The sequence below is a fragment of the Diprion similis genome, chromosome 6, assembly GCF_021155765.1.
Source record: "Diprion similis isolate iyDipSimi1 chromosome 6, iyDipSimi1.1, whole genome shotgun sequence".
Lineage (NCBI taxonomy): Eukaryota > Metazoa > Arthropoda > Insecta > Hymenoptera > Diprionidae > Diprion > Diprion similis.
Window position 1 is genome coordinate 5,885,575 of NC_060110.1, and position 126,335 is coordinate 6,011,909.

The 126,335-nt window shown below is 40.4% G+C and overlaps 10 protein-coding genes across 15 annotated transcripts; 5 read left to right on the plus strand and 5 right to left on the minus strand.

The window, feature by feature from the left end:
• Nucleotides 1-1,305: 1,305 nt before the first annotated feature.
• LOC124406848 (golgin-84) lies at nt 1,306-3,961 on the plus strand. The gene is made up of 7 exons (XM_046882487.1): nt 1,306-1,666; nt 1,769-2,226; nt 2,315-2,765; nt 2,915-3,119; nt 3,211-3,450; nt 3,526-3,759; nt 3,857-3,961. Exons 1-7 carry the CDS (start codon nt 1,521-1,523, stop codon nt 3,914-3,916), a joined length of 1,794 nt encoding a protein of 597 aa, XP_046738443.1. The 5' UTR covers nt 1,306-1,520; the 3' UTR covers nt 3,917-3,961.
• A 1,489-nt stretch (nt 3,962-5,450) lies between these two features.
• On the minus strand, nt 5,451-19,306 carry LOC124406861. The gene is made up of 3 exons (XM_046882506.1): nt 19,016-19,306; nt 7,569-7,903; nt 5,451-7,002 (listed from the first exon to the last, which is right to left on the minus strand). Exons 2-3 carry the CDS (start codon nt 7,882-7,884, stop codon nt 6,638-6,640), a joined length of 681 nt encoding a protein of 226 aa, XP_046738462.1. The 5' UTR covers nt 7,885-7,903; nt 19,016-19,306; the 3' UTR covers nt 5,451-6,637.
• A 4,591-nt stretch (nt 19,307-23,897) lies between these two features.
• LOC124406855 (peroxisomal biogenesis factor 3) lies at nt 23,898-25,789 on the plus strand. Its single transcript, XM_046882500.1, has 2 exons — nt 23,898-24,119; nt 24,202-25,789. Exon 2 carries the CDS (start codon nt 24,508-24,510, stop codon nt 25,645-25,647), a length of 1,140 nt encoding a protein of 379 aa, XP_046738456.1. The 5' UTR covers nt 23,898-24,119; nt 24,202-24,507; the 3' UTR covers nt 25,648-25,789.
• Nucleotides 25,790-26,780: 991 nt separating this feature from the next.
• Nucleotides 26,781-29,026, plus strand: LOC124406856. The gene is made up of 4 exons (XM_046882501.1): nt 26,781-27,204; nt 27,288-27,569; nt 27,663-27,878; nt 27,959-29,026. The coding sequence occupies exons 1-4, from the start codon at nt 26,929-26,931 to the stop codon at nt 28,265-28,267; spliced, it is 1,083 nt and encodes a 360-aa protein (XP_046738457.1). The 5' UTR covers nt 26,781-26,928; the 3' UTR covers nt 28,268-29,026.
• An 80-nt stretch (nt 29,027-29,106) lies between these two features.
• Nucleotides 29,107-30,496, minus strand: LOC124406859 (ADP-ribose pyrophosphatase, mitochondrial). The gene is made up of 2 exons (XM_046882505.1): nt 30,099-30,496; nt 29,107-30,004 (listed from the first exon to the last, which is right to left on the minus strand). Exons 1-2 carry the CDS (start codon nt 30,448-30,450, stop codon nt 29,370-29,372), a joined length of 987 nt encoding a protein of 328 aa, XP_046738461.1. The 5' UTR covers nt 30,451-30,496; the 3' UTR covers nt 29,107-29,369.
• A 715-nt stretch (nt 30,497-31,211) lies between these two features.
• Nucleotides 31,212-38,878, plus strand: LOC124406843. Of its 4 annotated transcripts, none has more exons than XM_046882479.1 (13): nt 31,212-31,367; nt 31,854-32,061; nt 32,142-32,344; nt 32,857-33,137; nt 33,219-33,501; nt 33,666-34,405; nt 34,619-34,891; nt 35,320-35,580; nt 36,636-36,941; nt 37,051-37,268; nt 37,363-37,479; nt 37,561-37,679; nt 37,837-38,878. In XM_046882479.1, the coding sequence occupies exons 2-13, from the start codon at nt 31,871-31,873 to the stop codon at nt 38,007-38,009; spliced, it is 3,165 nt and encodes a 1,054-aa protein (XP_046738435.1). In that variant the 5' UTR covers nt 31,212-31,367; nt 31,854-31,870; the 3' UTR covers nt 38,010-38,878. The 4 variants fall into 4 exon arrangements, with proteins under 4 accessions (XP_046738435.1, XP_046738436.1, XP_046738434.1 ...); XM_046882480.1 differs by lacking the exons at nt 31,212-31,367; nt 37,837-38,878 and adding exons at nt 31,403-31,751; nt 37,772-37,790 and having other exon boundaries at nt 37,561-37,725; XM_046882478.1 differs by lacking the exon at nt 31,212-31,367 and adding an exon at nt 31,407-31,751 and having other exon boundaries at nt 33,672-34,405.
• Nucleotides 38,879-39,208: 330 nt separating this feature from the next.
• Nucleotides 39,209-85,336, minus strand: LOC124406845 (follistatin-related protein 5-like). Of its 2 annotated transcripts, XM_046882483.1 has the most exons (17): nt 84,982-85,336; nt 49,504-49,597; nt 49,078-49,210; nt 47,403-47,627; nt 46,671-46,843; nt 46,332-46,466; nt 45,481-45,628; nt 45,150-45,310; nt 44,302-44,425; nt 43,859-44,218; nt 42,681-42,802; nt 42,426-42,563; nt 41,715-41,930; nt 41,460-41,610; nt 41,157-41,357; nt 40,438-40,584; nt 39,209-40,135 (listed from the first exon to the last, which is right to left on the minus strand). In XM_046882483.1, exons 2-17 carry the CDS (start codon nt 49,585-49,587, stop codon nt 39,906-39,908), a joined length of 2,748 nt encoding a protein of 915 aa, XP_046738439.1. In that variant the 5' UTR covers nt 49,588-49,597; nt 84,982-85,336; the 3' UTR covers nt 39,209-39,905. The 2 variants fall into 2 exon arrangements, with proteins under 2 accessions (XP_046738439.1, XP_046738440.1); XM_046882484.1 differs by lacking the exon at nt 84,982-85,336 and having other exon boundaries at nt 45,496-45,628; nt 49,504-49,593.
• Nucleotides 70,977-82,858, plus strand: LOC124406858 (acyl-CoA Delta(11) desaturase-like). Its single transcript, XM_046882504.1, has 6 exons — nt 70,977-71,187; nt 77,547-77,869; nt 78,588-78,718; nt 80,660-80,865; nt 81,010-81,192; nt 81,897-82,858. The coding sequence occupies exons 2-6, from the start codon at nt 77,659-77,661 to the stop codon at nt 82,204-82,206; spliced, it is 1,041 nt and encodes a 346-aa protein (XP_046738460.1). The 5' UTR covers nt 70,977-71,187; nt 77,547-77,658; the 3' UTR covers nt 82,207-82,858.
• A 1,169-nt stretch (nt 85,337-86,505) lies between the features above and the next one.
• LOC124406862 (stress-associated endoplasmic reticulum protein 2) lies at nt 86,506-87,577 on the minus strand. The gene is made up of 3 exons (XM_046882507.1): nt 87,293-87,577; nt 86,930-87,002; nt 86,506-86,857 (listed from the first exon to the last, which is right to left on the minus strand). Exons 1-3 carry the CDS (start codon nt 87,374-87,376, stop codon nt 86,820-86,822), a joined length of 195 nt encoding a protein of 64 aa, XP_046738463.1. The 5' UTR covers nt 87,377-87,577; the 3' UTR covers nt 86,506-86,819.
• Nucleotides 87,578-88,849: 1,272 nt separating this feature from the next.
• LOC124406850 (ATP-dependent RNA helicase p62-like) lies at nt 88,850-96,733 on the minus strand. 2 transcript variants are annotated; one of them, XM_046882490.1, is made up of 7 exons: nt 96,595-96,726; nt 96,318-96,430; nt 92,976-94,022; nt 92,578-92,756; nt 92,372-92,431; nt 89,786-90,031; nt 88,850-89,649 (listed from the first exon to the last, which is right to left on the minus strand). In XM_046882490.1, coding segments are annotated over exons 2-7 (1,638 nt in total). In that variant the 5' UTR covers nt 96,320-96,430; nt 96,595-96,726; the 3' UTR covers nt 88,850-89,545. The 2 variants fall into 2 exon arrangements, with proteins under 2 accessions (XP_046738446.1, XP_046738447.1); XM_046882491.1 differs by lacking the exons at nt 88,850-89,649; nt 89,786-90,031 and adding an exon at nt 91,380-91,476 and having other exon boundaries at nt 96,595-96,733.
• Between the last annotated feature and the right edge of the window lie 29,602 nt (nt 96,734-126,335).

Sequence of the window (126,335 nt, forward strand, 5' to 3'; positions counted from 1 at the left end):
AGGACTTTTCCGATGCAATTTTGCGACAGAAATCGATTAAGCGTAGTCTTAATGCGCTGCTAGCAATGGATCAAAAGTTACAGCCAAAAAACGAAAGACGTATTTTTTTAATTTTTTCGTTGCTGTTCTTTGCGTTGTTATTTCTCTGCTGTTGAGCTCACTTTCTTTTTCTGTGTTTTTTGTGTTCCTGGGCGTCCGATTGATACAGAAATGGTCATGCGAATCGATTCCGAAACGGAAAATTTTCGGCTACGGAAATAACGAAAAAAGTAAGGCTAGCCCCTTCGGATGTTTTATGACAATTTCGACGACTGTGACAAGTGCTGCAAATAATTCTTCAGGGCACTATTCCGACGTACTTCTGCGAGAGAAATCGAATAATCCTAGGCCGAATACTCTGCGAGCAACGGATCCAAAGTCACAGCCAAAATACAAGAGACGCATTTTCCTCATATTTCTGTCGCTGGTGTTTTCCTCGTAGTTTTTGTTGCGTTCATATCACGCTCATTTCGCTGTGTTTTCCGAGTCGCTGGGCTTCCAATTTGTTCGGAAAGGGTCATACCAATCGATTCCGAGACTAAAGATTTTTGACCTAAAAAAATTAAGGCTTACCCCTTTGGATTTCTGGCAAAAATTTAGATAATTTAGACAAGTGCTGCGAACAAATTTTTCATGAACCACCCCGACGTGATGTTGCGATAGAAATCCATCCAGCGCAGTGCCAACACGCTACGAGCCACGCATGCCAAGTTGCAGCCGAAAAGCGAAACTTCGTTTTCTTGATTTTTCCCCAGCTGGTCTATCGTTTCTTATTCCTCTGCTGTCCATTTTACGCCGTTTCTGGTATGTTTTCTGCGTTCTTGGTGGACTAATTGCACTCGACAGGGTCATACAAATTGATTCTGAGACAAAAGAATTTTGACCCAAAAAAAAAATAAGGCGAACCCCTCTCGATGGATTTCTGGTGGAAATTTCAACGACTCTGAAAAACACTGCAATCGATTCGTTCATGATCCATACCGACGTTATTTTGCGAGTGTAGTTGATTAAGCGCAGTCCCATTAACTTGCGAGCAACGCATGAAAATTCACAGCCCGCAAACGAAACATCTTTTTCATGCTTCTTCTTCTGCTGATCCTTCGTTTGCCTTTACTGTCCTGCGTTGCCTGGCTGCGAATACCGCATCTTTCATAAACTTTCGTCGCGTCGCATATTTGAATTACGCGCCGGCTGATCGTTATTTTGGACTGTCTAATGACGTCACGACAGCTGTGACCCTCATAACCAACGACGGGACAGCACGGCAAAAGGAGGAACACAGTCAAAATTGTGTCACTCATGTCAATCTTGCCATGCTATGTCAGATCATCTGAAAATATGTGTGAAAAGTAACTACACGATCCAATATAACCTGCGAGGACCCCAGTAAGGTGCCCACAAACCATCAAACTTGACAGTTTAATTGTCCAACGACTCGTATAAAAGTTTGCAACGATTGGATTAATATAACACAATTGAGTATGGCCTGGCTCTCAGGACTTGCAGGAAAAGCGGAAAATCTCCTTAACAAAATCGATCAGAATACTGCAGCAGTGTTGAGCAAGGAGAAACAAGAATCAGAACCTCACTCCCTGTTGACGGAGGTGACGTGGGTTCCCCCTGATTCGTAAGCCATCTAAAAATACTTTATACTTGTAGAATCACAATTTCAACCACCTAACGTCATTATTACTCAGAGAAAACTGGTATCATCGAATTTTTCTTGTAGCGGTATACCGACCAAACCGATGATCACGTCTTCTTCAACCTCTCCTCTACGCTCAACTGTTCCTCATGTACGTTCAACACCAAATCTGAGGACTTTAACACCCTCAAAATCTAAAGTTGCTCGAGATGAAGAGCTGATCACGTTTCTAAATACGCCCACTACAACGCCAACCAAAATTCTGAGCATCGACCATGTTACGGCTCCAGCAACGCCTCTGTCAATCTGTGTCGAACCGCCAACTGACAACACCGATTCGATATCCGAAGTATCAATAAGGAGTGGTCAGATCAGCCCGGTCATTTCCCATGCCTCTATTGATGTGCCTGAAAACAATTTAGTCGATACAAAAAATAATCATCTCGATCTGGAAACTCAAAATATAATTTTAAAAAATGAAATTGAGGCCTTAAACTATGAGCTAAATCTCGTCACGCACAGGGCTCATTCTTCTGAAAGTGGTGAGTGTAACAAATTCATGTATTAATTAGTTTTATTTGTGGAATAAGATCCAATGTATTCTTTTATCTATATCTCCATCGTGCACAGAGTGCAACGAGTTACGTCACAGCTTAGGAATTCTTCAACAAGATTTCGAGCGCCAGTTTAACAGCCAAGAGTTGAAGAATGAGACTCTCATTAAATTTTCCAAAGATTCAGATTTGCGAAAGGATTTAAAATCTGCGCAGAAAAATTTGGAGGAAAAAGATGAGCTGCTCGACAAACAGCAAACGGATCATCAGAAAGAAATTCATTTGTTGGAAGAAAAATTGATTTGCTCAGAGAATGAACGGGCGGAGATTACTAAACAATTGACCGAATCTCAATCGGTGTTGGAGAGAATTAGATTAGAGTTGTCTTCAACTAGATCGGAGCTGGAACAGCACAGAGCTAGAGCACTAAAGACACTACAGGAAAAAGAGAAACTGATTGCAGAGCTCAGAGGAAATGCTATCACTGGATTAGATGATGCGACTCTCATGGAATTGGACCAAATTAGGTAAAGACTTATATTTAAAAAAATTTAGGACTATGTTGGATCTTACGACTGCATAGAATGCTTGAATAATTACATGAGTTTCGATTTTATTTGTTTTCTGTGACAGAGATTGTCACCAACAATTCTTTAACACTCGTCTATCTTTACAGGCAAGAGCGTGAAGCTTTGAGGGAAGAAAACCAACAGTTGTGTGACCAGCTACGAATAGCACGGGAAGAATTAATAAATGCAGACACTAAATTGGAGCAAAGTAGGCAAGACACTGCCATCGCAGCGGTACAAGCTCAGGAGACACTTGCATTAGAAAGAAATCGACGTCTGGCTATCGAAGAGGATTCACGGCATCATTCCGAGGTACGTAATGAACAACGAATAACGAATGTATGTAAAACCCCGCGGATATCTAAATGATTGTGTTATTTTTTAATGGGAAAATATTTTTCAGGAACTCAGGACCCTCCAGGAGGAAATATCTCGTCAACGCAGTGCTCTAGCTTCGAAGTTACAAAAGCAAGAGACAGAAATTTCGAGGCTTAAGTCGCAGCTCTCAGCTGCTTCGACACCCAGCAGTGAAGTTGAATCAAGATTATCCGCACTGACGCAAACCCTTGTGCTTAAGCAACAAGCGTTAGAGAGCTTGACCACGGAAAGAAACGCCCTGCGATTGCAGCTTGAAAAAATTGAGGTAATCATCTCAATAACCACAAGTATTCGATGAGAGGTGCTATGATTATTAAAAATTTATTCAATTTTATACCAGCACCAGCACAGAGATGTCATTGGAAATCTGAGGAAAAATATACCTTATGACAACATTAATGACACGGATGATGCCAAAGCACAAGTACCATCATTTTTGCTAGAGACGCCTTTCGATACTGGCGTTGCCAGGCGTGTAAAAAGAGCTTATTCATCTCTGGACGCCGTTAGCGTTCGTACGGGAGTATTTTTGAGACGTTATCCACTCGCAAGGATTCTGGTGCTCGTTTATATGGTTAGCATTCATTGAAGCTACCCTACGATTTAGTGATAACACTATTTGACTAGGATGGAACACACCCGGATATTGTTTTCAACATTTTTCCTTGCAGGTACTTCTTCACTTCTGGGTCCTTGTTGTCCTATTTTCACATTCCCCAGAAGCACATTGATCTCATGCTATAAAACTCGAACTTCTGATTCAGGATGGAATCTGAGAAAAACGGGCTGGCAAGACAATGGAATCTGTTATAAAGTTATTAATTCAAGAAGGTTGGAAATAAGCACTGAAGATTTTCTATACTGAGACACTGAGTTAATAGAACAACGATATTCGTCGGTGAAATATTTTTTAATTGGTAGGTATATAGTATCTTAAGTATAAGGTGTATGTATTGTACATTAACTAAAAACAAATGTAAATTATATAATTGTAAAATTGATAATACTATCGAGGTTATAAACGAGAAGATGTACGTGATGCATCGTGTACGCCATAAGTAATTAATTGATAATAAATAAATAAATTATAAACAATCGAATTCTTCGTACAGCTAATGACTACGTTTTAAAACTACTGCCAAACGTAATTAACTTTCTCCTGCACTCTTTGCTCATAGTATATATTTATTATAATCAAAAAAAAATATATATTTTAAATGCCAATAAGCACTTTACTACATCGCATAATTGTACCTCATGCAACCTAATCCAACACCAATATACTTTTTTGTTTTTTCCCTTCTTCTCTTTTAAATTATTTACTTATTGCATTGTCAGTGAAACATTTTTTGCACCAATTCTTTTCCCATTCAATTCTTCGAACGGATATTTTGCAATAAACTTATCCAGCAACTTATGCAGACATTTTTTTTTAGTATATTGAGATCACCAAAATATAATGAAAATAATAATAATAATAAAATTCGAAAGATCGCAGTTTCATGGTGTTTTTGGTTATTGATCAAATTTGATTTGGCTTTTCTTAATCAGATATAATTTATTATAAGGTATTAAGGTATGCATTATATGTTTTATATCAGAAAACAGACGTCTAGACCATAAGTTGTAAGCTAATTATGGTAAGCCCCACGGCTTGATATGCTGGAAGCTACATAGTTTTGTATTGTTAAATCTAATCCTAATATCCTAATGCATGTTTCGTATAACATGCGTGTAAACTGTCACTACCCCATCACTGCAGTATACACACACAGGCACTCATCAGTGCAGTGCATGTAACTGACAATAATTTACAGGCTTTAGAATTTAAACATTGAGTCACAGAGAGCCTAGATTGGCACGCAAATGAACAAATTACATATCATCAACGTATACAATTGAGAATTGAGCTTATCATTCACGCATCATTCTTAAATATCGCGATAATTTATCCTTGATTTTGCTTATTGATCAGTTTATTTGAAAGAAAAATTCTACTGTGCTCTCTCAATGCATCTAACACTAACAATCTGAACCTATAATCGAGTGGCTGATGATTCGATGATCTTTTTCTGTGAAATTAATCGCGACACATATATTGTTATAAATATAAGTCGAAAACTACCAATACATCATACAATAAAATTAAGGGTAATAAAATTCGTGCTAGATCACGGTTGTCTGACGCGAATAAAGGATGTAAATCAGGAACTCGGATAAATGTGTACAGTTAATTAATTATAGTAAAATGAATCGACAAAGTTAAGTCGATTTTTTCATATCACATATGTTCGATTGAGTGCCAATGAGAAATAGATCTTATCTCCTAAAGTACTATACGTATGTATGATTATCGCACAATCACAAAGTACACGTGTATTTCTACTGTATCTATAATGTATGTATGTATGTATGTATACAGTCAAGTTTACAGAGTCCTACATTGCTTTTTGCACCTGATATTATCATCATTATTATTACTGTTATTGATATTATTATTCATCAACGAAATCTATTACTCATCATATTTATTTATTTTATTATTATCGGAGTCATGTAATCGAACGCGTCTCCCTTGGGAGAATCCATAGATTTTAATGAATTATTATTGGCCAATCTCCAGTGCAATTCTATACGTTATATCCTAAAGCCGTGTAAGTATAAAAAAGCTATGGAAAACATAGGCATCTAAAGAGGACCATGTTATCTGTGAAGATTGCTATACATATTTACTAGTAGAAATTGCAATGCGCATATTTCGGTAAAATGTACAATATTTATATGCCTATAGTATATCCGTCTAGTATACATATATGGGTTTTCACTGGATTTCAAGATTGCATTTACAGACGTATCGAATTGGCTGGAATCTGATCGCAATCGACGGATTCTAGTTGCCAGTATTTTCATAATATGCTGACAAATTGGATTTTGATATTGACATACAAGCATATAATTATCGTTTCATAATTGTTACATAGGTGCAAACGAAATAACTATAATAAAATTCCAGGAAGTTGAACCGGCGCGCTTAGACTTCGTTATATAATCACAAGGCATATATTCGTTCTCGAGGCATTTTTATGTCCACAAATCGAACTGCAGATATACGAGTTGCGAATAAAATATACCTATATGTATGACACGTTTATGCGTTCAAAAATTATGGAGGCTAGTTTAAAGGCGTGTAACACGAAACCCGTTGAACTCTCGTTATAACGAGACCTCACGACCTTAACTATGATCGCACCTCACTTCGAGTCATACATATAACGTTATGAATATAATATAATGTAGTATAGTATAATATGATATAATATTGAATTACACGACTCGCCGGCGAGACCGAGTACACAGCGCGGTTTCTCTTGCAGAGACCTTACATGGGATATTAGAGACGCGAGATAATTAGTTCAGACGATGTAACGGGACAATGATGATCATGATCCATCTTATGAGCTTGAAACTTTGGGATCCTGAGTAACTTTTCGGGCGGCCTCGTAATAATCGTCCGAGGAACAGTCAGAGCCCCCATCATTGTCCATACTCGGTACCGACAGGGTGGAATATCCGGTTGAAGAGTCCGGAGTGGGCGGAGGTGTAGGCCTCGATAAAGAGACTTCGAAGGATGAGGAGACCGCGGTATCGAGGCACTGGGAAACTTCTGGTTTTTCTGGTTTGCTGCTGCTGTTCTCAGGGTTGCTCATCACCGAACGGATGAACTCCCGGGTTTCGGAACGCAGTGCATCCACCCGTTTCTGCAGCATGTGGTTGCGCCGAACGAGAATCATGGTCCGGGCGACGATGTCGAGCAGACCTAAGGGATAGATTATATAAGTTACTGCGAAGAGCACTCGAATTCAAAGAGTATGCAATAACCAGTCTTTACAGGGCTGTGCGAATCAGCGCACACATTGATAAATCGTTTTTTCGAATAATCGATTAATCAAAAACACTATCGATAGAGGCAATATTCGATTATTTCAACAAAATGACTAATTGAAAATTTCGATTAATCGAAAAAACGATCAATTTGCATAATCGATTATTGGGAGTACGATTAATCGCATAATCGTAACTTTACATGTAATGCCAAACAAAAACAACCAAAAACTTGTTTTCGCGCAAGAATAAGGAGATAAAATGTATATTCCTGTAATTTGGAAATCAATGACAAGAAAACATTTTATATTGTTATTGTTGCGTAAAAAAACAATTTATTAAGAGACTCGTGTTTAGCTTTGCGTGTAAAACTATATTCTGCAGCTATAGTAGCCAAACTAAGTGACATTTTCAGTAATGACTGACCACAGCAGACAATGATCTTGAAATGCATAGAGCTGAATCCTTAACACGAGAATCGTTATTATATTGATAACCAACCTTCTTGCTGGGCAAAAAATGATCGCCAATGTTCGGTCTGGTGATCTGTAGAGGATGTCCTGGCGTTCGGTGCGAGACAACTTCTCGTTGGATAACACGAACTTGTCGGGCACGTTGGTTCCCAGATTGGACTCGGGGGTGGAGACAACGAACCGAGTCGATTGTTTTCGGGGTTATTAAAAATCCGCTTTATTTCCAACCGTTGTTGCTCCTTTACGATCCCATTGTTCAAAGTGCGTTGACGACGCCGTTTGTAAGAGCCAGCACCGTTCTGATCCTGCATTGATAATTCCGGTAGACAAATCGTTGGCGCCATTCTCAATGTACGGGTATATCTGCGGTGAAAAAAACAGTAATAAATAAATACATATATTGTGACGAAAATTGTAGCATAATTTCTGAGAAACATCGTCGAATAATGAAATACAAATTTTATCGTTGAAACGTTTCTGTGCGACGATACGCGGGAGTTTAAAAGCATTTACACATTACGTTAATTGAAGTGTGATCAACGCCAGGAAAATCGTTCAATTTTTTTTCTCTTCCATCTTTGTACAACGAAGAAACCATGAATGAAGTTCTGAACCAAATATCCAATTATTTTATATCGGTAACTAAAATTGAGATAATTATTGTGTATATTTTGTATATGCCGTTCATTTTGTATCAAATAAAAAAAATTAAAAAAAAAAAAAAATCCCGTAGCGAACTTTCTTCTACACCGTTAGACAGATGAATTTTTTTAATCGTTAGCAGTAGTAACGGTCGCGGTTGCAGCTCAGGTTGAAGACAAAAAAGGCGTGCGGTTGAGCACAGGCTTCGCGGATGACTCGATCGTTATTGATTTCGCCTTGTATTTTATCTAGTGCAACTCCACGCCGTTCCATACGACCGATTATTCGTACTATAGTAGATATACAGTATAAGAGTGTAATTTGTGCACTTTAAGAACATGGGTATTACGGTTAACGTGATTGGCAAAAAGAAATGTTGATGCAAAAAATTGCAAAACGAAAGTTGAAAGGTGCAATTTAAGTTTATTATAAGTGAAATTTTATCGAACAAATGTAGCATTTACTAACAGTACAGAATTATTAACAACTTTTGCAGATATCATGGTGCTTGTAAATTTTTTCAACGCCAAATGTTCAATCGTGTGGTTTTTTATCCAATTATGATGAACTGTTTATTTTCCACGTAGCTGAATTTTCTACGAATCGTATAACACAGGTTCAACGGCTCGATTAAATTCTATATATTAAATCGTCACAAGTATTTCGTCCGACAAAAGTATTTTGTTGAATTACATAAGTATTGCGTTCGCCGCACGTGACTACAGTACTTAGTTGAATCAAACGAATATAACTTGTCTGAAATAATTATTTCCCTCCGTGACTCCGTGATTCCATTGGCGCGAATATCATTGCTAAAGATTTATGAAACGGTGTTTCCTCATTCCTAACTTCCGTTTGAGACAGACGGGTCGATCAATCCTCAATACTTTACATTGTATGACGTCAAATATCTCTTTCGAATATCTCGTCGAAGAGAAAATAAACGCGGAATGCAATGTTGGAAATGGTGAGGAGAGGGTGAGGAGAGGGTGAGTGTCGCGCGCGTGGATACGAGGGGCTGGTGAACTCATAAACGATTACCTCGAGGGTAGTTTCCAGGTTGAGTTTCGGGGAAGGGGGTTAAATGCGAGGGGATTTCGAGGGTCGACAGGGGGAAAGAGAGAGACGGAGCGAGGAAACTCTGGAGGGGATGAAACCCGGTAACGGCCTTGAACCCTGCGGGGGCACACGTGCAGAACATCGCACCGCGAAGGGGACGGCCGGCCGACCTCCTTGTATCTTCCGGATCCCGAGTTTCGTGGCTTAGTCTCGGGAAAAGTTACTTCCGTTCTTTAATCGCGTCAAGGTATGAATTCTGTATCGTAAAATCTTGGATGCTGCTAACGGACAGTACGCAAGAATTAGGTACATCATTATTCATTTATCGCAGCACTTAAAATGGACATTTTAAAATTCTATGTTATAATAATAGTAAATACTAGTTATTTTCGTCGCATCATTTTTATAATTCTTAATCACAGAAGATGCATAATATATTTATCATATTCTGTACAATCGACTTTTTTGCTATCAAAAAGACTGATCGTTTTCTCATCCAACGATAAAATGTTTAACCCCAGAGGAGGCATCTCGTTATTTTTTCTTTTTTTTTTATTTTCTTTTTTTATTCACCCACTACGGAGCATGCGTCTCCTTCATGTAAAATACTGTCTATAAACGAAAATCGGGTTCATATACGTATAGATGAATATCATGAAAGTCACTTTTCAAAGACGGACAGTCATGAAAAAGTGCTTCCGTGCATCGACTTACAGCTACAAAAAAAGTAATGTAAAAGAGCACGTGGGGCCCGCTTGGACCCCAAATGATTTTCCACTGAGCAGTGATAATGACAATATCGACTAGGCTGACTTCTTATTGTTAGATACTTAACGGCAATTTCAGGAGCGTACTTTGGAATGGGAATGGGGTCCGTATGGACCCCACATGCTCCTTCTGGGGATATTATTACATATACATATCTGAGAACAAGTGTAATACTTGTAGAGCATCATATGCACGTGTATATATGTTATCATAGATAGTTTGTTGTGACTGGCACAAGCCGTTTGAAAATAATGTAAGTATATACACGATATATACCTACACGATGCATATTATGTATACACAGTTAGGATGAGATTCTCCGACAATGGTGAGTCAGCTGTTTTAGTCACGCAGAGTTCGCGTATTGTAAGACATTCAAATTCCGGGTGTATAAGTATATATATTACGGTATACGTGAGATTCTATCAAAATAAATACTATGTAGGATACGTATATTCTAGATTCGTACGCGTGGATAGTAAAGGTATTCCCTATATCAGAGCTCTTCGCTGCTCGTCGTAACCGTGGTAGATTCTCCAATCTATCCATATGTGATGACTGTGTGTATATAAGGAAATAAACTCGTCAAGAATCAAAGCGAAGCAGTGAAAAACGCGATACGCTCGTGGTTTTGAATTATTCAAATCGCATGTGTCTAGACGCGAAGAAACCAAATAGATAAAGAGGCAGGAGAATATATATAAGGATATATACAATATCCTTCTGGGTTCTGGTGCAATTGTTCTTTTGTAAAATCTTATCCGCAATATTACTTACTGTGTGTAATCTAATCTTTGCCAAATTCTCCGTGAATTATAAAATCGGAAGAATATTCCTTATAGACGTTTTATTTTTTTTTTTAATTCCTCGGGTATTGTGTACTTCAGGGTTGTAGCTAGCCTTGAATTTTTATCAACACTGCATTGCTACTTCCTACTATTTCTCAAAATTACTCTGCCTCCATTTTCTCTCCAGAATTTCTAGACTACATTAATTAATTTAGAATTTGTTTGATGTCCAATAATGATTCGAGAATTTCGATAAACACTCTACTATATCTATGTAGAGTTATTTCGATAAAAAAAAAAAAAAAAAATATCGAAATGGATAGATTTGACGATTGAAACAAATCTGCATATCCGTATGACTTATGCCCGTGCAATTAATCGATCAACCTAAGACTGATATCAACCAATCGGCTCCCTCAAAAATATCCCTTTGCGATCAATCGAACATTAATTTTTCCGATTAATTGAAAAAACAGGTTAACAAACTCCACAGTTAACCGATTCCAATCGCACAGCCCTATAAATATAAACATGGGCAAAAAGTGCAACGGCCGCCAACCGGTTTTGACACGTGTCTTTACGACAGGCGGCTCTCGGCCTGCAAACAGTCAAAGCGACGAGCCGCTAAGCACACGGAGTGGGAAAGCGCAACGCGAGAAAAACGAGTCCATGTCGACACGTGGCCTCCCCCCCTCCTCCCTGCCCCTCACTACGGCATCACCTCTGTCGCTTTCCCCTCGGCTGCTAGAAGCCGAAAACTCTTATTATATGCGAGGATGACTGAGGATGACCCGCGCTTGGTGAACGTTAAGCAAGTGAGGCTGGTGGTGATCCGCTGACACGTGCGAGTGACGTGTGAGTGAATTCGCGTATATCGAACGGAGTTATATTACGTACCCTTGAGCAAATGGGAACGTCGCCGCGACGGGGGTCGGCGTTCTAATTGCTTCTACCTCGGCGAGACGATTTTTTCACTTCTTCGCCACGCGACTTGTTGGCGATTTATATAGGTATACGTATAATTAACCCAATCACGTGGCGTGTTGGGCGTTTTCAACCGATGAAGCCTTTCGCTTTGACTAGGGCTGCTAGACGATCTTTGATTTTCTATAACGATTTCCGTGAAGCAGAGCGTTACTTGCCGCGTGACGGTGGTTATTACTACCGCGATATCGTAGTTATGAAATTTCTTTGAAAACACTCTGAGTATACGCGTGTGTAGGTACAGGAAAGGGTGGGGCAAAGTAGGCACCTTAAAATTTTTGATATCTCAAAAAATTTCGGGGCAAAGTTTGGCTTCCTGAAATTTTTTTAAACATATTTCAAATAAAATTACACGTTATTCGTACAACTTTATTATGCATTTTTGATAAGGGAAATTCTTCAATTCCCCATTCGTCTCCAACAATAATATACTCGGACGTGTGTATTTATCATACATTATACTACACGTGAATGTATTTTCGAGGTCGATTTTACGTTCGCAAACGTAAAGTCGAAGCATGTTTAAGATGCCAACGTGCCAGAATATATATACCTATGTATACATAGAATTTTGTGAGGATATACAAGAAAGATGCATGTATCGATCGATCGCGAATGAGAATTATCGGTTGAAGTAAGCAGTTGTCTTTTCTCGTGTGTTTCGCGTGTGTGTAAAAAATTGTATACATAGGTATACACATTATACATGGTATGTATAATTAAATGTATACATTCATTGGAGTCACGTTAGAGACGCGTGTTTGCCGTTAACGATTTTCAGCTTCTCTCATATATTATAAATATACTTTTATTAGCTAGAAAAGTAGGAGAAAAAAAAAAATTGTTGATAAAATTTAACCGAGACGCGAAACACTGACCCTCGGTGAAATGACATAAATACATTAGTCAGATTTACTTCCTCAGATATAAATACACGCGTTTATTGGTTTTATTTCTTAGTCGATATTATATTATATTATTTTATTTCATCCTTTTTTTCTTTAGGTAACAAGCCAAATTGTAATATCGAAAATAACAATGACATGGACGTTATAGGCAACAGGTATACGTGGATTCGCTACTCAAAATAAGATGATCTTTCTCATTTTTTTATATATATATATATATATCTTGCAGTATAGGTACGGTATAGGCAATACACACAGTGTCAGGGAAGCGGCTGATTTCACAGAGAATTCCTTGACCTCCTTATATATGCATTGCGATTATTCTTCGTGTAATGCAGGGACTAACGTGACGGGCAGAAAATAAGTTGTATACTATAATTATTACAGGTCTTGAATCCACAGATCACAAAGCTGCTTTCATATCAAGCTTATTACTATTATATACCAATAACGTGGAATTGAGATTAATGATACATGGAAAAAAGAAAGACAGGAAGCATAAATAATAAAGAAAATGAAACCGAAAAAGAAAGAAAGTAAAACAAGGAATCGCTGTATTTGTTTAAAAAAAGAAAAGAAAAAGTCAAATCTCGTTTGAAACTGCGTATACTTTCGTAAATAAAACATACACGTATTATATGTATTACGATACAACATAGAATGCGCTATTCACTCGCGCGCCACTTTTATAAGTAGAATTACCGTTGCTAATTCAAGCGGATGTTCAATTGTGTAAAAATAATTAGCGAAACGGTCCATTTCCCCCGTTGTGCTTTCCCATATGTATACATATTTACAGGGACACGCACTCACGATCTTTGCACGGTGAAAGCGACACGAGCGCTGCAGAATGCGTGCATAATCGTATGTATTATACTATGCACGTAAACTGTATATATATATATAGTTTCGAAACAATTGAGTAATTTCGCTGCTCGCTGAAAGAATTAGCACACAATTTTTAGTCGTAGATTAGTTGAGGAATATGTATAGAGATAGGATGTATTAAAAGAAAGTAAATCGGTTGTAAATCGATTTTTCCGATGAAATTTATCGAATCTGTGAAGAAGTCATTCCAACCTAAGAGCCGTTCACTTTGAAATCAAATGAATCATTGATTTCGACGTTATCATGCCATGTGATTTTCATTGATTTTCAGTTTATATCAAGAGAGTTTCGGGCGTTCTAGGTAACTTTCAATGATTTTCAAATTGGATAGAATTACAGGAAATCACAAAAGATGACTGAAATCATAAGAAGTGAATGGAAATCAACGAAAGTACATTCTACCTATTAAAATAGAAATCAATAGAAATGTCAATGAATTGAAACCATTTGGCTCGTCAGTGCAACTTTTACAATGACTATCATGGATTCGACCGCCAGCCACACGATTTTTTCTTTGAAACTATCGCGTGATTTCAAGTGATTCCAAAGGATTTCCAACGTCTTAAATTATCTTGACTCAATCCTCGTTATTTGAAAGTATATTCCAGTTATCTGTAAGTTTTTTCAATTCTTATACAACTCGATTTCCAACTTTTATAAACGTATCCAGGCTTCCTTGAGTACCTACGTAAATCGCCTCTCGATTCCGACGGTGAAATTTAGATTCACGCGAGGATCCACGACACGGACGCAGAACAATCGTCCGAATATTGCAATCGTGGAACGAAAATCAATTCGAATCGTTCATCACCCCGGCCGCAAGGTCGTCTTTCATAGGTGTTAGTCGAGTTTCTGCAAGCGGATCTCGCGGGTTATACCACGTGAACTCCCCCCCCCCCCCCCCCGCCGACGCAACTCTCCGTCTCATTCCCAGTACGCCGACGCTTTAACGCCGGCGTCCCGTTTCACCGCGTTGCGTCGCTTTCCTTGCCCTGACTATCGCGCGCACGTGGCTCCAAGTTCGATGCCCCTTAAAACGTCGCCCAAAGCGCGAGATTGGTAGGTGGGTAGGTGGGTGGGTGGGTGGGTGGATTGGTTGGATGCCTCTGAGCACAGGACCAAGGATATAAGGGTAACCACTTATCCTGCTATCCGTACTTGGATCTTTAAAGCAAAAATTCTACCAACGACTGTGTTACTACGGTTTGAATATTAGAGTAAAAATTACTTGATTGAAATTGTATAAGATACTTACTATAAGTGTTTTTTTTTTTAATCGTCGATTGTAAATTTATATTATATGTAACGGTGTTATAATTCTCCATTTAAGGTTCTTTGTGTCTAATTTTTCTTACACTTACCCAATGGGCTGTATAATTATTTGGAATTGGACAAATTCGGATTAACCGCATATTTGGTCTTTGAAAACTTGATTCAATCTAAATTCTTTGGAAATAATTTAACCTCAGACTTTTTCAATTAAAATTGCAGTCTTCAAACGTTTGCGTTGTGGTAATAAGGAGGCCGTTGAAGGAAACACGCTGAACGGATTCTTCTTGGATCGTTGCAGATTCCAATTACTTTCAGGTTACGTGGACGAACTTTTTAATTTCTACTTTTTCATATTTGGTAATACGAATAATCATGGAATGATAGTATCACCCTCTGCAATAAAGGAGCAGATATAAGACTGCAAGGAACATTACCTTTTCAATAATAATTGTTAATTCGCAACTTCACAATCGTCAGTAAAACAGTGAGGTGTACACTGATGAAAAAAAAAAAAAATTGTTGAATCCAAGAAAATCTTTAATCCAATATTCCTTAGTAGACATTAAATTATTTTAAATGGTTATTTACTTGTGGCAAGGAAAGTTTATTTGAACTAGAATTATTTTTATTGAAGTAAGGGACTGCTGAGAAGTACGGGAACCGGAATAAATATTATTTTGAATCAAATAAACTTTTTTTTTCAGTGTCTGAATATAGCCAAATATATTCAAACTTCGAAAATTCAGTTTTTGAAAAATTCATTCGAAAGTTGAATAATAGCTGTCCGTAAATTTTTGTTATACATGCAGTGTTCCGTTATAATAATGTACATAACAACCTCAACCTCGAGTGAAATAATAAACTGTAATTGGATTCGACTCACACAATGTATAATATAATTAGTCATTACATATCAACATACTCTATTATACTACTAATTGTCAGCTAAATCGCATATACATACAAGTGCACATTATGCTGTTTGAGATGGGGAAGCCATCGCGCGGCAATGTAAATATTGGTTAAACTCGGAGCCTTTGAAACGTGGTGAATTTATCATCGCGATTAATCCGAAAAAGTCTGCATGTGTGAGTAAGTATGTGCGACACGTGCGTTCCGGGTAACCAAGTCGTGTGTATTCGCGAAACGTATACGTACCTACGTGCGCGATAATACGCGGGATAAGACGACAGACCTGCGGCTGCATGTGAGCGGTGCTGGGGAGGGAGGGTATCAGGAAATGTGGGCCACACGTGGCGATAGCGCGCGATTCCAATGACTAAAGTATGTATGTATCCACGTATGTGCAATACATTGTGTACCCACTGGTCTCAAACATCCGATTACATGTGCGCATGTAGCCAGTGGATTAGGAACGACCTCACTTTTTTTCTTAACCCCCCCCCCCCCCCCCCCCCCCCTCAAATGCCGCCACGCGCATTGCCATCGCGGTTTTATCATCCCGTTTGAATTTTGATACAAAATATAACTAGTTTTAGCGTTTGCTGAGGATAGATAAAGACTGCAGCTAGTAAGGGGCGTTAAGGCCCCAGGGAAATTGCAGTGTTCTGCTATACCGACGCAATTCAACAGAGGATCTATGAGACGGGTCGGTAAGTACAGAGGAATAGGATTCCCCCGATCGCGCTCAGATCCACCCAACCGGATGAAATATTAGCCCAGGGGCTGAACGTCTTTACGTATCTTCAGTCACGCCTACAGGGTGAATTTCTGACGCGGTGACAAATTGTAACATGCAGTATTTGTATAGGTACGGCCGATTTTGATTCGACTCTGCCAATATTCACTCGAAAGGTTTGAAAAATCAAACTCTTTAATAGCCGCGATGCCTGGTCTTACACGGTATGATTATGTTCGTATAATTATATGGATCAATGACAATTAATACGCACTTTTACCTGACATAATATCGAAGTACATTTTACACCACGCTTTACACCGAAAAGTATACTACTTCCATATTATGGCACAGTGAAGTCAGCTACACGTGTTTATTATCATTGGTCGACATAATCATACCGACATTATCATAGAGTGTAGACCAGGCGCGATGATTTTTATTATTTCAATTTTACGTGAACCGATATTTCTTCACGTTTAGTAATTTGCGACTTGCGATTGTGCAGTATATTGATTCTCTTTACGCATATTGAAAATAATTATAGTTAAGATATTATACGTGTAGAAATCGTCTTGCATTGTGTAAGAGAAATACTGTATTCGATATGGATTCGTGTAGTATTTTTATATATCATTTTATGCAAATTACAAAGCATCAATATTTCAATAATACTTTTACCTTTTAACGTAAAATTATAGAAAATCGCCAGAATAACGCTTCTTTTACTTTTTAAAAAGACCTTGAAAAATACATTGTAAAATCCGGTGTGAAGTTCTAGAGATTATATATAATTTTAGAAAGACCCGACTAAAACAGTGAATAATGTTTGATGTTAGATCGTATGTTTCTTTTTTTCAGATCGATTCATGTGCTAAACCATTTCGTGCCGAATTGATTCTTTGAAGTTGATTTCTGAGTCACCAAATTTTTAGGAATGTACAAATTTTCTGTAGCACGCAACGAAAGGATTCCTTGAAATTACCAGATATGGCAATTAGAGAAAAGAAATGTTTTTTTGAATGAAATAAATGTTATTATTTATAAATATGTTTATACATATCCTTACGCCATATTTGATTACCGTATTTATTAGACAATTTTTTTTCCTTTCCTTTTTTGTGAGTTTAATTTATTTTTTGCTACGGTTTTTGTACAACACTATGAGAACCACTGCAATAACTGCACGACACCGTATGAAAATCGCGATGTATCTAACTTCGAAGGTGCAAGAGATGCAGTGCTTCTCATATTCACTAAAAACTGTGTCGATAAAAAATAACTGAAAATACAAAATTCGCACATGCCTACGGGTTCTTGGTTAGATAAACTGGTTAAATATATGTATAACTGGTAAAAATGTGGCACGGTTTCTATATACTCCATCGAATACTATTGGTCTCTCGCTTAACTACGCCATTTGTATAAATTTTAATTTTAATGCCGCGTGAAACGTTTTCAATTTTCGTATACAACTGAAAGTTATCGGTATTATAATTAGGGAGCATGTTACTGTTATTTCGCGTGTTTGATCCGTCATATTTTCGATTAGATACTAAGAACGCCGCTTGTAAGGCGGTGTGAAATGCTAAGGATAATATGCCGTTGGCACCAAACCTTTCGACGCAGGCCACCATGGTTTTCTGCTAATTGTTGTACTTGAAATTTTTGCAAAAATTGTCTGAACCGAGCGATTCATTGTTTTCAATACATATTGCAAAATCACGTACGTGATTTTTTGTTATACGGAAATGCTGGGCTCGTTTTACTGCCGAGAAGCTCTGAATTTTTCTTAGATCTTTATGGTACTATTTGATCAGCATCGTTACGATAAAATAATCGTTACCATGAAGATTCTCAACTTTTTTGTAAGCTCACAATCACGTTGTATATGAATAGATTTTACACTGCAACTGTGTCAGAACCCTATAATAATAACTTTGCATGTTTAACACAGAATCGAGAAGAAAAATGACTAAAATAATACAGTCCCATCTTATTAAATTCAAAAAAGGTTTCGTCGAATCTATAAAACAATTTACCTACATCAGTGAATACTTTAACCTCGTTATCCTGGCAACTAACCCGAATCCTTTAATCATATTTGAGAAACGAATTGATCTTGAACTGTCTAGATAGAGAAAATCGTGCAGAATTTTTATAATTATTTGGAAAAAAAAATAAACATCGTTACATTATGCCTGAGGAAAATCTTATTTTACGGATTTCCGCAAAGACATTTAGATTACACATTACAGGTATTTAAACATTTTCTTACAGGTAATTTCCGTATCTTATTGTCTGTATTGTACATACATGATATACTCTGCGCGATTTCAATACTGTGCACAATTGTCTACGTAATTATGGTATTAGGTATAATGGAGCAATTGCTTGCAGTTAATTACAGTTCAATCGATCGTTGGCCTGGGTGGTATAATGTCTTCGTTATTAATTAGTACAACGAAGAATGCCTTAAAAAATAATTGCTCGAAAAGAAATTACGTTGTAAAAAAAAAAATCATACCTATAGTTGTTTTCAAAAACTCTTCAAAAATTCACAGCCTACACCCTCTGCAATCTCCGAACTGTAGCAAGTCGTCCCGTCGATCGATGTAGATCACCTGTGGCGCCCACGTTTCAGTTTTATATCGTTTATAATATCTTTGTTAGCGTATTATTCTCGCTGTATTTGTTGTGTGTAATTTTTAATCGTTATTTAGATACTTTGCTGGATCCGTAAGCGGTGGAAAGTAAATAATGCTGAGTGACACTATCTTGGGAATACTGTGCGGGTGAAGAGAATAGTTTCAACTATCTATGCCTCGATCTATGCACATATGATAGATATAGATATTCTTTAAATATATTCTACAATAACGTATGTATAGTATGTAAGATATGTGGTACACGGGGGATTAAACGCTGGCCTATTCCTAACCTGAAAATATTGCTTATGAATGTTTAATATTATACCAGACTTTTTTACGTATATAATAATATACCGGGACAGACTGTCCTGTCCTTTTTCTCTCTCTTTTTTTCCTTTCTGTTTTGTTTATCTCAGAAAACTATAGGTCAAGCTTTAACTTGTCAGAACAGTGTAAAAAAATATGTATGTACATGTGTCGGAACGTTTTATTATACAATTAATTTTATCTCCGTATATCGTACAGCGTGTTTATAATTGCCCGTTTAAACAACCGTTTTTACAACGTACTTTGAAATCTGTTCGCGGCAAAGTACGAGTATATTTGAATACAGACGAACAGACGCGCACTTATACGCAATACGATCTCTTAATATTGCAGCGTTCTGGGGTTTGTGAAGTGAAGTAGCGCACTGCACCGTTCGAAGGTTTGCGGGCGACTGAGAAATACGCGCCATGTTCGAACGCTCGTGGAAATACTAACGCCACAGCGGTTGTAGGAAGGCATGTACCGTACATACATACATAGAAACCATGGATTCGTAGGCTCCCGCTTACACGCATATAGATATACTGCTAATAATCATGATAACGAATGTGCGGCACGTGTATCCCCTCCAATGAGGACAGGAAGGATTTCGCAAAAGGTGCGCGCGCCCGCTTCGCCCAACCGCGACGCCCCGACGGTACGTTATACGTACGTAAACCCATATACGTATACGTGCCTACGGATTCAATCACCTATATATACGATGCGTACATGCATGCAGACGCGCGCACGTGTACATACATCCATCCGCGTAGCTCGACACGCGCATTACCCGCCAATATCGCATATTATATATACGATAGACGTCGGGGACTCCCGTACTGCTAGCCGCGAATCCGTTCTCCTCTCTATCTCTACACTCGTTCATCTGTCAAGTCGCACCGACGACCGGACGAGATGGGACGAGCCCGAACGTCTCGCTCTATTCACTTGTAGATTCGAAAAAAGGAAGCTTAAGCGATCAACGGCCTCGGCGGCTCCCACGTCAATATTGTACAATATTGTCGCAATCGGTAGGAGCGAAATCGGAACACCTTGATTGCCGTTGATAATAGCTTGCATGATGTAGCGACCACATCGCACATGTAGTTTCGCCGCTGTGCATTCGCACGGCATCAACCGCTAATTGCCCGTGTGATCACGCACCGTTTTTTCACTTTTCCTCCGACGTTGCAGCTTTGTTCTGCAAAACAGACCAGAAACAACGTCGGCGCTGACCCGTAACGATAGACCAAGCGTTAGTTCTACATAGCGGAATATGGTGGGTACCAAAGGATACCAATTACATGTATACACCGAGAGTTTTATACGAAGCTGAACGCCAGTGGATAGGTAACCGAAGCTACTTTCTTTATGGCTACATATTCGTAGTTTTACAAAGAAAAACGCCTGGTTAAAATTTGGTGGTTTAAATCGAATCCATGAAAAAGTTAAAATTATATCGAGTACGCTGCATACTTGGGATCATTTTAAAGCATATATATTAATACAAACGTATAATATACAATAAATATTTTAAGATTATAGACATATTGGTGAGAAGTCGAGAATTATCTATGCAGAACGTTACAACCGTGTTTTTTGCTACCGACCTTATATATCTTGAGAGAAAATCTACAGAAGACAACAAAGAAAGTTCAGGGGCTGAACGAGAACGAATATTTCAGAAAAGGAAGTCGCCTCGAGAAAGAGAGAGCGAGACGGTGACCGGGGTGGCGAGAAAAAAATAAAGATCGAACAGAAGAGTGAGGAAAAAAGGGGCGAGAGAAAGAGAAAGAGCGAGAGAGAACAGAATTCGAAATGATTTGGTTCGCTTCCTGGCCGAAGTCGTCGCGGAGAGTGCGGAGATGCGAGGGGCAGCGCACGTGTAACCGGCTCCCCCACTCCGCGACTCGAGGCTTCGTTGAAAAGAGCGTCCTTCACCGTTTCTCCCACCCCTAGGGGAGTGCCCCCCCCCCCCCCCCCCACCCCGCGGCAATCCAGCCACACGCCCTTTCCCTACCCCGTGCCATGACCCCGGCGCGGCGATTGCAGCTCCACGTGGCCTGAGCAGCGCAATCGATGCACGTGTACGTCCTATATATTCTGCCTTACGTAGGTACTTACGACGTACATACGTATGGACTTGTCACTGTGTATCTGCCATCTACCACGTGCGCGTCTGACTATTTCTATGCACGAGTCGACGCGCTTGTGTGCAACGACACGTGGAAAACCTTTGCCCCTTCCACTTACTATATGTATGTTACTCCCGGAGTCTCGAGCTTTTTTATTTGAAGCCTGCACGCGTAACTTGCCATGTGTAACTACGTTACTCGCTTGTATCATGGATGTAATCATCTGTAATCACCTTTTGAGCTCACATGCGTCTGGCAATCATTACATATATTCGCCGCTTAGACGCGCCTCCGATGAGTGTTCGTCAGTGACGATTTTGCAAGAAAATGGATTGCATGGGCATACCGAAATCAATACGAATATCGTTTTAGTGAGTTGAATACGGGTTTACGGATTTGCAGATTTTTTCTGATTTTTTTTTTTTTTTTTGTCGTACCTTCGAATACTGTTAATGCAACTTCCTTTCGTTCTAATCTGGAATGTACAATTCCGTCTTGGTCCATTCCTATGCGTAGAATAATCTAGAATGATCTAGGTGAATTGAAATTTTTACTAACGAATCGGATATTAGAAAGGCACAGAGAATATTCTGGGTGTATTCACCACAATCCCAACATAAAAGAGGAGAAAGAAATCAAATCCGTAGACACATGCTGGAACACAATAAAACTGTTAATTCTGATTTGGGGATCATGAGAACGAAACTATATAAATTAATACGCTTGAATCCTCTTTCCCTTGCGCGGAATATTAATTGCTTCCCACTTTGACAGTCACCGTCTTTGTTCGGCTCGCTCGGTTCTATACTAAAGCTGACGATTAAAATCGATTTTTACTTTTACATTCAATGATGATTCTTATTTTATATCTGTATGTATAGATATTGAATAGATTTGCGGTTGCATAGGACGTCTATTCGCTTGAAGTACCGTGTGACAATGTATTGACATGTGATACTTAAACATGAGTCTCTGCGGGATCTATCCTGATTTTTGATATAATCGAGAAACTGCATTTGTTTACGCGAGATTTGCTCGTCAGTCCCCATTCCAAGTAAATTGGATATTCAAATTTATTTATCATTTGCGGTATCGGATCAGATCATTCATGAATTAAATCGGGTTCTGTAACCGCAGTCATTGATAAGGTGGTCATTGACCAACTTTTCAGTGATCACATATTCATACGTTACGTGTGCGATGGCCACTATGTTGAATTTTGGTCCTGAAATGTGAGGATTTCTATAAATGCTTAAACCGGTCACACAACTTTGATATCGCTTCAGAATTCCTCATGCTTATGAGCGAAAGCTTTCTTGATTTATGAAGAATCTGGTTTGATTTTGGTCAAGATAAACCAACGTGCAGCCACTGTAAAACATCTTCGCCAGAATACGAATTATTATTCAGTTTCTGGCTGCCAATTTTCTAGGAATTTGTTTCGTCCAACCCGAAATTAGAAAACGAGCCGGATGCGTTGAGTTTTGATCTATATATATGTTACTGAGAAAAAATACCGACTCGAAGTATGACGTAATTACGGAAGAAACCAATTCCGGAAACACTCGTACATTTAATAGTAAACTCAAATTTAGTCATATCTTATATTGGGGTGAAAAGATTGATTGTGAGTACTAATTGGGAGTCCCAATGAACAGGGTGCATCATCACGTAATTCGATAGATCTTTCACCAAGTTGGACAGAGATTCTAAAGTATCAATGGTTTACCGTGATTGGTGAAACAAACCTGCGAAAACAATAGATCTTTTGAATTAAACTTGAAGAAACAAGTCGAAGTTTAGCAGCTGCTGGTGTTGGAATCCCCCAGTTTGAATCACGTAGTTTGGATTCTTTAGGACGAGACTCTTTCTAAAGCAAATTATTATAAAGCTAAAATCGAAACAAATAAAGTAATTATATAATGATCAAAACAAAAGACAATTATAAAATATAACAAGAGGTATAACAAAAAAAAAAGTACACTGGCTCTTAGCCTAACAACGTATAATCCGTGATATAGTCATTAAGGAAAGAAAAAGAAGGGTGAAAAATTTATACAAGCATTTTGTGCGCTCAATCATGTTCATCAAGTTACACGAGGTCTATCAAGATTTTATGAAAATGAGGTAACTCGCGCTGCAAGGCTGTTTCGAAATATATAAAAAGTACCTTTTGCGTGTTTTCTGCAGAAAACTTGCAAATGTGGCGGCCTCAAGTGAAATGGATTACAAACACCACATCGACCTAATATCGGTAACGAAGCGTTCTCCACAAGCAAAGAAATTAGCTGTTCAATCGTGCTACCAGAGGGTGCCAGTTTCCTACTAAGAACGTGTAACGGCACAGGAGTGACTCGCTAGTTTCAAGATTATCAAGAATATAAAACAGGTTATAGTTCACTGGCATAATTTTGACCAAGAACAAGGAGTCAGGGCTTGAAGCATGAGTATTGATGGAGATCAAAGTTCGCAAGACGCGGTAGATCCACAGCTACAGCATTTCATCGAAGTAGAAACGCAAAAGCAACGATTTCAGGTTAGCCCGTTCACCATGTTTGAGATCTTCCTCCAGGTACCCCTAAAACCCGTCGATAATACAAGTAATTTTGATTTTGCAGGGCCTGGTCCACGAACTGACTGACATCTGCTGGGAGACCTGCATTGACAAGCCGACTGTCCGTCTAGAATCGAGAACTGAGAACTGTCTTCGTAATTGCGTTGAGCGATTCATAGATACAACTAATTTCATTATGAATAGATTACAGCGCACTGCTCTCAACGCGCACCCTGAGTTGGCCATGGAATAATTCTGACGGCTCACCATAAGATAGACTCGAGAACACTTGCATAGATTAAAATAAGCTTACGTGTAACTTGGTTTGCGAGAAAATGACAAATGAGCCTATGAACTTACCTTAATCAACATGTTTTCACGTTTGAGAGGATTTCTGTATCGTCATAGACGCAAATTCGTCGTCAGTGGCATCCTGGTCGGTGGCGTTATCCTCGCGACGAGGTATACCCAGAGAAAACTGAGGGAGTGGCAGGAGAGTGAAACAAGGATATTCATAGAGAGAACAAAAAGACAGCAGCATTTTGAGAGCACGGAAAGAACATGTAACCAAACAATATTGTCTCTTGCCAACGGCTTGCGGGACACCGTCACAAGTACCCTGAACACCGAAGCCATAGTGAATAAGCTTAGGCATGGCTCAAACGACAAAATAGCACTTTGGAATGAGCTGAAAGTTTTAGCCCTTGCTCGATCAGCGGCATTAATTTATTCCAGTACAATGCTGGTTGCGACATTGAGAATACAACTGAATCTGATGGGCGGCTACATGTTCAGGGACTCGAAAAATCAGAATGAGCAAGCAAAAATAGATGGGGCGATGCAGGAGAGATACCTATCAATATGCGAGTATTTCATGAGTGAAGGATCTGTCAAGCTCAGTTTATTTATAAAAGAAAAAGTCGAGGAGACCGCCGCCTCCATATCACTGGCACAACGACTCACCCTAAGAGATGTGGAGCAAATATATTGGGGAATAACATCATCCATATCTGCTGATACTGAGAGAGATCCGATAAAAAATCTAAGCTCCTACGTTCTGCCTCAAAATTGTGAGGCCACTGGGGATAAAATTCTGTCAAAAATAATATCCGAGACTTTGGATTTGCTTGAAAGCGAGGAAGTGCAATCCCTCGTTAGGTCAAGTGTTAGAACCGGTTTTGTCATGATGGTCGATCATATCTCTGAATATTTTTTCGACTCTTCTTTCTCCGGTCAAGCCAAACCTGGTTTAGATCCTTTCGTCGCTGTTCCAGGCCCGTCGTCTCAAAGCGATTCGACTGAGAAGCCTATGGACGTTTGTAACACAAACGGCTTTCTCAATCTTGATAAAATGTCCATGCCTATGGCCAAGCTGATTCCCATAGTCAATGGACAAGTTCCGGCCATTCCAAGAGTGGGTGATAGCCCCTCGCTTTGGGTTAAACAGTTAATTTTAAACGATAAACTCAAGACTCTTGGAGCCAATGTCTACGAAGCATTCAGCTTTTGAATGTATTACTCTTTAATTTACATTTGGATACAGGAACTATACATTTACAGCCAATCCTACAGACAGTGAAATAGTGGTGAGGGAGTCATAATAGACGATGTAAACTCGATAGAATGTTTATGGAATAAATTTTGTTACTCAAGTCTTCAGGAATTTTATTTAAAATTTTAGGGCTCCATATGTATTTGTGAATTCACAATACAATACCAGAAATAAAGTGTTCAAATCGTCATTTTAGATGAATAATCAAGTATTAAGGTACAGAGAAATCTGTGAAGGCTCTTATTTTATTATACCAAATCAATGCAAAGCAATAAATGCAGCGCATTACGACTTATATTTAAGTGGGAATTGCTTAGAATGGTGCATTTTTACATGGTTAAAGTTTATGACTTTAATGTAATGATGTATTTAAAAAAAAAAAAAAACCAATTCGTAACTTTAGAATTGTCTGAAATTTAGTAAATCGTAATAAATGAAACTAAGTTTATATTTCAGAAATTCAATTGCTTCAGAGTCACGCATTAGAATGGAAAAAATTGATTTTTGTTTAAATTTTTCATTACTTCTACGCTGCTAACTTCAATATCGTGTATTGAAACACCTGACACAATATTTTATAATTGTTATTGAAAGAGGATTTCATTTTAACTTACATATCTTCGAAAACGCATCCACAGTTCAGAGATAATCGAGACTAAAGTTGTGCAGCAACCATGTTCCAAATTGAATTTGATTAGCATCACGAAACGAATATAAGTGAATGTAAAATTATCATTATATGCCTGACTAAGCGAGATTTTATATCTTATTCATCACCAAACAGGTTCTAGATATCATATATGTAGAGTTTTTGTCAGGTGTCAAAAAACTGCGTTTTAAAAGTTGCCAGAAAAAATTCAATCCCGATAAGCCTGCATGCAAAAGGTGGAAGAGATTTGCTATTTCACGTTGGCGCGTACCTAATACCCCGAATTGATGTACATACATACCTCCTAGCTCTATACATGCGTAATACGTTCACCGTACGTGTTGGATCTGTAGCAGCTAAATAAATTACGTCACACATACGACTTGCGCGATCGACGATGCGTTTGCTTTGTATGTATGTGTAAGCTGCTAGAGGAGACTGCAGAAGTGCAGAAGCAGAAGGATTCGGACCTTGGTGGGGTTTGGTAGTTGGGATAGGATAGGGTGTGTAAGTTTTAGAGTTTGATCGGTGTCCAGCTCCACAGAATCAGGTAAAGCCCGCGTCACTTTGTTTCTTGAATCAATCGTAAAATGTGGAAATTTGTATCACGTGGAATTCGCGAGTCGTTGGAGCGACGGGCCAACTGTTGGACAAACTTATACCCACACACGTCGCAAGATGGTAGTGGTGGTGGTAAAAGTGAGGTTATCAAAACTTCTAACGTACATAAACAAGTTTCCATCGATCATTCTATCTCGCGATACTTCAACATCTGTCGCCGATTCGGAGCGGCTGGACCTGACGGCGATAAGAGCCGCGGGTACCGTTGGAATCCAAAATATTCTTGGGTCGAGGCCGTCGAATGGGTAAGAGGGTAACTTTCCACTTACCATTTTAATTCAGGACTATTGCACGACTCACCAAATAAATTTTAATCACTTTCACTCAGTCTGGACTCCTGGCATTGGGCTTGGTGGTGTGCCAGTCGCTCTGTATTCATCGAAGACTTTTCGGTCTTGACCCCGAATCTGTGTGGCGTAGGAGAATATCTCAGGCACACGACGTCGGTATTTCCAAGTTGCTAAATGGACTTCTGTGCTTTGAACCTCGCCACATCTTGCCGATAACTAATTGCGTAGGAAATCATAGCAAGAGTACAGACAGTCAACAAAGCTCAGATGACTCTAGTTGGACTTCACAAAAACCTTATGGGCCAATCACTATTGAAGAGGTAAAGATGCCAAGATCTGTGCTTTGATGGCACTGCTTAGTCGCACACTTTCGTCTTGTTGAGTTATTAACGATGACTGTCTTCTTTGCTCAGGCTCTTCGGGATGCAGGGGATGACTTCACAAGGATCCATCGAATAGTGATGGGGGAGTTTGAATTCCAGATGGGAATGAAGGCGCTGGAAGAAAAGCGCCACAAAGAGGCTGTGAAACATTTTTCTGCTGGTGCTAGCTTGGCGTCTTCAGCTAGCATGTTTAATCTGGCTGTATGCCATGAGATGGGACTGGGTACTTCGGTCAACCATAAAGAGGTACTGAAAGCAAACCTACTAATTCAAGAGTAAACGATTCCATCTATCTCGTCTCAATCTAATAATCTCTCAACTTTCAGGCTGCTAAACGATATCGAGCCGCTGCAGAAAATGGGCACGCTGATGCGATGTACAACTTAGGAGTTTTCCACGCTCAGGGTAGAGGTGGGTTGAAAGTGAACATGAAAATGGCACGAGAGCTATTTACAGAGGCTGCAAAACTGGGTCAACCTCAGGCTGAGCATGCGTTGAGCTTGGAAAAAGCAAGTCAACAGAAAATCCGTGAACAGGAATTGACAAATGATTCTACAAGGTGTTTGCCGATGGACAAAACTCAAATGCACATTAACAAGTCTAGCTATTTGCCGGCGCAGCTGATTGGCTTATGAGAAGCAGATTTATTCCTTCGGCATACACCTCTCAATCATTTGATGAAGAACGTGGCTGCCTACGACTTGTTCAGATCGGGAATATTGAGCAGGTCAGGTCACGGTTGTTCGGAATTAGGTACGTTGCAAAATGTTTTGGTATTCTTCACATATGCATTACCTAAGACTATCGCGAAAACGTTAAACTGCGCTCTTGCGTGTCTATACAATGTATAAAACTGGTAGGGATATGAAAATGGATAATCGAGATGAATCTTCAAGGAATCCTATCCCTCTATTCTATGATAAAGATATAGTAGATAACTATATATGACGTGCTTAATATCTATCAATCTGACGCCATAGGTATTAGGTGTACAATAGATTTGTAAGTTTTGCTGCTAAAATCGTGATGAAAATCAGTGTAAATAACTTTTCGAACCATGTTTTTCAACGAGATAATTGTGAGAAGGAGTCTTTACCTGACTGAATTATAATTATGGTTACGTACTAGATTTATGTAAGGAAGTATTTTCGTATTTCGTTGTACATACAAATTCTGTGGCAAAGTATATGCTGGTTAAACGAAGTGTTTCATTGCAAAGCCCGGAAAAGAAAGATATCTAATAATAAGTAGAGCGAGAGAGAGAAAAAAAACGAGTTTTGGATCTCTATACAAGTATATAAAATAATTTTATTGTATTACGTTTAATTTTTTACATTATGTGTTGAAGAATAAAACTTACATTGTAGAAATTGTAACTCTGGTCTTTAACGACATAAGCCTCGTATGTAGTCTACTTTGTACTCAAATACATTACTGATGATTTCTTTGAGTGATTAATACTAACAGCAATACATTCTGAAATTGAATTATGAGAATTAATCAAAGTAGACGTTTGTATCCGATAGCATATATTCCGGATTTTCTGTCATTGCTTATCTCCGAGAATTGGTAGAAAAATAGATTGTAATACTTGTTAAAAAAATACGATTGTTTCTCCCGTCATAATAATAATAATAATAACAAGTCTTAGCTTAATGTATATAAAAAATAGCCTGCAACCACATCAATATATTTAGTACCAACTACAATCTTCGATCTCCTTCAAAAAATTTTTTGCTACCAATGTGCATTGTGCATTTGTGCGGTTCGTTTAATGAAATCTCTGTGACTAGCGTACAATTCGATTTCCTTATTAACGTCAGTCCAGCAAACATTAGCAGCGTCATCTCCAGCGCTTAACTCCAGCTTGCCAGCAATGCTTCCATTTTCGTCGTGGAAGTTTAAAGCTACCGTTTCAATCCATGCATTGTCAGTATTTCTCGGGTCGTCAACATATCCTTTATACACTTCATCTCCTTTCTTGAAGAATTCTTCCACTGATTCTTTCAGTTCCTCAACCTGTGCCTCATCCTTCTCCAACGAGTTCATAGCCTCTTCCATGAATTCCCTTTTAAGTGTAGAAGTTACAACTTCCCCAGGATCCACCATCCCCCCTGGAAGAGCCCAGTCCCCAGAGTCTCTCCTCTGCACAGCAATAAACTGAAGGATCGGATTCTCTGTTACTCTGCTTATCTCAACTGCACCTGTTCCGTTCCTTTTCCAACGTGTAACTATTGGGTCTGCTGCGTGGTTCGGTCCCCAGCGGCCCAGCAGACCTCTGCCGATGATCCCTGTGCGGCCCACCGGATTCAGTGGAAATCCTTTATCACTGATTGTATACTCACCGGTGTGGCTTTTGCGGTTGACGTTGCCTGCGGGGATTGCCAGAAAGGAAGTCGTCGGGGCATTAAAATTAAAATAAATCGTATGTGTTGAAAGTTCTAAGCGTATTATCGCAATTTTTACCGTCCATGTCATTCCACTTTGGTGTGAATTGAGCATCGCTAATGTCTGGATCTGCCCACGGTTGTCCCTGGATTGTGGGCGCTGAGTACGACGCAGGATTGTAATCGGGAAATTCTTTGGACCAGGGCACTTTGTCCTCCGGTACTTCAAACCTGTTTACGCTTGAGCGCGGGTAGACACCCTGACGACAATTTTGGTGGATCATTTTTAATACCTTTTCACGCATCTGATCGCACGCCTCGAACCCTATGCGTTTATTCAGCTGACACTCGTCTGCCGATGACAACTGTGACACTAAACTGAATATAAGGTGGGCAAAGCAGATAAACAGCCTCGAATTGTATGTGTACATTATTATTTCTTTTTTTCATTCTCTCTCTCTCTCTCTCCGTCCTCTGTATCCATCTCTCTCGCTTTCTATAAGCACCGTTTTTCAAGTGGCCCCAGACGAGCCGATAGAGCTGTGAAATCATACAGGCAGAAGTCGTGCAGAAATACATTAGTTAGACACTGGCGTCAATGGTTAGTCAAGACTGCCGGCCATGCGTTATTTTTCGTAACAGTTTGCCGCACACGGGGGTAATTGCAGAATCCTGTATTATCAAGGTAGTTATTGACAACGCTGGTAAAAAAAGTTATTCATAACCAACAACTGTCGTGTGCAGAACGGATAGAACACATTATCGCTATTGTGAATGGAAACGTTTAGTCAAATATACGTGTATGTATGCTTATATTATACTAATATAAATATATTAAATTTATATAGAGATAGTAGCATCGCACCATGGACGTAGTCCATGCATCCCACCCATAATCAAATATCCGACTCTGTATTATCTTCGTAGAAGCGTTGAGTAATGTTAGCATACAGTATCGACCCTTTTACCGACTCGAGTTGCGCCTGCAGGGTAGGATGCAGAGGGCGTCATTTAACAATGAATTTATCTCGTCCATATTAGATTACGAAAAGCCCCATGAAAGCAGTCAGTCAACGGTTAGATGATCATTGATATATGGGTTCATAGCGTAGATGAAATTGTTGATTATTTCCTTTCTCTGCTTTTTTGGTGTCAGTGATTCGCGGTTTGCATGTTTTTTTAAATATTTAATTTTTACAAGCTTGTTTCTTGATCACTGTTCGATTCATTTTTCGCGCACACAATTTCTCACGTCTTCCCACCACGTCGGACATGTTGATTTCTGGGGGTAATGGCGGCCTAACGTGATTGCGAGCGAAATAGCTTCGGTGGATTTCACGATAGAATTGTAAGAAGTAATATGAACAAAGTTTCACCGCGCTATTAAAGTTTCGGTTAAACTGTCTTCCGATAAGGTCGCGTATGTATGTAAATACGAATTACGCTATCGTTGCGAGAGGGCACTTTTGTTTGGCCAGGCTTCGACTCTAGAATAACGCGTTCTGTAATCCTCAACATTCGTTATTGAACGACGAGCGTGACTTGTATTTGATTTACGGAACTCTGTGCCCGCGGCAGGGACGAGCTTCAGCCTTCGTCTTGTAGTTCTCGGTTTTTCTTAAACGACTCACAACATGACAACGTGTCTCAACTTCTAAGGACCCGGTTTTTGTTCATAACTGAATTGTATTTTCGCCGCGCAAAGTCCAGACAAAGACGCTCCATATGATAGGTTAGAATTACTAGGCGGGTCGTTATCTCTGTCTTTGTCTCTATCTTTACCTGGTCTCCGTTTCTATCCGTCTCTCGTACTCAATTCGTGTCCGGTTTCCAGCCTTTGGTGCGGTCCGAATGGACACCCAGGTCGGCGACGCGGGAGCTGGAGGTATTTTGGCGATTCAATCGCCCAGAGTATCCGAAATCCCGGAGGCCCCAGAGCCAACGGGACTCAGTCCTCTTGCTTCTTCTCTCGACCATAATCTTACTCTACAAGAGGATTATCTACCATCCGCCAGCAAGAACATGGGCATAGAAAACACGTGGTGAGTCACCCTCGGCTGCAACCGTATTACTTTTATCTTCTCAACTTCGTTTTAATATTTTCACAATGGGTTTTTTTTAGGACGGAAGCTAATGGCATCACTAGTGATTGTGTCATTCCGATGCCACCGCCACCGGGACTGGAGGATTTTGTCGACGTTGGCGCTGACCCCATCGGGGATTCCATGATTGGCGTCGAGCATGGCCCTTTTCTTCCACCTGGTGGGCCAACGCTCAACAATCTCTTTACTGAGGCTGACGATGATCAGAATGACTCTGCAATTGGTAAGTGCCTTGGCGTAGAAGGATAAAAGCCTGATAATTTTTCTTTTGTATCGCATGAAAATATTGTTTAATTGCAAATCTCTGCCAATTCGAGTTTCTGGTTCACAAATTGTTTTGTTTTTTGGGATTCACAAGATTTCCTGGGCTCATTTTTAACAGTTTCACTCGCATAGCGTACAAATTTCACCTTATTCACTTTTCACATTGACGGTATCAGGTTTTCCATTCCATTCTAGTGACTTTATTACTTGCTGACCTTTATACTCACTTTCATTTGCTTATCAGAATTCTTTTTAACAATTTATTTCCTTTTTTTACACTTTCACTACTGTAAGACGTGGATTTTTAATTTAAGTTTTCAACTTTTTGAATTCTTGAATTATTTAAAATGTTTTGTAAATGTAACTGTAAAATGATTTAGTAATGTAATGTATGAAAGATTTAATTAGACACCATTTTGTGTAAGTCAGTACTAACAAACTCATATAAAACCTTTTAATTTTGTTATGCAGAAGTAACAACGCCACCAGGCGTGTGTGGCCTTCGGAATCTGGGTAACACCTGTTTTATGGCTGCCGGACTGCAGTGTTTAACAGCTACTCCCCCAGTGCTGCGTCATTTCCTTGACTCAGAGTTGAGCTGTGATAAGTCTATGGTGCATCCACGATCGTTGATGGCTCACTTTGGAGCGCTTTTGGGAAAGATGTGGTCCGGCAGGTACAGTGTCATCAGGCCAGCAGAATTTAAACAGACTCTTGGTACTTATCACCCGCAATTTAAGGACTACAGACAGGTTAGTGATTATATTAGATTAGCTCAACCTTTCCAAAGTTTTTCTGGCTCGATTGAATAGTAAAAATTGAACTCATTGCAGCATGACTGTCAGGAGTTTCTAGCTCTCCTATTAGACTCTTTGCACGAGCAAATGAACACTGCGAAGTTGACAAAAAATCATCAAATATCTGCTACTGCTACTACTCCTGAATTAAATGGCTCAGATGAGCCTCTGCGAAATTTGGCTCCTCCCGACACGACTCTCACTACCTCTGTCAGTGATGCTAACTCCGTTGCTGCCGAACCTCGTGAAATATATGACAACCTCCCTTCTCCTGAGTGTCCAAACAGCCCGAATGTCACGATGGCTGGCTCACCAAGAGGTAAGGTATATCTACAAGTTGCATTATATATACTTGTACAAATTGATTGGGCTTCTGATATGTTTCGTGATGCATGAAAAAATTGTCCATTTGAAAAACATCAACAAACATCCTTATACTGTGTTAATAATAACAATAACAATAATAGTTAATATTGTTTGAAGATTCAGATTCACCGATGGCTGAGACCGACAGTGCAGCAAATTCGCCCAGAGGATCATTATTAAATGATGATGAGGAGACATTGGATTCAGATGAAATACTAGAAACGAAGTCTAGTTTTATTCATAATAAAATGCAAGAGGATCCGGATACGGATACGGCAATGACCGGAAATGATTTCCGACTAGACAAATTAGACAATGTATTGACGAGCAACAATGTCAGCTGCTATCATGGTTTATACGATATTTTGAAGGACGCTAAGACTAGCAATGCGAACTTCTTGGTCACAACACAAGAGAGCAACAACGAGATTCATTATGACTCGCAGAAGTTTCCTAAAGAAAACATCCGTAGAAATGCTTTGGAGAATTCAAATTTAACCGAGAATCATGACTTTGACAATAAAAGTGTCAGTATCAAACGAATAAAAGAAGTAAACGTCCAAGCTGGTAATCGCAGTATTGACTGTCTATCTAGTGGATCTGATGCCGAGTGTGATAGTGGTCTTGAAAAGTGTAATGTCAAGAGAATGAGGCTAGATGATCAGGAGAAGAATCATCGGAAAGATGGACTAGGGGGTAGCGAGTCACAGTGTTCTAGAGTGCTACTTAACTGTGAGAATGGAGCGATTGCTACTCAAGGAGAGACAGAGGCTGAGGCCGATAGACACTGGGCAAAACATCTAAGAGAGAATAGAAGTGTGATTGTAGATACGTTCCAAGGGCAATTTAAGAGCACGGTAAGTTTTATAAAAAAAGTAGGGACTCGTAAGATATTGAACGTTTCTAAATTTCACTCATTTTCTCAGCCAATATTCGGTATTGAATCGTAACAGTACATTTGCAACTTATACAAATAGGAAGTGTGATTTGCGAACGTTTATTCATATCTAAAATAGAATCATATTCTTATTCCTATTATGAATTTTTTTAAATCAAATTCAATGATACAGGTCGTTTGTGCAGTCTGCAAACACATCTCTGTCACCTATGAGCCCTTCATGTACCTTTCGGTGCCTCTTCCTCGAGCCATGGAGAGGCAGCTGGCTGTGACGTACATCCCAGCTATCGGAGGTGCGCCCACACGATGTGTTGTTTCACTGAACAAGCAGTCGAGAATCGGCAAACTGAAAGAAGAATTGCTGCGGACCCTGGGAAAGACGGATGTTGCCACTACTAATGTTGCATTAGCAGAGGTCTTAGAAAATCACATAGCTAGGATATTGGTAAAAGCCTATTTTGTTAATTGCTTTAATTTGTGTAATCTGTAAATCATATTTTGTATTTGTCTTGTGTTTTTTTCTCAACACTTGGTCGTACACGCTTTTATTCAATGTGCAAAACATGCAATGTTCATTTCCAACTACTGTCCTTTTTTTTTTTTTTTTTTTTTTTTTTAACCTACATTTAGGTTCGAATTATTTTTTTCAAAGCCTATTTGAGGAGGGTCAAGAAGGTGATTCATTATGTAGCTTTAGTATTCGCCGATACTGCCCTCCAAAAGAAACTTGAACCGCAGTAGAACACCTCTGCTGCTTAAAGTATCAGTAGCAGAGCTACATACCGCTGTACAAATTTTTTAATTGCAATTTGTAGTTAACTTGACCTTCATAATATCAACAATGTAATCCCAAAAATTATATATTATTTTCAGGATGACAACTCTCTATTAAAATACGTAAATGACACTAACCGGTCGATATATGCGTTCGAATTATCTGATCCTCCGAGCGCATATACATCAGTGTCTGATGGTGGTGGAGATTGCGTGACCGAAACCGAACCGTGTCACGCAGGAAATGGTGTAAGTGAAGAAATCGGGCCGTGTACAATATGCTTGGAAGAACTTGATGGGGATCTAAAGAAGCATGGTGGAAGTGGCTGTAATTTTATCATGTGTGATCTCTGCATCGAGGTGAGCCTACTTGAAAAATTTTTGATTACCCATATTTCCTTGTGCCTTGCCGAATACCTAACCCGTTTACACACATGACAGTCGTTTTTTGTTACCATGAATATGTTTTTATCTTGAGCTGTTCCTGTAGATACTTTGATGAGTCAATCAATTTTATTTGCACCGTTTTTTTTTTTTTTTTTTTTTTTGTCATTTCTCCATAACTTGTGGAAAAAAAATACATTGAAATGTCACGATGCCCAATGATGAGACGAGGCAGCGTCAATCTAGCAGCAGAGGCTCACAAGCAAGGTACATTTTTATTACCACACACTAGCCTCGGGAAGGTCTGAGATAAGGTCGCTATATGCTCTAGCAGGGTAACGCTATAATAGCGTGCGCGGGAACCAGAAATAGCTTGATTTTGTCATTGCCAGGGATGCAGGAACATGAGGTATGCAGCCTGTGGAGGCGACTTCAATCAAGTTGGAATCCCGTGTGACCAGCTGTTTTAGTACAATCTGCAAGCTGCGATGTTTTTCTCGCAGAACTCAATTCAGACTAGTCTGATGTTGTCTTATTACTGAGGGCTTTCAGTTAATTATTCGTCCTAATTCTGAATCAATTCTGGTTAGCCGAGGAACTATATACATATTATGATTCTTTTCTTTTCGGTTTTACAAGGTTAAAAAGTTTTTATTCACTCTTAAAATCGGCAGTTTTACTGCTGTTTTCACTGTTCCAAAATAGACTATCAACATAATGCGATTAGATTACTAAAAATTTGAGTCAGTATTCCCTAGATTTTTCTGGCCTTTCCTTTCCTCTCCTCGATTTCAACCACTCCGTTTATTAATAGTAGCGTTGTTTGGCGAATAGCTTTACCAATTTGTTTTCGTCCCGGTACGTATGATTTGTAATGGAAAATTTCCAGTTGCTTGTTGCAACAAGAGAGTTAGAGTTTATTTGCGGCGTCACGCCTCCGTACTTGGATCCCCCGCATCATCCATGGTCCGACATATGTGGGATAAAGCTAAAGTGAGAGAGTTGAGAGACGAGTGCGTATTGCCCAACAGAACTACTTCAAGAACCAAACGGATCCTCAAATCTGCCCAGTTTGTGCAACGTTCGTGACGGCCTCCTCTTTTACTAAGATTGATCAAACTGGTCGCCCGAGGCCGGCTATTCGTAACCTTAACGTTCCACTGGTCCTAAGGCGCGACAGTAACAAGGGAACCAACAATCGGAAAGGCACCAAGCTCTACGGTTATCCACACTTAGTTAAATTACCTTCCAGGGTTAATGCTAAGGATTTGTACGACGTTGTCAAGAAGATTGTGCCGCAAGAGGCACCCTACAGCGTACATTTTGTTGACGGACAGGTGAGTCCATCTTCTGAAAGCACGTTAGCGCAATAACAACTAAATCTCTTTTAATAATTATCAGATGTTCCTGAAGAATGTAAATTAAATTCCAGTCATATGTTTTCAGGGTCACCATTGTTCCCGTTGCATGTACAATGCGCATTGTACGGGCTGTCGAGTGCCGGATTCGGGAATGGTAGCGTTGCAAAATGGGGATACACTTGCGGTACGATACACAGATACAGTGCCCAACATCATACAACCTGTCGATCACATCAGTGTCAGTAAACAGAGACCTCATCGTCCTCTGTCCTTGTACGACTGCCTGCAAGCTTTTAGTCAAAGGTATTATTCAGTGAATCCGTTTAAATTTCTTCTGTATGTCAATGATTACTGTATAATAGCTTATAGCATGTTTCCTATTATTTTTTATTTCCAGTGAGACATTGGATGAGCACAATCCTTGGTTCTGTCCGAAATGTGAGCACAATCAGTGTGCCACAAAGACATTAACCGTCCACCGATACCCAAAGTTCCTGATAGTGTACCTGAAACGGTGGGTTTTAAAGCAACCTGAGGTACATAATTCTTGCATCAGATTTATGTAATGTTTTATTTTCCCAATTTTTCATCACAGCTTCGTGTTCTATGAATGTGTCAGCATGAAGCTTGATGATAAGGTCACCTTCCCTCTAGTTGGTCTTGGCATCGGAAGGCACCTCTATGATCTCTATGCCTGCGTCTGTCACTTTGGAGGTGCGTGTTGCAAAGCAAAATTTTTTTTAACAAAAATTTATTCCTTGTTTTTTTTGACATTTTTTGTAATTATGAATAATTTTAAATTATAGATAAATTTCGTATTTTTCTTGAGAAATATCAAACTAATTACATTTACGCTCACGTCTTTTCACAGGCGTATCAGCTGGACATTACACGGCGTATGCTCGCAACCCTAGAACGGACACGTGGCATTATTACAACGACGAAGTAACGACGCGACAGAAGCCACAGGAGGAAGATTTCAGCAACGCCTATATATTGTTTTACAGTCGTCAAGGTACGAACGCTAAACCTTGTAACATTTAACCACAGAGACGATAATTCGCGGTTTTCTTCAGTCCACTTATAACGCCGCGGTGAGATGTAAGCGATTTCTTCTTCTATTCAACGGCACGGCGGTACATGTGTTTTTCAAGTAAACATATTTTAAGATCATCGTCGAAGTGTTGTTAGGTGTCGTACCAGCTGTAGTATTACCCAACGAATATATTATAATAGAAATATCGTTGATTTATCATGATGACGGCATTATTTCAGTATCGCTAGGTACGTTTATATTGTAGTTCAATTGATATTTCGCCTTCAAACTTCAGCACATGAAAGACAGAGAGAAAACAAATTATGCTATAAATTATAATGGATCACTGTTTTGTCACGAAATCGTTCTAATACCTGTTATCCTTGAAAATAATAAACGAAACCGAAATAATCAAGGGGCGAGTGATCTTGATGGCAAAAACTACGTAACCACGGTGTAAGATGCATTTTGTTTTGTTGCTTTCGAAATTGGATCTACAATAGTGGTGGTGGATTAAGAATAGGACGAGGAAGAAAAACGTATTCTGCGTGGAAATAAACACCAGTTTCGATACCGTGGCATAAAAGACACACGAACGTAATTCTCATGAAGTATGTGAAATTATATTATAAATACTATATTAAATTTGTATTATAATTGAATATATAGACGCTTTATTCGATTAAACCTCGGATTAAACTTAGATAAACGTAATTTATTAGGAAAATTTCTGTAAAGTTCGATTGCCTATTCGAGAAGCGTATATGATCGGGACTTGATAAAAACCGTCACAACCAGCTTTCACAGTAAAGTGCACTGAAATAAAGTAGGGGAGGGGTGCAATGAATAAATAAATAAATAACTCATTTTTGTTAAACCTACGGTTGAATCTTGTTATAAGAATTTAAAACTGGAATAAATCATCCAAGACAATGTAAAATAAATATTTACAGAACATCCGTAAATTGTATTATTATAATAAATGCATAGCAAGATTTCATTATACCAAAACACTGTAGAAAAACTAAGGAAAAAAAGAGTTTTGCCTCAGCAATACCTGTATTATCGTGTATTCGGTATAACTATTCAAACATATACCGAACAAGTGGGAAAGTGAAAATGGGAGAGTTAAATAATCGAGGTGTAAGTATTGTTTCATAAATAGTTGTATTTTTTTTTTTTTTTTTTAAATTTTTTTGTTTTCTGGATTACAAACTCTTCTTTTCAGTTTATATTATTCCGATACAAAATAACATTTTTTTTTCGCAATTTTCTTTTTCTTTTTTTTTTTGTATTTATCGTCAAACTTCGAGATTAGTCTCATCTAATCACTATATATTTTTTAAATTACACGCGCCGCGAACAGGCGATTACTCCATAAAAATGCTATATTCAAACATTTCAATAATATGTGTATATATATATAATAATAATCTATTACTTTATCACTAGTTATTGTGTACGGTGTGTATCTTACCAATTAGTATATGAAAATGATATCTAATCATATATTGAATTTTTAAAGTGCTCGCGTGTGTCGTGGTGGTACGGTGATTAAAATGTGTTGATTTTGTGGAAAAGGATGGTAAAATAGCGGGGGAGGGGGGAGAGGGGGGGGGGGGTGGTGGTTGAAACGTACAATTATCCTTCACTATATTTATCATAATTAATAATACCGTTTTAAAAGAAATTTTTTGTTTCAGGTAAGGAATCACATTCCTTACTTCTTCCACGTTACACTCTCTCATAATATTTACTAACTAAACGAAGATGCGTAACACACAAAGGTGAAATTGAGTCGGTACGGCAAGTATCATCACCTTCACCGTTGACGATATTTTCCCTTCTAAAACTGAGTTCAGATGACAGGAGCGAGAGGGATGCGGATCAGCCTCTGTCGATCTTTAGTGATTCGGAACCGTCAGCCAAACCACAGCACTCGGACGTACCAGCCCGCCGATCTCACAGTTTACTGTCCGCGTCTCTCCGTTTATTACGAATAAAGCTTCGCTCGAAGGGCTCACCATGTATCGACCAAATACTCCGCTATCCACGATCGGCCTGTTCGGATTTCCCCATTTTGCAAGGTTTGTCGGCATTGCTTTACCTACGCCTGTGATCATCTCAACTTTGCCTGTGGATTTATGATCATTTTTAGTCACGCACGGCGATGGTGCCTTCGTGAAATTGAGAGTTTAACGGTGTGAGGTATAAGTTCGTTGGAATTTTGGCACGTTGATTGAGTCGAAATAATATAAAATTAGCTATTTAAAACAACTTGTTTCTAGTGGATTTTTAATAGTTGAAACAATTTGAACACTGTAATTGCCATTCGCGGATCGCTATAAATTGGTAGGTATAGAACTTTCCCTGCACCGTCAATTCCCTGCAATTTCGCATCATCAGCAAGAGTTGATGAAACACTGGGTTGCATACCTGTGGCTAAATTCAAAAACAGAATGTCCTCTTTATCCGTTGATGAAGCGTAGAGATCGCATCCGTGGGTCGTTTGCGATGGATAAAAAGTGATGTCGCTTATATTGAGAGATGTCTTGACGTCGAATGAAAATTTCAAACCGCTCGCTGAAATTTAAGGAGAATTATATCTGCTGTAGAATTCTCATATCGAATGTAAAGGTAATTATTGAAGGGCCATTCGCTTGGAAGTCAAATGATTATTAACATCGGTTTCGCGTGGATTCTATTGATCTTTACCTTATTGTCAGATTTTTTTGTCGATTTCCGGTATACTAAGTGATTTTCATCGATTTGCAATATTAACCCGATTTCCGATGAGTTTTTAGCGTTTTAGGCTTTTCTGATTTCGATAAAAGCACAAAAAATCGCTGGACATCAAGGACATCGCATAATAGGATCGGAATCAACAGGAAACATCCAGCATCGAGGGCGATGAATTGAAACTTCTTGGCGTTTACGGAAAAACTTGAAACAATTTTCGTGATTTCTTCGGTGCTATCGTGTCATTTTAAATGTTTTGCAATGATTTCGAATCATTTCAGTAAACTCGATCGATTTCCCGTGATTCCAAAGAACATTCAAGTTAATTGAGTTCCGTTGATTTTCAACTGTTAAATTTCAGACTTCCTCGAATGAATGGCTCTTCGACAATGATAAACTAATGCAAAGATACCCACGTAATATTTCCTGCACTACGAGGATAACACCGCTCTCTTGTCTATCGAGGGTGACTAGATGACGAGAGTCCGGGGAAATCAGAGGCCTTCCAACGAGGCCAGGCTTGTGCGCGAGCACAGCGTCCGTAACATAATCGAGAAGAAGCTGCCCCGTCGCTCTCCCGGTAACTGGCTCTTCGCATTGAAGAATAACAAATCCGTCTACGAAGAAGACAAATGGTTCGTTTGGAACATATTGGACTTGTTGAGACGGGATAAAACAATAAATATTAAACTGCCAATTTTTCAGCAGATTTTACTCACATAGAGCGGGAAATTGAATGTTCGTCGGGACGCAGCTGTACGGCGCCAAATCCACGCTCCTTGTGTATCGCATATTCGCCAGATCCAGCTTGTACATTCCTCGTTGATTCGTGTGGGTCACATATCCATATTTGTAAGTATGACCGATTTCCTGTTATTTGGTGAAGGGAAATAATCTTTAATACATTTTAATCATTGTTTCTTGATTTCAAAATTTTCCATGCAATTTATTACTGACATCTTTACGATTCGTACCTGGTGCCCCGGTATATAGAGTCCCTTGACTAGGTCGAATTGACCGTCGATTGGTTCTGGATGAACTGTCCGGTGTTTTCGCTTCTGAGCCGCGTCCCGGATCACCTGAACGGTTTTAATCCCGGTGTCCCGCATGCTCCTCCAATTCAGTAGCCAGACCTGATCGAGCGTTGGAACGTAGTGAAGCTCGACGGGGTATTTATCTGTTGCAACGACCTGCAGGAGATCCACATAGGTAAACGCTGATACAAGGTCCATTCTCTCGCCATGGTGATCAATGACCAAACAGGTCACGAAATCAACCCAATTCATATTTATTTGATACTAGCAGTCCGCCGCGGTTCTACACGCGAATATGCTCAAATGCTTATTGTGGCAAAACTATTAGACACAGCCATGTGCTCTCGCGGACTTTTTTGTAGAGCTCATGAAGACCTTGAAAGCTCTTGAATATAACTTTCCTCTATCTGTAAGAGTTAGTCAGTGTTCCTACAAGTGTGTAATCCTGTTCGAACTCAACTCACAAAATATCAGGATGTGCAGGTATTCAGAGAAAAAACAAAAATCAAAATCAGTTCAGTAGTTTTGGAATTATAATCAAACGTACGGATAGACAGATAGAGAGAGTTGAATTTTCATATAGAGATTCCGAGTTATGGTTTGGGATTTGAAAATAGGCTGAAGACGCAAGCGCAGTCATTGAAAACTTACGTCGACCACCACCATCTGGATCTTACTGATCACCAAGATGCGGTCCTTCTCTGGCTGAGTTACGTACACGTACCGATTTGCCACGTTAATCGCTCTTCCCCAGGAACAACTTACGCTCTTTTCACCGCAAACGTACTCCTATTTCGAAAGAAGAGAAGAGGAGAAAATCGATTATTATTCATAATAAGGGTCCCAATTCTTTCTTCTCGGTACGTGAAGGGAAAAGTCTACGGTATTAGGTGTTCGTGTCTCTACCTGGGTTCCAGGAATAATGTCCGAAGACCTGATTTGATGATACAGTCGGCAGGCGGATGGCTCGTAAATCGATATACCCCATTCGTGGAAGGAGAAAAACCTCCGCTCCTCACTTGCAGCAGCTGCATCCCAAAATAAATAAAATTTATAGATTTTGTATGTCTCGAAACTTAATGCGACTGAAAAAACTCCGGAAGAGGCTGGCAATTTGGACTGTATGGTGTATTGCCAAAAAAAAACTAAATAGTCATGGAAGTGTAAAATCGGATCTCAGTTGAATCAAAGACTCTTCTCTGTTCTACGATTAAATATTTCTCAACTAAAATGGTGCGAAATTTTGTTACGAGGGTATATACGAGTGGAGGTATAAAATTATTCAATTCGATTGAGGTTTGTTTTATTTAAAACTATGTAGGTCGAACTGCGCTTAAATATTTTTTTATTACAATTAAATAATTGGCACATTGTTATCGGCAATAACGTCAATCGTTTCGCTCACAATCAGTGACATGTTTTACGGTGCCTGCGACATCTCTAAAACTGCACAATCAGTTTGATTTATTTTAAACACAGTATTCTTAGATAGTCTATCCTCTGCGTCAGGTTCTGATTAAAAAAAAAATTCCGCAAAACAGAGACCGGTTGAAGTTGGTATTCGGTTTTTTTTCCAAAATTCACAAGTTTTTCTATAATTTAAATGTCTAGAAAAGTGCTGGATCGATTCAATCCAAAATTTAATCAGTTTTAAGCTTAGAAGAGTAGCTTCGACCGAGATCAAAACCATCAAAATCCGTTGATCTATTCGCGAGATATATAGGCAAGGCAAAATATGTCACCACACGAAATAGTTGACTTTATTAATGTTCAATAATAATGCGTTACTTTATCAATTAAATCCAATGAAAATAATATATAAATGAAGCTAAGTGTGTAATGTATACCTTTTCATAAAACAAGTCCCAATCGAATTGAATATTTGGTTGTCGAGGTATAAATTACAAAAATTCACAAACTTTTTCAGCCGTCTGCTCACATAAACCCCCATAAATAAGTAAGAAAATGCATTAAGAATCCGTTTACTGAGTTTTAAATTACTGAAAATTTCTTCCAAGAATTTTTTTCTTTTGGGTGAGATATCACTTTTCAAATTAAAAATTTTTCACCCTGGAATTACGCACTTGGTGTGGGTTGTTCCTGAATCACCAAACTGCTTATATCCCTGGTCAACCCGCCCACACTCGTAGCCTGGCACATGTATGCGCCTGTGTCGGCGTACCCAACGTTTCTAACGACAAGCCTGGTCCCATTACCAACGACATCGTACTTCCCACTATCGTCATCTTCGCCATCGTCGCCATCATCATCCCCTTCGGCGTCATCGTCGCCATCGTCGTCGCCTTCTTTGAGGCGTAGGGGTTCGTCGTTTTTGAGCCACTCCACACGAGGCAGAGGTTCGCCTACCACGTGGCACCACATCGTGGCCTCTTCACCAGGTCGTTTCGACTGGAGCCGCGGCGTAACGCGGACTTCAGGGACAGCTAGAAGGTAAGGGATATTCGGAAAATTATCAGCAATCTGATTATCCAACAATTTCAGAAAGTTTTAGGAGCGGTGGACTCACTATGAACCGTCACCACGTGCGTCTGGACTACGTCCTTGTTCCTCAAAGCGTGACAAGTGTAGTTACCAGCGTGGACGAGCTGGACTCGTTTCAAATAGAGGCTTCCGTCGTTGAAAACACGGATCTGAAAGATCATCGATTACAGGGGCAAGTTGACGACCTTAATATCGAACCTGATAGAAACTGAAGCTTGATTTCATTGTATCAAGAATTAAGTCCGATATTTTTGGCATGATACTGAGAATTTGAGATTAGCCAAAATTCGTTGCGAAGGGTGTGATTAGGACGAATAGAAAAAGTGCCATAGCCAAGGGGTTAGCCATTTGACAAAAAGTGACACAGTGATTGCAGACTACAGAGACTGCATAAAGTTTTTTTATGATTGCAAAAGATTTCTCCTTTTAAGTATGAAAATTTTACTACATATGACTATCAGAAAATGTCACGTCTACCGTGATTACAAAAAAATTAATCATATGTAATCATCTGTAATTTTGGTCTAAATAGTATAGAAATTTTTGGTGCTGGTTATCATTATTATTTATTTACTCTAATCTCAATGACTACGATGTTATTGAAAAATATTAAAATTAAAACAATAACTGTTAGATTGCAGTCATTTTTATGATTGCAAAATAACTACAGTAACAGGCGACTGGTTTACTGGTTAACCCCTGGGCTATAGCGACCTCAGATGTAGCTTCGATTGTCTATCTGCTGGCGATGAACGCTAAATTTTACAGAAAACTGTACACTGTACGTGTAATTTCAGAGAAACGTTTTCACAATGGATGCGAACATTAAATGCGTTTTATAGAATTAACATTAGTGGACTAAAGTAACTCCACCTCCTGTTCGGCGAGCGTTTCAACGTCGGCCTCGTGCCTACGCCAGACAAGGGGCGGTGGGGGTGTTCCAGTAACGTCGCATTTGATTTCAACGTTGTCGCCAACCCTTACAGAGATATGATTCACTTCACGCGATTTGTCCAGGGAGACTACCGACACGCCTGGAAGTTGACGTGAAATTTGGAGATCCGTTACACTATGGCTTGTCACAGATTTATGAGTATTATTATTATTATTATTATTATTATTATTAATGTTATTATTAGTGAATGATATTGATATTACTGAATACTGATGTATAGGTACTTTCATACTCCCGTATATTTCATACATTGATCATACTGACTGTAGAGTTTGCTGAATGCCATGTAGAACTCGTTGATGTTCAAACGTCCATCCTTGTCAGCGTCGTCGTAGCTTATCATATGACCTAGTGAACAACCTCGGCTTAACTGCTCCAGGTCTTCGCGCTGTGCAATCTGGAATAACAAAAACAATATTGACAATAACAATAGTACAAAAGCTCGAGAAGCTTCTTTCGATTTTAGGCTTGTGTACAAGCTGTCGCCGAATTGTAACACCATGACGAGAGTAGCTATATTCTGCTCACGGGCTGTAGCGACGCGCCCTTTTCATGAACAAAAATCATTAATCATCTCGCAGGGAAACATTCATGACAAAATGAAACGGGTCATAAAGGTGATGGTATTAATGGTCGTTGTATGTTTTACGTGTAACGTCGCGCTTACCATTCGCCACAGAGGCCGCGTACGTTTTGATTGTGCAACAAGTGCGGTATTCAAATTGGAGAGATCTGGGAGACGCATATTCGTAAACTGAAGTGGGAAGAGGGGTAATAAAAATATGATTGATGTCCGATCCGTTGGTCAGTATTATACCGTAATATGAGTTATCGACCTTTCAAACTGTTCTGCAGGACGTCTAGCCTCATTATATTGATTTTACAATACCTTGTAAGGATTCAACAATTATTGAGGGTTTGTGTATACGGTTTGGAAAAATCATCATTTTCAAACTTATACATGAAACAACCTAATCCATTCTGTTTATTTTTCAAATCTTTCATAACGGATCCCGAACTTTTATCTGACTTCTTATCTCACAAGAATGGCATCGAATTCTGATATCGACGTAACTATATAACAGACACGATCTTCTCACCTGCTCCAACTCTTCTCTTTCCAAATTTCCGTTATTATTCTGATCGTAGTGGGAAAACATTATGCTGACCAGGTACTCCTTGCTGTGGTTATCCTGAGCCATCAGTCTAGCGTGATTGAATAACAGCAGGTTATCCTGTGGATTAAATAAGAAAAAAGCTATAAAGTTAGAAATTTAGGAAGCTCAAGAAATTCGGGGAGTCAAATCTCAGTCAGGAAATCTATACTTCTGAAAATCGGTGAAAATATCAATTTTTTAATTCTAAACGGTAACTTTTATATTTTTCTATGCACATCTTTCTTCCTCGCAATTTCACTCTCTCCGAGTGCACCAACCCACCTTCATAATCTCGTATTCCTGCGCCGAGCAATCCTCCAGGTCATAATTATCCGTGTCTATGGTGTTCTCTTTGACGTCGTTCTGCCCCGTGTCTTTTTGGTCAGGCGGTTTTAGGGTCAGATTCGCGGCGGTTCCAACAGGCAGAACTCGCGGCGCATCCGGAGGGCGATCGTCTGAAACGTGCAGCACCGAAAATTATGCGGCTGCAGGATAACTGCAGATAATTAATCAGCTGAAAACTCGAAGAAAATGTTTGTCTAGCTACATATTTGAACAAATTCTTATTTAATTTGAAATAATATCTTGTTTACCCCTCTTCATTCAACATAAATGAATCGGTTTTTTGCTCCGGAGAACAAATCATTTTGCTCAACATTTTTTTTTTCTTCCTTTTTTTAACTAACAAAAGATAGTTTTTTTCCTGAAATCGAAAATAATATTGATTACCTTGAACATACTTTCGTTTGAGATTGAACGAAGGGTTTGAAAAAAATATTTAGTTACAATAAACGACTTTTTTCTCTGACAATGAGTGAAAGATTTCCCGATAAGATTATACCCAATTAATTAGTTTGATGCCTATAAGTCATCAGGCATTTGTTCTGTATATACGCATAAACACTACGTGTACTACATTGTGTTAGGGACATGGAGGATGAAATTGAAAAATGCATAAGTGTGCAGTGCATGATTTCAGTATTTTTTACAGGAGCCCATCACAGATCCTCGTACCTGCTCGATGTAGACATCGCATGAGCCTACTGGCGATTAGCGGGATACCAGAATTGCACGCTGCACGATGGAGTTCGCAGTGGTTTGCGTAGACCCTTCCGTCGCTTCCGCATACCGGATGGTGTCGACGGGAACACCGTCTCACGCAAATGCAAAGGGCGACTTCCCCGTCTGGAGATATTTCGCACTCTCTGCCAGCACCGCAATATTTGCCAAGGCAAGGGCCTGAGGAAAGTTGCCGGATATGGTTACGAGGAGGTTGGTTGGCCAAAAATCTATACTTTTTAATGTTTTCGGTATAAGATATAGCCGGATATTGAGTATTTACTAAATTATTATACTTATGTCTATAAAATATAGTTGTAAAAATACTCAAATTAAAATACTGGATGTATAAACGAAAGGTAAAATATCGATGCTCTGTTTCAAATACGTAGTTTCAAAGTATTTGGAAATCCAGTACGTTTGATCGATTTCACTCGGATAATTTTATTCTAAAGACTGCAGTTTCTACAAATTCACTAGAAGACTTTTTTCAACATTGTGGCATCGTGAAATATCTAGTTTTACAATCCGCCTTATTGATTAAGATCAACAAAATGCGATGTTGAATTGACGATTGAAAAATAGAAAATCTGTCTCAATGACTTTTTAGAAAACAATTCTTAGAATAAAATAGGCTGTAAAATGAAATCGAACCAATTCTTCTCGACTTTAAACCATTATTTGAAGAGATTCGAAATAAAGCATCGATTTCTAACGATAAACTTTCTTTATAATTACAGTATTTTCTGTTTCTGTATTTAACAGATCTTCATTGGGTGGGAATATGATAAGATAAGAAAATATTTGATGATTTTTAATTTTCATGCGTATGTTGCGTTATAACTCTACCGAGACAATAATATAATCAGAGATTGCCAAAAAGAATGCAACGTACTTAATACAGTCAACCGTGAGTTCATATAAAATAATTAAGAAAACAAATGTCTTCTGTATATGGATATCGCTGTAAAACGAGTTTCGTGCAGATGGCTGGAGGGGTTTCTCAAAGTCGTATTCGCTCAAGTTGGTGGAATTATATAATATGATATCCGGCGAGTATAATGTATATACATGGTATATATGTACGTCCATATAATACAAACACACGTACATACATGCCTGTGCTATACCCCAGAGAAATATCAGTGAAATGTAAATGTTTTTGAATTGTATACGGTTGTATTCCTTTGTTTGACATTTTCGCCTCATCATCTGTTATCGAGACAAAAAAGCGTAGTGACAGAATGATGAAGGAATTCGTTCAATATGTGCGAGGATGTGCGTCTGCGTGCAGATAGCAGTTATCCTCGCCGGCGTGGCGTTTATATTCTGGATTGTTCTCGTTGTGTACAAACTTGCGTGAATACGAAAATTACACGTATATAGATAAAAAAAATCTCGGCAATCGTAAGGATCATCTGCAGCAAATGAAAGTTACGATCGGCTTACAGATAGTCGCCGCGATAACCTTCACTTGCGTCGTTTGCTTCGTTCTCAAGATTCAGTACTTCTAACGGAGACTGTCAATCATCATAAAACGGTACAGATTGTATCTATATGCATTGATATAAACCGTCCCCTGAGGTTATTCGAAATATCTTTTACTCTTTCCACTCCACAGTTTGCTTACCTTTGCCCTTGCTCGAAGCGGTTCTACGATCATCCGGTTGACTAGAAGATGGAGAAACCGCGGGCGAAGCTCGATCGACGATTATCGGAGATTCCGTCGAAGCTGCGGTGTAATCGCGATGTCGCCGAGAATGCTGAAACGTTTAGTGTATTCAATCGCGAAGGATAAATGGGCAAACTACACATTATAGAACTACTGAAAAAAGCACAATCGGGAAGCTTGTGATTATTCGCAAGAAATTGTGCGAAGGTGGTGCAATGCATATAGTTACAGGTATGCCGCTCGTCTTGCAGGCGATTCGTTTCACCGTTCGTTTGACCGTAATGGATTTTACGTACCCGTCTACACGGTACACAGCTCTCGGTTATTGCTTTCTTCAGTTACATGTAAGGTTCGTAAAGGCCTTCAAAGTAGCTGCGTTTTTACCTTGTAACGAGATGTGCCTGCGGTGCTCGATAGCTGGAGGCTTATCAGGAGTACAAAATACAGTCCAGCCCACTCAGATTTCATCCTTGGCTGAAACAAAATTTTCCAACCTTTAATAAGTTTGTTCTGCGGTAAAAATTTCTTTATAAAATTACCGTGTGCAAATTGTTCATCATTTTTGTCTAGCCTTATATACCGTACAAGATAACGCGCGAGAAATTCACACAAAAAGTATATCTTTGAATAATATTCATCCAATATTTCTTCTTCGCAGACTATTTTTACAAAGGCACTTTCGCGAGTAATGCGGGATAAATTGCACAGGCTGGGTGCTCATATAAATATGAGGAGCGTACGTGAAAAATATATGAGAAAGAAAAAGCATTCGTCTTCGAATTGGGCCGCGAAGACTGATGGCCGGGGTGATCTGCATGCTTTTTTCCCCTTATGCCCTGCACATGTATATAGGTATATAGCTATATGTAACGTGCATAGATATCTGCTTTTTCTACCCTCGCCAGAGAATATCCCTTTCCGAGGTTCTAGGGTCAGAATGGGGTTGGGCAGCCCCTAGTCTAGTCTAACTTAGCTGAGAGATAAGAACTTGTAGCAGTAGAAGCTGAGCTCACGGATCCGGGGCAACAACGGCAGCAGCATCTGCAGGGGTAGAAGGAGCCGTGGTAACAGAAGCACTAGCCGCGAGATTACCCTCGGCACTTAGCGACGGCTTGAGACGGTCTAAAATCAAAGTTTCACAACTACTTTGTGGGAGGTTCCACAGAGTAATCTGTTGTGTGTCTCTTCTAGTCTCTATAGCTCTCTAGCATACTAAATCAGATCGCGAAGTCTGCAGGCAGAAGGTAATTTTTCGTAATTGATCAGAGAATGTTGCGAAATTACTTACCACGATGCACATTACTTTCTTACCATCTCTTTTCACGGTATACAGAAAACTTGATTGCAATAATTTGTTACAGATCGCAAGAATTTCGAATCGTCAAATTTGTCTTAATCAGAGTTCTGAAAAATTGTGATTAAAAGTTTCCCTCGGAAAGAAATCTCACGAAAAATTTCCTATATACCTACTTATATATATTTTATTTGACAAATGTGCAGAGAAAGTTGTGAAAAATTACGCGGAATTATTAGAACACTTTATTATACTGCAGCACGTCTCGTACATCCGGCGCAGCGTTTGTCGGTTATACGTAGATATCACGTGTGCATATAGATATGTATATATACGTATAGGTATAGGTACCTATACGTTCGTTACACCTACACACTGAATTATTGGCGTTCTGTATTAATTACAATGAAATCAGAGTTAATTAAGCGGAAGCATTAGTCGCCAACAGAAATTCAATTATCTCCGTAAACGGCCGGCTCTGCAGCGGCTAGGGGATGGAAGAAGGCGCCGTGGGGGTCGACGAGGGATTTAACGTTGGGTATAAGACTCTTGCAGGCACCGCGCGCTGGCCCCGTTTACACGTAATTCGCGTAATAAATCTCCTCTGCAGGGGCTCATTACCATATATATGAACGTGCCAACTTAAAATAACAGTTCGTCCTCGTCGCGTCGTGTCGCTCCAACTCACAGCCGAGCGCCTGCCATCCCGCAACCCTCCTCACCGAAAAGGATATCCGAGTATCCTCCATAGGCTAAATCAGTCTATGCGGCGTCTGCAAATCGAGTTCACTTTAAAGATTATCTGTCTGTTGTTGGGGATTATTTAAACAATTCTAGTTGTTTATATGGATACAGACTAATCGTCGGTGTCAAGGGTATTTTTTTGAGAAGAGATTGGTATTTATGGATTGCTATTCGATTGACGGGGTCCACGTCAGCTGCCAAGTGAGATTTTTTCAGAAATGGCAGTATGGTCTTCAAATGTAAGTTTGGTTGCATATCTAGTGGCGCTGAACGATAAGTTTTACAGAAAACTTCCGGTATGTTCATACCCAAAGACAATCTTCATGCTGCAATATTATCGATCATTCTATTGATCGAATTAAATTATCAGTCAACTGTATTCACTCTGATTCAAACATATTTCGGCATAAGTAACAATTTTTCTTTAAAAAATTAATTTCGATAATTACAAAAATACGCATGCAGTAATAAGAAACTAATTACGAGATAACATATTCTAAATTCTTGTATTTCATAAGACTCTGAAAAATTATGTCTTCTCTGATAGTGGCTTCAGACTTGGACCTCATGATGTTGGAAATTTCTATCGAGCAGGTGAGCCTGTCTTTTGGAATCCTTCACGGTAGAGATAGATTAACAAATGTATCTCCATTTTTCTGTTAAACATTCCAATTTTGACGCACATATGAAAAGTGATATTGAAAAAGAACGGAACAAACGGTTTTAGTAATGCCGTGTAATATAATTTCGGAAAGGTTATGTTACCGTATTGCTAGATAAAATTATGTAGGAAATTTGTAAACATTGCGCATTTGTAGTGATGTACATTTATTGCTGTTATCATCTGCGATACCCTAAAAATATTTGTTAAGAATGAGAGGTTACCTAGCTACCAGATGATTATGCGGAAACAAATCACACCACCCAACCGGGAGCAGACTACCAAGAGGCAACCTATGACACAGTTCGTTATGGGTTGTCATTTGGGTTACCTGCTAGGGGGCGAGTGGCGTGATTCGATTACAGATAATTTTGGTATAATATTATTTGTTGAAAAGCGCATTTTTCTTGACGAAGCTGGAAGTTCCGCGAGTGACGGAGTTCGACCGAGCTGTGATGAAGAAGACGGTGATGATGTTTCGTCTTCTGGACAAAGACTGGACGAGCCTGTACCCCCAGCGCGCAGACTACCAGCTTTACCGGGGTTCGAACAGTGAGGTGGAGCCGTTCAACGGTGGAGTATCGGTGGTGTTTCCGATCCCGGTATCATCGCTAGAAAAACCTATGGAGAACGTCGAGCTGCAGGTCTACGTTCACAGGGAATTGTCAAAGTATTTCGAGCGTCAGCCGTCGGAAAGCGTGGGCATCACTCGTGTCGATGTTTCCGACCTTTTCAACCGCGTGATCGAGGGTGTCAAGCGCCGGAACGAGGACGTCGCTCGAAAGCGGCCGGTCCATCCCCGTGAACCCGTGTCAAGGTCAACGAAAGATACTCATCCCCTTCTCAACGAGGATGGAACCGACTCGGGCGCAAAAGTGACCGCCTACCTCCGACTGACCCACCTGGGCCGTTCGGTTATCTCAGAAATCGAGGTGCCTGAAGACGCGAAACGTCTGTTCTACGCGCGCGAAGAAACCAGTGAGAAACTACCATATCAGTGCAGGGAAATATCCCTTGAGGAACTAACCGGTGGGTGCTGGGGTAGCGGGACTCTCGTTCCGCCCAGGGATCCCAGAGACACGATATGCTGCTGCGACGCGAGCGATAAATCTGGCCTGTCGAAAATTCAGGGTGCCGACGATAAGGGCAAGGACTCGGGGGTATCCGGCGATGGGGGAGGGGGCGGCGAGAAGTCAGGAAAAAGTGACAAGGGCGGGAAGGGGAGTAAGCGTCGAGGTCAACGCGGATCCGGGAGCGAGGGTGGAGGGACTAACGGTTCAAACAGAGGCGGAACTGGGAGCGGATCTGGGATCAGTGATCTAAACGGGGGAGATGGCGCAAATGTATCGTGCAACGTGAAACCAGCGCTCTGCGGACGCGAGGGTACCTGCAACAAGAAGGACAAAAAGGGGAAGGTTGGAAAATGTGGGAAACCCGACGGCGAAGGCGGCAATCCGTTGGCCTGCGGGGAACGCCGGAAGTGCGCTAGGCGCAGATCGGCTGCCGGTAGCGCGACTGTTGGAATTGTTGATAAGAAGGCGTCCTGCCCCTGGCCACCCCCCGTTTGCCCCTGCCAGCCCAGGCCGCAACCTCCTCCATGCTCACCCTGCACACCTGCTGCACCCTGTACCAGATGTCAACCTGTCTACCATGGATCTGCCTACGTCGTAAGACCCAGTGCATGCCAGAATTTATACGATACTTCACCGTACAACACCTACGTCTCGAATACTCGATGCCCACCGGTCAATGTCGGATGGCGATAGAAGTTGCAGTGTGAGAATACTTCTAGTCTTTTGCTCGTTGTGTGGATGTCTGCAGCTAGCTCTTAGATCAGTCAAGCTGATAATGCGACAAACTTTACTTTGAGAGAATAATTGTCTATCCTTGTTTTGGGATCATATCCTGGTGATGTAGAGATGATTTCCTTGAAGGTACTTGATTCTTCACCAGCAGATAGGCAATCGAACGTATATGTACAATATACATTACGTATACAATACATAAATATTCCAACGTAGAAGCATAATGTAACCTTGGACGACTTGATTTATGGTTATTTGTTGCGGAAATGATGATCCGAGGACTATTTAATGCCTAATTCTGAAACATTTGGCAAATACGATACCCCGAGAAGTGGCAAAAGTATGTTTTCGAAATTAAGGTTTTTCATTTTTTCCGGTGTTCCTTGTTTTTCCTTTTCTCTCGAGCGTTATACCTAGAAGCTAGCAGAGTGTACGGACTACAACCAGGTGACAACGTGGTAAGGTATCGTAGAGAATAACGGCAACGCTGCCGGCAGTTAAAAGCGAAACATAGACTTATAAAGATAGACTGCCTAGTCCGTGCACCGAGCTGAAGCCCAGATTAAAAAGAGAAAGCAGCAGCGGGAGTCCGACCTCTCTGTTGCACAGTCGAAAGAGTGGGGAGCAGCCGCCAGGCGGGGAAAGCAACAAGGCAAACGGGAAGGTATGATTGTATAAGTTAAGTGTTTCCCCCTCCAAGTCTCCGATTAAAGTGAGAGGTCGGACCCCCATTGCTGCTTCCTCTTTCGAATTAAGGCTTCAGCTCGGTGCACGAACCGCGCAGTCTATCTCTGGAAGTCTACGAAGCGGGAGCTGCTCGGAACAATGGCGAACCGACCGGTGCGACCAGCCCCCTGGTGCTCCTATGTATTTCATATAGCTGTGTCCGCTTATGATCGCCCCATTTAGTTGTTACTCCGTGGCAATGACAGTACTCCCCCCCCCTGCTCCACAACACTCCGCAGAGGTCGAATCCAGCCCCAGAAAAAAAAATGTAATCATCGTAACGTGTTGTACGGTCCGATTATTTTTCACTGGAAATATTATCTGAGAGATTTTAATAACAATTGCTTCATGTTTAAGCAATAAATTCTCTGATAAAGTTTTGGTCGCTTGCGGGAGTGGGGGTAGGGAGCAATAGCCGTAGCGGCAGCAGCGCGGAGTACTGCTAGCGCCACGTAGCGGCTGACGACGTTTAGTGGACAAGATTTTGGGCTCAGTGCCAGGGGGCTGGCTGAGTGTGATCGTTCGGGAGTACCAGTAGCGCCACTAGTGGCCAAAATTGTCCCTATCGACGGCACTTGCACTAATGTTGACGAGTGATGTGGCGGTTGTTCGTCATAATTTTTCCGAAAAAACAAACATTTTTGCCGAAAAAATACCTCCTTCCAGTGTGAGGAAAGTGAAGGTTAATTGTTACGCTATCCGTTGTTATAATAGTCTCAGAAATACCAAGTAAATCGTTATTTACTATACCTATGCGACAGGGCGATTCAAAACGATTGGTAAATTTCGTGCCAATTTTTATGGGGTCGGAAAAATGTAATTCTTTAATTTTCTTTTCATTATTAAATCACTCATTTCTCTTCATGATAGACAATTTACGCATCGCTAAACTGCGGAAAATGTTAATATATTTTTATTATTGCACAAATATTGCCGTAGATGGTTGGCATAACCTTATCTTATTGCAATCTGTCGTATGCCTCGATCCGTATATGTGTCCAATAATTATTGTTTGGAACAATTTTTTCAAATCATTTTTTGATTAACGAACTGTCCATCTGCTGTATTTACTGTCGTAAAAATTATTAGACATTTTTCGCACGAATAGATAATTTCATTTTACGCATGCAATATTCTAAAACATTGGCGCCATCTACGCCGAGTTTTACGAATATGAACCCTTATTTCGCGCACAATCTCTAACAAGCGACATCGGCAAACACCACGTGAGGATTCATCCGTCTGGAGTCCACGCCTCGAGCACAAGTGTTGCACTCCAGGGTGAAAAGTACCCATTGCAGCCAACCAATGAGAAAATCGATTGTGAGTGATATAGTTTAAAAAATAAATGACAAAATACTTGAATAATATTATTCTTGGATGTGATTTCTGCGTCGTATTTTATCGCAATTTCTGAAAATATACAAGGGGTTTAGACATAAGGGTTTGATTTTTTACGAGGCTATAACCGCGCACAATATCTCCACTGTTTGCCACCGTAATTTATTTTTCATTCTAATTTTAGCAAAATCGGTTGAGTGGATCGTCTAGAGTCCTAGCTACGGAGAAATCGCATACCGACACGTGTCGTTAAAAATGTTGAAAAGACTTTCTGAAACCTTATTTTAATGATACCATTTCGTATTTCAAAGCTTAATGAATGATCTTGAGGAATATAGATTTTTATGAGATTGTAAAAAGCACGCCTGATAGTAACAAAAAAAAAATTGGTCATATTTACCAAATATGCCGAAAAAATGTTTTGTTGGTTCAAATAATTATCGTTTCACTCAATAACGCAAATTACTGAGTTCTGATCCCTTATTAATTTGAATTATAAGAGCGGTTTCTTTCGCCATATTTGATCACCATATTTGGTAACTTCAAAGAATCCTTATTCTGTGCGTGTTTTGGGAAATTGTAATGACCCTCACGTAATACAAGCTTGGAAGAAAATAAAAATTCCGTCCGTTGACTCTTCCCTTGTCAGAGTGAGTTATAGGTTGCGTCGAAAATAAACTAAGCTTCGATTTTCGGGAATTTCTTCAGTTTCGCGAGTCATATTTTGGAGTGTCGTAAGTGCGAGTAAATTACTCGTGTGAGAATTCTGCATATTGGTCAGCTGGCGTATAAACTAGTACTGAAATCACGACATGGCTATCGTTGCGGAATAGTCACTCCGTGGTTATTTTCGATTGAGTTCAATTTCGTGATATTGAACATTTAATTTGTAGAATTAATTTATTGATGATGTTATTATTTAAGGTAGCGCGTAGCGATAATTGGATTACTTCAATCGATTACTGTAGTTTCAGTTCACTTTTATATTTTTCCTTTGACAATTTGAATTTGTCGAAAATCCGCAAACACATACGTCTCCTATATTAAGTTATTGCATGATTCGAAATTTAATTAACCGATTATTATCTTTTTCGAAACCCGTACGAGTTACGGTTGAAAAATGGCGCCTGTGATGCGTGCGTTCTGTAAGATGTTCTTCGTTGCTATGTATTTTATATGGGATGCGGATCAGTTTGTTTTCGCCCTCTCTTTTTCAAGGCCTGCGCTAGTGTAGAGCAGGACGAGTTTAAGCACGAACGCATTCGCGGAGTGATTCACCGCATCGCGGAAAACGTCGGATCGAAGAAAAATATCTCTTTCTATTTCTCCTTCTTTTGAACGTTTTTGCCTCCCCATGCTTTTTTTTCTTTTTCTTTCTCTGCAAGTTTGAAAGTATTTTCTGCAAGCTTCTCAGGCGTGTTGTATATTATACATATAAGATACGTCGTGTGTATAATTTTTTATCCAGCTGACGTCCGGACAAATGGCTTGACTGATTTGGATAATATTCGCATGAAAAGTCACGAATATACGTGAAACGAGGATTTCATGCGAAACTTCTTTTCAAAATTTTATCTATTGGTAGGATACGTAATTCCCCTTCTTGAAATTGCCAACATCCGATTATTTCTTTTTTCATCTATAGTGTATGTGTAACAATAAGTTGCGATTATATATATCATATCCTCTACACAGTTCACCTAATAACGTTATATGACACGATGTTCTTTCAGAAATCTTATTACACAAAAATTTCAACTATGGTCGAGCCACGTTTCCTTGTATCATAAGATTTAAAAATGGAACGACACGAAGAGATTATATGGGCACGTGTTAATACCATATAGATTGACGATGAGTATATGTTATCCAGTGTATTGAAAGTTGTTAAATATAAACAAATCGAGCGTTGTCTTCAAAGCATTGAAAAATTTATAATTCATAAACTCTCTGTGAGTATAATACAAACGGTATTAATGTATACAACTGATTAACATCTGTGATTTCTAGGTAGCATTAGATCAATTTTTACGACGTAAATCGGCACTTAAATTATACGTTTGAACATGAATGTACAACTTAAATATATCCGGGAAAGTAAACGACAGTAACGTGTCGAGCCTGGTTCTTTAGCGGTACCGAGAATAATTTGTTGTTTGCTGAGAAAGGTGCAAACTGCAAACTTCGGTCGGATGATGCGTCGGAGGAGGTCATTAGTGCATTTTGGTTAGGACGCGAATTTTTTTTATTTCGTAATGTCAACCATGAGCGTAAAACTCAGTTTCCGGGGCCGTGAGGGTGGAGGGACAACCGCCATCTTGAAATGAAGGTTGTAATTAGTTTTTTTTTTTATCTCCGTAACTATGAATAACGTATGAATAATTGTATCAACTACAAAAAAGGTCTGTAAAATTTTTGTCGGCATCACGGTTACGGAGATGAATAAAAAAAAACCAATTACCCCTCATTTCAAGATAGCGATCGTCCCTCCACCTTCACGGTCCCGCAAATCGAGTTCACACTTATGGCCGAGCCCTCTACGAAATGAAAAAAAAATCGCGGCCTCTCCAAAACGCACAGTCATTCACCATTCGACCGTACTAATCATAGAGCCTAGATATAAAGAGAATGATCGTAACGTACAAGAACCGGCCGGGAATTGGGGAAAAAATCTTTCTACACTAAAGGCACTAGAGCTGCACTAATGTCAGGTTCTTATTTAGGAAGGGAAATGCCCATGATACCACGTGACACGAACAATAACAAACGGACGGTATGAACCTGAGATTAACCTTAATAAAGCTAAAAAGCCGTCGTCTTTCGTTCCCTTTATATATCTAAGCTCCGTTGTACCACTTCTCAGCATAGACTCATGGAGAATAGGTTAGGGTCAACGCACCGTGCGCTGCATTCGGGAGTGAGAGAGACGGAAGCAACTTCTTTTTCTTTTCTTCATCCATCCCGACACTAGAAGCGCAGTTTGCGTCGTAAATCGAAATAACAAACTTGGATACTGAGGGTCCCTACCCCCGCCGTCGTCTGTACAAGACCTGTATGTAAGACCGTGACTGTCATCGTCATCATCATCATCACTAATACTATTACACCCCTACACACGTCTCCTGCATCAGAGACTCGGTCTTTATAATACGCTGATAAACGAGGGGATGATTTAGGGTTCGTCGAGCGAGTTGCTTTCGCGAGGGGCGGGCAGTCGAAAATCGAAAAACCGCGAAAGGGGGAGGGGGCTGCAGGCTCGCAGGTTGTACGAGATGAAAAATGTACCAGCCACCCGGGGGTGACCCGAGCCAATTTAAACGTGTTCGCTCGGGTATCGCGCGCTCCGTTGGTGCAGGACGATTGATGCGGGTCGTTTGTCGGGAGAAGTTGAAAGTCTGATTGATTTTGGGTCCATTATTTCCACCGGCGGTGGTCCGACAGCGTCCGCACCAGCTACATGGATTACGGCCGCGGGACAACGGGCAGAAATCGGTTCAAATACACCCCAGCAGGAAGGCTTATCTCATGTATCTATTGCGCCGCCTTCATATCCAGCTCCACCTCAGGTGCCCCCGCGAATATGTATTAGTTTTTATTTTCCCATTTTTTACACCGTTTTACCGTGGCCTTTTCCATGTGATATACACGATAAATTGTATTGATATATACAGTATAATACGGTACGTTCTTAACGCGTGCAGACCGAGCGCCACACAGTGGATCGAAGTTGGATAAAAATTGAACATCATACAAATTACCAATTTACCAAAGTTTTGTCTGGTCACAGTGGTCACGCATAATTAACCAGAAATGTTTGACCGCTTTTTCGTCATCATCTATTCAAAATTGAATCTGTGATTTCGGAATTTGAAACACTGACGTTACATATGAGTTCAAAAATCTAGATTAACATTTAAACACACATTACATCGAGATTAGTCGAGTTCCAGACTCTTGACCCAGTGTGGTAAAGACAGTCTGCAGGGAAAAGAAGAAAATAATGCAGAGTGAAGGGAGAATAGAAAAAATTGTATTCTTATTTTAAACGATTGTTCCTTTTCCACGGCGATAATCCCTCCAATATTATACGAGTACTGCACAAACAACCCTCGCTGCAATACAGGGTGTACAAACGCGTACCGCTTTACAACGCGGCGCGAAAATTAATTATTACCTAGGAGGAAGGAAGGAAGCAAATGGGGGGGGGGGGGGGGGAATTTATCAGATTTATACCTGGAGGTCCCGCCGGTAAGCCGCGGCGACACCGAGCTTATCTCTCTCAATTCTGGCAGGGTAAACCCTCTTCATCCCGTGGGATAAGGACTTTAAGGACTTGAGCTCCCGCTCCTGCTCTGCCACCACTCTTCTATCTTATATGCTGGTATTGGTGGGTGCACGTCTCTACGTACGTTATACGTATATAAGTGGGTTTTGTATAATAGATGTATGTGTGTGTGCGCGTGCGCACACACATACTATCTCTACTCTCGGCTACGCGAGATGACGCTGATAGTAATAACAATAACAATAACGGTATAGCGGTGATAATAACAGTAATATAATATCCAACAATGGCCGAGGACCGTTTTTCAGGCGCCTTATGTATAACGGAGTAGCTGTGTATGCAGCCCCACTGGGTTCTCCCGTTGTTGGTCGAGGGGTCTTTAAACCTCGTGTCATATTTCACCGCTTTCGACACCTACGGCTCACAATACAACTAAATATACACCCAATGTGCTTGATACCGAAGCTCAAGGATTGGAGAACTTCGTTTCAGCAATAGAATTTTGGAACCCCTTGGAGTTGGACAAATTGGTTCGAGCGTAATTTTGCTGCAGTGCAAGTATCCGGGAATTGAGATCGTTCGAAATTACAACGAGAGAAAACAGTGAAACTTTCCAGATTTAGTGACGGAGTGTAAATTAATCAAACTCCATTAGTTGGAAAGATCCTACCGCAAAAATATTTTCGTTTGCAAGGCAGGGGTGCCAACTTACTCAAAATGGGACGTGAGATTTGAATTAAACTCTCCCGCATCAATGAGGACGACTCGAATATATTGTTATGATCACTCGTAGTAACCGTCGGTCATCGGTCACTTGACGATGCAATTAAAGCTATATCGATTATTCGAAACCTGATCATCCTAAAAAACTCACACGATCTACATAACCTCTGCAAGCCGTAATCGAAAGTCGAAGCTTGAGGTTACCGGCCTGTGTGAAAATCCGAGAGAGCTGAAATAGACGCAGTTGGGCACGCGATGTACTAAATTTCACTGGTTCCTCTAGACACGCAGGTAGCGTACATTAGGATTCGTCTCGCTAATTCTATCTGACGACCTCGAATCGAGAGTCGAGTCCCGTTTTCTACTTGGTATACTTAGAATCAGTTATACTCGACAGTTTTCGACGGTAACCTCGATGCTGGACCAACTTTTTCACTTTACCACTCCAACCTAACCCGTGATATGAGAGTTGTTCAACTCGGATGAGATCGGGTTCAAGCACACCAGGTGTACATACATGCAGCGACCATTCGGTCAGCGAACTAACGCTATTGCCCGTGACCTTGTTTTTATTTTATTTCAATACTTCACGGTTATTATTTTTTCGCTGGTTGTAACTGGTATTTATAGATGGGTGATAATCAAAAGTTGGACGACGTTAGTAGGTCTGTTCCGAACATTTCCGCTTGGCTTAGAAAGCATCTTCTACACCTTAACTCGCTCATATGCTTTCTGACGAGCATCATCGCGCGAACCCGGAACGGATTAATTTGGTATTCAAATTTATGCCCCGCTTATATACACTGTATGTATGAGTAGCTGGTAGCGTTAGTGGATTATATTGGAAGGGTGACTAACCTCGTTTGATCATCATATTTTAAGTATATATGTCACAGATTTACGAAATTCAGATCACTTTCCGGATTCGTTTCCTTGTTGTTAATCAAGTTTCAACCTTTCTAAATATCTCTTTTATAAATCCACTTTCGGAAAAAAATCGTAACATAGATATAGGTATAAAATGAGTGAGTAAACGTTCCCCCACTAAACAATTCTTATAAGCCGTCCTGAATTACAGTTACCGTAATTAAGACTTTTACTACATGAAAAATGGTTCAATTTTTTTGCATGGCATAAAACCTGAATATTCATGTGGTCAAGGGATTTTAAGTTTCTTCTCAGTTCCACAGAAAACTCCCGGTAATGTTTTTCAACGGGGATATAACTATGCGCATAACGCGTGACTTCTGGGAGTTGCAGAATCCTACGTGACGAACGGCATGCGGGAACTGAAAGTACTTACCATTCGGGACTCCCACCATGAAAATCATTCTGACAGGTAAACGGATTCGGGTTACGACCAGAGGCTCGCACTACATACTACAATATTGAGAGCTCGAGGCGTGATTGAGGAGGTAGGGTGAAAATTGTTATTGAGAGTCGTCAAGCATGAGAGTGACGGATTGAAAAAAATGAGATGCTGTAGAGGTAACGAGCTGATTTAGCCAGGTTCAATCATCAACTTACACGTACGTAGGTATGATAATCGGATTGAAAACCTACGCAGGTTTCTCTTTTCCGCCTCAGAAATCGCCACCCGTATAGTAATTTAATAACATCAGTCTTTTGCATGTATAAAAATGTGTGTGCGTACGTACCTATAACTTACCTTTAGCTGCCTTCACGCGACGTTGATCGATACGGAAAATGTATAAATTTACAGCTTTCGCCTAATGCGATAATGGGCTAGCGTTATCTGCACACAACTTTTATGCGGATAGCAGTTCATGCACTTGCAAATAACGCGCGTTTGCAATGCGCAAACACCACTCGCGTTACGTGAAGGTAACCGTATTTTTTTATCGTCGATGAGTTTTTTACCAGATAATTTCGAAATTCGTTGAAGTAGGTCATGTTTAAATAATTTTTTTATAGAACGGTTTCCATCGGGAACCCGCCCACTATCTTCAGGCAGGAAACATTTTTTTTATAAATCCTTGTAATTTTTTTTTCAATGTTGAGTTGGACATTACAGAGAAATAAACTAAATTGATATTTGAAACATGGATATGTACGAATCGCAATTTTTTAGTTGGATTACACGTGTTCTATTATATTGGAAGGTTATGTGTAGCGAAATTTTAATCGTAGACATCATGGATAATAAATATCCCATTGTTTACAAAATTGGTGGGAAATTGATAACTAATTTTGTAAACAATTATAAATAATTCCACAATTCAAAAATATCCCTGTTAAGGTCCACCCTACACATGCACTTGAATTAAACCGGTAGATTTAAACGTTTGATAGTCTGTTTCTCATTTTTGTATAACATACAGGAATTGTTTTGTTTGTGTTTCAAGATCAATTGCAAATATTGTATAACGTCGGTATCAAATGTTATAAATAATTCGGCGAGCAAGCTTAGCCGCAAAATTTTTACCAAATTATTTTTCTTTTTTCTTCATCAAGTGAAAATAAATATGGTCAGTGGTACGACGGAATTACGATAAAGAGCGCAATATCGAAGTAGGTAGTATTTTCTATAAAACGTGAGACTTCTACTTAGAGATTGATTAACCTCTGGTCACCAATTATTTCGTTACGGTTGAACATTACATCCACAAATAAACTGAGACTTGATTGACTTAATAAACAAATCGTCATTGACACCGCGTCACATTAGAATTCAATGGAATTTTCTAAAGTACGAGTCGAGTGAAGCGTTAAGTAAGTGTTCGTACAATCACCAATATTGAAGAAGTGAATGTGATTGCATTGCAATTAAATCAGGAGTCAGTTCCAATATATGCGGCATAACCGTATTAACATGTTACATCCATCAGATAGGTATATGCTTACGTGCATAAGGTGCACAAATTACTCTTTCTCATTCTTAAGGTGTTTCAGCTACATGTTTGCGGTACATACGATACCACATATTACAGGCATTCGTGTTGTAACGTGTCATTCAGTAACATAATGCACTTATGCCATCATGCGAGTGAAAAAAAATAGTTTCACTTGGTGTAAAGATATATTTGACTTGGGCAACGATAACGTAAGTTGCTTTGGTAAATCACGCGCGGACGCAGTCAATTAATTATCGTTTCGCTTATTGTATCTTATTAGAATATCTTCGGCATTAAAATTTATGTCAGTTACCTATAAGTACATTCTGAATTATTAACATATACACTAGTATGATGTGTTATATAAGAGAGTTGGAGATGCGCTATTTCATTTATCTATTTATCTATTTATTTATTCAATTATATTTCATTTCTCGTATATCTCGCACGTCTGATTAATGTGCTCGGAAAAGAAAGCTAGTACTCTCTACTTCCGATATTTATGTTATACGTACGTCATCAAATTTTTTTGTCAAGTAGCCGATTTACGGCGATATTAACAATACCGCTTATTATTGTGGTAGAAATTCATACAAGTGTATACACTATTTGGTCCGTACCTCCCCCCCCCCCTCCTCCTCCCTCAAAAAAGTACTTGAACTATGATTGAATCAGTTGTACGATACCAGTTAAACTTTCACGAGAAAAAAAGAACGAGACAAGAAAAAGTGACAGAATAATAGGTGCACAGTATGTATATTGTATATATCTCGTATAATCTGGCCACGCAGTTGAGAAGCGATCGTATAGTTTGCCTGTTACCGAATACATTAAACTCCAATTAAGCTTGGAGCAAGGCTAATGACTTTCTGCTATGCAAGCGAATCCTTTGTACAGGACCCATTTTGCACATCGTGCAATCTGTACAGGTGCAGATCACTCATGACATTTTGGGTCACAAAAAAAGTACATGTAGAAGAAAAAACCTTTCATCAATCGTAATTATACATACAGAGGGAGAAAAATACAGCCGCGTTTTATGATTAGTGTAACTACTTTTCTGGTAAGCTATAATAAACTTATAGTTTCGCATACAATATGCAGAATTTGGTATATGGAAAAAATAGTTATCGTAGTTACAAAAAGGACGTTTGCTCACGAGTAATTATTCTCATTTTTGCCTGAGTGTGTCAAATCTGAAATCGAAATATACTTTCACAGCGATGACGCGTAATAAATTCGGTAATCGGTGATTGGGAAATGTGAAAAAAATGTATTCATTAATACAGGTTATAAAAAACTCACGGTAACAGTGTCATATGAGACAGATCGATGTTCCACGCAGTAAATGACACTGTGCTTCAGTGTAACTTGATTATGATCAATAAAACTTTTAGATTCGTGAAAAAACCAAACGAACAAAGCGAACCAGTTTTTTATGCCACTTTTTCCGTTAAATCTGTAATAAGTAGAGACTAAATTAATTATTAACCGCCCGAATAGTTAAAATTGATTATTTCACGTGAAATTGATAATATAGATTATTTTTCCCATTGCAAATAATCTGTAATTTAAATTCACTTGCTTAGTAAATATAAATAAAATTTATCTCTTTAATCGGTTGATCAAAGTAGAATTGGTGCACGTTCATATATATGAGCATAAGAAAAATCGGAGGAATACGTATTCAATAAAATCGATACGTTCTATGGTCCTGCGATGCAGTATAATAGTAAAATTGATGAAGCACGAAATAATTTGTACCGAATCCGTGCGGCTGTGTACTTGCCAATGATATTCTGAAAGCGATTGTCGTTCAGTTGACACTAACAGTGAAATGGCAGAAAGGCGCCAGAATATAACTTACAGACGAATAGACATACCTTACGTATACATTCTGGATGTAATTACTCAGTTTCGTAATCCGTAAACAAAAAGCCCGCCACGGAATTTATTTGTTATAACTACCCTGCGGCATATGGCGGGTCAATTGAAGCGGAAAAGACTGTTTCATTTCATTGTTAGAGAATGTATTCTAAGCAGACTGTCGACTATGCGGACCTAGCAATCGTGACGTTGCAGCTCGCGCAAGTTTTGCGAAACGCATTTAAACATGCATAAACGTCGTTCCGATGCAAAACTCCACTGTCGACGCTGTACCGCTGCAGGTTGTTCAATTGTCCAATTGTGTTTATATCCTGCATAGACTAGATTGCAACCGAAAGTCGTTGAGAAATTCTCTCACCGTCCAGAAAACTCGGTTTACAACTCCTAATTATAGTCATAACTTACCCTGGTGTAGTCCTAACCCAATCTCTCTATATTGAAACTCGGTTCTTTGAAGGCGATTTCTTTCTGGAAACAAGTTTTATGCAACGCAAGCATGTTTTATGTGTTTTTCTGTGCGTGTTTTTCGAATACTAAGTACACCTTTCGACGACGATCGAATGAGTTTGCAAGTGCGCATGCGCAGAGTAGGAGTCCTTACGTGGCAGTAAGTGAATTTTTATTTTTTTACTCAAATCAAAATATTTTTTTTTATAAAACGTATGCTTTTTTTTACGCAGACAATGGCTCAAAGATACAACTTAACCGTCTGCGAGCAACACCGAACGGTGCATCGTTGAATGAGTTATACGATTCCTTCTTCAATTTATTATTACTGATTATAAACTATTTATCAAACGAAAGAACTTTGAAATATAGGAAAACCCCTTACAAACACTTTTTTTTGTTATGTTTTTATTGACTTTTTTCGTATTTCGGTATTCCGTATTTTTCCCATTTTCATATATCGAAATAAATATACTTTTGCCACAAAACATAGGGATAGTAATTTTTTAACGATAGTCTGATGTATCATCTTCAAAATCGCGTTTGAAATTTAGAAATTGGAACTTGAATCATTACATAAAAAGACATGAGATTTTCTTCGAAAAATTACGTTTGTACCCGTTTTTCAGCACTTTGTGCTGGTCAATTACCATACTGAAACGAATGATTTCATCACACCGCAGAAGCGCAATTACCGCTTAAACTTAAATTGCGCACTTCGTTTTTTGTTGCCGAAGGCACGATTTGCAGAGAGGTTGAGTTCGGCGACCCGCAAACCCGCACATCATTCATCGTTTACTGCATACGTCGTTCCTCTCGCCTTAAGACGTGTCACATTGTGGTTGGGTGTGAAATCGACCAACCGTACAATGCGAAGAAGGTGAGAAATATTTCAGTGAAAAAATCGGGACGCAAAGATTATGCGTCGTTAAGGCATTTTCGAGTAAACGAATAACGAATTGATGTTTATGGCCAGATTCTTTCCATCAAACATTTCTGCACTGCTAATGTTCCTAAGCATTATGTAATACTGAAATTCTTCTTCTCATGTTACCGATGCAATAACGAAGCACTCTGCAATTCCCTGAAAGCGTGTTTAATCGATAGTTTCTTAGTGCAATTCCGTTATTACCTCGTACATAAAGTACAATCGATTTCTTACCAACTACTGGCACACTAATTGACAATAATACGTTTTTATTCACACCTTTTCTACATCAATGAGTATTACGCATGTACATCCACGGTGGCATACGCCTGAAGCTTGTGTTGTTGAGAAATAATCCGTTCTGCACCCTCGGGCTCCTCTCGTAATTTATTGTTAGATTGGATTTCGTAGTTGCAAGTCAAAGATCCTGGTACACGTCCCTTTTGCCGTTGATTTATTAGCGTGAATTTGGTTTGGTAGCTTGTGTTTTTTGCGAATTTGCAGTTGTACACATATTACATGTGTAGGTATTTGTATTTGCAACCGTTGTAATTACCTACTTTTATTTTTTTAATCGTCCAACTGCATGGGTTTACGATATATCTGTATTCTATATTATACTATAACACTTCGATCAATTATAAAGGTGCGTAAATTGCTTTCACCGGATATTATGCTTTATACTTTAACTTCCTCTTTATTTACACTTATAATTAACTTTTATTTTCACTAGGAATTGCAATACTTAATTGTTAATTTGATAGAGTATGTGCTACTTCATTAAAGTACGAATATATCTCATTTCCGTAAAAATTCTTACTATGCAGTATATTTTTCGAATTCTTTATCAATTTCTTGACACACATGCTAAGAGGGATTGTAATTCTTTCCACAGATCTGCAAACGAGTTTACAATACGGCAATGCGTTTCGAAGCAATACATGTATATGTGTATTATGTATACGTAAGTATAATTTTTTCACACAACTCCAAGTCCTTTGTCCTGATTTCAAATACAATAAATTTCTGTAAGAAGAGTTTCACACCCATCGACGAGATAAAGGCAAAAGAATGATTCACGCAGCCATAATTTATTCGTTTGCCTGCAATATTATACAGTCAGATGAAAGATGAAGCAACTGAAACGCTGCAATCTGGGGGCGAAGTTTATCTCATCCGCTTATGGGGCCGTATAGTCTTTGTTGTAATATGTTCAGTGAAATAAGGCGCTGCAGGGGTTGTCGACGGAAGAATATAACGTTCCAGGAACGTTCGCCACCGACGTTTCGCAACGGTTGGTGGATATGAAACCTCGCTCTACGAAACTCGGAACTCCCCGTCTGCGATATGTGCATAACATACTATGTTAATGTTTTCTGTGAAGGATGCACGCGAATATTGCACCAAGTTGGAAAATGAAACCCCCTCCGACACTTGATTGATCAATTAGATACTGCGCTGTGGTTCCTCTTTTCGTATATTGTGTTGGCTCAGATTGCACACGCTTTAACGAGCGAATTATCGTTCCTTGTTTGAGCATTAATTACCCCTCTCATATGGTTTTCTCATAACATACATGTTGGAGTTGATTATTCATTTTAATTCCACATCAATGCTGCTAAATTATCGTAAATACTTAGAGAAGCCGTTAAAATTTAACAGACTGAGCGTCCACATTCACAGGCGCAGATTTTGTGGGATAATTGGTAATAGAGTCCGATTATTTTTTCCCATGCAGAGTCGGTCATTCAGCTTTCTCAGTTTTACCGTTACCTTTCGGTAGATCCCTAAAGGAGCTCCTGGATCTGTTACTGTGCATACACGTGATGCTTTTCGACGTGCCCAAATACTGGAGCTGGAGATCAGGACCATAAGCTCTGGAAAAAGAACTGCAGCGAGAAAGAGAGAGAGAGAGAAAGAGAGAAAGCTAAAGAGAGGTAAAGAGAGTCGTCGCGAAGGAAGAAGCGATGCAGGATCCGGAAAGTGAAACCCGACCCCGCTGTTTTCTCTCTCCGCCAAGATATTCCGCTTGTCCCAGAATCGGACCAAAGGGTGCTGCCTGCTGCCATGCCGTCCTTCCGCCGCACGGTATTCGCATTAAAGTGCCGTTGTAACGTGCATGCGCATTGATATAAGTAGACTATAGAATACAGAGTGTATAACCAGCGATACCTACACAGGCAACTGCTTTCTCCGCGATGATGTATGTACATACATGTATATTATGGTGGGAATGCAGCACGCGCTTCTCTTTCCTGACACCGTATTGTTCACGTACGGGGAAAAGTGCGAAAAAGTAAATTAATGATGTAAATCAGCAGTTACGTCAAGTAAAAAGAGCAAATCTCTGAATTATTCGTTTTCACGTGGTATAATTTCTCTGTCGACATGCAGTTGAAAAGTTAAAAAAATGTCCATTTTTCTTCCTTAAAACATTGATTAAAAATTTATGCCTCCCAAATTTATTACTTACATGATTTACTTTCATGTATTACAGTTCTGTTATTTTCTTCAATTATTATATTCCCGATCTTAAAGACTAGCAGTTTGTGCACTTCAGTTTACTAATTATACTTGCAGCCCACTTGCGAAGACATTTACTTAAACGTTTCTTTCTTAATTTTATTTTGTTTTATCTGGATCAGAAATTTACATCTTACAGGTGTCGAAATTATACGTTCACTAACAGATGCAGTTGTACTGCTTGTTGGCATCAAGGTTTTTTGTTTTAGTTTCATTACCTTTTTTTATTTTTATATGAGAAATTAAAATTTTATATTTAGGTTTTATCCATTCACTTGCAGAAAGTTATAAAATTATGATATAACAAACTCTTAATATATCACAAGCGAGATTTTATCCTGTCAATGTCATTCTCACTAATTTTCGTTTCATATTTATTAGACTTTGTGTTGACTGAGAAGATAGGAAGAAAACTGTAGTATATGGTAAACTAATTCGAAACTGAAATCTGCGAAACGTTGATATAATTGTAATAGAATGTAGGCAGGCATATGAAATAATAATTTAGTAAACAATATAACCGTATTTAGCCTATGGAGCATTCCATATTAACTCGATCGACTTTTGACTTCATGTTCTCGGATTCAACTCTCAATTTTTCTTGAAATTTTACCAGCCGATAAGAAAACTCTCAATTTTTCGAGTTATGACTTTTTTCTCAAATCGCCTTTTAAAAAAATGACATTTTTCAAGACCACGCATCGCGAAAACGTGAACTTTGACAAAAAAATTTCATTAAAATAAAATACTTAGTTCGATTCAAAGTTTTATAAAAAAAATGATGAAAAAATCTATAATCTTCCCAAAGGTGATTACTTCCTAAAGTAAAATTCGATTTTTTGCTAAGTATGTCATAATTAGTTTGGCCCGAATTTTTTTAATAAACAGATGCATTCATTAGAAACATTTCAAGACCCGGAACATTATGTCCCGACTTTTCTTTGAACAGTTAAAACGATTTCAAGTCGATTCGGGAGAGACACTGCGATTTGAAACTGGACAATGCTTCGTGAAAGAATGAATAACCCGTCTCCAATAACGTAAAAAAGGTTATTCCCATAAGTATATAATTTCTAAAATAACCGATCGTCACAGCCTAATTTTGTCTTTTAGTAAAAGACTTCAACAAGTATATTACATACTAAATCAATGATATATTGGTATGTTCGTCGCTGAAGATTTCTTTTGTCGGAAATACACTTCTTATATTAGGAATACTATACGTGTAATTTGTACCTGCAATTACAGCATGAACATTTTTCGCAAATTCAAATATCAGCCCTGAAGCATATCTCCTATTATAACGTGTAATTTTTGGCGGTGAAACTATTCCATGCCTGGAGCTTGGGCCAGAAAGTGGGGCAGTCCAATATACATCGAAATCAACGAGATAAGAGCCAGTACCTGCTACACGATTGGCTTCGCCGCCAGGCGGTTGTTAGTCGTTAGAATAACGAGAGGATATTGACTGTCTCAAATCAGAATAGCTAATACCGGCTAGTCGAGGCCGGGATGTATCATAGTATACGGGTACGTGTATCCGCGTGGTCTTCGTCGTCTTTCTCATCCCCCCATTTACGAGCGGCCCTCTCCATTCCCGGTCAAGCCTCGGAAGTCTTTATATATAAGCTCGGAAGAGCTCTGATGCTGAGAAGTATCTCCTGGTAATATCGCATGAGCTGCAGAAGAAAGCCGAGCGAGAGTGCAGGAATTTTGTCAACCCTGTATCGCGGTCGAAGAAGCGAAAGGAAAACATCTTCTGCGTTGTTACGGCCAGGGAAGAAATTGGTCAACAATAACCAGTGGAGGAGTTTTTCCGATTCAAACCTATCTGCCGCTCCGAAACCGCGTAAGTACTGACTAGCTGTGCGATTAATCGATTAATCATAGATATCGATTGATTGTTTCTTCGATTCATACTCGATTAATTGATTGATAGAAATTTCGATAAATCTATTCTCCCGGGCGGTGGACTATTCTTTAAATTTCCTAAAATATTGTAAAATCTATAGATACATCCCGGAAAAGCGCATGAAATATTTGAAATTACACGAAATCTTTAAAACCCTATATAATCTTTCGAAATCCTCTGCAATCCTGTAAAATAATTGAAATCACTTGATATTCTTAAGAATCACTTAAATATCACAAAATCATTTAGATTCTTTGAAATTTGCGAAATCATTGAAATCTTTTGAAATCGTTTATTCTTGAAAAGTGATTGGTCTCTCGATTCTTCCGATTAATCGATTATTCGACCCTTTAAATTAATCGTGCTTCCGATTATTCGAAATTTTCTTGCAATTAGTGTAACCGACCATCATTCGCTCCTGAGTGCTCGTCCGCTCATACATATACTTTGAACGCGGAGAAGACAAGATTCACCCCATATACCGAGGGGTTCTACTGAAAAGACCTGCTCGACAATTTTAACTCGTCCGGTTTATATGCGTAGCAAACTCCGTAAAAATTTTACTAGCAATGTAGTCAGAGTGACCGTTGCGTAGTGGATCACGGCGGCGCCGTGACCTGGCAATTCTTAATACGTGAGAGATTATGGTGATCGACTGTCACTTGTCAATCGGTCGATTCAGTATCTAGGGAATTTATTTTTGTCAGCGAAGGTTTGCTTCAGGTTGCGAGAATGGACACCAGCCAATCAAAATTAAGCAAGTTGAATCGCGCGCGCTACGATCAGGTCCGTCAGGAGAACCTCTCGGTATATATACGCGTGTGCTGCATGTGCATATGTATGTAATGTACCTATAGGTATACCTATATACGTGTGTGTTGCATTATCTATGTACGGCCCGGTATACCGTGGCATAACATCCAGATCCCGCCGCCTGCTATTGATTCTTTTCCACGATGCAGCCACACCGCCGGCGGTTAGGGGCGCCGCGGGTTTTGCGCGCACAGTTAAGGGGTGCAGTATGAACGGGGTGAGACCCCTGCAGCTCCTCCGATCCGCGAATACGCACGCATTGTATTAAATCTAAGGATCATCGCAGTACTTGCGCAGCTGCGCATGATTATTATCGTCGTTATTTTCTCGCACACTTCAGCGTTTGAATATTACAGAAAATGAGGGAAAAAATGTAATCGAAATGGAAATGTTTGTTTTTTCCATAAACCACAAGCGACCTTTGTACTGAGGGGTAGAAATGGAAGGTATTCGTTTGTATTTTTTAATCATCTCGTATGAACATTTTTCTTTTTAATTTGAATCTGTGTTTCAATCTATGGTATATGCATAAATTGACATTGGATCTTTGATGTGTTGTTGAATGTATTGGATACCATAAAATGAGAAAATGGTATGAGCATTATTCTACTTAAATTGTATTATATCTTTAAATCTGGAAGATATTCCAGAAGTAAAAAAAAATCACATTGAACAAAACTTCTAAACTTTTGTATACATGTATTTAAGATATCAAAAACGACGAGAATAATTCTCTGCAATGATGTACGTTCGCATCTATAAAAACTTTTCAATTTTATCAGGAAAAATTGATCGACCCTATAATTTTCACCACTGCGTGGCTGTGCATATATACATACGTGGGAGAATGAACACCCTTCGGCGGAAGAAAGATTTCACTGTTTCCGTGTCGACCCATCGTAGCGAAGAGATATTGTTATTTCAACCCCCCTCGGATGCGGAAGTTGGCCGTGATAGAAAGCTGTGCGAAAAATCACAGCTCATACTTTTTTAACCGGGTTTCTCATGTTGTGTGCCATAAACATGTATGTAGAGTAATGTTCATCAAAAAGTTCCCAGTGACTCGCTATTTTTTTAATGAAAAATGGAACGAGTTTCTTTTCTAAGCAAATTTTATGCGGTAATGACTAGCCACACAAGAGAAAGAAGAATAGAACACACATAATTTTTGCATAAAAAGATAGTCTGTTTCAGTTTTGATTCCGACAAATATTAAGCAACTTCGAAATCATTAATGAGCATTGCTGTACGTTTGACTAATAATGAAAACAATTGAAATCTGATACGACCATAATATATTATTACAAAGTTGATTCTTGAAAATGTTTGATGGGCCAGGATACCCGCCTGCATTTATGCAAATCCGCGTACATTTTTACCGATCGACATTTGTCTCGCAAGCCGCGATTGGAGAGTGTGAGACGTCAAAATGACAAATGACAATCGATATATGGAATGTGCTCTCAGTTGCCAAAATACAGGCGGATTATGGTAAAATGTTTTCTCACTTGCATAAATGCAGGACCTGCATTTATGCAATGTCAAAAGTCCGAAATCTAACGCGCGATAATTACAGGTGATCTCGAACTTGAGGCACAAATTGTTATAAGTATATAAAAGAATCTAGAAGACGACTAAATTCCATTCTCATTTTTGTAACTCTAAGTAGGTGTTCCGTGATATTTCCACGCTGTAGCGACCGTATCTACTCCTCTTCTGCTTGTTCGGCTGAATTCCATCCGTGACGGAGCGATGCGGCGTCAAGCGTACGAAGAGAAAATACCAAGAAACCAGACAATTAAAAACTGGTTAAAAGAATGGGACAGGAAGGAAGGGGCAGTACGAGCTGTAATTCGGCGTGGAGAACTCACGCGTGTCGTGTCGTTTCCGTGTTAAAATAACAACACACGCGTCAGACGTTATAACGCGTGACGGGGAGGTGTGACACACCCTGAATCACAGCCGCTTCCGGCCAGTCATGCCACAGCAGGAACTGCTCTCAATTTTGAGAGGATCAACAACGCAATGCGAAATCAGCGAATGGGCATTAAGTACTTTCACTGGCTCACCTGCAGCCTCCTTCTCGATCCCACAATCGAGCAGCCACTCGTTAGTGATTAGCTGCCGTAACTTTATATAGCGAACCGGATATACCTGCGGATATGTGCTGGCATAAAAGTATTACAGAAAAAGGAAACGAGGAAAGTGCAGTTCTCGTAGATACGTACTTATACTTGCACAAGAAACGCAGCTTCGTTTCATGCCGTAGCCTACAAGGACAAGGCCTGCATATGTACACCTGTCGTTGCAATTACGTGTGTAACACATGAATTTTCACTTTCCCTGATTTCCATCTCGCTTTGTTTCACCCGCGTGGAACGATGACGCGGCACATTTCTCTCCATACTTTATAACGATCTCGTGCATTGAACGAGCGGGTATTATATGACTGATCGATTCGCCAAAGCCTTTTGTATGTATAACATACCTCAGACCCGATGATGGGTTGCATTACATTTTGTTGGAAATAAAGTTGATGTAAAAGTACCGGTAGAGCTCCTTTCGTTTGGCTCCCAGCAAATCTCAGATCAGCTTGCAATATCCGATTCCTAGACGCCTGCTATCTGCAGCACTGCAGGTGAACACGAATGAGACGTACATTATGCATACAAGTATAGTGCAGCATTATAATACATTGTGCAGTAGCTTAGACATACATATGTATAGGTAACTGGCCAGTTCCGGAAATTGAAGGCGATTCAAATTCCATGGAGATACGAGGGCTTATTTCATCTTATCGACGCTACAGTCACGTCCAGATTCGCGTTTGCGCTTTGTCGGAAATATTCTCTCAGAAGATGTATATTATCTGTATGGATATCGGCCAAGAGCAGATAATGCTTGTCGTTTATTCGAATGGACACATGGCCGAGAAACTGCAATTTTCTACTGGTAATAGATTTGTGTTGTTACTTCATGTGATCGATTATTCCCATATCTGTCAACGTATACACGAGTTATGCACAAAAATCTGAGGAGTATCGAATCCGAAGAAAGACGAAATTCCTGCATTAAATTCAATAACGCATTCCTGAGGAGACGCGGTTTATATTGGATCGAGAGAAAATTGAATGAAAATTCTTCATACATCCTTCACTGCCTTATGTTACGAGATATCAATCATGATCATGAAACGTGGGGGTTCGGCGTTTGCACTGGAGTCACGGCTGCTATCTACGATGTAAATATTTGACCGTCTCTGGGAGCAAATATTAGAGCTGCAAGGTGCGAAGCTCGGTTATATCCAGATCCGTACAGCCTTCAGGAGATCGAAGCCGACGGTGGAGGAACGATGATGGGACTAGACGTAAATTGTTAGTTTGACGATTATAAATGAGGAGGTAGACTGCAGCAGCGGAGGCTGCGTAACCCCCAACTTGATGGCAAGCTCTCACTCCTCCGACAGCTATTTTCTCGAGCTGTTATGTTTCCGGAGGTGGGGAAGAAAAAAAAAAGTTTTCTTACGTAAGTGTGGCAGAGGGTGACTCGGCGTTTGCTACACAATACGATCCGGATCGATTACGAGTTGCAGGGTGAGGTTTTTGCGAAGAAAATATGATGGTTTGGGAAAGTGAAACCGATTTTATTACGGACATGCAGACTAAGCGATAGACTTATTATACATTATTCCGTGGTGAAAGTATCGGTACACGATGCGGATCTAATCATGGTCTAAATACAATAAGTACCTTGGATACGACAGTCGCAAAGATTCAACGCAGTTTCCAAACTTGCAATACTCGTGCCAACTGCAGACACCTCGGGATTCCCGTTGACCCGGATATATCGGATATGCAAAGAGAAACCGTATTGAAATTTTTACCGTCGAAGAGTGTACAAATAAGTGATGTTCACATTCTGCACGTGAAAGGGTCGTCACTCAATGCAGTGTGACCAATAATTAGCGTTGAGATATGGTAAATGCGTCATTGTATATTTATATAATTTACCAGGTGCTGCCAAGGCGCCTTGTATTCTAATGTATTACTTCAGAAATGATTAATGATCCTTTTACGACGAGAATATCACAACTTCGAAATTAAGAATGCATGACATCGAGATTAAGTATTTCGTTCTACTTTGATTTCTGAATATCCTTCTTCCCCTAATCCTTTGCATTCTATTCGAAAATGTCATTCATAACATCAAATCTCAATCAAACAAATTTTAGTGAAGCAGCTCTGTACCGAAATCATACATAATCTATTCGCAGATTGAGTCGAGTGCGATCTTAAGGATGCACAGGCGTGTAGTTCGAAATCGTGCTAGGTCAGTGAAAATTATACAAATTGTTTGCACTTTTATTTTGAACACTTATGTAAAATTTGGAAGCTATTGTCTCAGCCATACTGGAGTTATTTTACTTTTAATTGTCGCTGTTATATGCATGAGCCTGACTGTTTTCCCATAAGAATCAATGTAAAATCAGGAAAAGATAAAGGTGAAATAACTACGGGTGTGGTTCGGACAATCGCTTCAAAATTCGACACAGGGATTGAACATAAAAATGAGAACAATTTGTATAATTCGCATTGACCAAGCACGATTTTGACCAACGGACCTGTACATCCTTAGAAATTGAAGATAGGTTGATATAAAACTTCAAGTAGATAAAACTAACGTGAGAATGGCTGGAGAAATCAATCAAATAAATTATAATAAGGCATAAAGTCTTTGGTATTAGCTAATAGTTAATCTCATTATGTTGTGTCCAAGTATTAAAAATGTTCAAATCGTCAAATCGTATTTTTATATTATTTTTATTCAAACAGAAAAATCAAATCAATCATAAATCGAAGCCTAAAGCTGTAACGTGATTTTCATCAATCGAGGCTTTCGTCTGCTTTTTATATCAAATTACCAAGAGATAACCAGTTGCAATTCAAAAACTCTTTGCCACAGGTTAGATCGAAACACGAGCGTACATTTAATCTTCCCGGGGCGTAAGAGTCATTTCACGAGCACAATTTTTTGCGCTAAAAAAATGACTCCGTACACGGGGCTCTCGAGTTAATTGCGAAGGGCTATTCGCGCGCCATTTATTTTCGCACAAAACGTGTAAATTCCCGAGCTGTTATTGAGCGACGCGGACGCCCAAGCATCTCGAAACCCTGCGGTGGTCGAGATGTAGAGTACAGGGTCACGATCTTCCGAATTTTATGTACCGAGAACCATCAGAGTCTAACTCTGATCGATATGGAAGCCGTCTCGGGTTTGCTTTGCGAGAAAATCCTGTTTACCGACGCACCTTGCGAGCTCGCCAAAAGTTCGCTTGATTGGCTTTAACGGACACGTTAGGGATAGAAAAGAGAGGACAAAAAAAGAATCGTGCCAACGTTAGATTATAACAGGAACACGGAAGCCCATATATGTCGATTCTTCGATTCTTCGATTCTCCTTCTAATTCTTGTTCTTCTTTTCAGGGTAAAAGTTCCACCCTCCGCCAGCCCTGAAGTCATCAGCTACTTGTAATCTGATCCTCTGAACCCCTTCCTTCCGGACGACCGACTTTTCGCGGGCCAATTAGCTGCAGCAATGTACTCATCGACTGTAACGCAGTTCGAGGAACCACCTCAGAAGAAATCCCCGGAGGAAATCGCTGCTGAGCCGATTCCCCTGCCACCCCAACCCGCCAAGCAACCGCTCATATGGAGAAACGTTATCGCCATCGCCATATTACACATCATCGCTGTCTACGGTCTCGCCACCCGGTATCACGAGGCTCGATTATGGACCTGGCTTTGGAGTAAGTTTTGAAACTTTATGGCACCCGTTACCGATTGACCATCTACTATGACTATGTAGAGCGTAAGCTTTAATTACACCATGAACCATCTTTCACATGCCGGGAGTAACTGGTTGCTACATATTTAAAACGAAGCTCCGGTTCTTCTGGCGTCACGCGAGGACTTTCACTGATTGTGAGCCCTCTCCGTATGTCAGTGATTTGTTTCTCATAACGTTTATACGTTTCCTAAAAACAAAACTGTTCTCAAAATTTTTCTCCGTATTTATATGTAAAAACGAGCATGTCAATTCCAAAACCTTTCGCAAAGAATTTAATTGAAATAACAACAATAGATTATTCTCCAAATATAGAGCTGCAATTTTTTTGAATCACAACGAAGCTAAAGAATCCTGTTCGCATAACGTATAAATTTATGAACTCTCAGAATTCTGCGAAAACCGTTATGTATAATAAAAAGCAGAAGAGAATGTAACGCTGATAAATGCGGAGAAAAATCCTCAGCGAATATATCTACGATTTTTCTCGCTGAAGAGTTTCGCAATTCGCATAGACTTCTGGGAAAGATATATTACACGATCGCGGAGTATAAGACGTAATGCAGATAAATTCGCAGCTGGAGTAAAATTTCACCAAGGGTACTCTATCGTGTCCTTAATCCAAACGCTACTAGCCACTGGAGCAACTGCGGTACTATATGTAAAATCTTATCACGTAGGTCCTTTCTACGGCATATCAGCAGGCTTGGGAATTACGGCAGGTGCTCACCGACTGTGGGCTCACAGAAGTTACAGCGCTAAGACACCGCTGAGGATACTCCTTGCAATGCTGTACTGTATGGGTGGCCAGGTAGGCAAAAATTGAATAAATAAGTAAATGGGGAAGTAAAAGACGTGGGGGGAGGGGGAGGGGGGGGGGGGACGAATTTTTCGCCGAGCTTTAGAGTTCCGTAACGGATACCCTGTCAGGGAAGAAGAGCAGCGTAGGCGGTCCTCCAAGTTCCACCCCTTTCGGGTGAGCTTATGCCGCCTGAGTTGCCGCGAAGCGATGCCACCAATCTCCGTTCACGGCACTTTGCCCTCAGAACTGCCGATAATCTGTATTTAGTGAAATCCAATAATGATTTTATGGAAAGTAGGTGTGTAATAAATGTGACGCCCGATTCGCTGCCTCGGCACTTTTCTACCCCCGTCGCTGATCGGTTACACACATATCTGCTGCAGTGTACCTGGAGGTGTTCATTCAATTTGGTCTCACGATGTGTGGGAGGAAGATTCCCCGGATTTGACGCTAAGGATGGCGGGAGCAAACCCATATCCTTAAATGGGGCCGACCGGTGGCAAAAGCTGTCGGGACGCAAATTGGGAGTGATTTTTATCGGGGCCAATACAGCGGCGGTGCAAATTTTCTTTATACAATATCTTACGGAATTACAACCGCGATATCATTCAAGAAGATTGAAATATTTAATGCATTTCGGTACACTTTCAATTCACCGCTCGTTATTCGCGAACACTGACAATTAGATGAACGTAAATCGTGTTTGTGGCACTACCGACCATTAACCAAAATGCGGATCCACCTACCCTCTGTTTACCCGTGGTATAATATAAGTGTGTCTCGCGTCTCCTTGCTCCCTGGGCTTTGTGCTTAAAACTTGAAGTTCTGTATAATAAGGTAAAGTCCTTCACCCTACCTCTTCCTCCTCATATTCCTTCTCCTAGTCGTTGTCCTTCTGCTCCTTATTCGGTAGGGATATCCCCAAATAGCGGCGGACCGCCTGTGTAGAGGACAGGAAAGTTTCCGGACCAGCGAGCCAAGCCGCTAAGGTATTATCGTAACACAGAGAAGGTTGAGGAAGTGGAGGAGAATCACGACGCGGTTATACTATACCGGTGTCCGCTGGGATCGAGAGAATACAGCTCAATCTCTTTGAGGTTTAAGTAGACGCGACGGTGATGATTAAATTCACCAAATTTATCGGCATTAAGGGAGTATAATACACCCCGAAACTCTTGAGGAATACGTAGACAGACACTCGGGGATATTCTATCATAACGAAGCTTCATCGCATACCTCATTTACACCACTGGCTTTTCAAAATTATATTAGGTAAAAGTCAGCATCACTTCTTACAGTTCGATGCACGGGTGAAAATGATTGCCGTAAATTCAATTATACCCACAATGACAAGAATATTCCACCGTACGTACGTACTAGATAATAATTTTGCGGTCGAAATCAACAACCTGTAGCTCCGTTATCTTTATATTACCCCTGCAAACGAAACGTCCCTTGCACCTACAGGAATGACGAGGCTGAAGATAGTAGCCAGAATTAGCAGCCAAACATTCTAATGTTCATTCGAATAAGGTACTGAAGACAGAAAATCAAAATTTTGTGAAATACCTTGAACTCCCAATACTTTTATAGAATTATGAGGATAAAACTAAACTGCATGTTTCTATTTCCAAAAAGTCAACACGTTTGGCTGCTAACCGGCTGCTAGCCCACAATCAGCTTCATGCAGGCATGCGACCCTGCGTCCGGCTAGTCTCGTGAGAGGGACGTTTTGTAATACTTTTAGTTATAAAATTATCCCCCGTGATGTAAAAATGTCATATCTTAAGATGCATAAAACTCCCTGGGGAATTATACCGATACTAAGAAATCGATGTTTCCTATTCCCGTTCGGCAAGTTTGTTGTATGCTGTATTGAGGAACAGATAATCATCCCGATCATATGTCACCCCTCTTAAATTAGTAACAATTAATCAAATTTGGTTACAGACGTGCCTCTTCAAATGGATCCGAGACCATCGGACCCATCATCGTTACACCGAGACCCCGGCCGATCCGCACGATGCTAACCGCGGATTCTTTTTCTCCCATGTCGGATGGTTGATGATGCGTCGTCACCCAGCGGTGAAAGCCCACGGTGGCAAAGTTGACATGAGCGACATTCTCGCTGACCCGGTTATACAGTTCACCGACAAGTGAGTTTAATATTATAAGAATGAAAACACACTTTACACAACATGAATAGTTGTCGAGGTAATTCTCTTATTGTTAAATAAAAACTGACAACAGTGATTCTTTGATTCGAAGAAGTCATATAAAATATTTTCCGTCTTTGCTAGGTACTATACGCCGATAATGCTCTTCCTCTGCTTCGTCTTCCCAACCCTGGTTCCGGTTTACGTATGGGGCGAAACCTGGTTGGTCAGCATCCTGGCTGTGACGATCCGGTACGTTTGGTTGCTCAATGCCACGTTTCTGGTGAACAGTTTTGCTCACATGTGGGGAAACCGGCCGTACAACAGGTAAGTGTTCTGGCGTCTAGGCTTCGCTGTTACCTCGACAATTTGACGTTGCGGCTACTGTACCCTCAGAGATCCGAAAAACCGGGCTAGATCGAGCAAAAAAAGCTCAGCGCGGGAACGGGCAAGAGATTAATGTCCTACCGGCACTGCCCAACTTGACCTAATCTGACATAGCTCCAGACTCAATCCCTTCGGCCTGTTCCAACCGTAACTAATCAAGCTACCACGCAAAGGGTTGCAGATAATTTTTTGTTCACAACCTCTCAACTCACCCCTAGTATAAGAACCCGATCCCGGATCGTTGAATAAAGTATAATACAAGGCATGGCAAAATCGTGGGGTAATAGATTTTACAATTTGAAGAAGAAAGAGAGCACAGTCATCTTTTTTCAATAGTTCTCCGTTGTGCGGTAAACGTTAAGTTGAACCGCAAATGAATTATACTTTGACGCGTATAATATAGTAAGAAAAGTAGTACACCTGCGTTATCTGACAGATTCGTTCGAAATACAGTAGTCCTTTAAATGTCCCGGTTTTTAACGCATCTACAGTCGTACCCTCGAATTGCATTACGTATAATTTTCGTCAATTTAATCCTGTAGCCCGAGAGACATTTTTGGGGGGGGGGGGGTCTGGTAACTCTGACTACATTAAGTACTTAGAATATATTCCTCTAAAAATGGTCTCATGTCATCTCAACGCAGTCACGTGAAGCCGACGGAGAACCCAACCGTTTCCTTTTTCACGCTCGGTGAGGGATGGCACAACTACCACCATTCGTTCCCGTGGGACTACAAGGCAGCTGAGCTTGGGGCATACGGACTAAACCCGAGTACCGGATTCATTGAGTTGATGGCCTGGTTTGGACTCGCCTACAACCTCAAGACACCGAGCAAGGAAATAGTGAAAAAAATTAGTCTGACCAAGGGCGACGGCACGGATAGTTTCTGGGGCAATCATCACCACGATATTCATAATTCTTTGGACGAACGTTGGAGTATCAAGTCACGCTAGAAGGCACGTGTGCGTAGAGAACTGGAAATTAAATTTGCGATTCGGCACTATGCCTGATCAATGGTAAAATGAGCTTTAAAATCCTATAGTATGTACGTGATAATAATTTTATGTTTTGCGTAGGTATAAGCATTAAATTTAGACAGTCGTTTTGATTGCTACACGAGTGAATCAGAACAGTGTACCTATAACCACATGTTTTAATGAAACAAGGGTATCTCGCTAGGCAGGGTAGAATAACTGTCTCTCGCCGTGCAGGGCAAAACAAGGATATTTCAGAAAACTCCATAAAGTCTGTGTCTTTTGAGATACCCTGTACGACGAGATACACTTATTCTATCCGACCCGACAAAATAACCTTGTTTCATTAGAACACGTTGATATGTTCGAATGTAATCACATGAGAACACAGCTTTAAATGCATACGTAATCCGAGAACTGTACAGCGGTAATAGAGGCAGTTTGGCCCGGTATTACGGAAATATAATTTTATGTTGCTGTTTAGCCATAGTGCAACTTCTAATTCTCGCCAGGTTACCAGTTGCAGCAGAATTACATATCAAGAATGTATGCATGTAGTTTATTTCGATAATTAGTATATGTGTTTAAAAAAAAAATCCATAGACATGTTATGTGTTAATTGTCAACAAAGTGAGGCTTTGTGAATTTCCTTAAATTTATAAAATTCCCTCCGTATATGTCATTAATCATCGAGTGCGGTCCGCAGGGTCGAAAGAGACATAGGGATGGAGAAACTGACGAACAGTCATCCAGACATACCGACGCGAGATGAGAATAAAAGGAAAGAATATTAGAGCGGTTAAGACCTGTTTGAAACAAGACCTCGGGATAATGGGCTAGTGGAGGAAAAAGCGTGGAACGGTGCTCGAGAGGATTTCCTCCCTAATCTTAACAAATTAGTTCCCCTCACCGTCCGTCTCGTGCCCTCTGGCTCGCAGTTCTTTCAGGGGGGCCCTAATAGTACTACGACTACCCCGTCGTTCTCGTACTACTTCAGTCTGTCTACTTTGTCTCAAGTATAATTCTCTGCACCATGGGACCACCTAATACTTTAGTTTATAACCAACCAGCGGGACAAAGTCTGCACATCTAGACGCCGATTGTTCAAATTCTTATAGCGAGGTTTTACGTGTGTTTTGCCATACGCGAGCGCCCATATTCCACATCCGGATGTGCACGAAAGTCGCACCGGTTGCCATTACTTTAGGCGTTTCCGAAGTAGGTATTTGAGATTTTTTACATTTCCTGATGCCTACGCCGTCCCTGTCGGACTAACGTACCAGGAGTTCTCCCCCTCCCGGAGGGGATTTTCGGTGTCAGTGTCTGTGCTGGTTTGTGCGGAAAGTTGGACGTAATTGCGGTATAATTAAGAATGGGAAGGGAAAATTTCCGAGGACCCCAGCACAACCTAACGCCCAGCTCGGCCTGGCCCGACGGCAGGGAAAGCCACCACTTAATTTGTCCCGCATTTAGGCGAAGAGAGAAAATAAATAAAGAAACGAGGAGGCCGAGGAGGGAACCTGAAAAAAGGAAAAACGCTTGGCTTGCACCGAGTCATTCCGGCGGTATATATACCCGACCACCCAACCACCTACCCACCGCTATACCGGACAGCGAAATATCTACCAATTTGTCAAGGGTGGAGAAGGGATGCCTACTTCATCCTCACCCGTTTCACCCTGCCTCTCGTCGGCCGTCTACCGAACGAACTATCGATCACCGGCTCTTCCTGGAATACTGCATCTATACCTATACTCATCCTGTATTTATATACGGTGTATTCCGGTCATCTCTCCTTCGACCCGTCTCACCTTCGATCCACCGTCCCCGAGTACCCAAAGATAGAACTTAATTTTCCAACGGTAGACACCGCATGGGTCGAGCCGAGCATAGGGTATTGGGTATCGCAGCGCGTGCTGGTAGATACAGAGAGCTGGAGCCGACTTTAGTTGGGTTATAGACCAAAGTTGCACGTACGAAGGACGTACAATGGTGCGACGGAGTGATCGGGGGTGAAATCGATTTCCTATACAACGGTATCCATAAATAAATTCCAATCTTGTTAGCCACGCGATAGAGCGGCGCGGTAACTTTCGCGACTGCTTATACCATGCCAGCCTACATTTTTCGTCGATGTGCAACACAGGGTTGCCTGCAAAGAGGCAACCACTGTTGCAGGCTTTCTCCCGAGTTTTCAACACCTGACGGGTTGCCTACTCGCAGGCGGATTTTGATCCGGCGAATCCCGGGTGAATGAATAATATAGTGATGTGCCGTAAATTCAAATTTGACATATGGCATGCACTCGCACGTAAGATGCCGAGTGAGCATGCGGCAGCTGGCAATCAACGTGTCGAGTCGGCGATTCACCAACAGCTGTTTCCCCCCCCTCCCCACCCCCCCCGTGTGGTGTGTATAATGTATCACACGTCGATACGCCGTATCGTAGAGCTCAGGAGTATAAGCAACTCCACGAGATTTAGCAAATACTCTGTAATAAAGAGAGGTGCGATGATACTTAGTTACATGCAGATATCTGTATTATTTCATTCATAATTATTAATGCGTAATATTTCGGATTGAAAACATATTCATTTTCGAACAAAATCAATCATATTCGATTGTTGTAATTTTAGTTTCAATTTTCATTCCCTTGACCATTATATCGAGTTATTGAATTCATTTAATATTACTGGGATGTATTCATGAAAAAAATACGTGAACGTCTGTATAACAATATGCGTACTCACACAATGCGACTAATGTCGTCGTTGTACGACGGGAGCGAATTCAGCCTCCGCGACACAGGGGGCACAGGATTAGTCACCGTTGGCAACGATCGGCAGCTGGGGCTTGCAAATTTGAGTGGGTATTCGAAGAAGCACAGAGTCCGTGAGCGCGCGAGCTCTGCCACGGCGAAAATTTGAGCACCACAAACCACCACCGGAAGAAACCAAAAGTCGCTATCGGAGACTCGTGGTTGTGCAACCCCGCTGCGAATATTCTGAATAATTAACTGACTATCGAATTGGCCCTGCGAAAGTACGCTGTCAACTCTACACGCCGTTCTGCGCTTACGGCGAGGACTATCGCGGCACTGTGGTGGGAGCAGGCCGAGAGTCGCAAGGGTGCTTTAGGGTGGCCCAGGGTGAAACCCAGTCGAAGTCACTGGCGCAGACGCCGGCGCGGGCGCCCTGGAGGCTCCCCTCTACCCATCGGCGAGGAAACGTACACCGAGCCGTGTTGCGTGTAGTGGGACAGCGTGGATTAGACAGTTTTTTTAACTTCTTTTTTCAAACACAAGCCGGTACCCCTCAATCAAATTCGCATCAAACTTGGCTCACCCTCGTTGCCATTGTCTATTCGCAATCGCGACAAAAAAAAAACGAGAGCAATAAAAATTCATTCATTACGTTTCTGAAGAGACTTTCTTTTATCCACGACAAAATCGTTTTGCGATAGAGGTACCCTATTGTGTTATACGAGTCGGCCGGTAATCGAATACCGGAACAATTTACTCTCGAATGGATTGTTTGTACTTAGACTTGTAGTATTGTATTCTTCCACACTGAAGAAAACCAAAATTCAAGAATAGAAATAAATTTGAATTAATACATTTTTTCTATGCTCCGCATTCAGAAATAATTTGTATCATCTACGGGAAATAAATAGGAACTTTACATGTCCATTGGCTTAAAAATTGTAATTAATTTCTACTTTCGGTCTTAGGGAAAAGAATTAAAACCAATAATCGATTTACGGAAAATTATCTTTATTGATAAGACAATAAATACGGGTATAGTAAATATATTTTTCATCAACTTGAATGATGCATCTCAAATAATTAAGCTGGCAAATAATCATACAATTTTATCATTGTCAAAAAAAAAAAGTTGAAAAAATACCACGGTGTGATTCATCAACAGTGGAATGCTTTCAGAGCAAATCGATATATCGAGTACTTAACGGCTATGTACATATAATTATTCGCTACCACGTACATCAATGAAAGAAATCAAGCACTAGACCAATAGCCTAACCACTTCGGGATGCTTCAGACATCAGAGGATAAACTCTTGAAAAATTCAAAAAATGTCTATAAAACCAAAAGATAATGCAGTATTATGATAACCTGACATGTATTATTCGCATTTCAATTAGACGCTGTTCCCTCTGCTCCATTCATTGATGCAGCGCATAGCATCACAATTGGCTAATTATTTAATTAATAATTATTCAACAGTTACATTTAAACGCTTATAAATGCTAAGTTTTTATTTTATTTCTTTATAGTTTAATTTTCAAATATGTATAAATAAAATCCGATCAATATGTAGAGTAATTGATTAATTTCGATGGTAGAGTTTGCCATAGGGGAGATAAATGAGAGTCAATGAAAGTTTCCCACAGATAGATACACGATGTTATATTGTATGTTGATTATCTTAGGCTGTAACTCTACCTGAAGTATTGTTTGTGTTTCGGAACGTCAGTCATTCTCAATACAGAGTTTGGACAGATGTGGAAGTCTTTCGCTTAACAAGTCTCTTGGGCATGCGTTCCTTGGAGTGCTGCTGCTCCATCATAAAAACTTATGCTAATCGGATGCTCTGGATTATTTGGAAGATAGCTGTAAAGCAAAAGAGTTCCGGTTAGTTATTGCTGGCTCAAATAACTCCCCAAAAAGTCAATTACAGCTTACCTGATCCACATACGACAAATATGAATAGAGCTAGCAGCCAAGGACCGACAGGCGATGCATCCTCTGTAGCTTTCTAGAAAGAACCAAATGGTATTAGAAAATTTATTATAATTCATCTGTATTGAGTGTGATGGCAATTATAAATTTCTAGGTAACGAAATGCTAAATTAGCGATAGACAGTCGGCAAAGAGATAAACAGAGGCTCTGAAAGTAAAGCCAAACTTTCCATATGGTGTGACAAGTGGCCGGCATGAGAGTGGATAGGCGAATAAAATTTCCTCTGGAGAGGTAAGAAATGTAGTTTATATCACTACACATAGCCAGCTGTTTTACATATCGAAATGTTTATTTCGTTGACTTACCGATGACTTGGGAACGTTCCCCCGTAACGTGATGTTCTTCGTCGCCTTTTCGTTCGCGATGCGCATTCTCTGTTTGGGTGCCATTTTTTTGGGCGATTGTATTATAGCTCAGCAGTCAACAACGCGACGCGTATTTCAATCGGTTCGAACTGGTGTCAATTGCGTGCGAAAGCCGTGTGGCTGCTAGAAACTGACGAGACACGTTTGCTGGCGTACAACGTAACCCCGGAAACTTTCGGCTCAGTTCCCCTCCATTCCGCTGACGCGTGTCGCGTGCGTCGCCTACGCGTCACAGACAGAACCAATTGCCAACCGGGGATATAAGTTTACCCACAATCCTCTGCGGCAACACGTTTTCACTGCTCTAGTCAAGCTGGCACGATCTTCTTGACCACTTCTTGACGTACTTGATACGTACTTGAAAGTGCAACGTCTTCTTCCATAAACTATTATTGTATTTTGGGAGTAGATGTCTTTCTAACTTTATGTCATTGATTCGTCTTCTAGATGATTAATGAAAGTCGAATGCATGCGCTTGACTGAAGCTGCGCTCATTAACATACCGTCGTCATTGTCAAATTGCAAAGTTGAGAAAATCACGCACAAGAGATATGTACGCCGACGGTAGAAATTATACAACGGAAAGATAAATGTCAAATACATGAACGTGTATCTCGTTTATATTTACCTGAATATATCAAATCTTTTATAAGCGCCAGTAGTATCTTTAAGATCCTCAATTTATTTCGTCAAAGTTTTTTATGTCAATTTTGAGCTATGAATATTCTGGAAAAATTTTTAACTACTTCATTTTTTGGATCCAATCGTTTCAAGAATGTTCCTACGAGGAATTGTTTTGATTTGTTTAGCACTTTTAAAATTATGAATTTAAAAAATTCAATGTGTCAAGTTTCAAAATATCTGAAAAATTCTGTAACACTTTCCTCTTTGCTAAAAGCACGTTGAAGATATGTAGAAGGCTGAACCTATTTTCTGAGTTTTTCCTAAAATTTAAAAGCGGTAATTTGGTTTTAATTGAGAAAAGTTACGCAATTCTTTCTTCAGTCAACGACGATTTGGAAATTCTTAATAAAAATGTCCATAATTATTGGTTTGCACTCTGAATAATCGTTCTAGCTCATCTTTCGAATTTGATTCTGTGACATTGTCAATTTAATATTTGTTCCCTACTCGTCAAAAGTTTGTAGACAATACAAGACAAGAATGACGGTCACGTGGTTTATTTTTTTCTTTTGCTGATCTCTTCGTTAATTGGGCCGGGTTGTTATATCTTTCCTGCCAAAGAAAAAGCGCAGCTGAAATACAAAAATAATCCCGTATTGTCTTAAATATAAGCAGAGGTTTTGCTTTATCGTTGAATGCACAAGCTAGTCGTCTTCATCTCATACGCGTACTCGTTTAAGGTGCGGGTAACTAAGAAAAAAAAAACCTTAAACTCTCAGAATTGTGGGTTGACTTCTACTCAAAACAATACGGTGTGGGGTGTTAGAAATATAGGAAGCTTGCAGGTGTTCTAATTGAGGAAGTAGTGAACATCTGTAGTATTTCTTAGCTTTATTCAGTTGTACTCAAGATGTGTCATACAATAATGTATGTGTTACGAACATTGTTCATTCAGACAGGGAAATTACTAAATAAAATAATTAAATTTTTCTACGATTTAGCGACTCTCAGATCGCTGTTATTTTTTTTTTTACCTTTGTCTGCATTGTGACAATTGGCATATGATCAAACTTCGAGACGCATTCGTGTATGAACTTATCTGAAGAATTGACAGTTGTCTAGCGCAATCTCGAAACTTTGTCACTTCTCAGAAATTCATTTATAGGGGCCATTCCATACTTTTGGAATGAATACTGAAGTGTGAGTTATGGTCCGTGCCTCACTCGGCTCACTTAACAATTAATAGAACACGATAGGACGTGGATGTTTGAAAGGATATATAAAGTGTTCAAATTAATTAGAGAACATATTCTTGTCCTATCAGTAACATGAGGGAAAAAAAAGGAACATAAAGAAATAAAAAAAAAACGTGTGAATTTCAAATAGGATTTCAATGAATAAAATTGGCCGAGCGTCAAACTGGCAAGTCTTGGTTACTAACCGACCGGAATCAAAGATGTTACATTAGTTTTAGTTAAATCACAGATCAAGTGTTGTCAATTATGCCAAAGCTCCTAATTAACGGTCGATTTCTGCTCAGCATACGGCCAGAAGCTAAGTTAATTTAAATCAATTATAACTTCCATATCCGTTACTGCGACCGGAATCAAATCGTTTGTGCGATCCAGAAAAATTGTTTTCTCTACCACGGCCACCTCCGTAGCCCCAACGATCTGAAACATAAGTGAAAGTATAAATAAATGAGTAAATAAACAAGAGAATAATTAAATCAACTAGTAGATACATAAACAAAATTGGGTGTTACCCGTAAAGTATAAAAAAAAAGATTAAATAGTATGCAATACTAACTTCTTCCTCCATAGCCTCCGCCGCCGCCACCCCGCGAAGCCATCTCGGTGAGTTTGGGATTTATGACTTGATTGGCTTCTTGGAGAACGTTGACTAAGTCTTTAGCCTGTCGGCTGTTTTGTGGTGTGAAGAAAGCATAGCTGGTGCCTGTGCTTTGAGAACGTCCAGTTCTGCCGATTCTATGAATGTAGTCTTCGGAAGATGATGGGTAGTCGAAATTGATCACGTACTTAACGTCGTCAACATCTAAAGAATTAATTTAATTGTAATCGATCTCAATACATTGAAATTCTCTCTACTAGTTGTTTGACAAAGTGAAATGTACAGTCATTATCATTTCTTCACTTCGAAATAAATCAAACAAGCAGGTTGAGAGTGTTTATTAAGCGGCAGACATAATACGTACTCGACAACAGACATGACAAAAGCCATCATATTATCATCAGGTGTCGAATGGAGAAAAAAATGAAGGTCAAAAATATACATGTAAGCTTTCAATTTTAATTACTTTCTCATTCTGTCAAAGTAACGTCAAGTGATAGCTATAAAAATTCAATCCGAATTTTCGTTTTGGAAAATGAAAAGAAAAATTTTTTTTTTAATAATTGTGAAATATAACTCAGGAATATATACAAAATATTATACAAGATAATTACATCCTAAGCTAACGCGACGTAATTTAACACGTACGGAATTTACAGAAAAATTGACATTCAGCTGTAATTCACACATATCATTCACACTGCATAGACATGACACATTTCGACGCCTGATATATTTTGTGAATCTTTCTCTTAGAACGCGCATATGATTTGTTCAATACTTTTTACTTTTGCCATGTCCATGTGAGTGAGTAGCATACTCATAATACTTCGGGCCTTAACGATAGACAGATACTTGAAAATTATCAACGTCAGTCTTGCTATATTTGCATTAAGTCATCAACAAATACTATTTCAAATTGCATAAAAATAGTGTCAATGTTTAGAATAAAATTTAACACTCAGGCTTTTGGTATAAAATTCTGTTTGATTTCAAAATGAGCCTGAATCAAAATCCGTAAAAAAAGAAGTGAAATCGAAATTTATGTGAGTCGTTGAATTAAATTTTCCATATATAAAAAGTATCTGCCTCAGATATAGAACCCAATTAGTAGGTAAAACTTGATAAGTGTGAATGTGTGTTAAGCTGCATTGTGAAAATACAAACCCGTAAAATGTTGAACATTGCATTCGGCATCCCCGCGCATTCGGCGTCGCTCTGGTATTACTCTTGAATGCAAGTGTTCAAATCACAAATTTCTTGTCCTACATATTTCCACAGAGTAGCGATAGTAGCAAAATCAATAGTTTGTTGTCTCGCATTGGCTGAACGTTGGCTACTCCAGAGAGCTTATCTCTGTTGGTTCTACCGCAGGTAGGTAAAACCCAATTGATACGTAGCCAGCCAGCACGATTTCGCCCGCGCACCACCACTCTCAATACTCGCGTGTGGTACACAGGCAGTAAGTACACAGAGGCACATTACGTACAATTATTACACAATCGACATTGTGCAAGTACGTCATCTATATATTCAGTTGCATATATAGCTCTAGAGCACAGACAGTCAGTGAGTTACAGTCAGTTTTGTTTCTTTGCTTTTTTTTTTCGTTCAATGTACACTCAAAACAATCTGTGCACCATGTGCCTCTGAAACAAAAGGGACAACCAGACTGATTAACATAAATTCTCAGATGCTCACTCTTATAATTAAAATATTCTATTGTTATATTTAACCGAATATACAAAAAATAAGATTCGCAAACCAATGTTCTAAGTAATACTTTTCTCAATCTGACCCAAGGCTGTTCAACACCATCTTAGCTTGAAGAGCTAATATATTGCGCAGATAGACGTTCTTAAATAGATTGCATCGAGTGATCAATCACGTATTTCTTTCGTAAGTCATCGATCGATGACAAAGTGATGTGGTACCTACTGAAGCCCGAAAACCAAGTGAAGGTTGAGAAAATTATTGTAGACCACAAGTAATGAAATATAGGCCTTAATGTACCTGGCAAGTATGAATCAGCGCCAATGAGGATCTCAATTGAATCTACTACTGTGATACTACGGGAGTATAGCTGGCCCAAGAAGGATTGAATTTAATTGAACAAGTAACAATGGGTGCATTATAGATACTGTCTAACATTATCAATTAATACTTAATAATTAATCCTGTGGGAGAGCCTTTTCACCATCCTAGAGTTCAATTCAGTTTACACACTTATATAGTCTAAAGTAATGTTAAATCCTCATTCGAACATTGTTCACCTGCCATTTCCATTCTGCAATAGCGCACCCGTTAATAAAACTTTGAAATATCTGTAAAATATTAATCAAAATACTAAACAGTGAGGCATCACTTCATATAACCAGTCTGTGCTACTTCGCCACCCGTTAACCCTATTCAAACAATACTTTCGCTCTCTAGTCTGTGTTTCGGTACAACGAACTTAAATGCATATGAGACAATATACACGCTATTCGTTTGCCTAAAATTACGGAATCAGTGTATTCGGAGTAATTACTTTGAACAACTTACCTAGACCACGAGCGGCAACATCTGTTGCTACGAGTATAGACCCCTTCTTGTTTCGGAATTCTGTGAAGGAAAAAATATGTTAAAATTTAAGAAATGTTGTCCGACGAAACTTAAATATAACTAATGTTGTAGAGTATGGTATTATAATCTTTGGAAGGCAATAATTTTTTGGATTCCAATGATAAAATCAAACGAAGAATAAGTACCTCTGAGAACATAATCACGTTCTTGTTGAGATTTGTCACCATGCATGCAAACTGCTGGCCATCCATAGCGGCGAATGCTTCTGGTAATATTTTCAACCTTCTTTTTAGTCTCTACGAAAATGATCGTTTTTCCACCGTCGTCGTTAACATTGCCGATCTCTTGTAACAGGCTACCCAGTCTGGAATACGCGGTAAAACAATATTAATTATTAAGAATAGACCACCATTCGTGAAAATGTAGATGTTTTTTCGAGCATTTTCAGTTCTTCTTAGAGGTATTTATAATGGTGTGTGTATAAAAATCACAGCAGTTCATCAACTCTTCTCATCATTAAATTTCGGAACTTGGTATAATGGGAGTAATTTAAAGTTCTAAACAATTATAACGGGAAACTTACTTAGTTTCTTTTTCATGCTCCTGACATACGTCGATTATTTGTAGAATATTGTGGTTGGCGGATAGAGTGAGGGATCCGATGTTCAGCTGTGTGTAGTCTGTGAGATATTCTTCAGCAAGGTTGCGCACTTCTTTTGGCCATGTGGCGGACCACATAAGAACTTGCCTGTCTGGTCTGATCTGTTCAATGATTTTCCTGATCTGAGGTTCAAAACCCATGTCAAGCATTCTGTCTGCTTCATCTAATACCAAGTAAGTGCACCTGCGGAGATTGGTGGTTCCTCTTTCAAGAAAATCTATCAATCGACCTGGAGTAGCTATGCAAATTTCAACTCCGCGCTCTAGGTCTCTTGCCTGACCTCCCTTGGGTGCGCCACCAAAGATACAGGTGTTTCGAACATAGGAAAGAGACCCAAAGTCGCTTGCGACAGTTTGAATTTGCTGGGCAAGCTCTCTGGTTGGTGCGAGGATCAGGGCTATCGGTCCGTCGCCTCGATTTAGGGGCTGCTGATTGTTGATATGAACAATGGCAGGCAGAATGTATCCAAGAGTCTTTCCTGATCCGGTTTGAGCAATTCCTACCATGTTGCGTCCGGACATAGCAATAGGCCAGCCCTGAGCTTGGATGGCAGTTGGCTCGGAAAATCCCTGTTTCCTGATTCCAGTCATGACATAATCGGGGAAGTTACCCTCCTCGAAGAATTGGATCGGGTTTGGCAGAGCATCGCCTTTTAGTGTGATCTGCTTGTCTGCTCTGTAAGCTTCAACTTCGCGTGGGTGACGGTTCTGCACATTTACATGCGGCACATAAAAGTCTTTCTTGAATGGCTTCAGATTCTCATAGTCCCAGTTTGGCTTTCTTAAACTGCCCCCTCCACCACCGCCACGACCACCGCGACTTCCGCCACCACCTCCGCCTCCACGACTACTGAAACGCCCACTGCTACCTCCACTTCCACCCCCGCTACTGCTGCCATAACCACTTCTCTGACTGCTTCCGCCACGGCCTCCGCTACTACGGTATCCACCTGAAGATCCTCCGTAAGTCCTGAATGGTGAAGATACATTTGTTTTTATTCGAAAGGGCAAGAGTAAGACGATTTAGATACAAGAATTTATTTGCAAGATTATTTTGTAGTGAACATTGAGGATGGGATCCAGACGTCAAAGTGTGGACACCGAAGGCATAGCTCACTCTCGTTTAATGTACCTCCCATAAGCATTCATGCTCTACCGAGATACAAAGTAGAGTCATGCCAAAATGAGAGGATAAACAAGTGTTAATTTGAATTGGTATAATCTTCGCAACGTTGAAGTTGATAGCGTTAAGATAACAAAGGTTTTTTTCCTTACAACATTAGTATTTTACAATTTCAGAATTTCTTTGAAGTAACCAAGGGAATGGTAGAACTTTGTCAAATACAGTAAATTATATTTTTGCAAATTATGTATCTTGTATTAATTATCTCTTTACATATCAGGGTATACACAGTTTATTACTAAATATATGAATATTTTTTTTTGTAAGTAATAAAGTTTCTTCAAACTTTTGCAAATGATAGTGCTTAGGATTGTGCTGGTGGGTAGGTTGGAAAAAGTTTGAAACAACTAACCATACTTACAAGTTCTCACTTATTTCAAGGTTACAGTAAGCTACTGATATTTGAATTGCATGTTGTTTATATTTTCGCATCAATTATCAAACTTTTTTGAATTAACCAACAAACATGACTGCAGACACTATCATTTTTCAAGGTTCGAAACGATGTAATTAATCTGCAGAGATATGAATTTGTAAAATGCGATCTGCCGCCTGAACAATCACGGCAGTAATACGATTTGAACTATCAAGATCTTGAATTAATTTTTCAAATAATGATGTTTAAGAATATAGAAATTGGAATAATTTTTTTTTTGTTAAATTATTGATTTTCAGGGCTACTTCAAGTCAATCTTTAGTTTTCCTCTCTCCCTACACGGAGCGAGTTACAGTAAGTAAAGAGGGAAATAACTGTCGTAAGTACACTAATGAAAAGATTATCTTTTATGAGAATGTCTCGTCACACGTACACTTGATGTGGTAAATGCCACCGCACACTCACACTGCCTCTTGGTGTTTTATTTCAGTTATTTCATGACTACACATCTGGTTGGCAACAATTTTGCGGATGGAAAAATTTTAGTATTCCCTGATTTTTCAACACTGAGGTTCACAAAATGTTGACCAGTTTTTACAACCACATGAAGAACATATAATATCATTTCCGAGAACAGTTTGTCTGAACATATCACACACAGTTGGAGTTCTTAATTGATTGAAGGAGGAACAAACAAAATTTAGATTTTGCCCCATAAAAACAAAGTAATTCCCCGATTTTATAGAATTTGCAAAATTCCGTGACTATTACATATTTTCTAGTCTACCCCCTTTTTTCCGTGCACATATGAGGTTAGACACACACAGCTCAGTCAAGTTGAAATTTACTCAAGCTTAAACACCGGTCTACAGAGTCACCTCATTCAGGTAAGATAATTTGGACTCATTTGAAATTTATTATTTGCAATTGAGATGATTAAAATTTTCATTTTGAAGTAAAGCCTTCTGATAACAATGGGAAAATTTATCAAAGCAAATTGACAAAAGAGTATTCAAGAAAAATATTTATCCCAGTACTTCACTTGTGATAATAATAGATTCCAACTATCTGATCTTATCACTAAAATTTCTCTAGTTTACCGAGAATAAAATAACGAGTCATATAATCTATGTATAGTACGAATCATTCGATGTAGTTACAATTGGCTGAAAGCCATTGCTTAATGCGAAGAAAATCATATCAATGAACATGTAGATTGAGATAAGGTAGCACAAGTTGTCGTATGAATGGAGTGAAAGAATGAACTGACGAAAAAAAAATCTAAAACATCGGTGGGCATTCAATTTTATTCTAGGTAGTTAAGTCATGAGCCGCCATTTTCTATGCTTTGCAACGAAGTCCGACAAAAGTTACGAAAAGGACGCCATTTTGCGACAGTCATGCGTTGGCAAATTTTCATCGAGGTTAATACTGCGATAAATAATTAACGCGTCTGCATCCTTGATACCGGAGTTCTGACGTAACTGCGTCTGTCGCGATGCTGGCTTGTGTATGCGTGGTGATCGATAAGTACGCGTGTGCGCTCTTTACACGTGCCATCCACGAGCACACAAAGCCAGACATGAAATATTTCGGACACCGATTCAGATATCCGGTAAAAAAGAAGCTGCGATAATAAATAGCGACTGATTCGTATATCCGAGCAGATCGAACGAAAATAATATGATGTATCAATGAATACTCACATGATAGTTTAATAAAGTGAACTGCTTTCTTTGTCCCCGGTAATGATGTTGGTGAAATTTTTTTCTCCACAAGTGTAGCTTGCTTTGCTTTCGTTAGCTCGGCGAATGGTATTCTGGAAACGATCAAGGAAACAAGAAAGGAATGATAAATCAATCCCAATGATGATCAAAGTTGTTCTTTGATACGTAAAATCGCTGCTAGATATAGAAAGATATATTCGGAATAAATGACTGCCAAATGTCTTACAGGCTAGAGAACAAGAAGAACACGACTTACCTCTGCCGTAGCTAGGGACGGAAAGAACGGGCTAGGCAGATGCCGGAAATGACTCACCCGGCTACGGGAAAACCGTTGGGGCGGAGGCGAGCGGGGTGAAGGAAGGGAGCCACTGGCATGCGCAGAGAAAGCGAACCGCGAATCCCTGGCCATCTGCGCAACTGTTCACCGCACCAAGCGTAGCAGAATATTGATCGTGTGGACTGACGAACATAGGGATATAATGATGGAAAGTATCAGTGCAGAAGTCGACTCTCAAAGTATTCAGCCTGTAGAAAGCATAGAGCTTCTATACTTGGAGTACGCTTCCCATTGGAGGCCAGGTCGCAGGCTGAGATCGGCGATACGCTATCTCTCTCGCGCTCATGGTCATGTGCTTGCGCTCAGCCAATCAGCGTCCAGAACATCAAACACAGAAGTATATCAAAACTACAATGATCTGTATTTGAAACCGAATAGCTGATTCCCATGACAGTTCGTGGTAGCTGCTTGTAATATTAGTAATATATAGCTGCCAGGGAATAACTGCAGTACCGTACGCGCATGCTTAAACGCACGAGTGCGTACAGAATGTCAAAAGTTTATACATAGTTGATACTATACACACGGTTCAGGCATGCGCATACGGCACTATGTTAGTTCCTTGGTGATGACTAGGCTGATTCGGGGCGCTTCAAGAATTACACGGTAATTCGAACCATGAGTTATTCTGTTGAATACAGATCTAACGTTGACTGAATATGTATAGTATAAGGACTGCTATCCTAATGAGGCTTTCCGTAAGCGAAAATAAACAAGATGAATTTATCGTCGAGCGGCGCCCTGTGCGTCGTGCAACTCATGTGGTAAATCGCTACGTAAAGACGACGAGCACTAACTTTACCATGACATGTATCCAGATAGATAATGCAGTGTTAGATATTATTATGACTATATAATAACCACCGATTAAATAGATTCTTAGATTAAATTCATACAAAGCAATTCGTTTCTCAGCCAAATTCAGCAATGTTAATTCGGAAGAAAATCTATCGTTTTTCGGCTATAACTCTTGATTCGTCAGACAAAACGTTGAGGAAATACGAAGAAAATGCACAGAAATTTGTTTATTGATTTATTTTAATTCACGTTACTCATATAATACTACTTTTCATATGGTCCGATAGGTTAAATACGAAAAGTGGCAACAGATAATTGAATCGACGAAGGTTGAGAGAACGTTTTTATTATAATATATTTCTCTTATGTAAAATAATTAAGTTTGCATGAAATAGTTTTGTATAGGGAAACATATTTTATGTTACGATATTGAGTGATTGTGTTGCATATTTTTTATTTTTTTTGAGCCTTAAGGAGAGGGATTTCATTATCTATGCTCAACAGAGACAGAGCATTTAGATTTTCCCGTGATACAAGGAAAAAAGATTGGCGGCTGACGATATTTTGTTCACGTGTGTAAGATATATTCGAGCTTTGTGCAGGATATTCTTCGGAATCGGATTGCGGCGGAACGTTGATATTCATCCGATCCATTATTCATATTAAGACTTCACAGACCCTACTTATTGGAAATCTAGGTACTACAATATCAACGATTCGTAGGCTGTAGTATTTTTAGCCTCACGGTTAATACGGGCCTTACATTGTACGTCTACACCCGAAGGTAAAAGTCGGCTCAATTCTGAGGTGTGCAATCATTATTCTAAATTGGTTTTCGAATGCGTTAATATTATTTCGCAACTTGTAGACGTAGTATACACTAACACCCTGAAATTTGTACTAGAATTAAAGTATAATAAATATACTGAAACTGAACCAAAACGAATCTTCAAGGCTACAAATTTGTTATTTCCCTTCCCCGTCTCTTTGACTACCTGGTGTATATTCCAAACGCAAATTACGTCCATGTCGTGGGTCAAAGATTTGATTCCATCATTAGTCTCATAATCGATGTGCGTTGAGCTTTCTTGACTAATTAAACCCCCAAGGGTTCAAAGGACACAGCGAAAGGAGAGTAGGAAGAACAGTGAAGGAGTAGCGAAGGTAGTGTTCGGTTTTTCCGCTCAAACGTTTCATAAGTTGCTCGCAGCGTATTCTGGCTACAAGTAATCGATTTCTCTCGAAAAATCATGTCGGAATGGTGCGTCATAGAATTGTTTGCAGCATTTATCAAAGTCGTCTGGGATTCCACCAAAACTCCAAAGGGGTTGACCATACTTTTTTTTTAGTCAAAATTCTTTTGTCCCGTTATCGATTTGGGAGATCCTTTCCAGACTAATTGGACCCCCCGGCACTCATGAGACACGCCGAGAAAAGGGTTGGTTCGTTCTTGGAGAGATTACGCCGGGAGAACAGGCAGCAGAAAGATGAGAAAAGAAAGCATGGTGTTTCTTGGCTATAACTCTCGAAGCGTTGCTCGTGCCGTAATAAAACTACGTTTGATCGATTTCTCTGGCGAAATAACGTCAAAATAGTGCCTCAAGGAATTGATCGGGGAACTTTTCAGAGTCGTCAGAATTTTCGCCGAAAATCCAAAGAAGTTGGCCTGACTTTTTTCGTCATTTTTCATGCTGAGAATTTATTGTTTCGAAATCAATTTGTGTGACCCTTTCTAGATTAATTGGACGCCCAGAAACTCAGGAAACACATTTGAAAGAAAACCGTAGGACCAACAGCAGAGAAATTACGAGGCAAAGACCTGCCGCAGGAAAATGAGGAAAATTCGTCTTTCGTTTTTTGGCTGTAACTTTTGATCCAATAGTCGCAGCGCATTCAGAATGCGCTCAATCGATTTCTCTCGCAAAATTACGTCGGAATAGTGTCCTAAGAAATTAATTGCAGCCTTTTTCGGAATCGTGGAAATTTTCGACAAAAATCCAAAGGGGTTAGCCTTAGTTTTTTCTCGATTTTCGGAGCCGAAAATTTTGCGTCTCCGAATCGATTAGTATGACCCTTTCTAGAGTAATTCGACCACCAGGAACTCAGAAAACACATGAAAAAGAGCGTAGGACCAACAGCAGAGAAATGACGACGAAAATCTGCAGTTTTTTGGCTGTAACTTTTCAGGCGCTGCTCGCAGCGTATTGAGACTGCGCTCAATCAATTTCTCTTGCAAAATTACGTCGGAATAGTGCCCTAAGAAATTAATTGCAGGCTCTTTCGGAATCGTCGAAATTTTCGACAAAAATCCAAAGGGGTAAGCCTTAGTTTTTTCTCGATTTTCGGAGTCGAAAATTTTGCGTCTCCAAATCGATTAGCATGACCCTTACCAGAGTAATTCGACCACCAGGAACTCAGAAAAGTAATGAAAAAGAGCGTAGGACCAACAGCAGAGAAATGACGACGAAAATCTGCAGTTTTTCGTCTCTAACTTTTCAGGCGCTGCTCGCAGCGTATTGGGACTGCGCTCAATCGATTTGTCTCGCAAAATTACGTCGGAATAGTGCCCTAAGAAATTAATTGCAGCCTTTTCCAGAATCGTCAAAATTTTCGACAAAAATCCAAAGGGGTTAGCCTTAGTTTTTTCTTGATTTCTGGAGCCGAAAAATTTGCGTCTCCGAACCGATTAGTATGACCCTTTCTAGAGTAATTCGACCACCAGGAACTCAGAAAACACATGAAAAAGAGCGTAGGACCAACAGCAGAGAAATGACGACGAAAATCTGCAGTTTTTCGGCTGTAACTTTTCAGGCGCTGCTCGCAGCGTATTGAGACTGCGCTCAATCGATTTCTCTCGCAAAATTACGTCGGAATGGTGCCCTAAGAAATTAATTGCAGCCTTTTTCGGAATCGTCGAAATTGTCGACAAAATTCCAAAGGGGTTATCCTTAGTTGTTTCTCGATTTTCGGAGCCGAAAATTTTGCGTCTCCGAATCGATTAGTATGACCCTTTCTAGAGTAATTCGACCACCAGGAACTCAGAAAACACATGAAAAAGAGCGTAGGACCAACAGCAGAGAAATGACGACGAAAATCTGCAGTTTTTCGGCTGTAACTTTTCAGGCGCTGCTCGCAGCGTATTGAGACTGCGCTCAATCGATTTCTCTCGCAAAATTACGTCGGAATAGTGCCCTAAGAAATGAATTGCAGCCTTTTTCGGAATCGTCAAAATTTTCGACAAAAATCCAAAGGGGTTAGCCTTAGCTTTTTCTCGATTTTCGGAGCCGAGAATTTTGCGTCTCCGAATCGATTAGTATGACCCTTTCTAGAGTAATTCGACCACCAGGAACTCAGAAAACACATGAAAAAGAGCGTAGGACCAACAGCAGAGAAATGACGACGAAAATCTGCAGTTTTTCGGCTGTAACTTTTCAGGCGCTGCTCGCAGCGTATTGAGACTGGGCTCAATCGATTTCTCTCGCAAAATTACGTCGGAATAGTGCCCTAAGAAATTAATTGCAGCCTTTTTCGGAATCGTCGAAATTTTCGACAAAAATCCAAAGGGGTTAGCCTTAGTTTTTTCTCGATTTTCGGAGCCGAAAATTTTGCGTCTCCGAATCGATTGGTACGACCCTTTCTAGAGTAATTCGACCACCAGGAACTCAGAAAACACATGAAAAAGAGCGTATGACCAACAGCAGAGAAATGACGACGAAAATCTGCAGTTTTTCGGCTCTAACTTTTCAGGCGCTGCTCGCAGCGTATTGGGACTGCGCTCAATCGATTTCTCTCGCAAAATTACGTCGGAATAGTGCCCTAAGAAATTAATTGCAGCTTTATCCAGAATCGTCGAAATTTTCGACAAAAATCCAAAGGGGTTAGCCTTAGTTTTTTCTTGATTTTCGGAGCCGAAAATTTTGCGTCTCCGAATCGATTAGTATGACCCTTTCTAGAGTAATTCGACCACCAGGAACTCAGAAAACACATGAAAAAGAGCGTAGGACCAACAGCAGAGAAATGAAGACGAAAATCTGCAGTTTTTCGGCTGTAACTTTTTAGGCGCTGCTCGCAGCGTATTGAGACTGCGCTCAATCGATTTCTCTCGCAAAATCACGTCGGAATAGTGCCCTAAGAAATTAATTGCAGCCTTTTTCGGAATCGTCGAAATTTTCGACAAAAATCCAAAGGGGTTAGCCTTAGTTTTTTCTCGATTTTCGGAGCCGAAAATTTTGCGTCTCCGAATCGATTAGTATGACCCTTTCTAGAGTAATTCGACCACCAGGAACTCAGAAAACACATGAAAAAGAGCGTAGGACCAACAGCAGAGAAATGACGACGAAAATCTGCAGTTTTTCGGCTGTAACTTTTCAGGCGCTGCTCGCAGCGTATTAAGACTGCGCTCAATCGATTTCTCTCGCAAAATTACGTCGGAATAGTGCCCTAAGAAATTAATTGCAGCCTTTTTCGGAATCGTCAAAATTTTCGACAAAAATCCAAAGGGGTTAGCCTTAGTTTTTTCTCGATTTTCGGAGCCGAAAATTTTGCGTCTCCGAATCGATTAGTATGACCCTTTCTAGAGTAATTCGACCACCAGGAACTCAGAAAACACATGTAAAAGAGCGTAGGACCAACAGCAGAGAAATGACGACGAAAATCTGCAGTTTTTCGGCTGTAACTTTTCAGGCGCTGCTCGCAGCGTATTGAGACTGCGCTCAATCGATTTCTCTCGCAAAATTACGTCGGAATAGTGCCCTAAGAAATTAATTGCTGCATTTTTCGGAATCGTCGAAATTTTCGACAAAAATCCAAAGGGGTTAGCCTTAGTTTTTTCTCGATTTTCGGAGCCGAAAATTTTGCGTCTCCGAATCGATTAGTATGACCCTTTCTAGAGTAATTCGACCACCAGGAACTCAGAAAACACATGAAAAAGAGCGTAGGACCAACAGCAGAGAAATGAAGACGGAAATCTGCAGTTTTTCGGCTGTAACTTTTCAGGCGCTGCTCGCAGCATATTGAGACTGCGCTCAATCGATTTCTCTCGCAAAATTACGTCGGAATAGTGCCCTAAGAAATTAATTGCTGCCTTTTTCGGAATCGTCGAAATTTTCGACAAGAATCCAAAGGGGTTAGCCTTAGTTTTTTCTCGATTTTCGGAGCCGAAAATTTTGCGTCTCCGAATCGATTAGTATGACCCTTTCTAGAGTAATTCGACCACCAGGAACTCAGAAAACACATGAAAAAGAGCGTAGGACCAACAGCAGAGAAATGACGACGAAAATCTGCAGTTTTTCGGCTGTAACTCTTCGGGCGCTGCTCGCAGCGTATTGAGACTGCGCTCAATCGATTTCTCTCGCAAAATTACGTCGGAATAGTGCCCTAAGAAATTAATTGCAGCCTTTTTCGGAATTGTCGAAATTTTCGACAAAAATCCAAAGGGGTTAGCCTTAGTTTTTTCTCGATTTTCGGAGTCGAAAATTTTGCGTCTCCGAATCGATTAGTATGACCCTTTCTAGAGTAATTCGACCACAAGGAACTCAAAAAACACATGAAAAAGAGCGTAGGACCAACAGCAGAGAAATGACGACGAAAATCTGCAGTTTTTCGGCTGTAACTTTTCAGGCGCTGCTCGCAGCGTATTGAGACTGGGCTCAATCGATTTCTCTCGCAAAATTACGTCGGAATAGTGCCCTAAGAAATGAATTGCTGCCTTTTTCGGAATCGTCGAAATTTTCGACAAAAATCCAAAGGGGTTAGCCTTAGTTTTTTCTCGATTTTCGGAGCCGAAAATTTTGCGTCTCCGAATCGATTAGTATGACCCTTTTTAGAGTCATTCGACCACCAGGAACTCAGAAAACACATGGAAAAGAGCGTAGGACCAACAGCAGAGAAATGACGACGAAAATCTGCAGTTTTTCGGCTGTAACTTTTCAGGCGCTGCTCGCAGCGTATTGAGACTGCGCTCAATCGATTTCTCTCGCAAAATTACGTCGGAATAGTGCCCTAAGAAATTAATTGCTGCGTTTTTCGGAATCGTCGAAATTTTCGACAAAAATCCAAAGGGGTTAGCCTTAGTTTTTTCTCGATTTTCGGAGCCGAAAATTTTGCGTCTCCGAATCGATTAGTATGATCCTTTCTAGAGTAATTCGACCACCAGGAACTCAGAAAACACATGAAAAAGAGCGTATGACCAACAGCAGAGAAATGACGACGAAAATCTGCAGTTTTTCGGCTCTAACTTTTCAGGCGCTGCTCGCAGCGTATTGGGACTGCGCTCAATCGATTTCTCTCGCAAAATTACGTCGGAATAGTGCCCTAAGAAATTAATTGCAGCCTTTTTCGGAATTGTCGAAATTTTCGACAAAAATCCAAAGAGGTTAGCCTTAGTTTTTTCTCGATTTTCGGAGTCGAAAATTTTGCGTCTCCGAATCGATTAGTATGACCCTTTCTAGAATAATTCGACCACAAGGAACTCAGAAAACACATGAAAAAGAGCGTAGGACCAACAGCAGAGGAATGACGACGAAAATCTGCAGTTTTTCGGCTGTAACTTTTCAGGCGCTGCTCGCAGCGTATTGAGACTGGGCTCAATCGATTTCTCTCGCAAAATTACGTCGGAATAGTGCCCTAAGAAATGAATTGCAGCCTTTTTCGGAATCGTCGAAATTTTCGACAAAAATCCAAAGGGGTTAGCCTTAGTTTTTTCTCGATTTTCAGAGCCGAAAATTTTGCGTCTCCGAATCGATTAGTATGACCCTTTCTAGAGTAATTCGACCACCAGGAACTCAGAAAACACATGAAAAAGAGCGTAGGACCAACAGCAGAGAAATGAAGACGAAAATCTGCAGTTTTTCGGCTGTAACTTTTCAGGCGCTGCTCGCAGCGTATTGAGACTGCGCTCAATCGATTTCTCTCGCAAAATTACGTCGGAATAGTGCCCTTAGAAATTAATTGCTGCCTTTTTCGGAATCGTCGAAATTTTCGACAAAAATCCAAAGGGGTTAGCCTTAGTTTTTTCTCGATTTTCGGAGCCGAAAATTTTGCGTCTCCGAATCGATTAGTATGACCCTTTCTAGAGTAATTCGACCACCAGGAACTCAGAAAACACATGAAAAAGAGCGTAGGACCAACAGCAGAGAAATGACGACGAAAATCTGCAGTTTTTTGGCTGTAACTTTTCAGGCGCTGCTCGCAGCGTATTGAGACTGCGCTCAATCAATTTCTCTTGCAAAATTACGTCGGAATAGTGCCCTAAGAAATTAATTGCAGGCTCTTTCGGAATCGTCGAAATTTTCGACAAAAATCCAAAGGGGTAAGCCTTAGTTTTTTCTCGATTTTCGGAGTCGAAAATTTTGCGTCTCCAAATCGATTAGCATGACCCTTACCAGAGTAATTCGACCACCAGGAACTCAGAAAAGTAATGAAAAAGAGCGTAGGACCAACAGCAGAGAAATGACGACGAAAATCTGCAGTTTTTCGTCTCTAACTTTTCAGGCGCTGCTCGCAGCGTATTGGGACTGCGCTCAATCGATTTGTCTCGCAAAATTACGTCGGAATAGTGCCCTAAGAAATTAATTGCAGCCTTTTCCAGAATCGTCAAAATTTTCGACAAAAATCCAAAGGGGTTAGCCTTAGTTTTTTCTTGATTTCTGGAGCCGAAAAATTTGCGTCTCCGAACCGATTAGTATGACCCTTTCTAGAGTAATTCGACCACCAGGAACTCAGAAAACACATGAAAAAGAGCGTAGGACCAACAGCAGAGAAATGACGACGAAAATCTGCAGTTTTTCGGCTGTAACTTTTCAGGCGCTGCTCGCAGCGTATTGAGACTGCGCTCAATCGATTTCTCTCGCAAAATTACGTCGGAATGGTGCCCTAAGAAATTAATTGCAGCCTTTTTCGGAATCGTCGAAATTGTCGACAAAATTCCAAAGGGGTTATCCTTAGTTGTTTCTCGATTTTCGGAGCCGAAAATTTTGCGTCTCCGAATCGATTAGTATGACCCTTTCTAGAGTAATTCGACCACCAGGAACTCAGAAAACACATGAAAAAGAGCGTAGGACCAACAGCAGAGAAATGACGACGAAAATCTGCAGTTTTTCGGCTGTAACTTTTCAGGCGCTGCTCGCAGCGTATTGAGACTGCGCTCAATCGATTTCTCTCGCAAAATTACGTCGGAATAGTGCCCTAAGAAATGAATTGCAGCCTTTTTCGGAATCGTCAAAATTTTCGACAAAAATCCAAAGGGGTTAGCCTTAGCTTTTTCTCGATTTTCGGAGCCGAGAATTTTGCGTCTCCGAATCGATTAGTATGACCCTTTCTAGAGTAATTCGACCACCAGGAACTCAGAAAACACATGAAAAAGAGCGTAGGACCAACAGCAGAGAAATGACGACGAAAATCTGCAGTTTTTCGGCTGTAACTTTTCAGGCGCTGCTCGCAGCGTATTGAGACTGGGCTCAATCGATTTCTCTCGCAAAATTACGTCGGAATAGTGCCCTAAGAAATTAATTGCAGCCTTTTTCGGAATCGTCGAAATTTTCGACAAAAATCCAAAGGGGTTAGCCTTAGTTTTTTCTCGATTTTCGGAGCCGAAAATTTTGCGTCTCCGAATCGATTGGTACGACCCTTTCTAGAGTAATTCGACCACCAGGAACTCAGAAAACACATGAAAAAGAGCGTATGACCAACAGCAGAGAAATGACGACGAAAATCTGCAGTTTTTCGGCTCTAACTTTTCAGGCGCTGCTCGCAGCGTATTGGGACTGCGCTCAATCGATTTCTCTCGCAAAATTACGTCGGAATAGTGCCCTAAGAAATTAATTGCAGCCTTTTTCGGAATCGTCGAAATTTTCGACAAAAATCCAAAGGGGTTAGCCTTAGTTTTTTCTCGATTTTCGGAGTCGAAAATTTTGCGTCTCCGAATCGATTAGTATGACCCTTTCTAGAGTAATTCGACCACAAGGAACTCAGAAAACACATGAAAAAGAGCGTAGGGCCAACAGCAGAGAAATGACGACGAAAATCTGCAGTTTTTCGGCTGTAACTTTTCAGGCGCTGCTCGCAGCGTATTGAGACTAAGCTCAATCGATTTCTCTTGCAAAATTACGTCGGAATAGTGCCCTAAGGACTAAATTGCAGCCTTTTTCGGAATCGTCGAAATTTTCGACAAAAATCCAAAGGGGTTAGCCTTAGTTTTTTCTCGATTTTCGGAGCCGAAAATTTTGCGTCTCCGAATCGATTGGTATGACCCTTTCTAGAGTAATTCGACCACCAGGAACTCAGAAAACACATGAAAAAGAGCGTAGGACCAACAGCAGAGAAATGACGACGAAAATCTGCAGTTTTTCGGCTGTAACTTTTCAGGCGCTGCTCGCAGCGTATTGAGACTGCGCTCAATCGATTTCTCTCGCAAAATTACGTCGGAATAGTGCCCTAAGAAATTAATTGCTGCCTTTTTCGGAATCGTCGAAATTTTCGACAAAAATCCAAAGGGGTTAGCCTTAGTTTTTTCTCGAATTTCGGAGCCGAAAATTTTGCGTCTTCGAATCGATTAGTATGACCCTTTCTAGAGTAATTCGACCACCAGGAACTCAGAAAACACATGAAAAAGAGCGTATGACCAACAGCAGAGAAATGACGACGACAATCTGCAGTTTTTCGGCTCTAACTTTTCAGGCGCTGCTCGCAGCGTATTGAGACTGCGCTCAATCGATTTGTCTCGCAAAATTACGTCGGAATAGTGCCCTGAGAAATTAATTGCTGCCTTTTTCGGAATCGTCGAAATTTTCGACAAAAATCCAAAGGGGTTAGCCTTAGTTTTTTCTCGATTTTCGGAGCCGAAAATTTTGCGTCTCCGAATCGATTAGTATGACCCTTTCTAGAGTAATTCGACCACCAGGAACTCAGAAAACACATGAAAAAGAGCGTATGACCAACAGCAGAGAAATGACGACGTAAATCTGCAGTTTTTCGGCTCTAACTTTTCAGGCGCTGCTCGCAGCGTATTGGGACTGCGCTCAATCGATTTCTCTCGCAAAATTACGTCGGAGTAGTGCCCTAAGAAATTAATTGCAGCTTTATCCAGAATCGTCGAAATTTTCGACAAAAATCCAAAGGGGTTAGCCTTAGTTTTTTCTTGATTTTCGGAGTTGAAAATTTTGCGTCTCCGAATCGATTAGTATGACCCTTTCTAGAGTAATTCGACCACCAGGAACTCTGAAAACACATGAAAAAGAGCGTATGACCAACAGCAGAGAAATGACGACGACAATCTGCAGTTTTTCGGCTCTAACTTTTCAGGCGCTGCTCGCAGCGTATTGGGACTGCGCTCAATCGATTTCTCTCGCAAAATTACGTCGGAATAGTGCCCTAAGAAATTAATTGCAGCCTTTTCCAGAATCGTCGAAATTTTCGACAAAAATCCAAAGGGGTTAGCCTTAGTTTTTTCTCGATTTTCGGGGCCGAAAATTTTGCGTCTTCGAAACGATTAGTATGACCCTTTCTAGAGTAATTCGACCACCAGGAACTCAGAAAACACATGAAAAAGAGCGTATGACCAACAGCAGAGAAATGACGACGAAAATCTGCAGTTTTTCGGCTCTAACTTTTCAGGCGCTGCTCGCAGCGTATTGGGACTGCGCTCAATCGATTTCTCTCGCAAAATTACGTCGGAATAGTGCCCTAAGAAATAATTGCTGCCTTTTTCGGAATCGTCAAAATTTTCGACAAAAATCCAAAGGGGTTAGCCTTAGTTTTTTCTCGATTTTCGGGGCCGAAAATTTTGCGTCTTCGAAACGATTAGTATGACCCTTTCTAGAGTAATTCGACCACCAGGAACTCAGAAAACACATGAAAAAGAGCGTATGACCAACAGCAGAGAAATGACGACGAAAATCTGCAGTTTTTCGGCTCTAACTTTTCAGGCGCTGCTCGCAGCGTATTGGGACTGCGCTCAATCGATTTCTCTCGCAAAATTACGTCGGAATAGTGCCCTAAGAAATTAATTGCAGCCTTTTCCAGAATCGTCGAAATTTTCGACAAAAATCCAAAGGGGTTAGCCTTAGTTTTTTCTCGATTTTCGGAGCCGAAAATTTTGCGTCTTCGAATCGATTAGTATGACCCTTTCTAGAGTAATTCGACCACCAGGAACTCAGAAAACACATGAAAAAGAGCGTAGGACCAACAGCAGAGAAATGAAGACGGAAATCTGCAGTTTTTCGGCTGTAACTTTTCAGGCGCTGCTCGCAGCGTATTGAGACTGCGCTCAATCGATTTCTCTCGCAAAATTACGTCGGAATAGCGCCCTAAGAAATTAATTGCTGCCTTTTTCGGAATCGTCGAAATTTTCGACAAAAATCCAAAGGGGTTAGCGTTAGTTTTTTCTTGATTTTCGGAGCCGAAAATTTTGCGTCTCCGAATCGATTAGTATGACCCTTTCTAGAGTAATTCGACCACCAGGAACTCAGAAAACACATGAAAAAGAGCGTAGGACCAACAGCAGAGAAATGAAGACGGAAATCTGCAGTTTTTCGGCTGTAACTTTTCAGGCGCTGCTCGCAGCGTATTGAGACTGCGCTCAATCGATTTCTCTCGCAAAATTACGTCGGAATAGTGCCCTAAGAAATTAATTGCTGCCTTTTTCGGAATCGTCGAAATTTTCGACAAAAATCCAAAGGGGTTAGCCTTAGTTTTTTCTCGATTTTCGGAGCCGAAAATTTTGCGTCCTCGAATCGATTAGTATGACCCTTTCTAGAGTAATTCGACCACCAGGAACTCAGAAAACACATGAAAAAGAGCGTATGACCAACAGCAGAGAAATGACGACGACAATCTGCAGTTTTTCGGCTCTAACTTTTCAGGCGCTGCTCGCAGCGTATTGGGACTGCGCTCAATCGATTTCTCTCGCAAAATTACGTCGGAATAGTGCCCTAAGAAATTAATTGCAGCCTTTTCCAGAATCGTCGAAACTTTCGACAAAAATCCAAAGGGGTTAGCCTTAGTTTTTTCTTGATTTTCGGAGCCGAAAATTTTGCGTCTCCGAATCGATTAGTATGACCCTTTCTAGAGTAATTCGACCACCAGGAACTCAGAAAACACATGAAAAAGAGCGTAGGACCAACAGCAGAGAAATGAAGACGGAAATCTGCAGTTTTTCGGCTGTAACTTTTCAGGCGCTGCTCGCAGCGTATTGAGACTGCGCTCAATCGATTTCTCTCGCAAAATTACGTCGGAATAGTGCCCTAAGAAATTAATTGCTGCCTTTTTCGGAATCGTCAAAATTTTCGACAAAAATCCAAAGGGGTTAGCCTTAGTTTTTTCTCGATTTTCGGGGCCGAAAATTTTGCGTCTTCGAAACGATTAGTATGACCCTTTCTAGAGTAATTCGACCACCAGGAACTCAGAAAACACATGAAAAAGAGCGTATGACCAACAGCAGAGAAATGACGACGAAAATCTGCAGTTTTTCGGCTCTAACTTTTCAGGCGCTGCTCGCAGCGTATTGGGACTGCGCTCAATCGATTTCTCTCGCAAAATTACGTCGGAATAGTGCCCTAAGAAATTAATTGCAGCCTTTTCCAGAATCGTCGAAATTTTCGACAAAAATCCAAAGGGGTTAGCCTTAGTTTTTTCTCGATTTTCGGAGCCGAAAATTTTGCGTCTTCGAATCGATTAGTATGACCCTTTCTAGAGTAATTCGACCACCAGGAACTCAGAAAACACATGAAAAAGAGCGTATGACCAACAGCAGAGAAATGACGACGAAAATCTGCAGTTTTTCGGCTCTAACTTTTCTGGCGCTGCTCGCAGCGTATTGGGACTGCGCTCAATCGATTTCTCTCGCAAAATTACGTCGGAATAGTGCCCTAAGAAATTAATTGCAGCCTTTTCCAGAATTGTCGAAATTTTCGACAAAAATCCAAAGGGGTTAGCCTTAGTTTTTTCTTGATTTTCGGAGCCGAAAATTTTGCGTCTCCGAATCGATTAGTATGACCCTTCCTAGAGTAATTCGACCACCAGGAACTCAGAAAACACATGAAAAAGAGCGTAGGACCAACAGCAGAGAAATGAAGACGGAAATCTGCAGTTTTTCGGCTGTAACTTTTCAGGCGCTGCTCGCAGCGTATTGAGACTGCGCTCAATCGATTTCTCTCGCAAAATTACGTCGGAATAGTGCCCTGAGAAATTATTTGCTGCCTTTTTCGGAATCGTCGAAATTTTCGACAAAAATCCAAAGGGGTTAGCCTTAGTTTTTTCTCGATTTTCGGAGCCGAAAATTTTGCGTCTCCGAATCGATTAGTATGACCCTTTCTAGAGTAATTCGACCACCAGGAACTCAGAAAACACATGAAAAAGAGCGTATGACCAACAGCAGAGAAATGACGACGAAAATCTGCAGTTTTTCGGCTCTAACTTTTCAGGCGCTGCTCGCAGCGTATTGGGACTGCGCTCAATCGATTTCTCTCGCAAAATTACGTCGGAATAGTGCCCTAAGAAATTAATTGCAGCTTTATCCAGAATCGTCGAAATTTTCGACAAAAATCCAAAGGGGTTAGCCTTAGTTTTTTCTTGATTTTCGGAGTTGAAAATTTTGCGTCTCCGAATCGATTAGTATGACCCTTTCTAGAGTAATTCGACCACCAGGAACTCAGAAAACACATGAAAAAGAGCGTAGGACCAACAGCAGAGAAATGACGACGAAAATCTGCAGTTTTTCGGCTGTAACTTTTCAGGCTCTGCTCGCAGCGTATTGAGACTGCGCTCAATCGATTTCTCTCGCAAAATTACGTCGGAATAGTGCCCTAAGAAATTAATTGCTGCCTTTTTCGGAATCGTCGAAATTTTCGACAAAAATCCAAAGGGGTTAGCCTTAGTTTTTTCTCGATTTTCGGAGCCGAAAATTTTGCGTCTTCGAATCGATTAGTATGACCCTTTCTAGAGTAATTCGACCACCAGGAACTCAGAAAACACATGAAAAAGAGCGTATGACCAACAGCAGAGAAATGACGACGACAATCTGCAGTTTTTCGGCTCTAACTTTTCAGGCGCTGCTCGCAGCGTATTGGGACTGCGCTCAATCGATTTCTCTCGCAAAATTACGTCGGAATAGTGCCCTAAGAAATTAATTGCAGCCTTTTCCAGAATCGTCGAAATTTTCGACAAAAATCCAAAGGGGTTAGCCTTAGTTTTTTCTCGATTTTCGGAGCCGAAAATTTTGCGTCTTCGAATCGATTAGTATGACCCTTTCTAGAGTAATTCGACCACCAGGAACTCAGAAAACACATGAAAAAGAGCGTATGACCAACAGCAGAGAAATGACGACGACAATCTGCAGTTTTTCGGCTCTAACTTTTCAGGCGCTGCTCGCAGCGTATTGGGACTGCGCTCAATCGATTTCTCTCGCAAAATTACGTCGGAATAGTGCCCTAAGAAATTAATTGCAGCCTTTTCCAGAATCGTCGAAATTTTCGACAAAAATCCAAAGGGGTTAGCCTTAGTTTTTTCTCGATTTTCGGAGCCGAAAATTTTGCGTCTTCGAATCGATTAGTATGACCCTTTCTAGAGTAATTCGACCACCAGGAACTCAGAAAACACATGAAAAAGAGCGTAGGACCAACAGCAGAGAAATGAAGACGGAAATCTGCAGTTTTTCGGCTGTAACTTTTCAGGCGCTGCTCGCAGCGTATTGAGACTGCGCTCAATCGATTTCTCTCGCAAAATTACGTCGGAATAGTGCCCTAAGAAATTAATTGCTGCCTTTTTCGGAATCGTCGAAATTTTCGACAAAAATCCAAAGGGGTTAGCCTTAGTTTTTTCTTGATTTTCGGAGCCGAAAATTTTGCGTCTTCGAATCGATTAGTATGACCCTTTCTAGAGTAATTCGACCACCAGGAACTCAGAAAACACATGAAAAAGAGCGTATGAGCAACAGCAGAGAAATGACGACGACAATCTGCAGTTTTTCGGCTCTAACTTTTCAGGCGCTGCTCGCAGCGTATTGGGACTGCGCTCAATCGATTTCTCTCGCAAAATTACGTCGGAATAGTGCCCCAAGAAATTAATTGCAGCCTTTTCCAGAATCGTCGAAATTTTCGACAAAAATCCAAAGAGGTTAGCCTTAGTTTTTTCTTGATTTTCGGAGCCGAAAATTTTGCGTCTCCGAATCGATTAGTATGACCCTTTCTAGAGTAATTCGACCACCAGGAACTCAGAAAACACATGAAAAAGAGCGTAGGACCAACAGCAGAGAAATGAAGACGGAAATCTGCAGTTTTTCGGCTGTAACTTTTCAGGCGCTGCTCGCAGCGTATTGAGACTGCGCTCAATCGATTTCTCTCGCAAAATTACGTCGGAATAGTGCCCTAAGAAATTAATTGCTGCCTTTTTCGGAATCGTCGAAATTTTCGACAAAAATCCAAAGGGGTTAGCCTTAGTTTTTTCTCGATTTTCGGAGCCGAAAATTTTGCGTCTCCGAATCGATTAGTATGACCCTTTCTAGAGTAATTCGACGTCCAGGAACTCAGAAAACACATGAAAAAGAGCGTATGACCAACAGCAGAGAAGTGACGACGAAAATCTGCAGTTTTTCGGCTCTAACTTTTCAGGCGCTGCTCGCAGCGTATTGGGACTGCGCTCAATCGATTTCTCTCGCAAAATTACGTCGGAATAGTGCCCTAAGAAATTAATTGCAGCTTTATCCAGAATCGTCGAAATTTTCGACAAAAATCCAAAGGGGTTAGCCTTAGTTTTTTCTCGATTTTCGGAGCCGAAAATTTTGCGTCTTCGAATCGATTAGTATGACCCTTTCTAGAGTAATTCGACCACCAGGAACTCAGAAAACACATGAAAAAGAGCGTAGGACCAACAGCAGAGAAATGAAGACGGAAATCTGCAGTTTTTCGGCTGTAACTTTTCAGGCGCTGCTCGCAGCGTATTGAGACTGCGCTCAATCGATTTCTCTCGCAAAATTACGTCGGAATAGTGCCCTAAGAAATTAATTGCTGCCTTTTTCGGAATCGTCGAAATTTTCGACAAAAATCCAAAGGGGTTAGCCTTAGTTTTTTCTGGATTTTCGGAGCCGAAAATTTTGCGTCTTCGAATCGATTAGTATGACCCTTTCTAGAGTAATTCGACCACCAGGAACTCAGAAAACACATGAAAAAGAGCGTAGGACCAACAGCAGAGAAATGAAGACGGAAATCTGCAGTTTTTCGGCTGTAACTTTTCAGGCGCTGCTCGCAGCGTATTGAGACTGCGCTCAATCGATTTCTCTCGCAAAATTACGTCGGAATAGTGCCCCAAGAAATTAATTGCAGCCTTTTCCAGAATCGTCGAAATTTTCGACAAAAATCCAAAGAGGTTAGCCTTAGTTTTTTCTTGATTTTCGGAGCCGAAAATTTTGCGTCTCCGAATCGATTAGTATGACCCTTTCTAGAGTAATTTGACCACCAGGAACTCAGAAAACACATGAAAAAGAGCGTAGGACCAACAGCAGAGAAATGAAGACGGAAATCTGCAGTTTTTCGGCTGTAACTTTTCAGGCGCTGCTCGCAGCGTATTGAGACTGCGCTCAATCGATTTCTCTCGCAAAATTACGTCGGAATAGTGCCCTAAGAAATTAATTGCTGCCTTTTTCGGAATCGTCGAAATTTTCGACAAAAATCCAAAGGGGTTAGCCTTAGTTTTTTCTCGATTTTCGGAGCCGAAAATTTTGCGTCTTCGAAACGATTAGTATGACCCTTTCTAGAGTAATTCGACCACCAGGAACTCAGAAAACACATGAAAAAGAGCGTATGACCAACAGCAGAGAAATGACGACGAAAATCTGCAGTTTTTCGGCTCTAACTTTTCAGGCGCTGCTCGCAGCGTATTGGGACTGCGCTCAATCGATTTCTCTCGCAAAATTACGTCGGAATAGTGCCCTAAGAAATTAATTGCAGCTTTATCCAGAATCGTCGAAATTTTCGACAAAAATCCAAAGGGGTTAGCCTTAGTTTTTTCTTGATTTTCGGAGTTGAAAATTTTGCGTCTCCGAATCGATCAGTATGACCCTATCTAGAGTAATTCGACCACCAGGAACTCAGAAAACACATGAAAAAGAGCGTAGGACCAACAGCAGAGAAATGACGACGAAAATCTGCAGTTTTTCGGCTGTAACTTTTCAGGCGCTGCTCGCAGCGTATTGAGACTGCGCTCAATCGATTTCTCTCGCAAAATTACGTCGGAATAGTGCCCTAAGAAATTAATTGCAGCCTTTTTTGGAATTGTCGAAATTTTCGACAAAAATCCAAAGGGGTTAGCCTTAGTTTTTTCTCGATTTCCGGAGTCGAAAATTTTGCGTCTCCGAATCGATTAGTATGACCCTTTCTAGAGTAATTCGACCACCAGGAACTCAGAAAACACATGAAAAAGAGCGTAGGACCAACAGCAGAGAAATGACGACGAAAATCTGCAGTTTTTCGGCTGTAACTTTTCAGGCGCTGCTCGCAGCGTATTGAGACTGCGCTCAATCGATTTCTCTCGCAAAATTACGTCGGAATAGTGCCCTAAGAAATTAATTGCAGCCTTTTTCGGAATCGTCGAAATTTTAGACAAAAATCCAAAGGGGTTAGCCTTAGTTTTTTCTCGATTTTCGGAGCCGAAAATTTTGCGTCTCCGAATCGATTAGTATGACCCTTTCTAGAGTAATTTGACCACCAGGAACTCAGAAAACACATGAAAAAGAGCGTAGGACCAACAGCAGAGAAATGACGACGAAAATCTGCAGTTTTTCGGCTGTAACTTTTCAGGCGCTGCTCGCAGCGTATTGAGACTGCGCTCAATCGATTTCTCTCGCAAAATTACGTCGGAATAGTGCCCTAAGAAATGAATTGCAGCCTTTTTCGGAATCGTCGAAATTTTCGACAAAAATCCAAAGGGGTTAGCCTTGGTTTTATCTCGATTTTCGGAGCCGAAAATTTTGCGTCTCTGAATCGATTAGTATGACCCTTTCTAGAGTAATTCGACCACCAGGAACTCAGAAAACACATGAAAAAGAGCGTAGGACCAACAGCAGAGAAATGAAGACGGAAATCTGCAGTTTTTCGGCTGTAACTTTTCAGGCGCTGCTCGCAGCGTATTGAGACTGCGCTCAATCGATTTCTCTCGCAAAATTACGTCGGAATAGTGCCCTAAGAAATTAATTGCTGCCTTTTTCGGAATCGTCGAAATTTTCGACAAAAATCCAAAGGGGTTAGCCTTAGTTTTTTCTCGATTTTCGGAGCCGAAAATTTTGCGTCGTCGAATCGATTAGTATGACCCTTTCTAGAGTAATTCGACCACCAGGAACTCAGAAAACACATGAAAAAGAGCGTATGACCAACAGCAGAGAAATGACGACGACAATCTGCAGTTTTTTGGCTCTAACTTTTCAGGCGCTGCTCGCAGCGTATTGAGACTGCGCTCAATCGATTTCTCTCGCAAAATTACGTCGGAATAGTGCCCTAAGAAATCAATTGCTGCCTTTTTCGGAATCGTCGAAATTTTCGACAAAAATCCAAAGGGGTTAGCCTTAGTTTTTTCTCGATTTTCGGAGCCGAAAATTTTGCGTCTCCGAATCGATTAGTATGACCCTTTCTAGAGTAATTCGACCACCAGGAACTCAGAAAACACATGAAAAAGAGCGTATGACCAACAGCAGAGAAATGACGACGACAATCTGCAGTTTTTCGGCCCTAACTTTTCAGGCGCTGCTCGCAGCGTATTGGGACTGCGCTCAATCGATTTCTCTCGCAAAATTACGTCGAAATAGTGCCCTCAGAAATTAATTGCAGCCTTTTCCAGAATCGTCGAAATTTTCGACAAAAATCCAAAGGGGTTAGCCTTAGTTTTTTCTTGATTTTCGGAGCCGAAAATTTGGCGTCTCCGAATCGATTAGTATGACCCTTTCTAGAGTAATTCGACCACCAGGAACTCAGAAAACACATGAAAAAGAGCGTAGGACCAACAGCAGAGAAATGAAGACGGAAATCTGCAGTTTTTCGGCTGTAACTTTTCAGGCGCTGCTCGCAGCGTATTGAGACTGCGCTCAATCGATTTCTCTCGCAAAATTACGTCGGAATAGTGCCCTAAGAAATTAATTGCTGCCTTTTTCGGAATCGTCGAAATTTTCGACAAAAATCCAAAGGGGTTAGCCTTAGTTTTTTCTCGATTTTCGGAGCCGAAAATTTTGCGTCTTCGAAACGATTAGTATGACCCTTTCTAGAGTAATTCGACCACCAGGAACTCAGAAAACACATGAAAAAGAGCGTATGACCAACAGCAGAGAAATGACGACGAAAATCTGCAGTTTTTCGGCTCTAACTTTTCAGGCGCCGCTCGCAGCGTATTGGGACTGCGCTCAATCGATTTCTCTCGCAAAATTACGTCGGAATAGTGCCCTAAGAAATTAATTGCTGCCTTTTCCAGAATCGTCGAAATTTTCGACAAAAATCCAAAGGGGTTAGCCTTAGTTTTTTCTCGATTTTCGGAGCCGAAAATTTTGCGTCTTCGAATCGATTAGTATGACCCTTTCTAGAGTAATTCGACCACCAGGAACTCAGAAAACACATGAAAAAGAGCGTAGGGCCAACAGCAGAGAAATGACGACGAAAATCTGCAGTTTTTCGGCTGTAACTTTTCAGGCGCTGCTCGCAGCGTATTGAGACTAAGCTCAATCGATTTCTCTTGCAAAATTACGTCGGAATAGTGCCCTAAGGACTAAATTGCAGCCTTTTTCGGAATCGTCGAAATTTTCGACAAAAATCCAAAGGGGTTAGCCTTAGTTTTTTCTCGATTTTCGGGGCCGAAAATTTTGCGTCTCCGAATCGATTGGTATGACCCTTTCTAGAGTAATTCGACCACCAGGAACTCAGAAAACACATGAAAAAGAGCGTAGGACCAACAGCAGAGAAATGACGACGAAAATCTGCAGTTTTTCGGCTGTAACTTTTCAGGCGCTGCTCGCAGCGTATTGAGACTGCGCTCAATCGATTTCTCTCGCAAAATTACGTCGGAATAGTGCCCTAAGAAATTAATTGCTGCCTTTTTCGGAATCGTCGAAATTTTCGACAAAAATCCAAAGGGGTTAGCCTTAGTTTTTTCTCGATTTTCGGAGCCGAAAATTTTGCGTCTTCGAATCGATTAGTATGACCCTTTCTAGAGTAATTCGACCACCAGGAACTCAGAAAACACATGAAAAAGAGCGTATGACCAACAGCAGAGAAATGACGACGACAATCTGCAGTTTTTCGGCTCTAACTTTTCAGGCGCTGCTCGCAGCGTATTGAGACTGCGCTCAATCGATTTCTCTCGCAAAATTACGTCGGAATAGTGCCCTAAGAAATCAATTGCTGCCTTTTTCGGAATCGTCGAAATTTTCGACAAAAATCCAAAGGGGTTAGCCTTAGTTTTTTCTCGATTTTCGGAGCCGAAAATTTTGCGTCTCCGAATCGATTAGTATGACCCTTTCTAGAGTAATTCGACCACCAGGAACTCAGAAAACACATGAAAAAGAGCGTATGACCAACAGCAGAGAAATGACGACGACAATCTGCAGTTTTTCGGCTCTAACTTTTCAGGCGCTGCTCGCAGCGTATTGGGACTGCGCTCAATCGATTTCTCTCGCAAAATTACGTCGAAATAGTGCCCTCAGAAATTAATTGCAGCCTTTTCCAGAATCGTCGAAATTTTCGACAAAAATCCAAAGGGGTTAGCCTTAGTTTTTTCTTGATTTTCGGAGCCGAAAATTTTGCGTCTCCGAATCGATTAGTATGACCCTTTCTAGAGTAATTCGACCACCAGGAACTCAGAAAACACATGAAAAAGAGCGTGGGACCAACAGCAGAGAAATGAAGACGGAAATCTGCAGTTTTTCGGCTGTAACTTTTCAGGCGCTGCTCGCAGCGTATTGAGACTGCGCTCAATCGATTTCTCTCGCAAAATTACGTCGGAATAGTGCCCTAAGAAATTAATTGCAGCCTTTTGCGGAATCGTCGAAATTTTCGACAAAAATCCAAAGGGGTTAGCCTTAGTTTTTTCTCGATTTTCGGAGCCGAAAATTTTGCGTTTTCGAAACGATTAGTATGACCCTTTCTAGAGTAATTCGACCACCAGGAACTCAGAAAACACATGAAAAAGAGCGTATGACCAACAGCAGAGAAATGACGACGAAAATCTGCAGTTTTTCGGCTCTAACTTTTCAGGCGCTGCTCGCAGCGTATTGGGACTGCGCTCAATCGATTTCTCTCGCAAAATTACGTCGGAATAGTGCCCTAAGAAATTAATTGCTGCCTTTTCCAGAATCGTCGAAATTTTCGACAAAAATCCAAAGGGGTTAGCCTTAGTTTTTTCTCGATTTTCGGAGCCGAAAATTTTGCGTCTTCGAATCGATTAGTATGACCCTTTCTAGAGTAATTCGACCACCAGGAACTCAGAAAACACATGAAAAAGAGCGTAGGACCAACAGCAGAGAAATGAAGACGGAAATCTGCAGTTTTTCGGCTGTAACTTTTCAGGCGCTGCTCGCAGCGTATTGAGACTGCGCTCAATCGATTTCTCTCGCAAAATTACGTCGGAATAGTGCCCTAAGAAATTAATTTCTGCCTTTTTCGGAATCGTCGAAATTTTCGACAAAAATCCAAAGGGGTTAGCCTTAGTTTTTTCTTGATTTTCGGAGCCGAAAATTTTGCGTCTTCGAATCGATTAGTATGACCCTTTCTAGAGTAATTCGACCACCAGGAACTCAGAAAACACATGAAAAAGAGCGTAGGACCAACAGCAGAGAAATGAAGACGGAAATCTGCAGTTTTTCGGCTGTAACTTTTCAGGCGCTGCTCGCAGCGTATTGAGACTGCGCTCAATCGATTTCTCTCGCAAAATTACGTCGGAATAGTGCCCCAAGAAATTAATTGCAGCCTTTTCCAGAATCGTCGAAATTTTCGACAAAAATCCAAAGAGGTTAGCCTTAGTTTTTTCTTGATTTTCGGAGCCGAAAATTTTGCGTCTCCGAATCGATTAGTATGACCCTTTCTAGAGTAATTTGACCACCAGGAACTCAGAAAACACATGAAAAAGAGCGTAGGACCAACAGCAGAGAAATGAAGACGGAAATCTGCAGTTTTTCGGCTGTAACTTTTCAGGCGCTGCTCGCAGCGTATTGAGACTGCGCTCAATCGATTTCTCTCGCAAAATTACGTCGGAATAGTGCCCTAAGAAATTAATTGCTGCCTTTTTCGGAATCGTCGAAATTTTCGACAAAAATCCAAAGGGGTTAGCCTTAGTTTTTTCTCGATTTTCGGAGCCGAAAATTTTGCGTCTTCGAAACGATTAGTATGACCCTTTCTAGAGTAATTCGACCACCAGGAACTCAGAAAACACATGAAAAAGAGCGTATGACCAACAGCAGAGAAATGACGACGAAAATCTGCAGTTTTTCGGCTCTAACTTTTCAGGCGCCGCTCGCAGCGTATTGGGACTGCGCTCAATCGATTTCTCTCGCAAAATTACGTCGGAATAGTGCCCTAAGAAATTAATTGCAGCCTTTTCCGGAATCGTCGAAATTTTCGACAAAAATCCAAAGGGGTTAGCCTTAGTTTTTTCTTGATTTTCGGAGCCGAAAATTTTGCGTCTCCGAATCGATTAGTATGACCCTTTCTAGAGTAATTCGACCACCAGGAACTCAGAAAACACATGAAAAAGAGCGTAGGACCAACAGCAGAGAAATGAAGACGGAAATCTGCAGTTTTTCGGCTGTAACTTTTCAGGCGCTGCTCGCAGCGTATTGAGACTGCGCTCAATCGATTTCTCTCGCAAAATTACGTCGGAATAGTGCCCTAAGAAATTAATTGCTGCCTTTTTCGGAATCGTCGAAATTTTCGACAAAAATCCAAAGGGGTTAGCCTCAGTTTTTTCTCGATTTTCGGAGCCGAAAATTTTGCGTCTTCGAAACGATTAGTATGACCCTTTCTAGAATAATTCGACCACCAGGAACTCAGAAAACACATGAAAAAGAGCGTATGACCAACAGCAGAGAAATGACGACGAAAATCTGCAGTTTTTCGGCTCTAACTTTTCAGGCGCTGCTCGCAGCGTATTGGGACTGCGCTCAATCGATTTCTCTCGCAAAATTACGTCGGAATAGTGCCCTAAGAAATTAATTGCTGCCTTTTCCAGAATCGTCGAAATTTTCGACAAAAATCCAAAGGGGTTAGCCTTAGTTTTTTCTCGATTTTCGGAGCCGAAAATTTTGCGTCTTCGAATCGATTAGTATGACCCTTTCTAGAGTAATTCGACCACCAAGAACTCAGAAAACACATGAAAAAGAGCGTAGGACCAACAGCAGAGAAATGACGACGAAAATCTGCAGTTTTTCGGCTCTAACTTTTCAGGCGCCGCTCGCAGCGTATTGGGACTGCGCTCAATCGATTTCTCTCGCAAAATTACGTCGGAATAGTGCCCTAAGAAATTAATTTCTGCCTTTTTCGGAATCGTCGAAATTTTCGACAAAAATCCAAAGGGGTTAGCCTTAGTTTTTTCTTGATTTTCGGAGCCGAAAATTTTGCGTCTTCGAATCGATTAGTATGACCCTTTCTAGAGTAATTCGACCACCAGGAACTCAGAAAACACATGAAAAAGAGCGTAGGACCAACAGCAGAGAAATGAAGACGGAAATCTGCAGTTTTTCGGCTGTAACTTTTCAGGCGCTGCTCGCAGCGTATTGAGACTGCGCTCAATCGATTTCTCTCGCAAAATTACGTCGGAATAGTGCCCTAAGAAATTAATTGCTGCCTTTTTCGGAATCGTCGAAATTTTCGACAAAAATCCAAAGGGGTTAGCCTCAGTTTTTTCTCGATTTTCGGAGCCGAAAATTTTGCGTCTTCGAAACGATTAGTATGACCCTTTCTAGAGTAATTCGATCACCAGGAACTCAGAAAACACATGAAAAAGAGCGTATGACCAACAGCAGAGAAATGACGACGAAAATCTGCAGTTTTTCGGCTCTAACTTTTCAGGCGCTGCTCGCAGCGTATTGAGACTGCGCTCAATCGATTTCTCTCGCAAAATTACGTCGGAATAGTGCCCTAAGAAATTAATTGCAGCCTTTTTCGGAATTGTCGAAATTTTCGACAAAAATCCAAAGGGGTTAGCCTTAGTTTTTTCTCGATTTTCGGAGTCGAAAATTTTGCGTCTCCGAATCGATTAGTATGACCCTTTCTAGAGTAATTCGACCACAAGGAACTCAGAAAACACATGAAAAAGAGCGTAGGACCAACAGCAGAGAAATGACGACGAAAATCTGCAGTTTTTCGGCTGTAACTTTTCAGGCGCTGCTCGCAGCGTATTGAGACTGCGCTCAATCGATTTCTCTCGCAAAATTACGTCGGAATAGTGCCCTAAGAAATTAATTGCTGCCTTTTTCGGAATCGTCGAAATTTTCGACAAAAATCCAAAGGGGTTAGCCTTAGTTTTTTCTCGATTTTCGGAGCCGAAAATTTTGCGTCTTCGAATCGATTAGTATGACCCTTTCTAGAGTAATTCGACCACCAGGAACTCAGAAAACACATGAAAAAGAGCGTATGAGCAACAGCAGAGAAATGACGACGACAATCTGCAGTTTTTCGGCTCTAACTTTTCAGGCGCTGCTCGCAGCGTATTGGGACTGCGCTCAATCGATTTCTCTCGCAAAATTACGTCGGAATAGTGCCCCAAGAAATTAATTGCAGCCTTTTCCAGAATCGTCGAAATTTTCGACAAAAATCCAAAGAGGTTAGCCTTAGTTTTTTCTTGATTTTCGGAGCCGAAAATTTTGCGTCTCCGAATCGATTAGTATGACCCTTTCTAGAGTAATTCGACCACCAGGAACTCAGAAAACACATGAAAAAGAGCGTAGGACCAACAGCAGAGAAATGAAGACGGAAATCTGCAGTTTTTCGGCTGTAACTTTTCAGGCGCTGCTCGCAGCGTATTGAGACTGCGCTCAATCGATTTCTCTCGCAAAATTACGTCGGAATAGTGCCCTAAGAAATTAATTGCTGCCTTTTTCGGAATCGTCGAAATTTTCGACAAAAATCCAAAGGGGTTAGCCTCAGTTTTTTCTCGATTTTCGGAGCCGAAAATTTTGCGTCTTCGAAACGATTAGTATGACCCTTTCTAGAGTAATTCGATCACCAGGAACTCAGAAAACACATGAAAAAGAGCGTATGACCAACAGCAGAGAAATGACGACGAAAATCTGCAGTTTTTCGGCTCTAACTTTTCAGGCGCTGCTCGCAGCGTATTGAGACTGCGCTCAATCGATTTCTCTCGCAAAATTACGTCGGAATAGTGCCCTAAGAAATTAATTGCAGCCTTTTTCGGAATTGTCGAAATTTTCGACAAAAATCCAAAGGGGTTAGCCTTAGTTTTTTCTCGATTTTCGGAGTCGAAAATTTTGCGTCTCCGAATCGATTAGTATGACCCTTTCTAGAGTAATTCGACCACAAGGAACTCAGAAAACACATGAAAAAGAGCGTAGGACCAACAGCAGAGAAATGACGACGAAAATCTGCAGTTTTTCGGCTGTAACTTTTCAGGCGCTGCTCGCAGCGTATTGAGACTGCGCTCAATCGATTTCTCTCGCAAAATTACGTCGGAATAGTGCCCTAAGAAATTAATTGCTGCCTTTTTCGGAATCGTCGAAATTTTCGACAAAAATCCAAAGGGGTTAGCCTTAGTTTTTTCTCGATTTTCGGAGCCGAAAATTTTGCGTCTTCGAATCGATTAGTATGACCCTTTCTAGAGTAATTCGACCACCAGGAACTCAGAAAACACATGAAAAAGAGCGTATGAGCAACAGCAGAGAAATGACGACGACAATCTGCAGTTTTTCGGCTCTAACTTTTCAGGCGCTGCTCGCAGCGTATTGGGACTGCGCTCAATCGATTTCTCTCGCAAAATTACGTCGGAATAGTGCCCCAAGAAATTAATTGCAGCCTTTTCCAGAATCGTCGAAATTTTCGACAAAAATCCAAAGAGGTTAGCCTTAGTTTTTTCTTGATTTTCGGAGCCGAAAATTTTGCGTCTCCGAATCGATTAGTATGACCCTTTCTAGAGTAATTCGACCACCAGGAACTCAGAAAACACATGAAAAAGAGCGTAGGACCAACAGCAGAGAAATGAAGACGGAAATCTGCAGTTTTTCGGCTGTAACTTTTCAGGCGCTGCTCGCAGCGTATTGAGACTGCGCTCAATCGATTTCTCTCGCAAAATTACGTCGGAATAGTGCCCTAAGAAATTAATTGCTGCCTTTTTCGGAATCGTCGAAATTTTCGACAAAAATCCAAAGGGGTTAGCCTTAGTTTTTTCTCGATTTTCGGAGCCGAAAATTTTGCGTCTTCGAAACGATTAGTATGACCCTTTCTAGAGTAATTCGACCACCAGGAACTCAGAAAACACATGAAAAAGAGCGTATGACCAACAGCAGAGAAATGACGACGAAAATCTGCAGTTTTTCGGCTCTAACTTTTCAGGCGCCGCTCGCAGCGTATTGGGACTGCGCTCAATCGATTTCTCTCGCAAAATTACGTCGGAATAGTGCCCTAAGAAATTAATTGCAGCCTTTTCCGGAATCGTCGAAATTTTCGACAAAAATCCAAAGGGGTTAGCCTTAGTTTTTTCTTGATTTTCGGAGCCGAAAATTTTGCGTCTCCGAATCGATTAGTATGACCCTTTCTAGAGTAATTCGACCACCAGGAACTCAGAAAACACATGAAAAAGAGCGTAGGACCAACAGCAGAGAAATGAAGACGGAAATCTGCAGTTTTTCGGCTGTAACTTTTCAGGCGCTGCTCGCAGCGTATTGAGACTGCGCTCAATCGATTTCTCTCGCAAAATTACGTCGGAATAGTGCCCTAAGAAATTAATTGCTGCCTTTTTCGGAATCGTCGAAATTTTCGACAAAAATCCAAAGGGGTTAGCCTCAGTTTTTTCTCGATTTTCGGAGCCGAAAATTTTGCGTCTTCGAAACGATTAGTATGACCCTCTCTAGAGTAATTCGATCACCAGGAACTCAGAAAACACATGAAAAAGAGCGTATGACCAACAGCAGAGAAATGACGACGAAAATCTGCAGTTTTTCGGCTCTAACTTTTCAGGCGCTGCTCGCAGCGTATTGAGACTGCGCTCAATCGATTTCTCTCGCAAAATTACGTCGGAATAGTGCCCTAAGAAATTAATTGCAGCCTTTTTCGGAATTGTCGAAATTTTCGACAAAAATCCAAAGGGGTTAGCCTTAGTTTTTTCTCGATTTTCGGAGTCGAAAATTTTGCGTCTCCGAATCGATTAGTATGACCCTTTCTAGAGTAATTCGACCACAAGGAACTCAGAAAACACATGAAAAAGAGCGTAGGACCAACAGCAGAGAAATGACGACGAAAATCTGCAGTTTTTCGGCTGTAACTTTTCAGGCGCTGCTCGCAGCGTATTGAGACTGAGCTTAATCGATTTCTCTTGCAAAATTACGTCGGAATAGTGCCCTAAGGAATGAATTGCAGCCTTTTTCGGAATCGTCGAAATTTTCGACAAAAATCCAAAGGGGTTAGCCTTAGTTTTTTCTCGATTTTCGGAGCCGAAAATTTTGCGTCTCCGAATCGATTAGTATGACCCTTTCTAGAGTAATTCGACCACCAGGAACTCAGAAAACACATGAAAAAGAGCGTAGGACCAACAGCAGAGAAATGACGACGAAAATCTGCAGTTTTTCGGCTGTAACTTTTCAGGCGCTGCTCGCAGCGTATTGAGACTGCGCTCAATCGATTTCTCTCGCAAAATTACGTCGGAATAGTGCCCTAAGAAATTAATTGCTGCCTTTTTCGGAATCGTCGAAATTTTCGACAAAAATCCAAAGGGGTTAGCCTTAGTTTTTTCTCGATTTTCGGAGCCGAAAATTTTGCGTCTCCGAATCGATTAGTATGACCCTTTCTAGAGTAATTCGACCACCAGGATCTCAGAAAACACATGAAAAAGAGCGTAGGACCAACAGCAGAGAAATGACGACGAAAATCTGCAGTTTTTCGGCTGTAACTTTTCAGGCGCTGCTCGCAGCGTTCTGAGACTGCGCTCAATCGATTTCTCTCGCAAAATTACGTCGGAATAGTGCCCTAAGAAATTAATTGCTGCCTCTTTCGGAATCGTCGAAATTTTCGACAAAAATCCAAAGGGGTTAGCCTTAGTTTTTTCTCGATTTTCGGAGCCGAAAATTTTGCGTCTTCGAATCGATTAGTATGACCCTTTCTAGAGTAATTCGACCACCAGGAACTCAGAAAACACATGAAAAAGAGCGTATGACCAACAGCAGAGAAATGACGACGACAATCTGCAGTTTTTCGGCTCTAACTTTTCAGGCGCTGCTCGCAGCGTATTGAGACTGCGCTCAATCGATTTCTTTCGCAAAATTACGTCGGAATAGTGCCCTAAGAAATTAATTGCTGCCTTTTTCGGAATCGTCGAAATTTTCGACAAAAATCCAAAGGGGTTAGCCTTAGTTTTTTCTCGATTTTCGGAGCCGAAAATTTTGCGTCTCCGAATCGATTAGTATGACCCTTTCTAGAGTAATTCGACCACCAGGAACTCAGAAAACACATGAAAAAGAGCGTATGACCAACAGCAGAGAAATGACGACGACAATCTGCAGTTTTTCGGCTCTAACTTTTCAGGCGCTGCTCGCAGCGTATTGGGACTGCGCTCAATCGATTTCTCTCGCAAAATTACGTCGGAATAGTGCCCTCAGAAATTAATTGCAGCCTTTTCCAGAATCGTCGAAATTTTCGACAAAAATCCAAAGGGGTTAGCCTTAGTTTTTTCTTGATTTT

Bases quoted from the DNA above. Each gene is read 5' to 3' on its own strand.
- LOC124406843 (XM_046882477.1), top strand. The intron at 32,062-32,141 runs GTGAGTCACCCT...GGTTTTTTTTAG, and splicing joins ATGGGCATAGAAAACACGTG to GACGGAAGCTAATGGCATCA. The intron at 32,345-32,856 runs GTAAGTGCCTTG...TTTGTTATGCAG, and splicing joins TCAGAATGACTCTGCAATTG to AAGTAACAACGCCACCAGGC.
- LOC124406858 (XM_046882504.1), top strand. From the start codon at position 77,659: ATGTACTCATCGACTGTAACGCAGTTCGAGGAACCACCTCAGAAGAAA. The intron at 77,870-78,587 runs GTAAGTTTTGAA...CTTATCACGTAG, and splicing joins ATTATGGACCTGGCTTTGGA to GTCCTTTCTACGGCATATCA. The intron at 78,719-80,659 runs GTAGGCAAAAAT...ATTTGGTTACAG, and splicing joins TGTACTGTATGGGTGGCCAG to ACGTGCCTCTTCAAATGGAT.
- LOC124406850 (XM_046882490.1), bottom strand. The intron at 92,757-92,975 runs GTAAGTTTCCCG...CGCGTATTCCAG, and splicing joins GAGCATGAAAAAGAAACTAA to ACTGGGTAGCCTGTTACAAG. The intron at 90,032-92,371 runs GTAAGTTGTTCA...TTAATTCTTTAG, and splicing joins TGTTGCCGCTCGTGGTCTAG to ATGTTGACGACGTTAAGTAC.
- LOC124406848 (XM_046882487.1), top strand. From the start codon at position 1,521: ATGGCCTGGCTCTCAGGACTTGCAGGAAAAGCGGAAAATCTCCTTAAC. The intron at 2,766-2,914 runs GTAAAGACTTAT...CTATCTTTACAG, and splicing joins ATGGAATTGGACCAAATTAG to GCAAGAGCGTGAAGCTTTGA. The intron at 3,760-3,856 runs GTTAGCATTCAT...TTTTCCTTGCAG, and splicing joins TTCTGGTGCTCGTTTATATG to GTACTTCTTCACTTCTGGGT.
- LOC124406861 (XM_046882506.1), bottom strand. From the start codon at position 7,884: ATGGCGCCAACGATTTGTCTACCGGAATTATCAATGCAGGATCAGAAC. The intron at 7,003-7,568 runs GTTGGTTATCAA...TCTATCCCTTAG, and splicing joins ATTTTTTGCCCAGCAAGAAG to GTCTGCTCGACATCGTCGCC.
- LOC124406856 (XM_046882501.1), top strand. From the start codon at position 26,929: ATGTGGAAATTTGTATCACGTGGAATTCGCGAGTCGTTGGAGCGACGG. The intron at 27,205-27,287 runs GTAAGAGGGTAA...ACTTTCACTCAG, and splicing joins GGGTCGAGGCCGTCGAATGG to TCTGGACTCCTGGCATTGGG. The intron at 27,570-27,662 runs GTAAAGATGCCA...TTCTTTGCTCAG, and splicing joins GGCCAATCACTATTGAAGAG to GCTCTTCGGGATGCAGGGGA.
- LOC124406855 (XM_046882500.1), top strand. From the start codon at position 24,508: ATGTTTTCACGTTTGAGAGGATTTCTGTATCGTCATAGACGCAAATTC.
- LOC124406845 (XM_046882483.1), bottom strand. From the start codon at position 49,587: ATGAAATCTGAGTGGGCTGGACTGTATTTTGTACTCCTGATAAGCCTC. The intron at 45,629-46,331 runs GTGAGAAGATCG...TTGTTATTCCAG, and splicing joins AAAGAGAAGAGTTGGAGCAG to ATTGCACAGCGCGAAGACCT. The intron at 41,358-41,459 runs GTGAGTAAAATC...TCTTCTTCGTAG, and splicing joins CATTCAATTTCCCGCTCTAT to ACGGATTTGTTATTCTTCAA.
- LOC124406859 (XM_046882505.1), bottom strand. From the start codon at position 30,450: ATGTACACATACAATTCGAGGCTGTTTATCTGCTTTGCCCACCTTATA. The intron at 30,005-30,098 runs GTAAAAATTGCG...CAATCCCCGCAG, and splicing joins AAAGTGGAATGACATGGACG to GCAACGTCAACCGCAAAAGC.
- LOC124406862 (XM_046882507.1), bottom strand. From the start codon at position 87,376: ATGGCACCCAAACAGAGAATGCGCATCGCGAACGAAAAGGCGACGAAG. The intron at 87,003-87,292 runs GTAAGTCAACGA...GGTTCTTTCTAG, and splicing joins GGAACGTTCCCAAGTCATCG to AAAGCTACAGAGGATGCATC. The intron at 86,858-86,929 runs GTAAGCTGTAAT...TTTGCTTTACAG, and splicing joins ATTTGTCGTATGTGGATCAG to CTATCTTCCAAATAATCCAG.